At 34.5% G+C, this 103,644-nt stretch overlaps 3 protein-coding genes across 10 annotated transcripts; all 3 read left to right on the forward strand.

The window, feature by feature from the left end:
• The first annotated feature begins 11,654 nt into the window (after nt 1-11,654).
• LOC148275044 (phospholipase A2-like) lies at nt 11,655-29,435 on the forward strand. 2 transcript variants are annotated; one of them, XM_088236234.1, is made up of 7 exons: nt 11,655-11,844; nt 14,237-15,139; nt 22,844-23,027; nt 24,322-24,498; nt 26,524-26,686; nt 28,015-28,167; nt 29,286-29,435. In XM_088236234.1, the coding sequence occupies exons 2-7, from the start codon at nt 14,243-14,245 to the stop codon at nt 29,368-29,370; spliced, it is 1,659 nt and encodes a 552-aa protein (XP_088092360.1). In that variant the 5' UTR covers nt 11,655-11,844; nt 14,237-14,242; the 3' UTR covers nt 29,371-29,435. The 2 variants fall into 2 exon arrangements, with proteins under 2 accessions (XP_088092360.1, XP_088092361.1); XM_088236235.1 differs by lacking the exons at nt 11,655-11,844; nt 14,237-15,139 and adding an exon at nt 21,938-22,032.
• Nucleotides 29,436-33,928: 4,493 nt separating this feature from the next.
• On the forward strand, nt 33,929-57,041 carry LOC148275045 (protein EFR3 homolog B-like). 5 transcript variants are annotated; one of them, XM_088236240.1, is made up of 4 exons: nt 33,929-34,078; nt 52,524-52,750; nt 55,351-55,495; nt 56,804-57,041. In XM_088236240.1, the coding sequence occupies exons 2-4, from the start codon at nt 52,527-52,529 to the stop codon at nt 56,933-56,935; spliced, it is 501 nt and encodes a 166-aa protein (XP_088092366.1). In that variant the 5' UTR covers nt 33,929-34,078; nt 52,524-52,526; the 3' UTR covers nt 56,936-57,041. The 5 variants fall into 5 exon arrangements, with proteins under 5 accessions (XP_088092366.1, XP_088092370.1, XP_088092367.1 ...); XM_088236244.1 differs by lacking the exon at nt 33,929-34,078 and adding an exon at nt 36,477-36,614; XM_088236241.1 differs by lacking the exon at nt 33,929-34,078 and adding an exon at nt 47,676-47,871.
• Nucleotides 57,042-60,149: 3,108 nt separating this feature from the next.
• DNAlig1 (DNA ligase 1) lies at nt 60,150-80,702 on the forward strand. Of its 3 annotated transcripts, none has more exons than XR_015824127.1 (14): nt 60,150-60,372; nt 60,525-60,725; nt 62,243-63,020; nt 64,522-64,725; nt 65,921-66,005; nt 67,754-67,913; nt 69,219-69,409; nt 72,170-72,437; nt 73,937-74,099; nt 74,821-74,984; nt 76,940-77,181; nt 77,918-78,064; nt 79,570-79,862; nt 80,376-80,702. XR_015824127.1 is itself a non-coding variant. In XM_088236247.1 (14 exons), the coding sequence occupies exons 1-13, from the start codon at nt 60,322-60,324 to the stop codon at nt 79,706-79,708; spliced, it is 2,793 nt and encodes a 930-aa protein (XP_088092373.1). In that variant the 5' UTR covers nt 60,150-60,321; the 3' UTR covers nt 79,709-79,746; nt 80,476-80,702. The 3 variants fall into 3 exon arrangements, 2 of the variants coding, with proteins under 2 accessions (XP_088092373.1, XP_088092372.1); XM_088236247.1 differs by having other exon boundaries at nt 79,570-79,746; nt 80,476-80,702; XM_088236246.1 differs by having other exon boundaries at nt 79,570-80,702.
• The last annotated feature ends 22,942 nt before the right edge of the window (nt 80,703-103,644 follow it).

The following is a 103,644-nucleotide window of genomic DNA, read 5'->3' on the forward strand; positions in this document are numbered from 1 at the left end:
CATATATATGGAGTCAATATTAGTTCTTCGTTTTTGTAGACTAGAAATACCGTATTATGAGATTGCGAAAACGGTGCTTCAAGGTGTAACTAAAGACTCTCTCACTAATATTGGCTATACCTTCAATCGTGACGTCCACCAGTATAATACGCGACAGAGTCGAAATATTCACGTATCCGGATCACGCACGAGAAGATCTCTGCTGTACCTTGCTTGTAGTGAGTACAACAGGCTACCGGAGTCCATAGAACGCCAAAAAATGACTAAATTCATTTAAGAAAATACTATTTGAGGAGGTATGTGGAAGGTCAAATTAAGTTTTAAGTTTTTTTTCCTCGGATATTTTTTTCTTACTTTATGTAAATGTTTAATATTAATTTTTATTATGAATTGTTTTAATTTCATTGTATTATATACTTGTTTGCTATCTTATTTCAGTTTTATGTACATAATATTACTTGTTAGTATATTATTATTATTACCATACCTTTATGTAAATATTATTCTATCCCAAAATGAGTTTGTTGTAACTCTTGGGAGTACAAAAAAATGCATGATGTAATAAAATATTTAAAAAATATGTTTGTTTTTTGGGTGAAACCTTTGGGTATTGGATTTGTTCCGACTACAATGGCGGGAGCCATCTTCAGAGTAAACTATGTGTTTTGTGGAAAATAGTATGCCAGGTTCCAGCTCATCATCAGCAGGTTAGTGGATTTGCTTAAACTTCCTTCCCCTACAATACAGTCTACTCTAAATCCTCCTCCCAGGACGAGGTATTATTTACACCTCGTCCACTCCTCAACACAACCTGTTTAGGAAAATTTGGACATACTAAAAGCTTTGTTGATTAAACTAACTCGTATCAGAAGAAAAATAAACATTAATAAAGTGTTTTTAAGCTTTGCCTAGTACGTGAATCAATTCGCCTAGATGAATCTCATCCACATCAATAAAGGTTTCGATTATTTTATACAGCATATCGTCAACAATATTGAACCGTTTGTTCTTTTAGGAGTCCATGGGATCCTTAGCATTCAACTCTAACACCGCATTTAAAGGGGTTAAATGCAAATTGAAACGACTAAAACCATCAACAATGACGTGCAAAAACTATTAGAATGGACAAACAAAAACTTCTTAACACTAAATGCCAAGAAATGCAATATAATACATTTCCAAACACAAAAGAAGAACCATAACATGAACATAAAAATAAACAACGAAACTCTTAAAGAACTAGAACATGTGACTTACCTAGGACTCACAATGGACAGACAATTAAAATGGACAAAACACATAGACGGACTCACTAAAGTAATGGCATCACTACATAGCCTCTTCTACAAAATTAAAGATTTTATATCAAGAAAGGAAAAAATTATGATGTACGAAGCCTATGTCAAAAGTAAATTGAGTTACATGATCGCCTTCTGGGGAACTGGTAACAAGACAGACATAACAAGAATACAAAGACAACAAAATAAAATTCTTAAACTAACATACAACCTACCCTACCTGACCTCTACGACTGAACTGTACAAAAAAACACACCAGTTTGACATAAACTACTTGACTAAAATTGAGACCTTAAAAATTGTCCACAAAATAACACTGGGAAACATACAAGACGACGACATAATATTAGTCAAAAATGCTGACATACACAAATATAACACCAGACAACAACAACACTATCATATTGAAAAAGCAAAGACAAACACAGGACAGTCAAAAATACTACATAATGGACTTAAACACTACAACGACCTACCTTACTACTTGAAAACTTTTACTGGAGACAAATTTAAAATCAATCTGAAAAAGCACATGATGACTGAACTAACTAGACTAGACGAGAAATAAATTGACTAGACAATATTAAATTTCTAATGTAACCCTAACGGGTTTTTAAAAATTGTAAATAAATAAAAATAAAAAAAAGCCGCCGCCGTCCATGATTACTGTTTTTGGGAAGACTAAAAATACCAGCAGCAAAAATAATATTTCTCGATCAATGTAGATCTTGTGCGTGGTATAACAGGCAGCGAAAAGGCTATTCATTTTAAGATTAATGTGCGCATTTGACTACTGTTTTTGTTGATCTTCTCACAAATAGTGATCATGCGTAGTGGCGGTTTTGCATTTAACATTCAATAACTCTCGCACGGTCAATCTTACTCACTAGTCAATCTTCGTTTGTTCCAAAAACATCGTGCTATCGACCCGACAGTTCGCTGGTTGTTGCATAATATTTTATCCAATATCTAGCTATACAGACACTGGCAAAAAATGATTATTCTAGGTACGATACAATAATATCTCTATTATACTCGACATGTATAATAAACGGTCTGTAGCTCAATCACAAATAACCATTGACGTGCTTAAAAACATAGCCTTTCTCTGTCTTCACCAGTTTTCAAATTCACTCTAAAATATTCTTCGTGTAATCTTTGTATTTTCGTGTGTAATAAACCAAAAATTGTAAGTAACATAAATTATTTTATTTATTTATTCCTTGAGGTTAAATCCATTCAATTATAATATGTTTTACATGAACTAACAAATAACTACTATCAAGTAGAGTATAATACAAATAGATCTACAACAGGATTGGTACGCAAGTTACGGTGAGGTACATTGAGGTTAATCTGAGCAAGAATACCATGGGCATCTATGCAGTTAGATATTAATTTGTGCAAGAATAACAAACCAGCCAAAATCCTTCAGAACTCTGAACTGAAGATATTGAAGTACTCTAGACGATCATAATAGTTATTTTTTTATTTCAGAGAGGGGGGCAGTAAGTTACAACTTGCAAAACATCGATCAGATTGTCCTAAATACTTTGACCGATGGATTAAACCATTTTTTCTTGAATAATTCAGCTATAAAATTGCAGATAAAAATTAATGTGTATGCAAATATAATCGCGATGAATAAATCTCAATTAATAAACACTAAAACCTGTCAATAACTATTTGGTTGCTGGTGCAATTTTCATTTTTTAAACCCCAGGGCTGGTATTCCAAACGCTTTCGTGGCCGTAATATCTCGCGGATTTACGTACAAAATACACCAGAAAAACTTACTGTTTTCTCGTGCCGCGAGAGTGGTCAGCAGCTCAATCACAAATAACTATCAACGTGCTTAAAATCATGCTAGGCATTTGAGCGATCACAATAAACAATAATGAACATACTTACGTTATCGCAGTCATAAGTCAACGCGTGTGTAATCTCTAAGTCAACGCTCGTGTCGGTTCGTTTTTTGTTTGTCTCGTAAATAAATACAATTCATTGGCGAAAAGTCGGCGTTTACCACAAAAAATAACACAATATATCATGGGTATATTTTTAAAAATCATTCTTATGTTGTTGAAATTCCATTTGTCGATGCGTTTTGAAGCTGCAAGACTTTTTGTGATGTTAGCTATCATATTATTTTTATCATATTATGTAAATGTTATCAAATATCTAAATTTAGTAAATGGGGTCTAGAATTTCAACCATCCATGCGCTCAGTAGCTGCAAGACTTGTTGCTATCTAAATTCTAATTTTATAAATTTGCTTTTTATTTCGTTTTTAAAATATCACTTAAACTCTAAACTTCATTGTCAAATAAAAAAATTGAAAATAAAAATGTAAATAGGGGCTAGATTTCTTATTGTCCGTGCGCTCTGTAGCTGCAGGACGTTCTGTTATCTAGCTCATATACATCATAATTGTAATATATCATAATTGGATTGGATTCTCCGGTTCGGCCAACACCAGACGACAGTAGGCTCCGAAATTCTAATAGCAGACACACTTTTACACGTTGTTTTATTTTACTACCGTGGACGCGAGCAGCCTGTTGTGTGTGTGAAATTGTTTCTGACTTAGTTTTCGTTTTGTTTTGTTTTTAAGAAAAATAAAAGGTATGATTAAATTTTTTATTTTATTATTATTCAAATTAAAAGAATATCAAAATATTTCTAGTTTATGCTCCAACAACAATGCAACATTCCTTCCTTTGATTCCAGTGGTCCTTGTTTTGAATCCTCATGTACCTACTCTTCCCTGACGGCGAGTCAAGAAAGCAACGCGTGACAACACAACAATAAAGAACAAGAACGAGAACCGTACCGCGAGCGTGACAGTGATTACGAATCACCAACATACAAGGAAACGTTCAAAAAGACCAGTGCAAACGATAACGGTGCTTTTCTGGACCAGTGCCAAAGGGAGGAAATCGTAAGTCCTCACTCCTTTCATTAATTCCAGGATTGACACTCAAAACCATAACGTCAATTAGTTTACCAAAAATCAAACGTTCCCTGTTTTCTTCGATCACGCGTATCGCGAGAGGGTCCCGAGGTCGAAGGTATCGAGCATCCAACAATACATCTCCCTTCCCCTCCTTATCCTCTCTTCAAGCATCCTTGTTCTAATCCCGCCCAATTTACAATGACTTAATGTTCTCAAAAAAATATATATATATATGATTATTGGAAAATATTTACGAGTACATCAATAGAGACATTTACCCGAGCGTCAATCACAACCATAATACAAGATACTCTAATAGGGATCTGATACTAGGTGAAGGGGTCAACACTGTTCTGGCATCGAGACAACACTATTACGTAGGCAAAACGGTCCATAACTTACAGTAACTTAATGTTCTTAAAATAAATATAAAAAAATCTTTGATTATTGAGTACATGAAAATAACATTTTTATATGTATAAACCTAATAATTTAATATGTTATATATTTTCTTTACTAACTTTGTATACTTTGTGGAAATCTGTTATTGGTTCTGAGTTTATACACTATATCTGTTTGTTTACTATAAATATGTATGTTATATATATAAATATATATAACATACATGTATTATATATATAAATAAGCTGTTAGAGACGCCCCTTCTTTATTTACATTTAATTCAAGATTGAAATGTCACTATCTAAATATTTAAATCGTTCCTTTATCCTTCTTCTTTCCTTCCCATCCCCTCTCCTCTCTTCATAGTATGGTGTTAATTTTTTCATATATTTTTATTTTGTTAATCTTTTTAAAATTTTTTTGTGTAAAATTGTAACATTCAATATGTCCATGTATTTGTAATTTTCTCAAACTGAGCGGTTTGGGTAGGTAGGAAGAAATGGCCTTAAGGCAATATGCCCGCCCTTATATGTATATGCATATAAAGTGTTTAATAATAATATGTAGAATTGTTGGCTTCCCAAATAAAATATAATAAAATAAAAATATTTGTGTACGCCGGTGTCTCTCAGAACGGAACCCCGACATAAAACAACGTTTACCTGTACTTGTAAATGATTTAAGGGTTATGCGTACACAATACAGAAATTCCTCTATAATGTTATGGATTTTTTTTCTGTCTTTTAAAAAAAATATAGGTGTGGATTTGTTTTCCCGGGTATCTGAAACTCATGGCCGGTTCCACTGGCTTGTTGTCAACAGTCCAGGATTCTGGTTCTAGAAATTCTTAAAAACGTAAAAATAAATGTAAATTTGATAATATACGTCATTGAAATTGACCGAGAGTTCTGAGCAAAAGAGTTGTGGGAAGGCTCCTTACGCAACGATTTAACATTTGACGTTCAAGTTAACATCCGTAGTAAGAAAACCGTTTGGTGGCCACGGGCCGGTTACTGGCGACTATAGGATGTTTTATTTGTCGTGATATAACTTTCGAAAGGTTACCGTCTCTGTAACTCAATCACAAATAACTATCGACGTGCTTAAAAACAAGCTAAGCATTTGAGCACCACAATGAACAATAATGAGCGTGCTTAAGTTATCGCAGTCATAAGTCAACGCGTGTGTAATCTCTCAGTCAACGCTCGTGTCGGTTTGTTTTTTGTTTTCCTCGTAAATAAATACAGTCAAATACAAAAAAGTTAAAATTAAATTACAATTACTAAGGCGACTGCTTTTCTTAACATTTGGCTCGCCCGGCTAAAGGAATCATCTCCCATCCACCATCAAAGATGTTTATTTTATTTTATTATTTTTTTTATCAATATCCCTACAGAGATGAGGTAGAATTTTTTCAAATTCAGGATTATGGATATTCGAGCGTTTACAGGGCTTATGACCTGTCATTGGCTGGGTTTAGTGGCCACTTTACGTATTTACAACATTCCCCATTCCGCTTATTAGCGAATATCGACACAGGTAACATTTTTTTGATTTTTGTATATATGTTATTAAATGAGAAACCATTCACAAGCGTGTTGGAGCGTCATCTATGTATTGATATTGAAGTTAAGTATTTTTAATTAGCATATTACTTTATTTTTATGGGAGAAATCCAGATTTATGTATGTAAAATACACGTACCAAATAATGTTATCAAAGATGTTACTTCATTATCTCTGTTTAAATCACGTCTGAAGAAACTTCTCCTTTCTCTTCCTTAATCTCTCCTTCTTTCCTTTTTCTTCTTTCCTCTTTTTTCCCTTTTCCCATTGAGTAATAGTTTTGATTTAAGTTATTTATAAACAAATACGTTTATTTCTATTTTTATATATATTTAGCTTTTTAATCTTTTTTATATATTGAATATATTCTGTAACTTGAATTATAAAAATAAAACTTTTATTTTATTGGTTGGTTGGAAGAAATTGCCATTTGGCAATAAGCCCGCCAATGTACAAATGACATTATATACAAAAAGTTAAATAAAAAAAAATATTTTAAAAATGCAATAAATAGCGTAATAAATGAAAATAGCAGTTTTAGAATATTTTCCATATTTAAACCGGTGAAATTCAAATATGTGATTGCGCAGCAGGATTATACGTCACGAAACGTAAATATTTTCACATTTCGGTAGTCAGATGGCAGAAAGAGCCATCTGTATGTTTTTCTGTTTTAGTTTTTAAAAGTTTAAATTAATATTTCAGTAAAAACACGTGGAAAATTTAAAAAAAAAAGCATTAGTTAGAATGGTATTTTATTATTGAAAAAGTAACTCGAAAATATTTAAGTTTGTGGATTAAAGTCATGAAATTATGTCTTATTTCAGCTCTCCTGAATATTTTTGAAAATTACAGATGGTTTGAAGGTGCCATGTGACTACCGATTAAATATAAGTGTTCGCGGATGTTCTTTTGTGATCGCGAATACGAAAAACTACCGTGGTGAGAAATTGTTATCTCGTCGCTTATTAGCACGTCGATAGTTATTTGTGATTGAGCTACTTGTCAAACTAATGATGCCAGTTTTTTTTTTACATTTATGCCCTGAAACAATACTCAAATTAATATTGGAAAGCCTTACACTCGAACAACGCTTGCGAATGAGAGGAATTGGATATAAAAGTGTTTTCTTAAAACACACAGCGAAGTTTCTCGAAAACGTATAAAAAAATATTAACTATGATTTAACTCCAATGTGCAGCGATGGATGTTGCTCTGTCATTTGCCACAATTTCTCTAAGGGTGATATGATATTCTGGATCTTATCAACCCCCTAGAGAGTGATTAATTTAAGAATTTTATTTTTTAAGTGACGAAACTTTGATTCACATAATGGCCACACTGATGATAAAACGTCAAAAAATATGAACACGTAAAATCAAACATGATGATTTTTATTAAGAACATTATTGCGACATTAAGCATTATTCAAAACACTTAATTAGGTTGAATTGACCAAACCGTATTAGTTTTATTTCCGTTTTTGCAGTAGTTTTATACACCATTTGACGTTTGATCATCAGTGTGGCCATTATGTGAAGCAAAGTCTCGTCACTTTAAAAACACTCTTTTAATACTTCAGGGGTGCTATCCTGAACCACTCTCGAAAACAGTTTTTCTCGTGTATTTTGTATGTAAATACACGAGATAATTCGGCTGCGAGAGCGTTTGGAATACCAGCACAGGAGTGAGGCGTTCTTCCATGATCGGGCATGTCAGAATAGGTGGTTATCATCACGGACGAGGTCATTTCAAAATTTTAAAAGTTTAAAACACCATACCGCTGATATAACAATACGTACAAATATATATATATTTTAATAACTTAGTTTGATAACATATTGACAATAAAAATAAATCTAACAGCAGCTAACCAAAGACTTCTAGTTGCAAACCAACTTTTCCCATCACTCATACTATAAACTGTGATTATTGAAGAATTTTACTTCATCAAGCGAAAGCAATAAAGGAGACGTATATTTCGTGAGAAGTCCTCAGCAAAAGATGTCCACTGACCTGGGCACCCGCAATCAAAAACCTCAAGATCAACAAATGGAAGAATTAAAGGAATACAGACGTTCAAACAAAGGCAGAATGATGAATGTTAAAGTATAGTGGTCGTTTAAACCAGCCAATGACTAAGCCGAAGAATGGAATACTTCTGTATTACCTTTTATAAATTGTTCTTCATCTCTGTTGCAAAACATCCATATTTTATACATACAGGAGGCGTAATAGGAAAATATCACAATATGCTATAGAGTCAATGTTAAATATTTCTAGTCTACAAAAACGTAGAACTAATATTGACTCCATATATATGTTCGGCATACTAAATGGTATAATCGATGTTCCATCATTACTGGGACAAGTAAAATTCAATATTCCGACTCGTAGATTGAGAAACAATGAAGTACTGTTCATCGATCAGCATAGAACAAACTATGGCCTAAATTCTCCAATGACCCGCCTTTGTCGTATTGTGAACTCAAGACAGGATCTGGACTTTTTTGGTTTAAGTTTACAACGATTTAAACGAGCACTAAATAAATAGTCCAGATCTTGTCTTGATGTCCCTTATGTTTGTCAATGCTTCTTTCTTTTTTTTTAAAATGTTTTAAACTATTCTTTTATTGTAATATTTAAACCTTATAAATTGTATACATGGACAATGTCCGTTAATAAATAAATAAATAAATGTCTTCTTGCCCATACTGATCATCGTGGTTTCGGATGTGATAGGATTTAAAGAACACCCTATATATTAGATGAAATTATTTTTGTTTATAATAAAAATTATAACTAGTTGTTTTATTTATTTTTTCTCAGAATTATCGATCATACCGCGCAACAATCGATAAAAATGTGTAGTCAAATACACATTCTTTCTAGTCTCCAAACTGTTGTGGCCGAGCATACCCTGGAGAGCCGAGGATAATACCCGCACTCTCTCATGTAGAGATATCTCAGAAACTTCTTTTGGATTTTCTCCATCATAAGAGAGTACTTCAGTTCATGTGGCTCCCAAATCATCGAGCCACTCTCGAGTCTACTTCGCACCAAGGCGTTGTAAAGAGTGCTCAAGTACACGGGTATTTTCGAAAACCCTGGCAGTACGCAGAACAAATCCTAACATTTTCAATGCATTGGCACTATGTGTTCATGAAATTAAAAATGTTGTCTCTATGTGTTCATGAAATGTCAGGGTGCTCACAAATCTAACTCCCAAACCCTTAACATTTGATGTTCGTTTCAGATTCTGGGCATTCATTTGGTAGCGAAAAGATAGAGTTTTTAGGCCCTAGTGAAGGACGTGACCGAACACTTGGAGACATCAAACCTAAAATTTGTTTCACCTCCCCCATTCAGATATATTAGATATATCCGCTTGGAGAAGACAAAAATTGTCAGAAGTTGTCACCTTTAAAAATGGTTTTAAGTCATCCACAAACAACAGAAAACGCGAGTTCAAAATTACATTTTTAATTAATGAAAATTTAAATAAGAACAATGGACCCAGGTTAGAGCGTTGCGGGACACCCGAGAAAGCACGGAAATACTCTGACGTGAATAGACTGTAGGAGACATTTTAGTTTCTATTTTGGAGGTAGCTCGCCATTAAATTTTACATCTTGTTGGGTTGTGGTCCAGTGGCTAGTGTCGCGGACTTGCGAATCAGAGGTTCGAGGTTCGAACCCCCCCTTATCGCAACTAGTTTTCTATTTTCTTATAGTGGAAAAACGTTATGAAAATTACGCAGTACGCAGAACAAATCCTAACATCTTCAATGCATTACCACTGATTATTTCGATCAAAAATTGTATTACGCTTAAAAAAACACCCGATAGTTAACATTTAAAACTGATCACTGGATTCTACTGACCTTGTTCAAGAACCGAGTTTTGTGAATTGGTCGATTGGTATAGTAACTCGTAAGAGTATGTTAAAATAATGCACACCAAACTCTAAAATACTTTCAATCCAGAGTTGAACTTTGAGAACGTGACATATTATTACAACAGGGACGGAGAACGTGTTTAAGAAGGACACAGTAATAATATAAGCGTTTATTTACAGCGCTTGTGACCTGATTAGTGTGAGGTTTTCACCGTCAACCTTTAACAATATATTTTTTGGGCGATCCCATGTTAGTAAGATTCGTTCCGACGTTTCGGCTACCATTGCATAACTCATCCTCGGGGTAAACGGTGTGTTTTTGTTTATGTACTAGTAATTTGTACCGTATATAATAATTTGGACATACCCAAAACCATAGAATTAAGAATAGTCCAGAAGGAGCGTAGAATCATATTTGAATACATCGGACTGTGTCCAAAAATCCCCCCACTATGCCCCACTTTCGCAGCGCGCATTCGCGATGTCGCCGCGTAATGTTGCACGATGGGAAAAAATATAATCATAACACAAATGTAAGGTAAAAAAAAAAACCAATCACTTAATTTCTCTAAAATTTTATTGTGCACACGCGGAAATATTGATTTAAACAAAAAATAGTAAAGGGTCATTTGATAAGAGTAATTGAATTAATGTACTTTGAACTTAAAATATAAAACAAATTTTATTTTACATAAAACGGATATTTTTATATCATGTGAAATAATATTTAATGTTTTAAAAATAATGTCGGTTAAATGTTCACCACGGAGCTGTTTAATCCGAGGTCCAATTTTCATTAGTTCTCTCACTAGATGAGCAAAGTAGGGTAAAAAAATACTATCTTGGCAACACTAACGAAATGCCCATTTTGATTTTTTCGACAATCTGATAGATGGAAAAATAATTCAATTTTTAAGTAATGTATTTGCTACTTACACATTTATTTGCTAATTATACATGAAATGTGATCCCACCCTGTTTCTTAAAGATCCTAGCAGTATTTCTACACTTTAAAAGGACACAACACGGCATAGTTAAATTCAAATCAGGAGTTGCGTCTTGAGCGATGTCTACAAAGAAACTAATGGGTCAAAACGTAAAACTACTCATTTATGAGTAGTTTAGTCACCTGTTTGATGCTCGTATGCGGATTCTGGACTATTCTTATTCTATGCCCAAAACATTGTTTAAAGTTTTACTTTTGATGCTCATTTTAACATTTGGAAGACAATAGACACAACTTATGTCAACACCTAATATACATCTTTTTCACATCAATATTTGTAGGTGTATTTTAATTTGCTATGCCTTTTTTTTGTTGTTGAGGGCAATGCCATATTTTGTACAGATACTATTCATTCCGCTTGAACACGGGAAAATATAAATAATTACTGCAATTAATCGGTAGCCGGGTACATTTTTTATCAATAATTAAGTTCGACCCTGTACAAGCGCCACAAGGCGACCGTCAAATCAGGTTATGGCGGTAAAATGTATATTTTGTTTTTATAAAGCGAAGATCGTCCGAACTCGCGTTCAGTTGTCTATGCTGCGCGCCAAAAGCGCTTATTTCCCGCGTAAACGTTTTCTTTCTCTAACACATTTCGGGGCTGTTGAGTAATAGTTCCGTGGGTACTTGCGCAGTGTGGGTACCCCCCATTTTAGACTTTTGGCTCGAAACAAAAATATTGCAAATCGCGTGTGTTCTTTGTGATTAATTTACTGAGTAAGTTAATTTATTTTACATAATAGGCTTAAAAAATAATAATTAATATGTACATGCTGTTTTTTTATTATTTAACATTAGGAATATGAGTAAATTAAGAGTAATGTACTTATGAAGTAAATCAAAAGTGATGGTTTTCGAAAGGGAAAGTGAGGTTACTGACTGCATAATAAATGTAAACAACGAATGTCTTAAACAAGTAGAATAATTTGTGTATCTGGGAAGCATGTTTTCAACAAATGGAAAAGTAGAAAAATATGTTAAAAGGACATCAAAATAAACGGCGTACTAAGCACAATGATTGTTAATAAAAATATATCAATCGAAGCTAAACTAGCAGTGTACAACGGAGTTTTAGTCCCAACACTTATGTATGAAAGTAAAACATGGAACAGGTAGAGGAAGGATGAAAGCCGAAGGAACGCGGTTGAAATGCGATCTCTTGATAAATGTGTGGAAAAATCAATGTTTGACAGGGTTACGAATAATGAAATCAGGCGAGTGTAAATCTGAGTCAAGTATATTTGATAAGATTAAGAAAGGGTCTCTGAGATGGTTTGGTCATGTAGAACGAATGGACGACGAAAGAATAGTAAAACAAGTATAAATGGCGAAAATGAACGGCAACGTGAGACGAAGACGACTAAGAAAGACGTGGCATGATCAGATATACCAAAATCTTAAGTTTGGTCATGTCAAAAGCAAGCAGAATCGAAGGGAACTATGACAAGATGTATGAATGTAGAAGAAGCTAGGAATGTGCTAGGATAAACGTGTGTGGCTGTCCATTCTCTCTGTCTACCCCTACGAGGAAATGGCGTGATGGTAGTAGTAGTAGTAGTAGCAGTAGTAGAAATATAAAAGAAAGACCGCTAGATTGAGTAATTTTGCTATTTGTACCTTTAGTTTTGATGTCCATTTTTCATTATTAAAAAATAAATACTTGTTTTTAAAAATGAATTTTCATCATCATCGTCGTCATTCTCTGTCGGCTGCCAACTCCTGTGCATCCTGCCAAGTCAGGTTCGTGTTCCGTGGTTCTGACATGAACTGCCGACGAAAAGTCAGCAATGGACGTCCAGGACGTCGAGTACCTGCTGCCCTGTAAAGTAGGCAAGCGTGGTTAAGACTCTCAGGAGGCAACCGCAGTACATGACCAAGTCAACCATCAATAAATTAAATACATTTAGGTAATAAAATAAGTAATTAAAAAAATTAGACATGTTAGGAATTTAAAAATTGCAAATAAAAAAAATACATAAAAAAACATAATTCCCTTTTCGCACTTAATGGTGCATAGGGCGCTGCATTAGTACACCAATCGCAGCGTAACTTGATCATTTTTGTTATACAAAGGAAATATGATCAGTCTTACGCTTTGGGTCCAGGAACTATGTAAATCAATATTTCATGTCAACCATGTCGGAAATCGAACCCGAGACTTTTTGCATGATAGGCAAACGCGCTGACCGCTATACTACGAAGCCGACTTATACTCGAAGCATTGTTCTATAATACTCGTAGTAATTGAATTAAAATTGAGCTAAGATGGTTTTTAAAAATAGCATGAAAATTATATAAATCCAGTATAAAAAGTGCTGTAATATGTTAATATTAACAGCTCCCTGGGAGTTGAATCCAGTCCTTATCTACAAAAATTTGGACTAACTCAAAGTATTGTTGATTAATCCACCTGGTCCATAAAGAAGTAAAGAATTTTTTTTTTAATTCAGGCTTTGCTTCGTATGTAGGTGAAATAATTATATTAAATGAATCTCCCCCGCATAAACAAAGGTTTCATCTCTTTACCTTCACAAACATCAACAGATGAAAGAATTGAAGGAAAATAGATGTTCAAATATGGGCAGAATGGTGAATGTTACACAGTGTGTGAAGTGGCCACTTAAACCAGCCAACGACAGGGCATGAGCCCTGTAGATGCCTAGACTTCTGTATTACCTTCTTTAAAATATTCTTCATCTCTGTTGTAATTTGTTAATTAAAAGAAGTTAAAAAGTATAAAAACATGCCAATGCAGCAGAGAAAAAAGAAAATTGTTCTTGTATATTTAGTTATAAAGGTGCTAAACTTGCTTTGTTTCTTTGTTGTTCTCAATTTGTGTTATTTTCTAAATGTTAATATTATTTATGTCCCGAACTGAGTTGTTGTAACTCCTGGGAATGTAATTCAACGTATTATACTTGTAAAATACTTTGTGTTGTATGATTTATAAATAAAAAAATAAAAAGTTTACAGGAGATATCGTATAGTGTAATAAAACCCTTTGCATTTCAATGGGAGTCAACAGAGTGTGGATGCTATTATAGTAACTGGACATACTCAAGTATGTTGATAAAAAGTGTATTTGATATTTTCCTTTGTTTTCTTTCAGAAAAAAATGAATATGACTCGAAAAAGATCTCCCAGAAAGAAATGGTTCGAGTTTTGTCACCATTTGACGTTTGAAAGGTGGTCTTTATCAACGGCCATCGGATTGTCTATTATATTTTCTTCAATCTGCGCCATCTCTTCAAGCGCCCTTCAAAAACCGGCGAATTTAAGTGAAAGTACACCGCAGGATGTCATTAAACTCAGTCCACCACGCGCTAATGACAATATAAAGGAAAATGTAGAAACAAACCATTTTCATAACACAACCATTGATTATAAAGCGCGCGGCTACATCGCAAATGAGGTAGAAACTGGAAGTGACAGATTAGTCGGTAATAAACCTAACCTAAATCAATTTCCCGCCAAACAAGCTGTCATTGAAAACAAGATGGCGGCAAACGTCACCCGTCCGCGCAAATTCAAGGACAGATACCATTATTACACCGATCAAAACTTGGAAAATAAATTAAAATTTGATTTTAATCCAATTAATTCCACATTTTTGTCAAATAAAAACACATCAGATAATTTTACAGATGTTTTAGATGCATTTCGAAACGATTCTGGTGAAATTCCCTGCCGCTCGGACATTCAAAAATGCGGTTCCGCGAGTGTCAAGGACAGTGTTGCAAAGCTAAAAAATGCGAATAAAATAAACAATAATGGTGGCGAAAAAAGTGACATTGAACTAAATAAAAGTGACAGTGTGCGAAATGCAAGTTTAATTAATGGAGATTATGAGAATTATACTTTTAGTAAAAACGGCAGTGCGTATAATAGTGTAGTTAAAAATATTAGTGGAATTATCAGTCTCACGTTGTCTGAAGATGAAAATGAAAAGTATGGTACGAGCGTCTCACGGGACAGAGACGAATATGACCGCACAACTAAAAGAAATAAGTTGGTTTGTAAGCTATACAAATATTTTAAGTTTGCTTATTTATATGCTTCCCTGGGTACTTAATTAATTAATTTATTATTTAACAGCCATTGTAACAAATAGAATACAATATTTACAAATTAACTAAAATTATAGGCCAATGAGGAACTTCAGCCCTACGGGAAATTGGATACAAAAAATGTTTTCTTACGCGGGGTAAAAATTAGAGCATTAAATTGTAGTCCAAGTTTCTTGAAAATGTCCAGAAAAAATAATAAAAAATATTTTGATAAAACCGCACTACTTCAAATGATGTCACGTCAATGTGAATCAACCTATAATCTAAGAGCTATGGAAGATTTCCGGTCTGCTTGTCGCTTCTGGGCCAATGGGAAGAACTGAATGAGAATAAGCGGAAATGAACCTCTGACGTTACACGCGGAGTTATTTCAGAAATACAAAACTTTGAAAAATCGTAGCGCCGATAATACGATATATAAAAATTTAAAAAAAAAATTGACTTAGTTTAACAGTCTATTAACAAATTATTTATTTTTTTTAAAACCACTGAACTTCCTCATTACAGTTTTCAATATGTAAGTAAATACAATGCAAACAAAGATAAGAAAAAATCGTATCCTTTAAAAGCCACTCAATACAGGGTGTTCTTTGAACCCTGTCACATCTGAAACCACGATTATCAGTATGGGCAAGAAGACATATTAGCATATTTAAAAAAATATTTAGAAAAAAGAAATTTTTTGAAAATAAAATAATCAAAAAATCAAATGGTTGCTTACTTCTGCAGGGGAGAAGTGATGGGAGCGCGGCGCAGTACCAGACTCCCCCGTTTCCCCCTCCTCATTTTCCTCCTACAGAAGTAAGCAACCATTTGCTTTTTTGAATTTTTTTTTTAAATTTTATTCGTTCTAAAAAAATATTTTTATTTACTTATTTATATTTGGATAATTTATATAGCGCCGTTTTTGTGAAAATCACCTCAAGGGCGCTGTACAATAAATAAATATCCCACCACGTCTTGCAGCTACAGAGCGCATAGACAGTAAGAAATCTAGCCCCTATTTACATTTTTTATTTGACAATAAAGTTTAGAGATTTAGTGATATTAAAAAAAAAAAAAAAATAGAAGTTAGATTACAACAAGTCTTGCAGCTACTGAGCGCATGGACGGTTGGAATTCTAAACTTTATTATTATTAATGTGCCAATATGTCTTCTTGCTCATACTGATCATTGTGGTTTTGGATGTTACAGGGTTTAAAGAACACCTGTATAATTCCGCTTAAAAAAGAAAAAATAATAATGAAAAAGAACAAAAACAAAGAAATATGTTTTGAGTGTAAGGAATAGAAGAGCATGTTTAAGGAACAACATGAATGTGAGGGAAGACAGGCCCAGGGAAGGGATGTATATCAGGATAGAAGTGAACCCATATTTGTTTCCAGAGCTTCTCTGTTGAGATATCAATAATGTTGTTATTAGACCAGCATGGGTATAATCCAGTTGTCTTCCAATTGTAATTCCATTTGTCTCCAAGTATTAATTTGTACACTTTCAAATAATAAGAGATCATCTCCCATTGTAAAAATAGGTACGAAAGTTTTCACGATCACTGTGATACCGTGTGTGTTAGATTTGTTCCGACGTTTCGGCTACCATTGCAGGAGCCATCTTCAGGTTAAACGGAGTGTTTTGTAGAAAAAAATATGTGTTTAAGTACTAGTAATTTGTACCGTGTCGCAGTCGGCAGTAGGCACATTTCTATTCATTTTTGTAGTATGTAGTGCTGGGAACCATGTTGAGTTTAATTTCAGCCCGTCGTCTTTATTTGTGTTATTTGGGTGGCTGTGTGTTTTAATTGCCTGTTTTATTATTCGTGCACTGTAATTACTGGGTTTATGCAAAATTTTCGGTTCAAAGGCGAAAAAATGACCGGTGTCTATAAAGTGTTCCGCTATTGCAGATTTGTCAGGGTGCCCAAGTTTACACGCTCTTTTGTGTTCGTCAATCCTTTTTTTTGATGTGCGCCCTGTTTGTCATATGTACACTTTATCACATCCTTGGCAATTTAGTTTATAAACAGTAATGAGTAATTGAATCGCCCTCCAGTCGTCAATAAAAGGCAGCTTCGAAGATGGTATTGTTTTATTTGGTTCACTTTTGAAGATAACAATATGTCTCCAACTATATTCGTCGGGTTTACTGTACTTATAATTTAATAATATTCAAGTTTACATTTAATAATAAATTGTCGTAATCACGACGTACTAAGGGCCGGTTGCATCAAAGTTGGTATAAATTTAGTTTAAAGTTAAATATTTAAACTTAGATAATGCTCAAAATCTGGTAACTGAAAAATTCCGTTGCATCAACATTATTTTAGTTAAGTTAAAGTTAAGAATGTTGCCACTGTAAAGGTTCAAGTTTCACCCTAAAAATTGTTGGGATTTTTGCGCAAGCACGTACTTGTTTATTTACATGTAGCAATACACATGCCCCGCGACGCGTCTTTGGGCACAAACGTTTAAATTTCGTTCCAATTTTCAGTGTGTGCGAAAGGGCGAAGCAACACTGCGCATACGGAGAAGAAAAGAACAAAAGGGACATCGTCCTTTTTGAACTAGATACAAAATTAAAAGAGCAAATGCTAAAACAAAATGAAGAACTTTTTACTCTAGAGATAGAGAAAAAAATGACATTTTTCGGGCAACTATGGCAGCCTTAAATGCCCCGAAAGAATTAGCTGAACTCAATCTAGCTCTATTTAAAAATAAATAAACAGCATTTCAATACAGTCATGATTTAGATTTATTTTACACCACGCCGCTGATGATCAAGTCCTGTGTTTTGAAAAATAATTAACAATTAAAAATTTAATTAATTATTAGTTCTTTACTTTTTTAACATTCGAATCTTGCGATAAAGTCGGACTCTTCCCACAAAAAATGGTCCGTTCGTGGTTTGAACAGTTTTTTTTTCGGTTTAGAATATACTCGATGATAAATTCGTCATCGGAAGACGAAAAATCAGATAAAATTGACATTTTGTGCAACTTTTCACAGATCGATCAATAGATTTCAACACTTACGACGCTTTTTTGACAGATGGCAGATCGCATTTAACTTTAAACGGTCCTCTGGCGGCCGGTCAAATAAAAGTAACTTTTTTGTTAGTATTTAGTTTATTTTTTGATGCAACGCATTTTGACATAAAAGTTACTTTTATTTGACTTTAGCCCTGACTTTAACTTAACTTTTCTCGATGCAACCGGCCCTTAGTTAGGAATCTAATTTCAATGTGTCCTCCTGGAACCAATATATTGGGTTATAAAGTGTATCTTTACATTAAATGGAGGGGATAATAATAGCTTGAGTTAAGAAAGGTGCAACTTGGAGAAATCGCAAGATAACCAATATCTCACAATCGGAATTTAAGTATTGTACTAAATAAATGCAAACTTCTTAGAGCTTAAAGATATGATCCTTTAGCCAAGAGACATTTGCTCTTTTAGGCATAAAAGATAAATTTAAACAATATTACGTACACGCATTAAAAGACAATAAGTTATTAGCGTGTACAAGTAAATGACCACCAAAGATGACCACCGGAAAAGATGAATTAAATAACTCTCCTGTGAAAGAAATTGGAATACAATACGCATTGGTAAAAATGTGTTTGGTCAGGATACAAAAGATGGCCCTCATATTGAATATAACCAGGAATTACGATAGTTTTCAATATGACAAAAGGCATGGACGGTTGAAATTCTAGACCCCATTTACTAAATTAAGATATTTGATAGTTGATAACATTAACATAATATGATAAAAATAATATGATAGCTAACATCACAAAAAGTCTCGCAGCTTCAAAACGCATCGACAAATGGAATTTCAACAACATAAGAATGATTTTAAAAAGTTAATAATAAAAAATAATTTCAAGAAACGCAATAATAATACATTGAGCAAAGAACTAGTAAGTATGGCAATTAAGTGAACATGTAACAGCACAACAAGTAAAATATAAAAAACTAAACTAAGATAGCATTCCTTAACTCATTATTAAGGTTAACAAGACAATAGACGATACCCAAACTCAAACTCGTCCCTGTTTTATTTTCGTATGCAGTAAACAGGATCTGTTGTCTTTTTCCTAGCAAATATCTGTAAAAACACTTGGTTCACATTTGGCTGTTCCCAGGGAGATGATAGTAGAAACGCATCTGTGTGCGTAGTGTAGAGTGTAGGTACCAAGGAATATATCCGCTTCTTTTTAATTTTGTTTGTTAATACTAAACGCATGTTTCCCGCCTAAAATTTCTGATTATTATTATTTTACTTTGATTAAGATGTCAGATAAACTTGTGTATTACTGTATGTTGAGTAATTTTACGTGATACAGGAAAAAGGGTATCATTTGTCTTTTTAAATGAACATAGATAGGTAGCACTTTATCATACAGAAATTGTTTTATAATAAATAGTTAAATTTCGGCACTTGATCTTCACAAATAAACACTTTTTTACACAACAGTTTTAACAGAAGCACAGTTATAAAATCACGACACTTTTTTTTTTTTTTAGAAAAAGAAATATTCGCGTTCTTATGATTTACCCAAATATTTAATTTTGAGGGCCATTTTCAACGAGTTGTAAATAACTCACTATTAGAAAATGGAATCAAGTTAGGGAAGAGTGGGATTCGAACCACGGACATTTGGTCCGTGAGTCCGAGACACTAGCCACGGGACCACAACCCGATCAACTTTAACAACTTTACCATGTCTACTGGTATCGTCAGGACACTTATTTCACTATCATGCATGCCGGTCCGGGCGGATTAAGAATTGTATCGGTTAATATAAAAAATGGTTAAATTCTGACTAAACGATTTTTCATAACTGTTTGTGGCATTGAACTTGGATTCCAACTAGATTCCTACCAGTATTCATATTACAATATCTTGCACAATAAATTGCATTTGGATAACATGACACCTTATTGAAAAAATAATCGTCGAATTAAGTAATCCTCTGCCATTGAGAAATCAATATTCTCGAGTTCTTATATTTATTTATGACTATTTTAAAAGTCAAGATTAAAGTAACATTTACATAAAATATTGACTTGCGAGATTTTAGTAACCACATATTTCGACACAACATTTGAGTTCCGAAGGTAAGCGATAGTTTATCAATAAATTGTCATAATAAATTAAATTTCAATTCGTCCCCCTCGTGGTCAACTGATCACCACATTTGAAGTCTCGGGTTTAATTCCCGACATGGCTGACATTAATTATATTTACCGTATTTTGCGGACGGTAAGACGCATTGGACCGTAAGACGCAGTCCAAAATTTATCCATCAATTAAAAAAAAATTTTTGGACGATAAGACGCACCCCAATATTTGTTTGAATTTTCAGCGTAGAAAAATGCGTTTTATGGTCCGAAAAATACGGTATTTATAAAAAAAAATTACACTATATTATTTCATGACTCTGGACAGGCACCTGAAGCGTAGGACTTATTATCTCATATTCATGTAACAAAAATTATCAAGATACGCTGCGGTTGGTGTACCTTTGCAGTGCCCTATGCACCATTCGCTGCGGAAAGTTGATGCATTGATGAGACTTATATACCACATCGCGAATATGGCAGTCTAGGCATTTACGGGGCTTATGAGTTGTTTTTAGTTGGTTAAGTAGCCACTTTACACACTATGTACACATTCACCATTCTCCCAATGCTAAAATTATATGAATAGCATATTTTAAAGCATAACTGGTTAGAAGTAATTTCCACTTGGCAATAAGCCCGCCAATACGCAATGCCGTATATCGGAATATGAAACAATCTATGATGACGCTGTCTTAGGTAATTATCAGGAACATACAAACCAATGCTTATCGTAATCTCAGAATTATCGTCCATACCGCGCAACAATCGATAAAAATGTGTAGTCAAATACACATTCCTTCTAGTCTCTAAACTGTTGTAGCCAAGCATATCCTGGAGAAACTCGGCTGGGTAGAGCCAAGAATAATCTCATGTAGGATCGCTTAGGATTTTTTTTATCATAAGAGAGTACTTCAGTTCATGTGGCTCCCAAATCATCGAGCCACTCTCGAGTCTACTTCGCACCAAGGCGTTGTAAAGAGTGCTCAAGTACACGGGTATTTTCGAAAACCCTGGCAGTACGCAGAACAATTCCTAACTTTTTCAATGCATTGGCACTGATTGTCTCTATGTGTTCATGAAATGTCAGGGTGCTCACAAATCTAACTCCCAAATCCTTAACATTTGATGTTCGTTTCAGATTCTGGGCATTCATTTTGTAGCGAAAAAATAGAGTTTTTAGGCCCTAGTGAAGGACGTGACCGAACACTTGGAGACATCAAACCCCCATTCAGATATATTAGATATATCCGCTTGGAGAAGACGAAAATTGTCAGAAGTTGTCACCTTTAAAAATGGTTTTGAGTCGTCCACAAACAACAGAAAACGCGAGTTCAAAATTACATTTTTAATTAATGAAAGTTTAAATTAGAACAATGGACCCAGGTTAGAGCGTTGCGGGACACCCGAGAAAGTACGGAAATACTCTGACGTGAATAGACTGTAGGAGACATTTCGGAGGTAGCTCGCCATTAATTTTTACATCGTGTTGGGTTGTGGTCCAGTGGCTAGTGTTGCGGACTTGCGAATCAGAGGTCCGAGGTTCGAACCCCCCCTTATCACAACTAGTTTTCTATTTTCTTATAGTGGAAAAACGTTATGAAAATTACCTCAAAAATTCAAATATTTAAGTGAATCGTAAGAAAAAAACAATTTCTTGATGAAAAATATATTCAAACAAATATGGCAAAATGAACAGCGTTGGTCCGTTTACGGTAAGTAAACCGGATATCTTTCACAGCTCTCTTATCATTGGTTGATTAATATGAACTATTGACGTCGTTCAAAGTAGTTCGTTTTTATTATAATATTATTATGTATCTTGTTTTTTTCTATGTATGTGTCCAGTTATCTGTTATCGCTCCCCAATTTAAAAAAAACAGTGGCCATGCAAGAGGTCTCGGGTGCTATTCCCGACAAGGTTGACATGAAATATTTATTAAAAAGAGTGTTTTTACACTAGATTTTGAATCTATCCAAATTTTGCAGACATGAACTGGATTTACTTGAGAGACCCCTTTGAGAGTTGTTAATAATAACATGTTACAAGAGAGATGAAGAACATTTTATAGAAGGGAGCGCGTTTGCCTACCATGCTAGAGGTCTCGGGTTTGATTCCCGACATGGTATTTGAAAATTTATGTATTAACCCTTAAGGATTATTACATTAATTTTGCAAAAATAATACATATTTTTTTATCCATACTCTGATGTTGATAATAATATTGAAATAATGTTAAAATATAGATTTATTAGACTGATCATCTTACCTTCATGTAAAAAAAAGATACACTCCGATTGGTGTAACAATTCAGTGCCCTGTGCACCATTAGGTGCGGAAAGGTAATGATGATTATATATAAAAAAAATCAAGTTATTTCGAAGGCTGTCGGCGTGGAAAAGAACGATATCTCTTGCATTTTATGTTATCATGTTTTAAGAGCGCTGTCGTTTTGTGCGATGTTTAGGAATGGCACAGGGGTATGTCAAGTACGAAGTATAAGTCTTGGGTTTTTTTCGTTATAGCCAGAGGAGGATGGCGACACGGGGGCCTTGGGCGTCCTCCAGAAGCTGGCCGAGGGGGTCCTGGAGTCGCTGGCGGAGAGGGTCATCCCTCAGGGGCTGCGGGACATCTTCAGGCGGGTGCAGGACCAGAACTCAGCGCTGGAGACCCTCCGCTTGAGGGGCAAGGAGGAAAATGGGGGCTTAGGTAGGTAATCAAACATATTTATCAATGCAACAATAAGGAATATCAGTGTTTTTTTATGTTTGTTAATAAACTATTAAACTAAGCAAAAAAAATGTTTGTTTTTGTTATCGCAATGATTTCAAATATTGTAATTGTGTGCAAGCGCGCTGGTCATAGACAGGAACAGGTGGTAGTCACTTGATGCCAAGCCCGGACTATATGGCGGATGCATAAGAACTTCCCATCCGAGCTCTCAGAACTTCTGGCGCGTCATCAAAAATGTATACGGCTTGGCCTTGTCCTAATGAAACACGATTCCTCTCCTATTCACCAATGCTGGCCGCTTATATTCGATTGCCAGCTTCAAACGGTCGAGTTGTTTACAGTCGAGGGCAGAATTAAGCGTTTGGCCACAGGGGAGGAGCTTATAGAAGAGTATTCCCTGCCAATCCCACTAAACACACCAAAACACCTGCCTGGCCGTCAGTCCTGGCTTGGCCACGGTCTGAGCCGCTTCGTTGGCTTTCGACCACGATCTGTGTCACTTGCTTGACATTGTCGTAAGTGACCAAATTTTCATCTCCAGTCACCATCCGCTTCAGAAATGGGTCGGTTTTGTCGCGATTCAGCAGCGATTCGCAGATGGAAATTCAGTCTATGAGGTTTTTTTGCGTGAGCTCGTGTGGCACCCAAACACCGAGGTTTTTTTTAATCCAGCCTTCTGCAAATAGTTCAAAACGGTTTAACGATCGATATTCAGCTCCTGGGCAATGCTACGCTTGCTAACATGACAGTCTATCTTGATATTTTCCATGATTTTATCGACATTTTCGACGACAGGCCTGCCAGAGCGTGGTGCATCATTCCCCTCCACTACACCAGAACGAAATTGCTCGAACCACTGTTGTGCAGCACGAACCGAAAGAGTATCGGCTTCGTATAAAATGCAATTTATTTTGGTCGCTTTCGACGCGTGTTTTCCTTTCAGGTAGTAAAAATATAAAGAATGGCGAATTTCTTCCTTTGAGACCTCCATATTCGACGCAGGATGTTCACGACTGAACCGACCAAGCGCAATACTGTCATAGAGCGTTTGTAGTATACACTTACAACTTTACAACGCCGCATCGTATTATCCAAGATATTTGTAATTGAAAAAAAGGGCCCCAACCTGATATTTAAAAAAAACTGCCGGCTCCGTGGTGTATACCAAAAATATTAAAATTTATTTAATTAACGGGTGGCATTTTTATAGAGTTGATTTTGTCGTAAACCTCGAACGTTTTGATAATAACTGTTTCATTTGACTCCGTAGGAATTTTCGGCCGTAGCCTCCTTAAAGGCATAGCAGACCCCATAACTAGCTGGATGCACGGCACCAGGGACAATGGGTCTCTGGACTCGGACAGGGGGTTCCTGAATGGGATGCTGGCGGGAGTAGCCGGGACTATGGGAGATGCTTTTAAAATCAAGGTCACTGCCATATATCCAGGTTAGTGGAAAGATAAAGATATTAGAGATGAAAAAATCACTGGTTTAAGTAATGAGACTAATGTTATAAATATTTTAAAACTGTTGTTTCTATCACTCATCATAATAAATTAATTATAAAGTGAACAATACAAATATACTAATTAGGTATTTGCTTGTTCAATAAATTATCAGCCCCAGTTCATTTTTTGTCTATGTCTTCTTGCTTTTTGCTTTTACTCTGTTCATATTGAAAAAATTTCTTTGTTACTGTTTAATTTAATTTGGAGATATTTTTTTAAAATTCCTTATGATTTTTTATAACTCGCATGCTGTGGAAAATTACAAAGTAACTGGGCTGGTATTCTGAACGAAATTGCGCGCGAAGAGATCGATTTGTTAGTGTATTATTTTTTTTTTAAATTGAAAACATAAAATACATAATTTTATACAATATTCCCAAGGAGTTTTTGTAAAAAACTCATTTAGGTACATGCAGATAGCAATATTTATTTACAGACGTTTTTTATATTTTAAACTATAACATTATTTACAAAAGCAGAATAAAAAATATGATACACTACAAATTAAATGGATATGAAAAAGTTTTTAAAATTACAAAATAAACAAAATACAAGGTATAAATTCAAAAAATACATTATACAATCTGTAAAAGAAAAATTAAAACATACAAAAAGGTTAAAAATTACATTATGTTTATTTACAAGATAAACGAGTAGGAAGTGCAAATGTTAAAAAATTACAAGAATGAAAAAGTTTTTAAAAACAACAAATTATATGTACCCAATACAGGTTAAAACAATATCAAAAGCGTATTAAAATTACATGTTTATTTATATTTTATATATATATATATATATATATATATATATACGGCCTAAGCCAATTACAACAGTTACATGAAGAAACATAAATGCAAGAAACTGAACAAAAAGAACATGAAACTATTTAGCAAAGACAAACAAGGGCAAAACAATAATAGTATACTATATATTTAAAAAAAACGAAAGATCAAAAACTTTGAGCTAAACCATGCCAATCCAACTTCATCCCACACTGTTAAGTCGCGAAGAGATCTACGAAAAGCCGGAAGATCTATCCCAAAAAATTCCAAGTCGTGTGATGAATTGACTAATCTACACATTCTGGACATTGGGGCATAAAAACCAAAGTTGCTCTTAGAAGATTTAATAAATAGCAGATTTTGAGTTCTGGTGACACGGTTGGGAACATGAAAAGAAATTGATTGCAACAGAGATGGGACATCACTTAAAGCATTAAGTATTTTGAAAATGCATATAAGGTCCATCTCAGTTCTACGTCTCTCCAATGAAGACAGATTAAGAAATTGCTCTATTTCAAAATAAGAATAATTACCCCTTTGTAATCCGAGCAACCATAATTATATACATAATACAAGCTAAAAAATTATGAAAAAGTATAAAAAATATTTCAATAGTATTAAAAATTATATATACAAGCAAAAACGGTTATTAAAAGTTATATGTTCAAGATGCGCATTCTCTGGATAAACTAACATCTTTTATTTAAAGTACTTCTGGAAAAAATATATTAAAAAAGAAAAAAGAATGAAAAAGTACGTAAATACGCGTCAACCCCTCAGTGCCAGAGTAAAAAAAAAATTTTTTGCATTTATAAATTCTATTATTAATTGAAATATTTTCACAAAAAAATGTTTTTAGGCTTGCATAGTTAACAAAAAAACATGTACTTCAGGAATGACATTAGCCCTAATTAGGGGTGTAAAATAAAGGTACATCGTACAAAAGGCATATATGAGGGTGCTACTTGCAAACCCGGCAAAATTCAAAATTAAAAAAAAGTGAGATTTTCATTGAAACTTATTCAGAATACAATTTTTTACAATAATTTTGATATTTTCACTTAAAAATACGGCTTAATTTGTAAGACTTGACTTTTAAATTATCGGCTTTGTTGCAAACATGGCAACCTCTACTTGAGTATCGCAAAGTTGGTAATGATGGTATTTATGTATTTCATCCAGGAACCCTCTGGTGCGGAGACGGGCACTTGGAACACTCTCAGTCAGTTGAAGTCGGGTTGTTCTTCATGACGGACAACTGCTGTAGGAGGCACGACTCCTGTCGGCTTTATATCCTGGCTGGAGAATCCGACTACGGGCTGACCAACACTGGTCTTTTCACCAGGTAAATTATGCAAATGTTTTTGTCCTACGGCAGTTGAAACAACACAGTAATGAATTATGGCAAGCATCTTATCGCCGAAGCCAATAATACGATTCCTCGAGGGTTCTGATCGCATATTTGTAAATACCCAGCGCGGTATCCATTCGAGATGCTTCGGTATTACTCGGAAATAAATCTCCCGTTTGGGGTGTTTCGGAATCACTCGGGATCTCCTTAATTATTTCGCGCCACGATTCGCCCCTGAGTAGCGCCTACTAACGTCACCCATCATAAACATCCTCGTTTTCATCGTAGAACTTCGGCGACGCCGACGCCATAAATGTATATTAAAAGAATTTGGTATGTTTTGGTCATGTTTAGTAAATAGTATAAAAATATTTTTTAATTTTACATTTTAAATTCCCTTGAAAATAGTTTGGCATTGGCCACGCTCTTAATACGTCACGATTCTACCAAATTAAGACTTTTGTTTATGACCGTTTAAATTGAAATAAAACGTTGTCACGAATCTTGAAGTCATAACTGTCAAAGTCAAATAAGTCGCGTTTTTGTTAAGACGTATTTTTCAACAACTTTATTTTAAAAGTTGTTTAGTCGGCCTCGTGGTGTCATGGTCTGCGCGTTAGCCTACCAGGAAAGAGATCTCGGGTTCGATTCTCGACATGGTTGACATGAAATGTTTATTTAAACGGGTGTTTCACACCAGAATATGTCGTAGTCCCTGTAGCTCAATCACAAATAACGATCGACGTGCTTTAAAACATGCTAAGAATTTAAGCGATCACAATGAACAATAATGAACACGTTTAAGTTATTGCAGTCATAAGTCAACGCGTGTGTAATCTCTAAATCAACGCTCGTGTCGGTTTATTTTTTGTTTTCCTAGTAAATAAATACAGTTCACTGGCGAAAAATCATTGTTTACTTTAAAAATTAGTACAAAATATTGCATTAGAAAAATAGTAAGGAGTATCTTATACAAAAAAGTGAAAATTAAATTACAATTACTATGGCGACTGCTTTTCTTGACACTTGGCTTTCCAACCGCTGGCTAAATGCATGCAATAAATAAATAAAAATAGCAGTTTTGGAATTGTTTCCATATTTACACCGGTGAAATTAAAATATATGATTGCGCAGCAGGATTATACGTCGCGAAACGTAAATATTTTGACATTTAATATTAGGTGTTCACGGATGTTGCAGTGTGATCGCGAATACGATAAACAACCATGGTGATAAATTGTTGTCACGTCGCTTATTAGCACGTCGATAGTTATTCGCGATTGAGCTACCGATGCTGATTCTGAGGTTCCATCCATCCCCAGATCGCACTGCTCGTGCGACAGCGCCTTCTACCGCTGCCTGAAGCGGGCCAACACGCTCGTGTCCTCGCAGATCGGCGGCACCTTCTTCTCCATCCTCGGCCCGCAGTGCTTCCGGAGGGAGCACCCCATAATCAAGTGTGCCAGGCGGACTAGGTGAGATTGATTAGCAGAGCGATGATTTTGCGCAATAACATATTAAAAAGTAATTAATATTAAAAATACAGTTTTTTGTAAAAAAAAAATTGTGTTCGCCGGCATGGGATTATAACCAACTATTCTTCTTTTTTTAAAAATATTTATTTATCTTTGAATTAATTAATTTAAATATGATTTTTTTATATTTTTTATTTATTCATTGATTTATTTACTTATTTTTTATTTATTATATATAGCGGGAGAAAATTATACAGAGACTTTACAAAAATTAAACGAGGACTTAAACAGAATATCTGAGTGGCTCAAAATTAATAAACTTCAGCTTAATGTTGGAAAAACAAAATAAATGGAGTAAGGAAGGAAAAAGCCAAACCCAAGGATGAATGTACTTATTGATAATGAAACCATAGAAAAGGTTAATGAAATGAAATATTTGGGGATAATACTTGATTTAAAATTGACATTAAATGCAAATTTTGAACACGTTAATAAAAAAATATCAAAAAAAATATTTTTCCTTAGTAGATTGAGAAATAAATTAAATAAAGATACTGCAGAACTAATTTACAAAACAATCATTCTTCCACATATAGATTACTGCTCAACAATATTATTTTTAGCAAACGAAGGAAATTTAAATAAACTAGAAATTTTACAAAATAAAGCGATGAGAATAGTTATTCATTTATTCATTTATTCATTTATTCATTTATTCATTTATTCATTTATTCATTTATTCATTTATTCATTTATTCATTTATTAATTTATTCATTTATTCATTTATTCATTTATTCATTTATTCATTTATTCATTTATTCATTTATTCATTTATTCATTTATTCATTTATTCATTTATTCATTTATTCATTTATTCATTTATTCATTTATTCATTTATTCATTTATTCATTTATTCATTTATTCATTTATTCATTCATTCGTGTATTTATTTATTTATTCATGTAATTATTTATTTATTTATTCATGTATGTATTTATTTATTTATTAACGGACATTGTCCATTTATACAATTTATAGGGTTTTAATATTACAATAAAAGAATAGTTATGCACATTTATGATTTACTTAACCTATAACATTAATTAATTGTTTCAGAATCACCGGCCAAAAATGCGAGGAATACGTATTGGACAAGACACAGCCTAAAATTTGGCAGTGGTTTGATAATCCAACATTTTGAAGAAAATCAGAAAAACATCACAATCTACCTCGATTTTTTTAATAAATTTTTGACAACCTAATAAACTTGTATTTATTTCATAGATCGATTTTCGTACGCTTGTGTCCAGCACAAATTAAATTACCCTTGATAGTACACACAAAAATATCGTTAAACTGCATTTTGAGCGCCGCGCGCATTTGTAAGGTCGCAGCGTAATGTTGCTTGATGGGGAAAAAAATCATAACACAAATGAAAGGGGAAAAAAAGCAATCTGTTAATTTCTCTAAAATTTTATTGTGCACGCGGAAATATTGACTGACGCAACAGAGGAGATAAGTAAAGGGTCATTTAATAAGAGTAATTGAATTAATGAACTTTGAGCTTAAATAATAAAAAAAGTATTTTACATAAAACGGATATTTTTATGTCATGTTAATAAATATTTTATGTTTTAAATATAATGACGGTCAAATTCCACCACGACGTTGTTTACGCCGAGAGGTCCAGTTTGCGTTAGTTCTCTCATTAGATGAGCAAAGAGCTAGTCCATGATTGGAAAGTTAAACTTAATTCTCATATAGATACCGAGGTGCCGGGTTTCGAAGAATGTTCTATAAAAGAGAAAGAAGTTGAAAGTTCACGCCCTTACCAAAAGAAAGCCACTTTAATTCTTTTCGAGAGAAAGACATAAACGATTTTTTCGAATGAAGATTTCAAAATATTTTTTTATTAATTTCCTCATTCCTATAAATAATACCTTTTAATAAGAACATACCAATACAGTCCAACCGATAGTTTTAATTTCCCCTTTGTTAACCTTTCCTCCTTAATGATGTGTATCTAGGACACATTGCATCTAATAACTATTTTTTTTTTTATTATTATGGATAACTTATATAGCGCCATTTTCGTAATAAAATACCTCAAGGGCGCTTTACATGGTGATTCTATTGTTATGTTAATTTAATTGAAGCTTTTAAATTTGTAATTTAATTAAAATAATTTATTTTGTTGTCACGTGCTACGGATTTATTCAAATGATTTAGAGAACAAGTGGGTTTTAAGTTTTTTCCGAAACATCACTTCACTTTCACAGCCTCGCACCTCTGCTGGGAGAGCATTCCATGCCATAGGGCCTGCGACCGCAAATGCGCGTTCACCAAATTTAGTGCGCTGTTTGCGTAGAGGTATAATAACTTTTCCTCTCGCCGTAGACGTAGCTGATCTAAGCGTGAGACGCCTGTCAGCTAGTTCATCTGGAATGCATAGTTCCCTTAGATATTCCGGAGCAGAGTTGTGCACTGACTTATACATAAGCCAACAGAGTTTATATTCGACCCTCTGTGGAAAACGTAGCCAGTGTAGTTCCCGAAGTAGTGGAGTGATATGACTGAACTTAGAAATTCCGAAAATAAGTCTCGCTGCGGCATTCAATACAGATTGTAGGCGAGTCATTTTGTTCATTGGTAGACCTGCATAGATACCATTACAATAATCGACTCTAGACACTACAAACGCATTTATTAATTGACGGGCGGCATTAACCGGCAAATTTTTGCGTATGCATTTAATTCGTCTCAGCTGGTAGAAGCATGAACTTATCGTTCTACTAATTTGAGCTTCAAGAGATAGGTCAGAATTGAGTAAAACTCCCAGTAGTTTAACGGTGGGTAAAGCGGTACTCCCTACATTAGGTAGAGCCGTATCCTGGATCAAGTTCTGTCGTCTGGCTGAAGCCACCCACAGTTGTTCAGTCCACTATATCTTTAGAAATATAATAAATATTGGATTTAGATATCAGTATTCCTCCATAACACATATACGTAGCGACTGAAATAATTTGTTACTAAATAATAAGTATTTATTAGGCACAAAAAAAGTATTTTATCGGAAATCGGGAATAACTTATACTCACAGTATATCAATGTTTTGCATTGTTGCGTATGAGAGTAAAGAATATACGCCCGTCGCGCGTCGCAGTCAGTCACGATGTCCAGTACTAGCTACGAGTACTTAGTAGATCTCAAGAAGTTGGCGCGGGTGAACGTTTCGCCTGAGTCGTTTGCGATACCCAATGGTTTTTCATGTTTTCAGAAGTTAAATTTGAAATATTATCATCATAAAATTAAATTATGGCTAATTAAAGCCATTCCCTTTAAATATTTCATTTTTTCCCTTTTAAATCTCTTATTTTTAAATGTGTAGTGACTACACAGCACCGTAACTCGAAGGTGTTTTTAAGACAGTAAGGGGGGAAAGGTTAAGTAAGCTTTTTGAAACAGAACTAATCATTAGGGTTTTACATTGAGATAAATGACCTTTTGTGTCGTAAAAACAATTCTCCTCAAAATGCATTGAGCAAATTATGCTTCGCTTTGTTGGTTTCCAAAACTCATCTCGCTGTACTCTTTGTACTATTTTTATCTACTCCGTTTTCCTTCTTTCATCAGCGGGGAAGCTGCGCCGCGTGGTCTACTGTCGACTAAACACGCTCGCGGGCCAGTGTTGCCAACTCGTCATGAGCAAATGTCGCTAAACGGAGGTTCAAAAGTCGCTAGAAGTCGCTAGATCTTAGTAATTTGAGGAGTCCCTCAAGGCTCACTACTGGGTCCGATATTATATAACATATATTCAAGTGATATACCCGTCGTGCTAAACCACAATCTAAAAATAGCCCAGTTTGCAGACGATACAGCTCAAATGTCTACCTCTCATAACGCCAATATGGACGCTAAGAGAGTACAAGACCAGTGCCTTGCCCTGGAAAAATGGTGCAAGGACTGGCGAATCACTATCAACCTTAGCAAGAGTGCTACCACACGTTTTACTCGCAGAAGAGTAGCAACTCTCCCGCCAAACACTGTTATGTTTGGCGAGAACATCCCATGGACAGATTCGATAAAATATCTAGGTGTCACCCTAGACTCTAAACTCAAGTGGAACAAGCATATCGATACTTCAATAAATTCAGCCTCCGGGGTACTATCAGCTCTCTAACCGATGATGAGTAGGAACAGTTAAATGTCAATAGATAACAAACTACTCCTATATAAAGCAGTAATTAGAGCAGGGGGTCTTACTAGACCCGGTACTCCACAAGCCATTAGATATTAGATTAGATTAATCGTTCAGTTCGCTCCAGACACTCGAGTTGCGTGTTTCATTACAATGCCCTTCGCCAGCTCCACTCCTGCTCCGGACTTTGCTCTTCGCTGCGATCGTCTTTGCACCAACACGGCCCATTGGAAAACCCTATTCAGGGCTATTGAGGTTGATCAGCGGTCAGTTCTCGGTTCGCTAGGCTCTCAGGCCTCCCGTTTACGCCAGGGAGGCCGATAGCGAGGAACCAGTGAGACGAAGACGCCACTACCTCCCTCCTGTAACGGTCGATCACAGTATTACTGATAAAAAAATATGCCTTAACATTTTATATAAACATAATTTAATTTTTAAAAGTTTTATAGGTACCGTTTTATTAATAATATTTACTATGTTATATACCATGCCTTGGATGTAAAAGTAAACGACGATCTAAAGACGGAGAAAATCAAGATCAAAAAGAGTGTAAGCCAGGGTGACACGCTATCTCCAAAACTTTTTACATTAGCCTTAGAAGACGTTTTCAAGATACTTAATTGGAATAACAAAGGCATACAAATAGATGGCAAGTATCTAAATCATCTCCGTTTTGCAGACGATATAGTAATAATTAGTGAAGAGGTAAATGAACTGCAATCTATGGTAAAAGAATCATACGAAGCCTCTAGAAAGATCGGTCTGGAAATGAATATAGACAAAACCAAGATTTTGAGTCCAATACCTAGCAACACATGTACTGAAAGAAAAACTATCGGTGCTGTTGACGAGTACATTGACCTTGGACACAAAATCAAATTGGGGAAATTTAATCAAACTGTGGAATTACCTAGACGAATCGGGTTAAGTTGGGCTGCGTTTGGAAAGCTGAAACACGTTTTCAGAAATAAGGAAATCCCAAATAATCTGAAGGCCAAAGTCAACAATTCTCGTGTTCTGCCGGTAGCAACATACGGTCTTGAAACCATGTCACTCACTGCTAGAAGTGTTCACAAAATCAAGTGCACTCAGCGGTCTATGGAAAGACAAATGTTGGGCGTCTCCTTAAGAGACCGAATAAGGAATGAGGAGATGAGACGCCGTACAAAGGTGACCGATATGTGGGAAGTGGGAAGACAAAAATGGCAGTAGGCGGGTCATGTAACGAGACAAGAAGTCGATAGGTGGACCCCCAGAATACTAAACTGGAGATCCTACGGAAGTAAAAGGAAAGTAGGGAGACCACAGAGGAGATGGACTGACGACGTCGTCGAACTCGCGGGCCATGGATGGAATCAGAGGAACGGGAAAAATTTGGAAGAGGCCTATATCCAGCAGTGAAGAGAAACGGGCTGATAAGAAGAAGACTATGTAATATAACATTCTTTATGAAGTTTTATCATTAAAAAAAATAATTTTAGTAAGGTAGGTACTTACTTTATTGTGTATTTAAATTCAGATCCCAAAAAATAAACTTAATTTCAATTTGACAGATGCCTTTATGTCAAATAAATCAGAGTAAGTAAATTACAGTCTTTCAAAATTTCAAGTTTTGTAAAACCTCATAATATGGACGATATAGACAAAGTTATCGTTATATTAATGTGCGTCTTGATTGCTATTCGGTTGACACAGTCGATATAAGAACAATGTAAGTGTTATTTGCTATTTTAAGGTAAATATGCCCATCTTGATCCCCCGATTAATTACCATCAAAAGGTACCTAGATTTATCGATATTAATATAATGCATAAACTGAATGCTATTTTATAACTTTTAGTCATAGAATTAAGAATAGTCTAGAAACCGCATACGCGCATCAAACAGAAGGCGACTAAACTACTCTTAAACGAGTAGTTTTACGTTTTGACCCATGAGCTTTTTTGTAGGCGTCGCTCAGTACGCAACTCCCGATTTGAATTCAACTGTACCGTGTTGTGTCGTTTTAAACTATAGAAATGCTGCTGAGATCAAAAAGAAACAGGATGGGATCACATTTTATGTGTAAGTATCAAATGCATCTGTAAGTAACCTATGCAGAAAACGATGACAATCTGACAGGTGGAAAAATATATAAAAATAATAAGAACATTGGTTTTAATTGATTTAGTGGAATTTTAGCTTATTTTTTGCCCATCTAATGAAAGAACTAACGAAAATTGGATTTAATTACGCCGTGGTGGACATTTGACCGGCATTATTTTCAAAAGATCAATTATTATTTAGCATTACATAAAAATATCCGTTTTACGTAAAATAACATTTGTTTCATTTTTTAAGTTTAAAGTTTATTAATTGAAATACTCTTAATTTGAGAGAAATTAACAAATCGCTTTTATTTACAACCATAATTTGTGATATGGTTCTATTTTTCGCGATCTGGCAACATTACGCGGCAACTTCACGCATGCGCGCGGCGAAAGTGGGGCAAAGTTGGGGGATTTTTGGACACAGTCCGATGTATTCAAATATGAGTCTACGCTCTGGATTATTCTTAATTCTAATACATTAAAAAAAAGAATCAACAATATATATATTATCAATATTTAAAGCATTAACTTTGTGGTCAAACGTTTTACTTAATATTATTGAATATTTGTATATGACCACTTACCGATTTTTCTATGTCTACCGGTTTCGAGACGTGCCCGTTTCTTCGTCAGGACACTAATTTAACCAACAGGTCACTGTCAGGCAGATGAAGAATACAATTCTGTTAGTGAAACAGAACTAGAACCCTGGACAAGTGTTTTTGACTCGATGACTGCTCTTAAGTTAAAGTTCAGAATTAGGTAATCGAGTGTAGATATCATCAGATCAGCCTCGATGTGTAGTGGTTGACGCATAAGCCTACGATTTTTGGTATTCTGGGTTCGATTCCTGGCAGGGGGGACGTGAAATATTGATTTAAAAGGTTTTTTGACGTACAATTATTTTTTCCTGGACTGGCGTTCTGTTAGCAAGCAGCAAGGATGATTTGTAGCAAATAGTCTCTAGAATGTATGATGTATGCCTGGAGAGCGAATTGGCGATGAACGAAAGTAAGTCCAAAGTGATAGAATTTGAAAGGGATAGTGAGGTTACTGACTGCATAATAAATGTAAACAACGAATGTCTCGAGCAAGTAGAAGAATTTGTGTATCTGGGAAGCATGTTTTCAAGAGATGGAAGAGTAGAAAAAGATGTTGTAAGAAGAGTGAATGCGGGCAACAAAATGAACGGAACACTAAGCACAGTAATTTCTAATAAAATAATGTCAATCGAAGCTAAACTGGCAGTGCACAACGGAGTTTTAGTCCCAACACTTATGTATGGAAGTGAAACATGGAACTGGCAGAGGAAGGATGAAAACCGAGTAAACGCGGTTGAAATGCGATCTCTTAGACGAATGTGTGGGAAATCAATGTATGACGGGGTTACGAATGATGAAATCAGGCGAGGGTGTAAATCTGAGTCAAGTTTAATTGATAAGATTAAGAAAGGGTCTCTGAGATGGTTTGGTCACTTAGAACGAATGGACGACGAAAGAATGGTAAAACAAGTATATATGGCAAAAATGAACGTCAACGTGAGACGAGGACGACCAAGGAAGACGTGGCATGATCAGATAAACCAAAATCTTAAGTCTGGTCATATCAAAAGCAGACAGAACCGAAGGGCATGTATGACAAGATGTATGAATGTGGAAGAAGCTAGGAATGTATTCCCTACGGGGAAATGGCGTGATGGTAGTAGTAGTTGTAGTAGTGGCACATGAAGCGTAGCACTGATCACTTTACCTTCACGTAACAAATGATCGAACTATGCTGTATTTAGTTTACTTGATGTGCCCTATGCACCACTGGGTGTGGAAAAGGGAACGATGATTATAATTAAAGTCAGTTCCACCAACAAATGTCATTCGAGAAACCTACTTTTGAATTATTTATTTTACTGGAGAAGGAACCTACTCTGCGTGTTAATTCAAAAAAGAAGTCAAAAATACTTATTTTTGATGTGACAGTATTATGTCAAACACTTAAAACATGAGAAATATATACAAACGTCAAAAATTTAGTGTTTTTAAAAATTTTAGTCAAACGTACCATGGAAGATCTAGATAAAGCTATTATAATTTTTATTTTGATTTATTTGGCTCTCAAAGTGACGCATTAGAAGAGATATTTTTCTATTTTGTTGTTTTTTTGGTAAGTTTACCAAAATATTACTGTTTTTTGCACATTTCTATTGCTGTTTTAATTGTTTTATTTTATTTTATTTTATTTAGAAAACATACAGTCATACAAAATAAGTACTAAGAACAACAATTTTTTAACATAAAAAGACCAATTAAGTTTTCATAAATTAAAAAGATATAAACATTAAATGTGACAAAAAAATAAAAAAATAAATAAGAATTTAAGTGAGAAAAGGATAATTGTTGACATTTGCGTTTTCCATGGAGGTAATAAATTAAAATAAATAAAAATACCGAATGTACACTCCGAGCCATCCACGCACACACATGAACGCACATATAAAACATACACAAACATATACATTACATGCGGCACATATATATAGCATAAACCACTCAAGATGCACATTCAGCAACTATCCCAAATAATCGACCCCATGAAGAAATTTTCTGTACAAATGCAACGTGCAGTTAAAAATGTCTACATCAATACTGAGTCCGTTATAATTTCTACAGGTACGTCTAATGAATGAATTCGAGGTATAATTGTTTTTACAAGTTGGTACATAAAAAAGGGAATTTAATCTAGTATAGCGAAGAGGACAACGGAAACCAATATTTGTATACTCTCTTGAATCCACGCCTCATGTCTGAGGATGGAGATCACGTCCGACTCCGGGCATGGCTTGTCTGTGGTCAGTCTCCCTCCACCTGGATTCCGATTACGATGAAAAGTATTTTCTTGATTTTGTCTACAAAGTGAAATTAAGTTTCCTGTATGAAAAGCAGAATATGCATACAATTTTTTCTTCTAAACATGTTCAATTATAGGTTACCGACGAAGATACTTAAAATGTTCACACAAATATACTCATTTTCGTACACAAATATTTGTTTTTATTTAGAGACAGTCGGAGATAAGTCTGTTAGCTTCCCATTGTAATCGGGGCCCAGGTAAGTTGTATAATTTCTGTCCCAGGGGTGGTATTCTGAATCTTCTCTACCCCATAAGGAGTAATTAATTTTGATTTTTTTTATTTTTTTAATGCGACGACGGTTATACATCAAATTTTGTTAAAAAAACTGTTAAAAAAACGGAAAAAAACGAGTACTGTTTGGTCATTCCAACCTATTTAAGAGTTTTGGGTAATGCTTAAGGTCGCAATAATGTTCTAAATGAAAATTATCATATTTAAATTTGTTTCAACAGAGAGGGAAAACATTTTTGAGAAGAGAATATGGACTCCTAGGCATTTATTTTATTTTATTTTATTTTATTTATTTACTAACGGACATTGTCCATGTATACAATTTATAAGGTTTAAATATTACAATATAAGAATAGTTTAAAACATTTAAAAAAAAAAAAAAAGAAGCATTGACAAACATAAGGGACATCGAGACAAGATCTGGACTATTTATTTAGTGCTCGTTTAAATCCTTGTAAACTTAAACCAAAAAAGTCCAGATCTTGTCTTGAGTTAACAATACGACAAAGGCGGGTCATTGGAGAATTTAGGCCATAGTTTGTTCTATGCTGATCGATGAACAGTACTTCATTGTTTCTCAATCTACGAGTCGGAATATTGAATTTTACTTGTCCCAGTAATGATGGAACATCGATTATACCATTTAGTATGCCGAACATATATATGGAGTCAATATTAGTTCTACGTTTTTGTAGACTAGAAATATTTAACATTGACTCTATTTCAGCATAAGAATAATTATCTCTCTCTAGTCCAAGCATCCACGCTATTTTTCGAAGCAAGCGATGTTGGACTGATTCAATGTGATTTATGCGATTGACATAGAATGGAGACCAGATTTTCAGGGCTTATGACCTGTCATTGTCTGATCTAAGTGGCCACTTTACACACTGTGTAGCATTTACCATTCTGCCCATGTTTAAACATCCTCATTTCCTCAACTCTTCCATCTGTTGACTTTTGTGAAGTAAAACACCTTTAAGTTAAAAAAACACCCTGTATGAAAAAATCATCGAGGAAATTCCCACTCAAATCCCTCCCACTAAGGAAAATCCAGTCCTTAATTCCTCTCTTGAAAATAGACGCTCTTCCAAAATATTGAACACTCTTTGTGCGAGATTTCTCTGAGCAAAAGTCGTACGGGTTTTGGGTATGACATAATTTGTGCCCTGGGAAAACCTCGTACGCTCTTTTTGCTGAGATCTCTCCTTATTATTCGACCAGAAATGTGTAGGTGCTTCTTTTAGGTACAGTTGTCTCATATTTATTGATAAATACATAATATTTCAAATACCTGCCAGAAGGCAAATAGAAAATAACATACAAAATGATAAATCAAACCGCTTATACACGCGTTTGTGTAATATTCATGTAAAAAAGTGAATTGAACAGGAATGTTGCATCTCATAAAATAAAATAATACGGACCAAAATGGACACCAAGTCGTTGGAACAATAGGCATAATCCCCCAGTCTACACACGTGCGTTTCCAGAAATTACCAAGCAGCCAGTGGGCCACATGGTGACGATATCTACCTACTGTCTATAAAAGATTCTCTTCGGACATCTATCTCCCTTTGTTAACCATGGAGTTGATACAGTGCTTTATTTATTTAGTTTTTTATTGCTTACTTCTTGGCATGAACACTTGACAAACTTACTACTATGCTCTATTTTTTGTAAATTTTTTGATATCATTTTAACTTTGCTAGAATTCCACTCGTCCGTGCGCTTTGTAGCTGCACGATGATTGGTTATCTAGTTTTCATATACCAACTTTAAAATATCTAAACTTTGTAAATGGGGTCTAGAATTCCAATCGTCTATACACTAAATTTATTTGTCAATTTTTTAAATGTGTAAATTGGGGGCTAAATTTTTAACTGTCTATGCGCTCTGTAGCTGCAAAACGTCCTGTAATCTAGCTCTTATCTGTTATAATTTTTGATTGATCTTAATTAAAAACGAGGAACTAGAATCCCAACCGTCCATGCGCTCTGTAGCTACAAGACGTACTGGGATATTTATTAATTGTACAGCGCCCTTGAGGTGATTTTCACAAAAATGGCGCTATATAAATTATCCAACTATATATACAAGTATATATCCAGCACCTTCATGTATTGGAACAACTGTTCGGTATGTTGTCTGACGGGTATGTTGGAGGGCGCCGGAATATTATTATCAATAATAATAAACTTTGATTAGAACAACAAAATAAATGTCTGGGGTTTTGAAACCTTTTCAGCCATCGAATAATGTAACAAAAATATGGTTTTCTGGCGCGATAAGGGTTAAATTAATTTTTAAAACATAGACAATAATATTAAAAAATAAAAGCAAACTTTTTTAATAAAAAAGTACCCACCTATCTGTGAATTCAAATTCAAATTTCAAAACAACGTCTTTCTTAACTGACAGATAAAGTTACGTCAAGAATTTCGTGTTAAATTATCGAGTTTTTATTTTGATTAAAAAATTTTACGTGTCGAAATTACACCTATTACCCAATATGGACGATCTTCAGACGACTATTGTGCTCGTCATTTGTGTTTTGGTTATAATCAAAGTAATGCACGCGGTTTAAAACAAAAAAATACAACCAGTAATTAATAAAACGTAATTAATTAAAAAATGTTTTTTGCCATCGGTGTGATAATAGATCATGCAATATTAGACACGTTACAATAGCAATAAAAATGGCATTTAAATTCGTGCCTTCATTTTTTGATGGACCATAGTATTTGAATTTAGATCCCGGAAATAATTTCTTTTGTTTCAAATGACAGCTACGCAATATGTCAAAAATTTAATTAAGTGATAGTTTTTTTTTCAATTTTAAATTATATTTGGTAAATTCCTGTAATATGGACGAGCTTGAGTCCACCATTTTACTTATAATTGTTTTTTTAATTGCTGTCAAAGTGAAACAGTCCATTTGAGAAATATACGGCGTTGTAAATTTGAAATACGTATGATAAGGTAATCATTGACATATTTATTAATACATAGACATGCTCTGAGCCATATAATTATAATAGACAAGAAACTGCGTACGTGCATCAAACAGAAGGCGACTAAACAACTCTTAAAGGAGTAGTTTCACGTTTTGACCCATTAGTTTCTTTGTAGACGTCGCGATATTTTTATATTTTGTTGTTTTTTTGGTAAGTTTACCAAAATGTAACTGTTTTTTTAACACATTTTTATTGCTGTTTTAATTGTTGTATACTCTCTTGAATCCACGCCTCGTGTCTGAGGATGGAGATCACGCCCGACTCCGGGCAAGGCTTGTCTGTGGTCAGATTCCATCTACCTGGGCCCCGATTACAATAAAAGGTAAACATTTATCTTCAATTTTTCGAAGAAATTAAGTTTTCTGCATAGAATTAAGAATAGTCCAGAAACCGCATACGCACATCAAACAGAAGGCGACTAAACTACCCATAAATGAGTAGGTTCACGTTTTGACCCATTAGTTTCTTTGTAGACGTCGCTCAGTACGCAACTCCCGATATGAATTCAACTATGCTGTGTTGATTCGTTTTAAAGTGTAGGAATACGGCTGGGATCAAATAGAAACTGGATGGGATCACATTTCATGTGGAAGTGTCAAATGCATGTGTAACTAGCAGATGTATTACATAAAAATTTAATTCTTTTTTCCATCTGTCAGATTGTCAAAGAAAACAAAATGGACATTTTGTCAGTGTTGCCAGGGTAGTTAAATTTTTTACGCTACTTTGCTCATCAAATATTATTTAACATGACAAAAAATATCAGTTTTAGGTAAAATATTTTTTTTACAGTTTTTAAGTTCAAAGTTCATAGTTCATTAATCAAATTACTCTTATTAATTGACCTTTTACCTTATCTTCTATGAGTTGTCAATCAATGTTTCCGCGTGTACAATACAATTTTGGAGAACTTTAAAAAAAACCTTAGTTTTTTTGTGTTATGATTATATTTTTCGCGATCTGGCAACATTACGCGTTGACTTCACGCATGCGCGCGGTGAAAGTGGGGCAAAGTGGAGGGTTGTTTCCACACAGTCCGATGTATTCAAATATGATTCTACGCTTCTTCTGGACTATTCTTAATTCTATGCCTGAGACATAGAATTATAATAGACGAGAAACTGCAAAACGCGCATCAAACTGAAGCCGGCTAAAGTATTCATAAATTAATAGTTTTCCGTTTTGGCCATTAGTTACTGTGTAGACGTCGCTTAGTACGCAACTGCCGATTTAAATTCAACTATGCCGAGTTGTGTTGTTTGTAAGTGTCAAAATACTGCTGGGATTAAAAGGGAATAGTGCGGGATCATATTTTATGTGTAAGTAGCGAATTCACAAATAATTTTATTTAAGAATTCAATTATTTTGCTGTCTGTCAGATTGTGAAATAAAACAAGGTAGCTATTTTGTTTGTGTTGCCAGGGTAGTCGATTTTTTACCCGGCTTTCTATTAATAAACCTTAGTATTAATTTACTCAATTTATTTTATTTATTATTTTACGGCACAAGTGCCTTTTACAATATGAAATATAACAAATTTTTTTTTCTATAGATATAAATAGAAATTTTCCATTTGTAAACATATTTATTTTTTCTCATGTTTAATCTTTATTCAAGTAAATGGCTATTCTTTAATTTTAATTATATTATTTTTCTCTATTTTCATACTTTAAAAAAAACATTTTATCTAGTTTTGTTGAGCTTTTCATTCCTTTTTCTTCTTCTTCTTCTTAATGAGGAACTTCAGCCCCACGGGAAATTGGATACAAAAATGTTTTCTTGAGCGCGGTAAAATTAAAAATATTAAATAGTATGGCAAAGTTTCTTGAAAATGTACGAAAAAATAAATAAAAAAAGATTTTAATAAAATTACACTACTTTAATTGACGTCACTGGCTCATATGAACCAACCAATGATTTGAAAGCTGTGAAGGATATTAAATAAATAAAACGTAAATGAACCAGTCGGAAGAACTACTAGAGAACAACCTCTGACATCACACGCGGAGTTATTTCAGAATTAAAAAACTTTAAAAAATCCTAACGCTGATAATACGATATATGTAAATAAAATATAAAAATATTTGGCATAGCTTAGTTTTTTAGTCCATTAACAAATAAAAATAAATAAAAAGGGCACTTCCTCACTGTATGTTTTATTTTTCAAAGCATCAAAAACAAAATAATTTATGTTAATTATTTTTAATGTGTACAATATTATGTCTGTACTCTTTCATTTGATTCTTAATTACAACTTATGTCTGAGCACTCGATGACAAACTATTATTTAATAGTTTATCGCATGGGTCGGCAACCTTTTGTTGTAAAAGGGCCAAATATTTTTCATGGGGATCAGTGCGGGCCGCACTTGCAGTAGGTATACATACAATATTTATGTACAAATATTTTAGTTTTAAAAATAAAACGCTAAGTGTATATTTTAACGACATTAATTGTATTTAATAAAATCAATGAGATTTTTGTGATTGCATTTGACTTGCAAGTTTTTTTAATATCAGCTTGCATTTTTGAAGTAGAGACGCGTAGTATTGCGTCTAAATGTGAATTCGATAACCGAGAACAGTGTTTGTTTTTTCGATAATTCAGAATTGAAAAAGTTTGTTCACAAATATATGTACTACCAAACATAGTAATTATTTGCTGAGCAAACCTTTTTAAATCCTTGTAGTTTTCAGAAGGCAAACTCCCATAGAAATCCACCAAATTAGTTTTTTCCTTAAAAGCCATTTTAAGTGTGTTATCACTTTGCAAATCTATCACGTTGATTTGCAAATCGCTTGGTACATTACCGATATCTACTGCAAAGGGGTTTTCGAAAATCTCCATCTTACGTGAGATCTTTTTGAAATCAGCAAACCGGTTTTCAAACTCAATTTGTAGTTGCATTAATGCACTTTTCATTTTAGTATTTTGCCAAACAAAATTTATTCCAGCTTCTTCTACTGCTTTCTTGCAATTTGGAAAATGATCGAGTTTCCTTTCATCGATATGCTTGATAAATAATGTTAGTTTCATTTCAAATGATTTAACATCTGAATACATATTGCATATCAATTTATTTTTCCCCTGTAAACGTGTATTGAGTATATTCAGTTCGGCAGTCAAATCAGTTAAAAACCCATGATCTACAACCCACTGGTGGTTGGAAAGTTCGTGTATTGCCTTTCCTTTCATCTCCATAAAGTTACAAATTTCTTTCCTCAAATAAAAAAATCGTTGAAGTACTGCTCCTCGGCTTAGCCATCTTACTTCACAGTAATACATCACGTCACCATATTCAGCTTCCACATCTTCCAAAAACTTTTGGAACTGGCGGTGAGTAAGCCCATTTTTTCTTATAAAATTAATAGCAGATACAACGGTATCCATTATTTCTTTCCACGATAAAACTTTGCAACACAATGCTTCTTGATGGACAATACAGTGAAATGTAAATGGAACTTCCGATCCAAACTCTTGCAGTTTGCTGTTGACTCTTCCGACAACACTTTTATTATGACCGCTCATATTTTTTCCGCCGTCCGTGGTGATGCTAGTTAATTTATCCCAGTTCAAGCCACACGAAATCAGAGCTTGGTCCAAGTGGTGAAATAAATCCTCTCCCTTTGTAGTTCCTTCGAGACTGCACATTTTTAATAACTCCTCATAAACAGAAAAGTTTTCGTCAATTCCTCGTACAAATATAAGGAATTGTGCCGTATCCGACACGTCTGTACTTTCGTCCGTCGCAAGAGAGAAGTAAGTAAAATACTGCGCTTTATCCTTAAGTTGTTCACGCAAGTTAGCACCCAAGTCTTCAGTGCGTCTGGTGCAAGTTCTAGAAGAGAGACTAACGTTTTCAAACATTTTTTTCTGTTCCAGGCATACTTCCTCCGCGATAGCTAAGACACAATCTTTTACAAGTTCACTGTCAGTAAATGGGCGACAATGCTTTGCAATTATCTCTGCTACTTTGTAGCTGGCACGAACAGCTGATTCGCTTTTGTCTGTTACAACTTTAAAGGTATTCTGCTGATTTTTGAGTGATGATTTCAAGTTAATGATTTTGTTTTTTCGAGATTCCCCTTCAAGACACTAAAATTTAGTTTTGTGCTCAATATCATAATGTCGCTTCAGGTTATATTCCTTTACTACGGAAATACTCTTTTGACAGATTAAACATAGTGGTTTTTCTTTAAACTCGATAAAAAAATATAAATGTGTCCATGCTTCATTAAAAATCCGTCTTTCATCAACGATCTTCCTTTTTTAGAAGCCATCTTGGGTGTACAAATCTGTAACAATACAGAAACATAAAAATATGTATTTATTTTTACGGAAAGAGTCATAGTTTTGTCCTGTATAAAATCCTTAATTAAATACTCCCCCAGTGAGCAATATTTTTATTCAAAAAACAAAATCGTAAAATTTATGTCAAGTATACCTAAAGTACACCTTTATTGACGAGTAAACAAATACTATCGTTGTGAAAATTTTAAAAGCAATAATTATTGGCCTGAAAAACTCCATACGCATTGAAAATATCTGTCGAGAAAGAATAAATAACGCCGACGGGACTCGAACCCGCAGCCTTCTGATTGCCGGTCAGATGCTCTCGCCATTGAGCAACGTCGGCTTATTCCCATTCCGCCAAATAACTAAATATGTACAAGTATTTATTCATTCAACAGTCATTGCTTTTTTTTTCAACAATTATTTCTTATTAATTTTTTCACCTGAACCTACCAACTTTATTTTTTTTGTAGAAAAGGCAATTGTAACTTCGAGTCCCGTTGGCGGTATTTATTTTTTCTCGGAAGCTATTTTTAATGTGTATGGAGTTTTTCAGGCTTATAAAAATATTACATTCATAGTGCACCTCGTCTTAAAAAGTTTATCATTGAAATTTTTTTTTGAAACTGTCGTAAACTCATGGATACTTTAATATTGCATTGTTATATTCATTACTTGTAATGTTAGGAATAATATTATTATCATGCAGTAGGTAGGTACTTACCAAAAACACTAAGAGAATTCACAAAACAGATTTTATAAAAAAATAAAACTTGCAGCGAATGTAAACGCCGCGTGGGTGGGTAGTTAGCGCAGCGCGAGCGAACAAGTAGCGTTACTGGCGGTCGACAACGGAATGATGCGAGGTGCGTGTGGCGTTCTTGCTTTCCTTCTCTTTCCCCCCGCTCCCCCTTCGCTCCAACTTCACTATCCCTTCGCTCACTTTCTCGCTTCCTTTCACTCGATTGTGTATAATATCGTCCGTCATGTGCGTTGCGGCGAGAATCTCGCGGGCCGCACCAAGATGTCTCGCGGGCCGCATGCGGCCCGCGGGCCGCAGGTTGCCGACCCATGGTTTATCGGGACAAAATGTGATTGATACTTTGTTTTCTTGTTATAAGTATTGATATTGTAATAATGTGTATTTTATTGAATAAAGACTCTATACCAATATCATATGCTATAGTCCGTAAAATATAGCGTGATTAGTATGACAGCTATCAAACTAATTTCATTAGTGATGGAAAATTACTGACCACTGATCAAATCGATTTGATCAGTTATTTCATGCAATCGTGAAACTCTGTTTCCGAACATTGATATAAAAAACGAAAAAACAAGCCTGTTATAGTGTGTTTAACATAATTGTTCGCCAAAAAATGAGACATTTATACTTTTTTCATGAACAACATCAAACGAAAAAAAAATTTTATTCGATAAATTTACATTGATCTCAATTCGTCCCATCTCTAACGTTTTTGCTAAATGATGTAACCTTGTAAGAACGTCGTTAATAGTTATGTTATTTTAGTTTTTTTTTTAGTTTTAAAGCTGATTTTATATATTAATGTTGATTTATGTTTTAAGCATATCTTAGGTTGGATGACATCCAACCTAAGATATCCTGATGACACCACACTTATTGCATCTTCAGAGATTGAAATGAAAGAACTAATTGACCGAATAGATGCTGCTAGTTTAGATCTGGGACTCTCAATGAATATGAGCAAAACTAAGCTTATGATCATTGATCGAGCTAATAAAGTAGCGCCATTATCCTTACTGCGCAACTTAGAAAAAGTCAACAATTTCATTTATCTAGGTTCTCTCATTAGCGATGGCGGTGGGTGTGAAGGTGAAATACGGCGACGTGTTGGTATTGCCAAAAGTGCTATGAGTCGGCTGGTGAAGATCTGGAAGAATCGCAGTATAACAAAAAAGAGACTGGTGAAGGCCTTGGTTTTCTCAGTGTTCATGTATGGTGTGGAGTGTTGGACACTGAGGGAATCTGAAAAAAAAAATCGAAGCTTTCGAGATGTGGTGTTGGCGGCGAGTGCTGCGGATTCCGTGGACGCCCAGACGTGCGAATGCATCTATTCTCCAGGAACTGGACATAGGAGAAAGACTGATATCCATGTGCGAGAAAAGAATCCTGCAGTTCTTTGGGCATATTTCCAGGGGAGATTCTGATAGTTTGGGGAAAACTATTCTCCTGGGAAGTGTCGAAGGGACAAGGTCGCGTGGACGTCAACCGACAAGATGGAGCGGTACAGTCACTGAGTTATCAGAATCATCACTGACGAATGCCTATAGAAGAGCACAAGACCGTTCCAGATGGAGGTATACTGTCCACCGACGAGCCATGCCTGGAGTCAGGCGTAATCACCATCCTCAGACATGAGGCACGGATTGAAGAGAGATGTTTTAAGCATTGTAATAAAAAAAATAATTAACACGCCGGATACAAATGATTTTTCGTGTGTCAATATAAATAACTCCTTTTGCGTTACTACAAAGTTATGTCTTCACTTTTTCTGACAACTGTCATTCTAATTATGTTACATTTTAAGGACTATAGTAGTTACGCTCACAGCGTACCTTGTTTGCTTATTTGGCGCCCTTGAATTGATCGAATTTGTAACCCTCCTACATTTTTTTACATTTTTAAAAATTGTCTGACGTACCTACCTATCCTTTTTTAGCGACGAATTTTTTTCCTGCTTACGTAGGCACGTGCCTCCTTTTTTATTCAAATTTAGATTCTGAAAAAATAACTGCTCGTATAAAAATGTGACAGATTCTGACATGTCAAAACGTATGTAATCTAAATTATCAAGTGTTAATGAACTAAATCATTTCAGTTTTCATTTAATTAAAACTAATATGGGAGAAGTCGAAGCGGCTGTTGTTTTTATGATTTGCCTTTTAATTATGATCAAGGTGACACAATGTTCATAGGCATGAAGAGGTAATAAAAAAAATATTCTTTTTCTCTATTTTAAGAGGAAACTCGGTCCGGTTTTTCTTCATACAAAGGCATACAATTAAGAATAGTCCAGAAACCGCATACGCACATCAAACAGAAGACGACTCAACTATTCAAAAACGAGTAGGTTTACGTTTTGACGCATTAGTTTCTTTGTAGACGTCGCTTAGTACGCAACTCCTGATTTGAATTCAACTATGCCGTGTTGTGTCATTTTAAAGTGAAGAAATACTGCTAGGATCTTAAAAAAACAGGATTCAATCACATTTCATGTGTAATTAGCTAATGAATGTGTTTGTCCCAAATGCATTACTTAAAAATTAAATTATTTTTCCATCTGTCAGATTGTCGAAAAAACAAAATGGAAATTTCGTTAGTGTTGCCAGGGTAGTAAATTTTTTACCCTACTTTGCTCATCTAATTAGTGAATGAATGAAAATTGAACCTCAGATTAAACAACGCCGTGGTGGACGTTTGGCCGACATCATCTTTAAAACATAAAATATTATGTTTTATGTCAAATAAAATTTGTTTTATATTTTAAGTTCAAAGTTTATTAATTCAATTACTCTTATTAAATGAACCTTTACTTATCTATTCTGTTGTGTCAATCAATGTTTCCGAGTGCACAATAAAATTTTAGAAAATTAACAAATTGTTTTTTTTTTTCTTACATTTGTGTTATGGCTATATTCTTCGCGATCTGGCAATATTACTCGGTGACTTCAAGTATGCGCGCGGCGAACGTGTGTCTAAGTGGGGAAATTATTGGACACAGTCCGATGTATTCAAATATGATTCTACGCTCCTTTTGGACTATTCTTAATTCTATGTTATTTAGATATTTTCGTAGATATTTACAATAAGCGTATGTCTATCGATTTGATTTTTTGATAAATAGTTTCTTATGGGAGCTTTATGCCTTCGGGTGTACGTTATACAAATATGATAAATAATTTTTAAAAAACGGAAAAGGTGCTGCTAACACAGAAAACTTCATTCTGATGCTCTCTCTCTTCACGGACTGTGTATACTTGTAATGCCGTATTAAACAGACTTCATGAACTCGCCAATTGTTATTTCCACGTATCTGACATATTTAGTGTAGGGTATTGTTCCTATAGAACAAACCTTTTGAACTTTTTCAAAGATGGTGAATGGTAATTATATTTATTTATTCATGCATTTCATAATATGCCTACATATACAGTTTTTTGTTCTCTTTGCCCAGCTGTATGAAACAGTACTTATGATTTTATTGTGGCATTACTGTAGAATGTTTTATTATTTAAACTTTCTACTCAATATGCTGTATAATTTTTAGGTTAACTTTTTGAAAATAAATCTTGGGTATAAAAGGAAATTTATGTATTTACATTTAAAAAAATGCTAAATATGTGAGTATTATAATTTTTTTAAAATGCAGATTTGCCGTTTATGTTAATAAAATAAAATAAATAAAATAAAAAGGTAGGTACCTGTCAGGTTGCAAAAAAATTTGGTAATTCTGATTTCAAATTCAGATAACAAAACAAAATATTATATTATAAGTGACAGGTAGGTAAAATGTCATTAAAAAATAAAATCATGAAGTAGTGTTTAAATTTTTCGTTTTTAAGTTTTTTTTTTTTTTTTTAATAATAAAATGTGTGACATAGGCAAGACGATGATTGTTTTTATTAGTGTTTTTATTGTTGTCAAACTGGTGAAGATGTGTTGAACGAAAAGGTACACAATATAACTTTTCGAGATATACCTATGAAGATTCGATTTTTCTATATCTTACGCATATAATTCAGAATAGTCCAGAAACCGCATACGCACATCAAACAGAAGACGACTCAACTATTCATAAACGAGTAGGTTTACGTTTTGACGCATTAGTTTCTTTGTAGACGTTGCTCAGTACGCAACTCCTGATTTGAATTCAACTATGCCGTGTTGTGTCATTTTAAAGTGAAGAAATACTGCTAGGATCTTAAAAAAACAGGATTCAATCACATTTCATGTGTAATTAGCTAATGAATGTGTTTGTCCCAAATGCATTACTTAAAAATTAAATCATTTTTCCATCTGCCAGATTGTCGGAAAAACAAAATGGAAATTTCGTTAGTGTTGCCAGGGTAGTATTTTTTTTTACCCTACTTTGCTCATCTAATGAGAGAATCGATGAAAATTGAATCTCGAATTAAAAAACTCTGTGGTGGACGTTTGACCGACACTTTCTTCAAAACATTAAATATTATTTGACATGATATAAAAATATCCGTTTCATGTCAAATAAAATTTGTTTTATATTTTAAGTTCAAAGTTTATTAATTCAATTACTCTTATTAAATGACCCTTTACTGATCTACTCTGTTGTGTCAATCAATGTTTCTGCGTGCACAATACAATTTTAGAGAAATTAACATATTGCTTTTTTTTATCTTACATTTGTTTAATGGTCATATACTTCACGATCTGGCAATATTACTCGGTGACTTCCACTGTGCGCGCGGCGAAAGTGTGTCTAAGTGGGGGAATTATTGGACACAGTCCGATGTATTCAAATATGATTCTACGCTCCTTCTGGACTATTCTTAATTCTATTATCTTACGAATATGTATGAGGGTATAAGAAGCAAGCTTAATAAGCAAGCAAGCAATCTCCATAGAAGGAGTTACCGAGATATTTGCGAAAACCTTTAAAAAAAGAATTATGAGATTTCTAATTATGCTTCACTAACTAAATGCAAAATACTGAGCCTGCAGTGTAAAGTAGTATAAATTAAATCTGCTTTTGCCGGATTTAGAGACAGTTTTGAATTACGCTATTATTTAGGTAGGTGGGTTTATATTATGTATAGTTTATTTTGGCATTAACGACTAATTTTCCGTTTTTGGTTTTTGAATCAAGAAAGGAGCCCTGCGCTGGTTTGGACATGTAGAGCGAATGGACAACGAAAGAACGGCTAAGAATATTTACAACGCGAATGTTTATGGATGCAGAAATAGAGGACGACCGAGAAAGACATGGCATGACAAAAGCCAACAAATACTTGAAGATTGACATGTCGAATTCGGAATAGTCGGCGTGCGTGCATGAGAAGATGTATGAATGTAGAAGAAGCGAGATAGGTATGCAAATATAGAGTGATGTGGCGTTCTATCCTCCCTGCCTACCCTTACGGAGAAACGGCGTGATGGTTTGCTGTTGTTGTTGTTGTGGAGATTCCTATGTTTGCTTCTAGTATCCTCCTTGCAAACGAATGGAGGCAAATTATAATAATTAAAAAATACCCTCATATGTCAAGACATACGGTTTTAAAATAGATAAATATGAATCTGTTTTACCCTGTGGTACCTTTGAACATTTTTTTTCGTGTTTGATTTTTTTCTCGTATGTTAACAGAGAGATATATTTTTTTGTTTCTGTTTTAGATTTATAATTGTATTGTCTATAGCTCGCTAATTTTTTAAATGCTTGAAAAGACATTCATTTTATTTTATAGCGATTTTCACAAAAGGTACATTTTTGTCCACAGATAGACACATATGTGTATACTTGTGGATTCCATCTCTTCCTGAAATATTTTAGCCAGTCTTTTTCAGCTTTCTCATCACGAATCCAGGATGGAGGAATATATTCTTCTTTTTTGCAATAATTGCCAATTGAAATGCAAATTTTCTCACTTTACAGTGTCCAATTGAAAATGAAAATAGGCTGCTTTAGCCAGGTATTTGCGACGCTGTTTTTTTATCTTCCTGGCTAAAATTGCACAATTAGGAGCCTTGATATGTTCTGGACGTATGTCCCGGGCTTTTTTAACATAATTAAAAAGAGTTGATTTGGAAACCTTCCATTTGGCTGCCGTTACTTTGATGTTTCCATCCATAAATCTGTTCATAGATATACTAAAAATCTAAAACTTAAATTTTAACAGTCTTTTGAATTGGGGTTAGAAGCGTAACTAACACATGCGTAAACGAATAAAGAACACTTTTAACTCTACATATGTAATATACAAATAGTAAGAACCAGACATTATCATGTGGCAAAAATGAAGCTAATTTAGAAAATTTACTTTCTGTTGCAAATAACTTCAATTCACAATAACAAACACGTTTAGGAAGTAATCACAAGTTTGACAGAAACAGATAAAAATATAGTCCCAATATAGTTTTGGGGAATTTTCATCTACTTTGTTGCTAGTGATACAATGACTGTCCAAAGGTGCACACGTCCAAAGGTACACACGTTCAAAGGTACACACGTCCAAAGGTACACACGTCCAATGGTTCACACGTCCAAATGTACACACGTCCAAAGGTACACAACTTACTCCTACTGTAAAATCCTAGACATTTTGGCCCTTTTGACCATTTATTATTTACATCGTTTTTTGTTTTAATATTTAAAAAAAAAACAACCATTCCAAAATTCAAAAACAAATACAGGAAAATGCTTCTTTCGATTAATTTCACGATTACAAATAATATACAGCAAATAGATTTTGAGTTATCGAATTAAAATCGGTCTATGGGGGATTCGATTCCCCCCCTTCGGTCCGGCTAGGTTAACGCGTCTTCGTATTTTGACGATCCTATGAAATGGGCCATAAACTTAAAAGTTAAATCTTCTTTTCCACTAGAAAATGGATCCTCGCTGCTCGATGGACTACCGCCCGCGCTACAAGCGGCTCGTGGACGCCGTGTTCCCCGCCGCCGCCGACGGCGACTGCGAAGGGCAGCACGCGCGCCGCCGCGACCTGTCGGCGCTGATGCTCCACGCCATGGGGGCGCGCTGGGGGGACGCGGAGCTCGTGGGGAACTATCTGCTGCGGCTGGCGAAGAAGGATTTTGCGAGAGGATCATACATGTAAGTATAGTAAGCGCAACAATGTTTCCATGACTGATTTCAGCTGTGAGCAACTTGATAAACTTGAATGACTTCAAAATATGGTATTTTTTGGTCTTAGGAAGATGACCATGCACATTTCTTATTATCATTGGCAACTGAAATGGCTCAAAATTAGACAGCGGAGAGACTATCAATCCCTCTCACTTCTGTTCAATGTACTTCATAGTCCTAACGCTCCTATATACCTCCGTGAAAATTTTCAACACTTGTCAGTTCATAGAAAATACCCGCGTACTGAGAACTCTTTACAACTCCTTGGTGCGAAGTAGACTCGACATTTGGGGGCCACATGAACTGAAGTACTCTCTTATCATTCTTCCACATATAGATTACTGCTCAACAATATTATTTTTAGCAAACGAAGGAAATTTAAATAAACTAGAAATTTTACAAAATAAAGCGATGAGAATAGTTCTTGAGAAAAATAAATATAGCAATGTAAAAAAAATGTGAGATGAACTAAAATGGTTATCTGTAAGAAGGAGACTTAAATTTAATATGTTGATATTTATACATAAATTTTTTCACAATAAATTACCAAAATATTTTAAGGATAAAGTTGTCTTAAACAAAAATTGTCATGAATATGCTACTAGACAAAAGGATAAAATAAGACTACCATTATTGAAAAGATCTGAGTCGCAAAATTGTTTGATGTATAAGGGTTTAAAAATGTATGATGAGATGCCTGAATGTATGAAGAATGAAAAGTGTCTGAAAGAATTTAAAAATAAATGTAAAAGTTACTGTAAGGAAATGTAAATATATATAGATGATGTAAATGTACATAATAGTTTATATTAGTTTTAATATAAGCCAACTTAAGAAATAAATAAATAATTATGATGGAGAAAATCCAAAAGAAGTCTCTGAGATATCTCTACATGAGAGAGTGCGGGGCATTATCCTCGGCTCTACCCGACCGAGTTTCTCCAGGGTATGCTCGGCTACAGCAGTTTAGAGACTAGAAGGAATGTGTATTTGACTACACATTTTAATCGATTGTTGCGCGGTATGATCGATAATCCTGAGATTATGATTAGCATTGGTTTGTATGTTCCTGATAATTACCTAAGACAGTGTCAGCATAGGTTGTTTCAAATTCCGATATACAGGACCAATCTGCCTGTAGTTATTTATTTTAAAGAAACAAATAGTCGACAAAGATGTAATAACATTTTTTTTTAAATACGGTTTAAAGACAGACCAGCGAAGTTTCTAAATAAAAATCATGCATATTATTAAATTGTGTTTTAACAAAAGGATGTGTTTATGTGTATTTGTATGAGAGTAAGTGTAGATGTGTGTTTATGTGTATTAGTGTGGGAGTAAGTGTTCAGGTGTGTGTAAGTGTGAGCATCATTAAATAGTAAGTGGGATCGTATCGCGGCCAGAAATAATAAGTCTTAATTTATTTTTAAATAAATTAAGGGTCATGTAAAATATATCAATTGATGAAATAAAAACATTATAGTTAGAGCAAGAACGATAGAGGAAAGAGTGTTGTGCATAGTTAGTGCTACAGACTGGCAGATGGAATAAATACTTATTTCTTGTCGCGCGAAAGGGGACATTAAGATTAATTTTGGAAAGTAGGTTAAAAGAGTCTAACAATGTTTGATTATGTCCAAATGCTTGCAGACTGGCTGGACTTCCTCCCTAGGGAGTTGTTCGCATTTAAATCCACTTCAACAGAGAGGGAAAAAGCTTTTGAGATGGGAAGAGTTGAGGAAATGTGGATGTTCAAACATGGGCAGAATGGTGAATGTTACACAGTGTGTAAAGTGGCCACTTAAACCAGCCGATGACAGGTCATAAGCCCTGTAAATGCCTAGACTTCCATATTCCCATCTCAAAAACTTTTTCCCTCTCTGTTGAAGTGGATTTAAAAGAGTCTACTTTATTATTTAATAATTTATTTAAATAGCGTAATTCGGATACAGCACGTCTATTTTCAAGGGTAAAAAATCCATTTTGTTTGGCAGATTGACTGTAAGTGCAAAGCGTTTTATTGTTTTTATATTCCAGGTAATTTAAAAACTTTCGTTGAACATTTTTAATCCTTTCTATGTTTGTTATGTATTGTGGGCTCCACACAACGGATGCAAACTCCAAATTATTGCGTACAAAAAGGTTGTATAAAGTTTTTACCGTATTTGGTTTTTTAAAAGGTTTGGAAATTCTCAAAATGAAGCGCAGCATTTGGTAAGCTTTTTCAACAATAGAATTTATATGAGACCCGAACAGCAATGTATGCCTGTTGGAAGGGCTACCGCTACGCTGAACAACATCGCTCTGGATATTGATCTGTTCCATGTATCCGAAGGGGTTTTCCGGAGCAGGATTCTCCTACTACTTTGACATGAGCCTCTTTTCTGTATTTTTTCTTTTTTATAATATGTACGTATTGAATATATGTTTGTAATGTATATGTTATATTAAAAATAACTGAATAGTTTACCTCTTCGTTCTAATTATCAAATCCCATCCGCTGCAGCTGCTGGTCGCCGACCGCTGGTTTATACGAACAACACTCTTATTTCTGTTTTGTTTTACAGACACGTGTTGATAAGTTTGGAAGTTCTACACCATTTGGTGAATTGCGCGCCGAAGCATTGCTCGTTCTACGCCCCTTACTTCAGATTTCTGCGGGAAAATCTCTGTTGCGATAATGAGCTCCTGAGAAAATTTGCAGCATCGAAGGTAGGTTACACCCATTTTAAAAATGTAACCTACTTATAAGAAGATTTATCGATAAGGCGGATGAGTGGTGGATTTGCAGTCTCGGCCGCCCCAGGCCCTGTAGTACCAGCCTCCCCTTTCTCTGCTCTCATCATTTAGATAAGTCCTTAAAATATAGCTTGATTAGAATGACATTTGTCAGAAAAAGTGACGACATAACTTTGTAGTAACGTCAAAGGAGTGATTTATATTGACTCACGAAAAATCAATTGTATGTGGCGTGTTAATTATTTTTTTAAATACAATCTTTGACACATAAATCAACATTAATGTATAAAATCATCTTTAAAATTAAAAAAAAACTAAAATAAACCTAATTATTAACGACGTTATTACAAGGTTACATCATTTTGCAAAAACGTTAGAGATGGGACAAATTGATCAATGTAAATTGATCGAATAAAAAAATAATTCATTTCTTGTTGTTCTCGAAAAAAGTATAAATGTCTTATTTTTTTGTGAATAATGAGGAAGTTCAGTGGTTTTTTTAAAATTTTTTATTTGTTAAAAGACTGTTAAACTAAATCTAAAAAATTTTTTTTTTATTTTTATATATCGTATTATCGGCGCTACGATTTTTCAAAGTTTTGTATTTCTGAAATAACTCCGCGTGTGACGTCAGAGGTTCATTTCCGCTTATTCTCATTCAGTTCTTCCTATTGGTCCAGAAGCGACAAGCAGACCGGAAATCTTCCATAGCTCTCAGATCATAGGTTGATTCACATGAACCAGTGACGTCATTTAAAGTAGTGCGTATTTATCAAAATATTTATTATTATTTTTTCTGTACATTTTCAAGAAACTTTGCTGTACAATTTAATGCTCTAATTTTTAGCCCGCGTAAGAAAACATTTTTCGTATCCAATTTCCCGTAGGGCTGAAGTTCCTCATTGTATTAAACACTATAATAGGCTTGTTTTTGCGTTTTTTATGTCAATTTTCGGAAACAGAGTTTCATCATTGCATGAAATAACTGATAAAATCGATTTGATCAGTGATCAGTAATTTTCCATCACTAATGAAATTAGTTTGACAGCTGTAATCAAGTCATATTTTCAGGACTATAACAACTCTTATTCTTTATAACGAATCTATTTCAGGAAAGCATTTTTGTAAAAAAAAAAAAACAGGAAACACTATGTTGCAGTATTGCCAGCAATATTATGTTATTGTAGGCATATTACTATAGAGTTCAATGCATTTTTTTAAAACAAGTTTCTCACAGCTAAAGAAAAAAACTATATGTACCAATACATGTTGTTTTTTCAGACCATTGCCCGGAAAAATAAGAGCTTAGTGAAAACTGATATAAAATGCCGAAAAAAAATTATAAAATATCCCAAATTGAAACCCATTATCGAGGAAGTAGAAGTTTGGAAATACCCCTTCCTCGTTCACTAACTTATATACCGACTATTTAATGTAAATATTTTAAATAAATACCCAACCGTGTTTAATGATTCATACATACATAAGAAACTTAATCAAATAAAAGTTATGCGATAAATTACAATATTTATTATTTAGTCTAAAAATAGTAAGTACATGGATGTCCTAATATTAACTTATGTCTAATTATCATTAAAATATATATAATAATTACATTCGTAAACCACGTATATATGTAGAATTGAAAGCTATCACAAAAAATATTGCAGAGATTTAAATATTTTAAACAAATTCACCATATTACAAAAAAAAGCTCCAAGAAAAATCCCGAGAAAAGAAAAACAGATACACAAGGATAAAGTCGATGGTAAATTACTTAATTAAAGTACTTACTTGTTCAAGAACTAACGCCCAAAAATGGGTATTTTTCATGAAATCACTAAATTCCAAATATCTACCTCGTCCTGTCGGGAATACGCCGAGTTACCAATAGCCCTGTATATACCTAGGTTCAAATGAAGGAATTATGACTCTTGTCCATGCGATGATATTTCTTCAAAGAGTATCGAACATCTATTATTTCAGAGCCTATTTTTCAGTTTACAACGCCATAATCTTGAAGCAGAATGCAGGAAAGGTGGAATATCTTTAACAGATACCCACACTGTCGTCAAAAGTAGTTATCACGCGCCATTGTTCTTGGATTTTGCAACAATGGTGATTGGACTCATAAAGGTAATAAACCAAAATCAGTGAACCCATTTCCAAGACAAAAAAAAACTTTTTTTTTCTGAGTACCTTAGCCTTGTACATGACACGTAAGGCTGCTTAATACAGGGGTCCAAATATATTTAAAAAATAAAAAACTATCACTAGAGGCAGATTAAATGTTGTATTATAATTAAACATTGCCAGAATAAAAAAAATGGGAAATTTTAGTAGGTTTTTTTTTTCATATGCGAGTTGTAGTATTATTGACCTTGCTTATAATGTACAAGGTTTCCAAGTGGATTTTGTTTTCTGGCTATCTGTGCATCCTGAGTAGTGTCGGGAAAGGGAAGGAATTTCGGCTGTGGAGGCCCACAAAGATTTATAGAAACTTCGAGGCATTTGCTTAATGAAGAAGAAAGCATAGAAAACTCATTCAAGAGAAACCGGACTATTTATAAACATCGGTAGGCCGTAGGCCTTCCGTTTGTCTTGAAGTGATCACAGCATTTTGTATCCAGCTATCGTTTATTGTCTTAATTACCTGTACTATTTTATTTAGATGTTAGTTCTGCAGTGCAGACGTTGAAACGCCTACACGCGTGAAACTACGCACATATGACTACATGAATGTGATGCTTAAAATCACAGAAGAGGCCACATCCTCGGTGGACCATAGAGCGGTACCCCCTACCGAATAATAACCCAATAGTTTTAATGATCTGGGCTTCGAGAGGGAGATTCGACAATATGAAAACACTTTTGCCTTACGCTCAATATTAAGGGCTTTCAAACACCTAGGTGAGAACCAATTTACAGGGAACCGTCACAATAGATCTACACAGGTCGCAGTAACGCCAGGAGCTTATTTAGCACTGACTCCCCTACAAGAATAATAATAATGTCTCATGTCCAGGTGAAACGAAGAATACATTTTTCTGTGAAATAGAATCAGAATCCTAGACTTGTTAGCTACTCGGGTAAAAATCCTGAAAAATAGTATTTAGGGAAGATTAGTCAGAGTTGTAATATACTGGTTAGTGTATATGCCTGCCTGAAGTCCCGGGTTCAATCTCCGTTAGAAACAGCGTGAAATATTTGCTTGATAAGTGGCTTAACACTGCAATCTTGCGTGATTTTTGTTCTGGTATCTGAAGTTTGATTATCTCGCCTTCATGTGTATTAGATTAAAATCGCTAAAGCGCTACGATTGTAGTATAAATTTAGTGCCCTAAGCACCACTGGATGCGGTTATAGAATAGAAGATAATTATCAATATATATTACAAATAAAATGAAGATTTTTTCAAAACGGAATATGGAAATCAATGCATTTACATGGCGTTAGTTGACTAAGGGCTGGTATACTATAATATGACTTTCACATGTAAAATTGATCATTTTGTTTTGTTTTCAACACTATTATAAACTTAAATAAAATAATATCATCACTTATGAGAAATGCACAATGTCGTTATTTAATTTATTTTTTCATGTATCTACAATAAAACATGCAAAAATTATTATTATATTGTTTTGTATAATCGGGACGAGTACCCCTTTGTGTCCCGGGTTCATATCCTATTGTGCCCCGGGGGGTGGGGCAGAATAGGAAATTTCCCTTTTTTTTGTTTGATTTTTTTACAGAAATGACGTATTTAGGTAAGTTAAACACTGGTTTGGTTTTTTGTAAATAAATAAGTCAATTACCATACAAATTGACAAAAAAAATAAGTTATTCATTTCAAACTCTCACAAATTGCAATCAAAGTTTAGCTGTCCCGTTTATTTATTTATTTATTGTGGATAACTTATATAGCGCCATTTTCGTAATAAAATACCTCAAGGGCGCTTTACATGGTGATTCTATTGTTAAGTTAATTTAATTGAAGCTTTAAATTTGTAATTTAATTAAAATAATTTATTTTGTTGTCACGTGCTACGGATTTATTCAAATGATTTAGAGAACAAGTGGGTTTTAAGTTTTTTCCGAAACATCACTTCACTTTCACAGTCTCGCACCTCTGCTGGGAGAGCATTCCATGCCATAGGGCCTGCGACCGCAAATGCGCGCTCACCAAATTTAGTGCGCTGTTTGCGTAGAGGTATAATAACTTTTCCTCTCGCCGTAGACGTAGCTGATCTAAGCGTGAGACGCCTGTCAGCTAGTTCATCTGGAATGCATAGTTCCCTTAGATATTCCGGAGCCGAGTTGTGCAGTGACTTATACATAAGCCAACAGAGTTTGTATTCGACCCTCTGTGGAAAACGTAGCCAGTGTAGTTCCCGAAGTAGTGGAGTGATATGACTGAACTTAGAGATTCCGAAAATAAGTCTCGCTGCGGCATTCAATACCGGCATTCAGTTCCGCCACAGGTTCCCCTACTAAAGCATGTGTAAATATTTAAATAAGTAAAATCTCAAACTCGACACTGGCTAGAACACCCCAGTAAGGAGTGAAAAAGCCAAAAAAAACTAAGACGAAGAAGAAGAAGGTGTATTGTTTTGGCGGGATTTTTGGCGGCGTTTCGGCGTTTGTCCCGGTGACAGATGATTGCGGATGAATGTCAGTGAAATGAGTACTTACTAGTTTCTTTGATTATTGCGTTCTAACTTATTATATACTTAAAGTTACGTTGTTTATTGTGCGAGTCGTTAAAAATTATATAAAATAATGAATTTGTGTCATTAATGTATAAATTCACAACATATTGTGCATTAATCGCCGTAAGAAATAACCCAGTAAGTAAAAATAAAGTAAACATAACCACAAAATTTTGACTTGCAAAATACTTCTTTGTAAACTTACAAGCTTATATTATATCCTTTTTTTAAGTAATTTCTTATCATGTGTCCTAAAATTCCATTTGATAAAAAAATCTGCATGGTTTTAGGTCTGTTCGTCTTCAGGCGTGTTTGGTAGGAATATTTTGTTATTAAAACCCAATATGGCGCAAAAGAGCATAACCTCGTTCTTTTCCAAAGGGCCGGCAAAGGCAATCACTCCTAAAATTGTAAATGAAGATAAAATTACGCCAAAGAAAGAAATTAAACATGAAGACGAAGATAGCTGTTCTCCTGTCAAAATAAATGCCGTAAGAACGAATATTATCGTATCAAAATATTATTATTTTTGCATATATTTATTTACTTTTACTTTTTGTACATTGGTGTTTGGTTCCACATGGGAATTTCTTCCAACGAACCAATAAAATAAAAGGTGTTATCATAGAATTAAGAATAGTCCAGAAACCGCATACGCACATCAAACAGAAGGCGACTCAACTACTCATAAATGAGTAGGTTTACGTTTTGACCCATTAGTTTCTTTGTAGACGTCGCTCAGTACGCAACTCCTGATTTGAATTCAACTATGTCGTATTGTGTCTTTTTAAAGTGTAAAAATACTGCTAGGATCTTAAAGAAACAGGATGCAATCACATTTCATGTATAATTAGAAAATGAATGTGTATATAATAAAAAAAAATCAAAAACAAGCAACATTCCGCTGCGACCTCACGAATGCGCGCGGCGAAAGTAGGGCATAGTGGGGGAATTATCGGACACATTCTGATGTATTCAAATATAATTCTACGCTCCTTCTGGACTATTCTTAATTCTATGCTGTTCATTTTTGTTCGAGAATATTTTTTAACTTACTGTGATGCTACTTGTGAAAACCTGTAATTAGCATAAAAGTAAAAAATCTAAAAAACCCCGTAAAAACCCCCAAAACAAGCATGTCATTCATACATGGTCAATATAGTGCAGGCAATTGGTAAAATTAACCAAAGTAGGGAAGAAAATGCCGAACACTCCTCAAGTGGAACGGAAGGCCTGTTGACTACTGCCAACAGGCCGGCTTCTCCTGAAGAGTTTTGAGTGGTTTCCTCTCCACATAAGCAAATGCTGAGAAGTTCCTGATTGGCCCACATTAGTATATCCCTCCTGATCCCAACAGTTAAGATAAATTTAAAGAAATTTAATTGCAGAAAAATCCACTTTTGAAATATAAACCTTGTATATTATAAGCAAGGTAAATAATAAAGCAACTCTCATATAAGTTTTTTTTTTTTAAAAAAGCATGTCATTCATAAACTACAAAAGCAGCTGTAAATTGTAGCAATGTGCCGAACCGTCACTTACTAAGTTCACAAAGCTTGGATTTTTTAAAAACCATGTGTGTTCACTTTTAAATATTTTCGACGAAAAATCCAATTAGGTACTTGGACACTTACATAGCTATCTTAAACATAATCCGATCCCAACGCCCGGCGGTATTTACCATTTACGTTAGTCGACCATTTGGATTTTATCACTTAGGTTTTTATTTCGAGAATGATGTTTTTAACAATTGAAGATTTTTTGTGTAATTTTTCACAATATTTTTGTTCGGTATGTCCGAAAAGTAGCTCGTTATAACATTGAATAATTGTATGGAGAAAACCATGAACCAAAATGTCAACTAACGTTTCCTCGTTACATCCGAGATCTCGCTATTTCCATGATCGTTATAATCGAGTTCGACTGTACACATATCAATATGTATTGTTTTTTTATTTTATTGTATCTTTTCCCCCTAGTTTATGTGATTTATTTTATTTTATTTCAGAGAGGTTCAAAGAGGTTAAGAATCGACAGTGATAGCGATTCAAATTCTCCTCCAGAAAAAAGGAATTCACACGTTTCTGCAACAAAGGTGATCCAGGAAGATGTCAAAAACAACACAAATGGATCGCAAAATTCAAAATCTGATAGTGACGCCGAGAATATGGAGGAAGATACAGAAAAAACACCCGTTTCAAAAATATCCAAAGGAAAAGAGAAAAAAGGAGAGAAGAAAAGAAAATCTACCGAAAAAAAGACCGCCAAAAGTGTAAAAAAAGAATCTAAGGAGAAAAAATCCACAGAAAAAAATGCTAAAAAATTATCATTTGATAAAAAAGAAGGCAGCAATTCACAAGATGATGATAAAGATACGAAAAATGCAGTTTCTGGCAGTGAGGAAACAAAAACTGAAAATAATGACGGGGACGTCGTCGTTAAAAGCGAAAAAGAATCGCCCGTCAAGGTGAAAAAATCACCGTTCACCGGATTTGTGACTAAGACTGAGTCGAAATCGAATGCGAAATCCGGAGTCGAATATAACCCCGCAAAGTCTAATTACCATCCTATCGACGACGCGAACTGGTCCCGCGATGAGAGGGTCCCGTACTTGGCGTTGGCGAGGACCTTGGAAGAGATCGAGAAGATATCGGCGCGTTTGAAGATCGTGGAGTTGCTAAGTAACTTCTTCAGATCAGTCTCGGTGCTGACTCCTTGTGACCTGCTGCCGAGCGTTTATCTCTGTCTCAATAGGCTGGCGCCCACTTATGAGAGTGTAGAGTTAGGTAAGTCAGGACACATATAATTCAAATTAAAACGATTTGTTTCTAACCATTTAATATTTGTTCGATTGCCGTCCGTTCCTTATTTAAAAAAAGCGATAAACAATAGCCAAATAATTTTATGATACGGGAAAAAACCACAGAGTAATAATTCTCTAGAGAAGCCCTTAAGCTCTATTGCATAGAACAAAGTTTTTGGTTCGGTTTTTAGTTCAACAAACGTGTAACAGATGGTTTCAGTTTGCGCTTGCAATTCTCAACCCATGTACCTATGGCCCGTTGTGTTGCTGTAATCTGTAGCTAACTTCGCAATGCCATGTTTTTAAATACAGTATACAGCCACTAATCGGATTACTTCTAACAAGGACTGGATTCGACTCCCTGGGGAGCTGTTTACATTAACATATTACAACAGAGATGTTGATAAATCCACCTGGTCCATGAAGAAGTATAGAAATTGAAAAAATTACATTTTCAGGCGTTGCCTAGTATGTAGGTGAAATAACTCAATTAGATGAATCTCATCTGCAAAAATAAAGGTTTCAGCTCTTTAACTTGTTGAAAAATCCACCTTGTTCGTGAAAAAGTATAAAAATTGAAAAATAAAAATCTCAGGCGTTGCCTAATAAGTAGGTGATATAATTCAATCAGATGAATTTCACCCGTATAAATAAAGGTTTCAGCTCTTTAACTTCAAAAACATCAACAGATGAAAGAATTGAAGGAATATAGATGTTTAAATATAGGCAGAATGGTGAATGTTACACAGTGTGTAAAGTGGCCACTTAAACCCGCCATTGACAGGTCATAAGCCCTGTAGATGCCTAGACTTCTATATTACCTTCTCTTAAATGTTCTTCATCTCTGTTGTAATATGTTAAGGATTATCTCTACTTCTCAGATATTTTATTTAATATTTATAATAACTTTTCTGTCATCACAGGCAGGCATAGATCATTATTATTTTGTACAGCTCTTAAATCATTGAAGTATTTTTGTAGTCCTGTTCAAATCTTTATAATATAATATATAAATTATTTATTTATGACAAAATACATCGTTTTTTAACTTTACATATTACTTAACATTACATATTTTATTTGTACGAAATATTCCCAATCAGCAAAAGTGCTGATACATGGGGATATTGATATTATGACACAATAGTTTTAATAAAAAATCACTCGTCATAAGGACTGTTTTATTTAGGTGTTTTTTAAGTTTGTAAATGTTTTGTAGAATTTAATTGTAGAACTTTATTGCCGTATACACAACTGTTTCTTTTTCTGTTAGTCCTAGGTTGTTCGTAAGTTAAATTATTTGACATTCTTGTATTTATTTTATGTATCATGTAGTTAAAATTAAATTTAATATTTGTCTTTATTTTATTATTTTTCATCTTAAATATCATCTTTACCTTTTCTGTGTAAGTTAATTCATCTAAATTGAGCATCGTCCACTTTCAAACCAAGATCGAGAACCCAATTGAATGAATCAATTTTAGGTATTGCGGAGACGACTCTGATGAAGGCGATAGCCCAGTCGACGGGGCGCACGGTGGCTCAGATCAAGAACGACTGCAACACTATGGGAGACTTCGGGCTGGTTGCGGAGCAATCCAAGTCCAACCAGAGGATGATGTTCCAACCGGCTCCGCTCACAGTCAGAAGTGTGTTCGAGAAACTCAAAGACATTGCGCAGATGACTGGTAAATTTGTTTTTTTTAAAATATATTTGAATGCCCTCAGTGGGGTTTTACATCATTGTGTCCATTTAGAGAAAGATATTGAAAGGAGGGTGAGTGCCGGGAACAGGGTGAACGGTGCCCTGAAATCTACTTTGGCAAACAAATTTTTATCGCAGGAGGCAAAACTAGCAGTTCACAAAGAAGTTCTAATGCCAATTCTAATGTATGGGAGTGAAGTATGGAATTGCACAATTCATAAAAATCACAGAATTAATGATAACCGTACCCCAAAAAGGATTTTTTATACCACTCTGGAAGGCAGACGAAGCAGAGGCAGGCCAAAATTAAGATGGCTGGATAATGTGGAAAGTGACATTAGAGCAATTGGCCTGACGAACTGGAGAAGAGCCGCAGGGTGCAGGGAGGAATGGAGACAGATTCTGGAGGAGGCCAGGGCCCACAACGGGCTGTAGCGCCACTGATGATGATGAAGTGTGGAATTGGAAAAATAATTATGAAAGTAGGTTAAATGCTGTCGAAATGTGATCCCTCGGGCGAATGTGTGGTGAAACGATGTACGATAGGTGCACAAATGTCGAGAACCGTGAACTATATAAGGCTGAGACTTGCATTACCGACAGAATCAAGCATGGGCGCTGCGTTGGTTTGGACACATAGAGCGAATGGACAGCGAAAGAACGGCTAAAAGGATCTACGATGCGAATGTTGATGGATGCAGAAAACGAGGAAGACCGAGAAAGGCATGGCACGATCGAGTCCATCAAATACTTAAAGATGAACATGTCAAGAGTAGGAATAATCGGCGTGCGTGCATGAGAAGACGTATGAATGTAGAGGAAGCGAGGTCTGTATGCTGTCTGTATTATAACTCTCCATTGATTATTATAGTAGCAAAAATTCATGAACATTTTCTGGGATGCCTTTGTGGGATTTTTTTGTTTACTATTTTTCTATTAATATGTATTTCGTTGGTATGTAATTATGCTTTATTTTTTTAATACTCTGTTTTATTTTTATGTTTATGGCGTTCTATTCTCTCTGCCTACCCCTATGGCAAAACGGCGGGATGGTTTGTTGTTGTGTCCATTTTTTTCAAATTTAAAATTGTGCGCCAGAAGGGAAACAAAATGGTCCCCCGTGTAGAGGAGGTTCCAACAAAAATGCTGTGTATAATTAAATCTGTTTTCTTTTGCAGGTCACGCATCTATGTCCAAAAAAGTTGACAAGATTCAGGCCATCTTTGTTGCTTGTCGGCAGTCGGAAACCAGATACCTCATCAGGCAAGTCGGCTCGAAACAAACAAATGAAAAAGAAATGACAGAAAATAATTTCATTTCGTTTTTTGCACCACAACAGGCCAGGAGGCCTAATTACAGTGGTGAATTATATTACAGAACAACCAGGCTTGAGAAAAATCACATTTTAATTTTTTGTGTTCTCACCGGGAATCGAACCCGGAACCTTCCGTGCGTGAGTCAAGCGTCTTGACCACTACACCACGGAGGCCGCCATAATAATTATGAGAGGAAAAAATTAGTTCATTCGAATTGAAATAATGATTCGAAAATGTTTTGAGTATGTCCAAATGTTGCAGACAGGCTGGATTTCCTCCCTGGAGAGTTGTTCAGATCTAAATTTGTTGCAATAGAGGGAAAACATTTTGAGAAAGAATCTGCTGAAACTAGAATTAGGCTTGTAAACTAAAATTCCGATTTTTCAGAGCTCATCAAACTTCAAAATGGCTCGCCTTCAAAATGTATAAAAATTGATATATCAGGTTGAGGAAAAGGTCATTTTCTGTATTTTGCTTTATTTCAATGCTTTATAAACAGTGTTACAATCATCCGATTTAAGTTAAATATGCGCCGTTCTGTTCGACAACTTGTTTTTAACGAGAATCCAACTTCATAATGCCCCTCTCGTAGAAGCCCTTGTCCCTATTGGCAAGAAACTCGGACAACCAATTTTCACAGGCTTCTATTGAGCCCAAATTTGTAACCCCAAGCGCATTGGCCATAGACAGGAACGGGTGACAAGTCACTCGGTGCCAGGTGCCAAAGATGTGTGCGGCCTGGCGTTGCCCCGGTGAAACACGATTCCTCTCCTATTCACCAACGCTGGCCGCTTCTGTTCGATCGCCAGCTTCAAACGGTCGAGTTGTTCACAGTAGAGGGCAGAATTGAGCGTTTGGCCATAGGGGAGCAGCTCATAGTAGAGTATTCCCTGCCAATCCCACCAAATACACAACAACACCTTCCCGGCCGTCAGTCCTGGCTTGGTCACGGTCCGGACCGCTTCGTTGGCTTTCGACCACGATCTCTGTCGCCCACTTTTCATCACCAGTCACCACCCGCTTCAGAAATGGGTCGATTTTGTTGTGATTCAGTAGAGATTCGCAGATGGAAATTCGGTCCATGAGGTTTTATTGCATCAGCTCGTGTGGCACCCAAACATTGAGCTTTTTTTTAAATCCAGCCTTCTGAAAATGGTTCAAAACGGTTTTATGATCAATATTCAGCTCCTGGGTGATGCTACGACCGCTAATATGACGGTCTATCTCGATATTTTTAATGATTTTATTGACATTTTTGACAACAGGCCTGTCAGAGCGTGGAGCATCATTCACCTCCACTACACCAGAATAAAATCGCTCGAACCACTGTTGTGCAGCACAAACTGAAAGAGTATTGGCTTCGTGTACATTGCAAATTTTTTGGTCGCTTTTGACGCGTTTTTCCCTTTTAGGTATTAAAAATGTAAAATATGGCAAATTTCTTCCTTTGAGACCTCCATACTCGATGCACGATAGTTCACGACTGAACCGACCGAGCGCAATACTGTCAAAGAAGTGTTTGTAGTATACACTCACACCTTTACAACGCTGTATCGTATGATCCAATCTGACCAATAATGAACGAGATATACTTAGTTGAAAAAAAAGGGCGCTAAAAACGAAATTACTTTTTCCCTAACCTGATATTACACTTAGCGATCTTTCCAGGAAGCTAACGTGCGCTTTCTCTTGTAGGTCTCTCGCTGGTAAGTTACGTGTGGGGCTCGCGGAGCAGTCTGTACTGCAGGCTCTGGCACAGGCGTGTACCACCACCCCTCCACTGGCCACGCAGGGAGGAGAATGGCCGCCCAAAGTCCTCAACGCTTCCAAAGGACAAACACCCGAACAATTCAAGGTAAGGACGCAAAGACTGAAATCGTCTCACAGGCGGCTCCTGACTAAAAACACTGACAGTGCATTTCCTTACATTTTGTTAACTTACTCGTACAATACTGCTCGCAGAAATTACATCATGTTGAGGTTTTTCAGAAATTGCATCGAGAAGTGTAAATTTTGCTCGAGTGCTTTAATCTTTGTAAAGGAAATGTATTTCCTTTCATTTTGAATTTTACAGCGTTCCGCGTTGTTGATAAAGCAGTGCTTCACAGTTAGACGGTAAAACAGAAAAACCAAGATGGAGACATTACGTCAGATTTTTACATGGCCAAAGTAAATAAAGAACATAGATTGTTGGAATAAATCATTAAAGCAAATTGGAAAGAGATCGACTTCATAAACATAAATGTCATTTCTTTGATTTATTTACATATATGCCCAATGAGCATTTTTAAGGACATATGTATGCATAGAAAATTATTATAAAAGAAAGTAGAAAGACACAATGGTATATAGTAGACTTGGTGGGAGTGGAAGCGGGAGAGAGGTTTTTATTATTTAATTTGATTCAGTGATCGTTTGAAAGAAGACAACTTGTTATCAAAGAAATCAAGACTGGTATGTTTGTTGGCAGACCTAAGAATTCTGGACATAGGGGAAGGAAAACCATAGTTAGTTCTATGGTTATCGGTATGAAAGAGTACGTTTTGTCTGAAGTTTCTAGTTGGGATATTTCATTTTATTGAGCTCAGTAGTTTAGGCGCATCAAAGAGTAAGTTGAGAATTTTAAATAGGACTAGAAGATCAGATTTATTTCGACAGTCTTGAAGAGAGGATATATTTAAGCTAGTCTCTAACTCGTTATTCGTATATTGGTCTCTGGATCAGCCCAACTTCCAGCCAATCTTTCTTCAAAATCGATGTTGAACTGATTCAATATTTTTGATGCGAACATCATAATATGGAGACCAGATAACAGAGGAATACTCTAGGTGCGGGCGAACTAGGGAACAGAAGAGAGCTTTAAGGGTATTGATATTTTTGAAGTCTATTGTGCTTCTGTTAATAAATCCAAGGAGTTTTAAGGATTTATTGATAACATGTTCAATGTGAATTGTAAAAGAATGTTTAGTGTCAAGTATAATACCTAAATCTCGTATACTAGACACAGATGATAAAATTTCATCATTAAGTGAGTACCTATGTAAAACTGTTAAAATAAAACTTTGTTTTTACAGAGCAACACAAGAATTTTATTAGGCAATCAATTGAAAGGAATTAATATTAGATCTTTTTACATGTTTGTTTTAAAACGTATTCCCAGGCCCTGGTGGATAAGCAGGCACTGATCCTTAAGAGCGCGTACTGCTCCTGCCCCAACTACGAGCTCGTGATCCCCGTGATCCTCCAGCACGGGGTGGGGGCCCTCCCGGATCACTGCCGCCTCACCCCCGGCGTCCCCCTCAAGCCCATGCTGGCTCACCCCACCAAGGGCGTACGAGAGGTCCTGCAGAGGTGAGTATTAGTGATAGCCATTTGGCGTACAATACGGCGCGTTATGTGCTGTATATTGTAGATGCTGTAGAATGGAAGAAAAGTGTTTATTTTGTTGTTAGCCCTCCCTCCCCGGTGCGCGGTGATGTGTAGCCAGTACACATTGCGTCTAATAACTATAATATCTTTATAAATATAATCGATATTGGGTTTAGATTTTCAGTATTCCTCCATTACGCATTTACGTATCGACTGAAATAACTCGTTATTAAATAATAAGTACTTATTAGGCACAAAAAAAGTATTTTATCGGAAATCAGGGATAAATTATACTTACTTATTTATTTTATTTTATTTGGAATTTTTACAGCTATTACATAAACAAAATAAGTAGAAAAATATTAACAATGCTAAAGCCAATTAAAAAAATCCACTGTAAATATAATGACATAATATATAAGAAAAGAAGTTTCGTAATTGTATTTGTGTGACGTTTGTATTCATGTGTATGTGAATGTGTGTATGCGTGAATGAATGAGGGAGAGGATACATGTGCGTGTGGGAATGAATGAGTGAGAGGGTGCGTGTGTGTGGGTGCGTAAGTATAAAAATATAATTGTTTAAAACTTGTAATTGTATTAAAAATGGTACAATAAAAAGCTTAGTAACCTTTTTGTTGAAATTCAAATCAAGAAATGTTATAATTTTTTTTTATTTTTAAAAAGTATGTTAATTTCAAAACCGTATTCTGAAAAAAAAAGCATTTTATTTTAAAATTTAACTGATACACATCGAATACAGTATACCAATGTTTCGCATTGTTGCGTGTGAAGAAAAGAGTAAAGAATTTACACCCGTCGCAATCAGTAACATAGTCCAGTCCGGGAAGTTGGTGCGGGTGCACGTTTCCCTCGAGTCGTTGGCGATGATACCCAATGGTTTTTTCATGTTTTCAGCAGTTAGATTTGAAATATTATCATCTTTGAATTAAATTATGGCTAATTAAAGCCATTCCCTATTAATATTCCATTTTTCCCTTTTTAAATCTCTTATTTTTTTAATGTGTAGTGCTACACAGCACCGAGGGTGTTTTTAGGACAGTAAGGGAACGGTCAAAACAGCAAATATGAAAAAAGTCTACAAATTTTTTTATTTTTTTTAGTTACATAATTGATACATGTTTTTTTTCTATACACTTTACTTTTATAAGTTTTTAATGTTATAGCTGTTACTTTCCAAAAACAGACTAGCTTTTGTGCTTAGAGAGTGACTTACAGTTCCCGGCATTATATATCGTACATCGGCACTTAGAAAGAGTCTGTCGCCCATTTCATCAAACTTGACATTGTAGAGCGTCGTCTCTGTTGCACAATTTAAATTCCAATCAAGCAGGGCTGTTCAAATTTTCATACTTATAATGAGGAATTCCACTGTTTTCTATTATTTTTTTTTCTATTATCGTACTATTTAACTAAGCAAAAATATAAATATATATTTTTTTTGTAATTATTTACAAAGATATGATTTTTTAAAGTGACATTTATCAAATACCGCGCCAGATGACTGTAATCAGTGTGTCACTTTTCAGCAGTGACGTCATGAAACGGTTGGCGTTCTTACTTTCACTGACCTGGCAAGAATCTATGGAATATTGCTTTGATTACTTCATTTAGTTGATCGTAATTTGCTCATTTCTATGTTATGGTTGTTTTTACGAACGTTTCGATTTAGAAAAACCTAGAAAGTTGACATAATCTCTGGTTGAAATTTCAAATTATACTCTTTTTTTTCTATGGTCAAAACATTGCGGGGGCTTAAAGGGGAAACCGGAAATACTACACGTGAATATAAGGAGTGACGTCATTATTTACGATTTTAAAATGAATAATATTTTTAACATTTTTTATTTATTTTTGCGTGCGTTTTTGAGATATTTCATCCTACTCCAACATTTCAAAAATTTAATTCCGGATTGGGCTGGAATTCCTCATTGTAAGCATTATTAATAATAAATAACTGTTAGCATTTTATTAACTGATGACTTATGAGAAGTCAAACGTTAGAGAAGAAGTGATTGTTCTTTTTGTTTTTAAACTTATTAAGGAATGTAAAAATAAGGTTTTACTGTATTTATAACTCGTTGAAATAGGCCACCAAAATTGAAATATTTGAGTAAATTGTAAGGACGCTAATATTTATTTTTACTAAAAAAAAAGGTGGGTGGAATGTAACCATAGTTAGTTCCATGGTTATCGGTATGAAAAAGTAAGTTTTGTCTGAGGTTTCTCGTTGGGATATTTAATTTTATCGAGCTCAGTAGTTCAGGCGCATCAAAGAGTGAGTTGGGAATTTAAAACAGGACTAGAAGGTCGGATTTATTTTGACAGTCTTGAAGAAAAGATATATTTAAGCTAGTTTCTAACTCATTATACGTATATCGGTCTCTGGATAAGCCCAACCTCCAGCCTATCTTTCTTCAAAATCGATGTTGAACTGATTCAATATTTTTGATGTGATCATAATATGGAGACCAGATAACAGATTAATACTCAAGCTGCGGGCAAAATAGGGAACAGAAGAGAGCTTTAAGGGTATTGATATTTTTGAAGTCAGTAAAGATGGAAAAATATGAAAATCTAGGCTTATAAAGGACTCATAAATTGTTATTGGCGCCTTTAAAATAACCATACTTTTAAATTTATTTACCGAATTTTGTTATCAATCTTATCAACAAATTATTTTTCAAATGGTGAATTTTTTCCAATGCCGATGAATCTCCAGGTTCGAAAACGTGGAGTTCACGTGCGAGTGGAAGTACGACGGCGAGCGCGCCCAGATCCACGTGCCATCGCGCGACTGCGACGGCGTGGCGGTAGCCGACATCGCCGGGGCGTCCGTCTACAGCCGCAACCAGGAGAACAACACCTCCAAGTACCCGGACGTCCTGGCGAGGCTGGCCAAGACGATGAAGGACACGGTGCAGAGCTGCGTGTTGGACTGTGAGGCCGTCGCCTGGGACAAGGAGAAGAAACAGATTTTACCTTTCCAGGTTAGGATTGATACGCATCTATTAATTGTTAATTGTTACAATCGAATCTGCTCAAAAATCAATAGTTAAAATAGTTTTAAAAAAGCCCTTCAGGCAGTGGCGAATGGTGATATTATTTACAGGTAAGCTCTAAAAAAATATCACATATTTGTACCTACATAGATGGTACATAATATAATATAAGTAATATATTATACTATAAACTGATATTTTTCTGTAGTTCTGTGTGATACAACAACTCTTATCCATGAAATCAACTCAAAGGACGTAACTTTGTGATATATTATATTATATAAATTTTAAAATTTCTAAATGTAAAACTAAATCTTTTCAAAATTCATTTGTAAATAGAACCTGCCATATGTGTAATCAGAAATTAAATTGTATTGATATTAATAACATATCTTTAACTTCCTTTAAAAGTGAAATTTCCAAAAATAATTCAAGTTATGATGTTGCTCCTTGAATCCGCAGCCTATATTATGCAGGTGATGTGCAGTTCTGTATGCAGGCACATAATAAATGTACTCGTACACTGTATGGTCAACTATAGTTGTATTATTTATTGTAATGTGCAACTGTGTGACCAATATTCATTTACATTTCTAGTAATATTATAAGTTTTGTATGATTAGTTATTTTATGTTATGTATAATTTTTATGTGACAACATTTACAATAACAATATTATGTGGAAGCCTTCAATACATAACTCATTAAAAAATTAATAAAAAAATAGCACTATGAATTTAGTCGATATTACATATTCAATTGAAATGTCAACTGGCCGAATTGTTCTAGAAATTATTAGTGCTAAAAACGGCCTCGTCGAGCGCCATATGTCCTGCAATACGAGTATGACGCATGAAAGTAATTATGGTCTTATGTCAAAAGTACCATCTCAAAGAAAAATAGCCCTTTAAGAAAAAATGTTTGAAATACTGTTTTCCAAATTGAGAATCTTGAAATAATTTGTGTAATCTGCAAGTTTAATTAAGTTGAAAAATAAAACCACTCTCTAGCCACCTCTACGACGGCTGTCCACCGCATCACCGTTCACTACGGCCGTTAAGATACGGGCACCGCTGTCCTAGGAAACCCTAGCTTTACCGTAACACTTTATTTATACGTATTGAATATATTTTTGTAATGTATATGTTATATTTAAAATAAATAAATTGAATTGAATTGAAATTGAAAAATTTATTGTTTGCTTTACAGAATTTATTTCATAAGCTTATATCTTTGCATTTTTTGTTTATATGCTTACTGTTTTTTCTTGCATACCTTTGTTATTATTGTTTTATTTTTTTACTTTGTAAAACTTTTTATTATATTATTTTTAACTAATTTCACATATTTTTTCTGTATATTCTGTGTTTATTATTTAGTATGTTAGCATGTATTTAATTTTTATTTTTTGTAAATGCCTTTTGGGCGTTAATGAACAAAATAAATATCATTGACTATGTGGCACTGTACTGAATAAATATGTTTTAGGTACTATCAACCCGTAAGAAAAAAGACGCCAGTGAGGCAGATATAAAGGTACAAGTTTGCCTGTTCATGTTCGACCTCCTATACTTCAATGGGGAATCCCTGGTCAAGAGGCCTTTCGAAGACAGGCGGAAACTGCTGAGAGACAACTTCACGCAAATTGAAGGTTATAAATTGTAGTCCTTAAAATATAGCTCGATTAGAATGACAGTCGTCAGCAAAAGTGACGACATAACTTTGTAGTATTATCTAATAAGTGATTTATATTGACACACAAAAAATCAATTGTATCTGGTATGTTAATTTTTTTTTTTTAATACAATGCTTGACATACAAATCAACATAAATATATAAAATCAGCTTTAAAACTAAATAAAAACTCAAATAAACCTATTTATTAACGACGTTCTTACAAGGTAACATCATTTTGCAAAAACGTTGACAAAAAATGGGACAAATATCAATGTAAATTATTGATCGAATAAAAAAATAATTCATTTGATGTTGTTCATGAAAAAAGTATAAATGTCTTATTTTTTATGAATAATTGTCTTAAACACAGTATGATAGGCTTGTTTTTGCTTTTTTATATCAATTTTCGGAAACAGAGTTTCATGTTTGCATGAAAAAACTGATAAAATTGATTTGATCGGTACATGGTCAGTGATTAGTAATTTCTCATCACTATTGACATTAGTTTGGCAGCTGTCATTCTCATAAAGTTATATTTTAAGGACTAAAATTCTTATTTCTAACCTTTGAGAAATTTGGCCGTACAAGCAAACGCTCTAATTTTTCAATGATCTAATTGCTCAATTGCCATAGCACAGAACTTCTTCATTAGAATTAAGGCTTTTCTGTTGTGTCTTACCGAGTGCTGCTTGCAGGGGAGTGGCAAATGGCCACCAGCCTGGACTGCAGCAGCATGGAGAGCATCCAGGAGTTCCTGGAGGAGAGCGTGCGCGGGAACTGCGAGGGTCTGATGGTGAAGACACTCAACGGCAAGGATGCTGACTACGAGATCGCCAAGCGCTCTCGCAACTGGCTCAAGGTAAGCCACTATTACGTATTACGTAAAAAAAAAAAACAAATTGCGATAGAGACGTCACAAGAGCAAAATCTTTAGGTACTGTTTTTTTCAAATCGTTTTTCTTATTAGATTTCATTATATTGTTATTGAATATATATATGTATGTGCATTAGTGTATGAGTATATGTTCATGTGTGTATGTATGTGTATATATCTACTTCCATTATCCATAAGGACAATCAGTAAGTACTCACAATATAAAATTGCTGTTAAGAAATGGATAGTGGAGGTGGGTTGCGCACGGATCGATGAGTGGATCAAGCCAAATAGGTAAAATGTGTGTACTGTTTATGAAATTTGGTCTATTGATCTGTATAAATTAGTTATGTTTTTTATGATTATTTTAGTTTATATTGCTTATTATGTTAATGATAATTAAGTTAATTAGATTAATTACCAACAATATTTTGTGTTTGTCGAAATTTTTGTAGACAAGGACTGGATTAAACTCCCTGGGGAGCTGTTTATATTAACATATTACAACAGAGGAATATAGATGTTCAAATATGGGCAGAATGGTGAATGTTACACGGTGTGTGAAACGGCCACTTAAACCAGCCATTGACAGGTCATAAGCCCTGTAGATGCCTAGACTTCTATATTACCTTCTCTTAAATGTTCATCATCTCTGTTGTAATATGTTAATAGATTAATTACGTTTTTTTTTTATTATTATCATGTTAACTTTGTTAAAGAAGTAATTTAAGGCATGTTTCACATTTTGTAAAATGTTTCCCTCGGCACGGGACACCCCAGTGAGGGAACATTATTCTGTATAAAAAAGAATACAAACAATGTGAAAGTATAAATAAATAAATTTTTTATATGCATGTCATGTGTGTATATGTATGTATATGGATGTGTGTGTGTATGTATGTGTGTTGTATGTATACATTTAAATACGTTTTTATTTATTTTTTCATCGTTTTATATTTACTTACTATTTCTTCTTCTCTTCCTTCCCTATTGTCCCATCCCACTTCCTTTCACCCCTAGCGAACTGTACGTTTTGTTTTTTTATATTTTTGTTCATTTTGTTTTGAGCATGTTTGCCATACAATCCCACGAGCAAATAATGACTTTTGGCTGCAGTTTTCTTTGCAAAAAAGTGACTGAAATGTGTAAAAAGTTTCCATGATCGTAAAAAAATTATGCGCACAAGCACATAAAACACTGTTGGCTGATTTTGACAGCTTATGAATAGAGCTTCAAAATGACCACAGAGAGGGAAAACATTTTTGAGAAGGGGATATGGAAGTCTAGGCATTTACAGGGCTTGTGACCTGTCGTTGGCTGGTTTAAGTGGCCACTTTACACACTGTGTAACATTCACCATTCTGCCCATCTTTGAACATCTACTTTTCCTCAACTCTTCCATCTGTTGACTTTTGTGAAGTAAAATAGCTGAAACCTTGATCATGCGGGTGAGATTCATCCCCCCCCTGTGACGGGTAGGTTACATTTCTTTTTAACTTTTTTGTTTTTTTATTTTTATTATATGTTCACTAAATTGTTTAGTTTTAATTATTCTATTATTTCATATTATGTACTACATGATTATTGTGCACTGCTGTGATTATTTCTGTAAAACATTTTTTGTAAAAGTTCTTTGAACCGTTGATGTACAAATAAATAAATAATTTTATCTAAATCAACATACGATAGAGGCTTAGCGGGTTATACCTTTAAAAAAAGCCTAAAACTCCTCAGCCTATGATCATTCTTACCAAAAACAGTAATCGTGGACAGTGGCATTTTTTCTTTTAACCACCTTTGGCCAATCTTTTCTGCACGGCGCTCTGATATGGTGTTTTAACAGGTTCGATCCTGCTGGGAACCTCGTCACTGTATGGTCTCTCCAGGAAATCTTAGGATATTCCTCATAGCAACTAAAATTTAGTCAATTTTCATTCCAGCTGAAGAAGGACTATTTGGAGGGAGTGGGTGACACGATAGACGCCGTGGTACTCGGCGGGTATTTGGGGAGGGGAAAGCGGGCCGGGGGCTACGGGGGCTACCTGCTGGGCTGCTACGACCCCGGCTCCGAGCACTTCCAGAGCCTGTGCAAGGTGGGCACGGGCTTCAGCGATCAGGACCTGGCAAAGCACTCGGAGAGCCTCGCCCACCACAAGATACCTGCGCCCAAGGGATACTATAGGTGAGGTGCGGCTGCATGCTTGCCGAGGCGCGAGACGCTTTCAGAGCCATTCTGTCGCTGTCCATCTGCTCTAAATGACAAATTAGGGATGTTGCAAACGTCTGCATCCAAATATGGAACATAATACGCATCTCAGATATGGAATCCCCAGTATGCCATATATATAACAAGAATAGAAAATATTCAAAATAAATTTATAAAGTACCTAAAATACAAAACCGGTATTTCTTATGTATCAACTCTCACTGCCTCCACCTACCATGGTATCACTTCTCTACAATACCGCGCGAGTGTGTGCGGACTAACGAATGCTTCACAAAATTATGACAGGAATAGTTGACTGTACAGGACTACTTAGTTTAATAACAATACATGTGCCAGCCAGGATTTGTAGACGGTACCACCTGTTTCATGTACCAATAAGTAAAACATCGTAATATTTTGAGTTTGTCTAAATTTTTGTAGACAAGGACTGGATTCAACTCCCTGGGGGGCTGTTTATATTAACATATTACAACAGAGATGAAGAACATTTAAGATAAGGTAATATAGAAGTCCAGGCATCTACAGGGCTTATGACCTGTCAATGGCTGGTTTAAGTGGCCACTTTACACACTGTGTAACATTCACCATTCTGCCTATATTCGAACATCTATATTCCTTCAATTCTTTCATCTGTTGATGTTTGTGAAGTTAAAGAGCTGAAACCTTTATTTGAAAAAAATTGTTTTGCCAGGTACGATCCATCGCTGGAGCCCGACCACTGGTTCGACGCTGTCCAGGTCTGGGAGGTGAAATGTGCCGACATGTCTCTGTCTCCCATACATCACGCCGCTATCGGCCTCGTGGACCCGGAGAAGGGCATCTCACTCCGCTTCCCCAGGTACGACAACACCACACGTGAATCTTTCAAATTGAAATACAGTCGAACTTGATTACATTTAATTATTTAAGTAATTTACCATCACTATTTTTTTAAAGTTTTATTCATTTTATTTTATTTTATTTATTTATTTATTTTATTTTATTTTATTTATTGATTTACACGCCCAATGGGCTTTTACATATTTTAGAAATTACATTTAAGTGCAGCAGTGAAACATGAGTATGTAAATTTAGTTAAAATTAAAGATAACATAAGAAAAGCTAAAAGATACAATAATAAGTAAAAATCAGGAAATGTACCAACATAGGTATATGGTACATAGAAAAATATTTAAAAAATTTACATATGAAAACATACACGCATACATATACATACATACATATAAGTTTGTACATTATTATAGAGATACATGAGAAAAAAAAACAGTAAATAAAGAAAAATATAAAGAAATTTTAACAAATAAGTAACATACATAATTGTATTTTTGTTCCCGCAAAGACGAAGCTTGTCTGCGGGTTACATTACATTTTTTTTTAAATTTATAAGTAAGTACATAGTTTAATAATAATTGAAGAATAAAATATATTTATACACTTAAGTTTCACTTGCTGTTTAATAATTTTTTGACTATTTTTTTAAAATGAAATTAGGTTTTTTTCTTCACGATTTTCAGCTGGTATTAAATTGTACAGTTTTGGTACTACACTACCCATTGTTCTGTCACCATAGTAGTTTTTCTGTCGTGGTACCATCAGCTGCTGTGCCGATACTTGTCGGGTCATGATCTGGTGGTTTATTTTGGATTTAAAATTGCAATCGAGGAAATGATCTGTCATTATCTTATACTGACACTGTTTGTTAATTGGCAAAACGTTAACAAAATCAAATAATATTTTATTGTTGTCTTTTGCCTCATTATTTATTTTTACAGGTATGATATTTTTTTAAATTTGTACCTGTAAGTTCAAGACTCTATCCGTATAAGATTTAAAACTTAGTCCCCATATTCTTAATCCATATTGAATAATTGGGTCAACTAGCCCCAAGTAAACTAGTCTCAGCACTGGGTATGGTATGTATGGTTTTAAATGGCACACGTTAAGTAGGCAAACTCTTAGCTTATTACAAACTGTTTTTATCTGTTCTTCCCAATTAAAAGTGGAATCTATAATAATACCTAAATACTTATTTATTGATACGTGATCTATTTTTGTGCATTTGCAGTCTTGTAGATTGATATGCAAGCATTCGTGAGTGTGTGATATATTAATAAATCTTATTTTGGTCTATTATATGGGGACGTAATGTGTAACGCTTTCGTTTTTTTAATATTTATTGTTAGGCTACAATCATGTGACCATCTTAAAACTTGATTAAAATCCGATTGCAGATTTTGCTGCGACATTGACTTTAGTTTGGCAGCTGGCATTTTAATCAATCTATATTTTAAGGACTATAGTTGACGAACCGTATGTATTTTTTAAAATTGTTATTCTTTTCAGATTCATCAGAGTGCGTGAGGATAAAACAGCGGAAGAAGCAACTTCGGCTCAGCAAATAGCCGAACTGTATTGCAACCAGGATCAAGTCAAGAATCAGGCGCAGAATGTCGACAAAAACTTTGAAGACGACTTCTACTGATCTCATTAATTTTACACTGTTTGACGTCGTTCGAAATAGTGCGTTTTTATTAAAATATTGTTTTTTGTACATTTTCAAGAAACTTTGCCTTACACTTTAATGGTCTAATTTTTACGGCGCGCAAGAAAACAATTTTTGTATCCAATTGTCCATAGCACTTCGGGAACTACACTGGCTACGTTTTCCACAGAGGGTCGAATACAAACTCTGTTGGCTTATGTATAAGTCACTGCACAACTCGGCTCCGGAATATCTAAGGGAACTATGCATTCCAGATGAACTAGCTGACAGGCGTCTCACGCTTAGATCAGCTACGTCTACGGCGAGAGGAAAAGTTATTATACCTCTACGCAAACAGCGCACTAAATTTGGTGAACGCGCATTTGCGGTCGCAGGCCCTATGGCATGGAATGCTCTCCCAGCAGAGGTGCGAGGCTGTGAAAGTGAAGTGATGTTTGGGAAAAAACTTAAAACCCACTTGTTCTCTAAATCATTTGAATAAATCTGTAGCACGTGACAACAAAATAAATTATTTTAATTAAATTACAAATTTAACAGCTTCAATTAAATTAACTTAACAATAGAATCACCATGTAAAGCGCCCTTGAGGTATTTTATTACGAAAATGGCGCTATATAAGTTATCCATAATAAATAAATAAATAAAGCACTGAACTCCCCATTCCAATACAATTTGGTATAAAAGAAATAATGCTTTTTTGCAAACTCGCTTATTTTACCCACGTTTTTGTGTATTCGTTTTTGCAGTGTTCCATGTGTGAACTACGGCCAAATTGTTGTATCGTCCCATTGTTCTGTCTTGCGCCATCAAGACCGAATCATAGGAGGGTTGACCAAATACCAGGAGCCCGAAGAGCATATAAACAAATATTATCTGTAATTTATTGTTTCCTATTTTAATTAAATGTGTATATATATATTTCAATGAATTTATCTGTAATTTTGAATGAAAATGCTGAACCAATATTCTTAAAGTGTGTTTTATTAACCCTCCCTCCCCGGTTCGCGGTGATGTGTAGCTAGTACACATTGCGTCTAATAACTATAATATCTTAATAAATATAATAAATATTGGGTTTAGATTTTCAGTATTCCTCCATTACACATTTACGTATCCACTGAAATAATTTGTTATTTAATAATAAGTACTTATTAGGCACAAAAAAGCATTTTATCGGAAATCGGGGGTAAATTATACTCACAGTATACCAATGTTTCGCATTGTCGCGTATGAAGAAAAGAGTAAAGAATTTACGCCCGTCGCAGTCAGTCACGTAGTCCAGTACTAGCTACGAGTACTTAGTAGCTCTCGGGAAGTTGGCGCGGGTGCACGTTTCGCCCGAGTTGTTAGCGATACCCATTGGTTTTTTCATGTTTTCAGCAGTTAGATTTGAAATATTATCATCTTTGAATTAAATTATGGTTAATTAAAGGCATTCCCTAAAAATATTCCATTTTTCCCTTTTTAAATCTCTTATTTTTTTAATGTGTAGTGACTACACATCACCGTAACTTGCGGGTGTTTTTAGGACAGTAAGGGAAAGGTTAAATACTTGTCTGTAAATAAAGGACGCACCGACCTCTGATATTAACTGTCAAGTGGAAGAGATTTGTTTAAAAAAGAGTATAAAGTTGTGCCCATTTTTTTCCAAATCTAAAAATTAGCACCAAAAGAAAAAAAATGGTAAAGGTTATATAATCCTGTCCTGACCCTGATCAGCCTCTATAATTATGGGTAGAGAATTGAGAAAGCTGACAGCTTTAAATACTTGGGAGTTCACATAACTGAGGATGAAAGCATTCACAAAGAGCTTACAATCCGCCCAGGAATTGCTGGAGCAACTTTTAACATGATGCGTTTTGTCAGGAACTCTAGTCTATACTCAGTCAAAACGAAATGCCAATTATTCAACTCTTGTATAATGCCAATATGGGTGCGAATCTTGGCACCGTACCATAGCTCAAAACACCAAACTTCTGAGTTTCGAGAGTAAGTGCTTGAGGAGAATATTAGGCATTAGGTGGTTCGATTTTATAAGTAACATTGAAGTATGAGAATGGACGCAGCAGCCTCCTATAACGAGCGTCTTGCGGATGTGGCGGTGGACCTGACTTAACCCAAGTTGCCTCTTCTTTGACCGTGCGGGCTCACGCCGTCCTGGAAGGCCGTCGATGATGATCTTTCGACTTTTTTGGTGGAATTGAGGGACGCTGGATCGACGTGAGAGGTGAAAATGCTGGCAGGCGATGGGTCTCCTAGAGGCAACTGGTGATGTCCATATGCTCCGCTTAGGAGCAGATGGACAAAAAACGGAAAATAAAGAAGAAGAAGGTTGTATTATCAATCACCAAATACTGTTTACCAAACTGTCAATTCACCAGTGTAATAATTGGGCTTCCTGGCCTCTTGTGGTGCAAAAATAATTAAATAAAATCAACAAATTAGTCAATAATTCATAGCATCTTCGCTGTGCGTTGCGCAAATATCGCGGGCAGATTTGGCAGCTTTATTCCCTCGATTGTAAGCGAATAGGAGGGGTGTCAAAAATGCTCACTTTCGTCTATTTGACATTCCATTGAAGGCTTGTAATTACATAAAATAAAATACAATGTAACTTAAGAGCAAACACATTATCTTCTAGAGCAGATTTTTTTTTTCAACAGCGTATAGCTTGATATATTTGCTATTCTTTCTTTTTTCTCAGCTACACTTGACATGTTGTTATACTTTTAAAATACTTTTAATTACTTTTAGAATTGCTTCTAAAATTATATTTAGCTTTTCTTACTATAATGTGTCATTATTTTTGAAGATGTTTTTTAAATCATAAAATAAAATACAATGTAACTTAAGAACAAACACATTATCTTCTAGAGCAGATTTTTTTTTCCAACAGCGTATAGCTTGATATATTTGTTATTCTTTCTTTTTTCTCAGCTACGCTTGACATGTTATTATACTTTTAAACTACTTTTAATTACTTTTAGAATTGCTTCTAAAATTATATTTAGCTTTTCTTACTATAATGTGTCATTATTTTTGAAGATGTTTTTTAAATCATAAGATAAAATACAATGTAACTTAAGAACAAACACATTATCTTCTAGAGCAGATTTTTTTTTCCAACAGCGTATAGCTTGACATATTTGTTATTCTTTCTTTTTTCTCAGCTACGCTTGACATGTTATTATACTTTTAAACTACTTTTAATTACTTTTAGAATTGCTTCTAAAATTATATTTAGCTTTTCTTACTATAATGTGTCATTATTTTTGAAGATGTTTTTTAAATCAACTTAAATTTATTGTCGTTTAAAGTTTCTCATTGTTTCTTTTTTTTATCCCTTAAAATATGTGTGTACATATAAGTTTCTTCTTTATGAAAATGTTTTTTTTGAGCATGTTTTTTTTTTTTATCCTTATTTATTTTAATTCTTACCTTTCAATTACTTTTATATTATTTCCATTTATGTAAATATGTTAGTAGTAGATTTACAAACTTTTAAAAATAGCTTTTTCACTATCCTAATTATAATTTTTAAACTACTTTCATTTAATAAAATAAATAAAACAACTTTGTTTTTAACCACAAATTTTTTATTATTATTATTTTATTTTTTTCCACCGACCGGTTTCAAAGCAAACGAGCTTCTTCGTCAAGGTTTACGTAACTAATACATTGATTCCTATTTTATTTTTATCGTGTTTACTAAATACTACACGTGGACCCAATAAGTACATCATGTTGAAAATAAAATATTAAAATTAGACAACTTAGAAATTGAAAAAGTGATTCATAGTAAGAAAATAATAATTAATAACCAAATAAACAATATTTCTTTTTGTCCTTTCCTGTCTAGCTTCAAAAATATTGATATCAAATTACCACCCGTGTAAGGAAAAAAACGACTTGATTTATTGGGTCCACGTGTAGTATTTAGTAAACACAATAAAAATAAAATAGGAATCAATTTATTAGTTACGTAAACCTTGACGAAGAAGCTTGTTTGCTTTGAAACCGGTCGATGGAAAAAAAAAAAAAAAAAAATTGTGGTTAAAAACAAAGTTGTTTTATTTATTTTATTGTAATGAATAACCACAAAGTTTGCGCTTCAAATATAACCTTTATACTTTCATTTAATTTTTTTTCCCTTCTTTTTTGCACTAAAAATAGTTAATTGATAACCTTAGATTTAGATCATAGACAATATTTTGAGTTTGTCCAAATTTTTGTAGACAAGGACTGGATTCAACTCCCTGGGGAGCTGTTTATATTAATATAATATATATTAATATAAACAGCTCCCCAGGGAGTTGAATCCAGTCCTTGTCTACAAAAATTTGGACAAACTCAAAATATTGTTGATAAATTACCTGGTCCATGAAGAAGTATAAAAATTTAAAAAATAATATTTTCAGGCGTTGCCTAGTATGTAGGTGAAATAATTCAATTAGATGAATCTCACCCGCATAAATAAAGTTTTCAGCTCTTTAACTTCACAAACATCAACAGATGAAAGAATTGAAGGAATATGGATGCTCAAATATAGGCAGAATGGTTAATGTTACACAGTGTGTAAAGTGGCCACTTAAACCAGCCATTGACAGGTCATAAGCACTGTAGATGCCTAGACTTCCATATTACCTTCTCTTAAATGTTCTTCATCTCTGTTGTAATATATTAATTAGATCGTAGAATTAAGATTAGATATAATGATAATATGCCTAATATGGAAACTTAACTGGTCCATTAGAATTAAGTCTAACTGTATATACTATAAAAATACGTAATTGTACTGTCTGTTTCCTCAATAAAAGAAAAAAAAATAACCTTTACCATTTTTTTAAACACCTTTTATATGGGAGAAGCTATATTATTGACCTCACTTAAAATGTACAAGGTTTATATTTCACCCGTGGATTTAGTTTCCTGGCTGTCTTTATCTGAGCAGTGCCGGAAACGGGAGGCAATTTCAGCTGTGGACCTTTATTGGAACTTCTCTGTGTTTACTTAATGAAGAGGAAACCACAGAAAACGCATTCAAGAGAAGCCGAACTACGCAAGCCCATCGCTTACCATACGTCCCGGTATGATTGGGATTGTACCGGTTTCAGGAATTGGTCCCGGCATCCGGGCCGGTTTGGTATATTGTCCCGATTAATGGTCAGCGACTACCCAAGTTGAGTATGTTAAAAAATGGGTCCAACATTCAAACATTTTCATGAGCATCACGTCGATGTACCAAATCTCCCATTTTTTAAAGACGAGTTATTTACAACTCCTTCAAAATGGGCACCTATAATTGAAATATTTAGATAAAACATTAGAAAGGAAAACTCTTTAATCCATAAAAAAACATGTAAATGTTACAGTTTAATAATGAACTTTAAAACATTTTTGTTGTGCTGCTTTCTACATAAAATCTAATGAAAAATAATGTAAATAAGAATGCCAAAAATATTAAGTTCAAATACCAAAAAAAAAAACTCGTTTTAAATCAATTATTCTCAAAAATTGGGAATCCCCTGAGACCCAATTATGTGAGTACATGATAAGTCAGTTAAGTATTTTTTTATAAATTGGTAAAAAGTACACAGTACACTCCAATTATGTATTTTTTAAATAAAAAAAAATGTGATAGTGAAAATTTTTGAAAAAAAGCGTTTTGATACCTACCTACTGATCTTCAGTTATCAAAGTGTTAGTTTTATATGAATTTGCGTCATTCATTATTCAAACTATATGTGTATATAAATACGTATCTATGCGGGAGTGTACCCCACGCTCACTATCTGCAGTTCTCATTGATATCGCAAACGAAAATATTATAATCAACATTTATTCGGGTCGTACGCACAAACATAGCAATTGATAAAACTATTGCGACTACGGTGTTATTAGACGGATATTAAAATGTAACTACATATTATAAATTATTGAAAACACAGAAAAGGGAAGTTTCTATACCAAATAACTAAATTGGTTCGTTTTTCTACTGTATTACAGATTTGATGATATTGTTATCTCAATTTTTGATCCGTTATCAATGTGACGCGATTTGAATCTCCCGGACCGCAATGAAGATGAGAATAATCAAGTTGCGTCAGTCACTTGACTCCGGTGGTGCGATTGCACTGCCATCTGTGTTCAGTCAGTTATTTAACCTCCATGCATGTTGCCCGTGGTGTATGCAAGGTGTGACTTATTTTGGATTATTTTATATTTATTTGTGTTAATCGTATCTAAATCAATGTGAAAACGTGAGGTGGGTGTGTTTTTGAACAATCTGTGCCTCCTCTCGGCTGAATGGATCCCGCCGTGGCGTGGTATCAGCCCGAACAAGAAGGACCCGCGAAGCAGGTCTGGCTTCGGATCTGGGAACCGCAGAGCGATCTTTTGAAAAAGAATCACTCTGAGAACTTTTACTTAAACAATATAAATATGATTAAGACCCCGGACTATATACCCATTAATGACATTAACGCCAGTGACAATAGGAATACCAATTATTACAACCCCGCCAGGAGGAAAATGGTCGACAACCGAGCGTCGACATTCAACATGAATAAAAACCACGCTGCTCTCATTGGCGAGTTCGGTGGTTGTCCGTGGAGGATGCCGAACTTCCACTACTCCCCGGGGATCTTCGGGTAACTATGCCACTTCTCTCATCTCCGGTGTCGGGCGACGGGAACCTAGAGACATCTGTCACACCGTTTCTGGGCTCTGGTCTTCCGATCTCAAATCTCCCACACGCTCGCAGCCTTGACCGCGCTCTTATTTATATCAGACTCGCGCCGCTGTCAGATCTAGTGCAGCCTCATTGTGGAAATGGAAAAAAATAAATCACGTTCACTCTCATTTGTCACATTTCCCATGCGATTTCCGCAGAACTGCGCCATCGCGCGGCACGGCCGAGATCTCGCGAAAATGGCGCGTGTAGGCCGATATGTCAGATTGGAATATAATCGTGACGAATTTTATGTATTACAAAGTGTAATGTGCGCCCTCTCAGAGTGAAATAATTCATCGGACATTATTAATTAGAATCTCGAGTCTCGGCCTGTCGCGCCCCGCGTGACGGCCTCATGGTAGGGCAGATTTTTCGCTGTTCTAAAATAAGATTAAAACCGCGCGTTTTTATCTGCATTTTCTCTGGTCCGTGCGCCAGATTAACACATTTCCAGATGCATTTTATATCCTACGATTATTTTTACCAAATCAGCAGAATTTCTATCAACCCGAGTAGTATTGTCCGACGTTTTTGCCCAATTGAGCGCGGTTGAAAAGTTTATTCGTTTTGCTAACAAATCCATTAAGTTTTTATCCCACAATTTCTCCAAGTTTGACTGATTTACAATTTATCGGTTGATTGCACCAATCGTGTTTGTAAACAATTAAGAAGGTTCTAAGTATTTATGGCCTAATCTTGCAATGAAAAGGTACCAAAACATGATAAAGTAAAGTAGCTGAGAATTGAACTGTTAGAATATCTAAGGTATGAGCCGTTTCCACACCACAGCGAAAATCCACCCGGCTCGATAAAATAACATTTATCGTATAATAATTATTTTATTTGTTAATTGGCAGGCAGGTAAACGCACGATTTTATTTTTACCAATGGTAAGAGAGCTTTGAAAGACATCCGGTTTGCTTACCGTAAACGGACCAATCGACTGAACAGAGAGAGAATAAGCGGAAGAGAACCTCTGTAGCTCAATCACAAATAACTATCGACGTGATAACAATTTCTCACCACGGTTGTTTATCGTATTCGCGATCACAATAAAACATCCGTGAACACCTACATTAAATGTCTAAATATTTACGTTTTGCGACCTATAATCCTGCTGCGCAATCACACATTGGAATGTCACCGGTGTAAATATGGAAAATATTCCTAAACTGCTATTTTTCTTTATTTATTTATGATTTATCATGCTATTTACTGCATTTAGCCGGCGGTTGGCAACCCAAGTCAAGAAAAGCAGTTGCCATAGTAATTGTAATTTAATTTGCACTTTTTTGTATTAGATACTCCTTACTATTTTGCAAATGCAATATATTGTATAATTTTTTTATAGTAAACGCTGATTTTTCGCCAGTGAACTGTACTTATTTACGAGGAAAACAAAAAACAAACTGACAAGAGCGTTGACTTAGAGATTACACACACGTTGACTTATGAGTGTGATAACTTAAGCATGGTCACTATTGTTCATTGTGATCGCTCAAATGCTTAGCATGTTTTTAAGCACGTCGATAGTTATTTGTGATTGAGCTACCGATATAATCTCTTCCGCTTATTCTCGATCAGTTCTGCTCATTGGTTCGTTGACGGCAAAAAAACCAAAAATCTTCCACTACTCTCTTATCATTGGTTGATTCATATTAACTAGTGACGTCGTTCAAAGTAGCTCGTTTTGGTTAAAATATGAAACTTTGCGGTACCGTACAATTGAATGCTCCAATTTTTACCACGCGCAAAAAAACAACAAACAAACAAACGACGAGAAAAGAATCCTGCAGTTCTTTGGGCATATTTCCAGGGGAGATTCTGATAGTTTGGAGAAAACTATTCTCCTGAGAAGTGTCGAAGGGACAAGGTCGCGTGGACGTCAACCGACAAGATGGAGCGGTACAGTCACTGAGTTATCAGAATCATCACTGACGAATGCCTATAGAAGAGCACAAGACCGTTCCAGATGGAGGGAGACTGTCTACAGACGAGCCATGCCTGGAGTCAGGCGTAATCACCATCCTCAGACATGAGGCACGGATTGAAGAGAGATATGTATATTTATTGTATATGTATATAAAGTGTCAAATAAATAAATAAATGCCTAGACTTCCGTATTCCCTTCTCAAAAATGTTTTTCCTCTGTCGCAACAAATTTAGATAATATTACACTTTCATTTTTATTTTCCACGACACTTACGGAATAAAAAATTGGGTTAACTTCGTTAAGTTAAGACCTCAAATTGACCCAAAGAGATGCAGGTCAACTGCACGTATTACGTATACGCAAGTTTGCTAACAATTGTTGGCCGTAAAAGGAAAAAATATGATAAAAAGTACATTTATTAATGAGGAACTTCAGCCCTACGGGAAATTGGTTACAAAAATCATTTTCTTGCGCGCGGTAAAAATTAAAGCATTAAATTATACAGTAAAATTTCTTAAAAATGTCAGAAGAAAATAATAATAAATATTTTCATAAAAACGCACTACTTTGAATGACGTCACTGGTTCATATAAACCATCCAATGATATAAGAGCATTGAAGGATATCCGGTTTGGTCACCGTAAACGAACCAATCGGAAGAACTGTCATAGAACAACCTCTGACGTCACACGCGGAGTTATTTCAGAAATACAAAACTTTAAAAAATCATAGCGCTGATAATACGATAGTAAAAATAAAAATTTTGGCTTAGTTTAATATTCTATTAACAAATAAAACAATTAAAAAAAGAAACTGAACTTCCTCATTGAGGATTCGGACTCGTGAACTTGGCATACAGTTATGCCTAGGTTTAGTGGTATAATAATATTGTTATTTGTTAATAGACTATTAAACTAACTTGGACAGACTCGATGCTTTTATCCGCGCTAAAGGCGTCTGCCCACATCGAACAATATTTTTATTTTTTTAAATGTTTTTACGATATTCTAATTTTTTTTCATTTAAAAATCAAAATTGGCAAAATTACAGATTTTTTAACTTCGATTCGATTTACGCTTCGAGTGCCGGCCTCTGTGAAAAAAAGACTTTTGAAATCTGTAGATTTCAAAACAGAAAAAAAAAGGTCTCTTCTGCATTTTGACCACCGAACTATGGTACAACTGGCTCTAAATCTATCCCACACCAATAATATGATTTATTTATGACAAAATACAAGGTTTATAAACTTGACGTATTACATATTTTATTTGTACGAAATATTCCCAATCAGCAAAAGTGCTGGTATGAGAAGATATTATATACAGGGTGTTCTGTAAACCCTGTCACATCCGAAACCACGATGATCAGTATGAGCAAGAAGACATATTGGCACATTAAAATATTTTTAAAAAAAAAATAAAATTTAAAAAAATAAAATATCTAAAAAAGCCAATGGTTGCTTATTTCTGCAGGGGTGAAACGAGGGGGGGGGGGGTCTCCCTTGCAGAAGTAAGCAACTATTTGTTTTTTTTAAATATTTTATTTTCAAAAAATTTATTACACAACATTATTTTTGGTATGTGTACTTGTACACACAAATCTGGATTTTCTCCCAAGGGGGAGTAGGTATATATTTTTATTTATATCCCTACAGAGATGAGGTAGAATTTTTTCAAATTCAGGATTATGGATATTCCAGCGTTTACAGGGCTTATGACCTGTCATTGGCTGGGTTAAGTGGCCACTTTAAGTAGGTACTACAACATTCCCCATTCCGCTTATTAGGGAATATCCACACCAGGTAACATTTTTGATTTTTGTATTTATGTTACGAATCGAGAAACCATCCACAAGCGAGTTGGAGCGCCATCTATGTATTGATATTGAAGTTAAGTATTCGCGCTCCAACTCGCTTGTGGATGGTTTCTCGATTCGTAACATAAATACAAAAATCAAAAATGTTACCTGGTGTGGATATTCCCTAATAAGCGGAATGGGGAATGTTGTAGTACCTACTTAAAGTGGCCACTTAACCCAGCCAATGACAGGTCATAAGCCCTGTAAACGCTGGAATATCCATAATCCTGAATTTGAAAAAATTCTACCTCATCTCTGTAGGGATATAAATAAAAAATAAAAATAAAATATTTGTGCCAATTTTTTTTTTTAATATGCTAATATGTCTTCTTGCCCATACTGATCATCGTGGTTTCGGATGTGACAGGTTTTAAAGAACACCCTGTATAATAACACAATAGTTTAAATAAAATGTCGATGAAATAACATCACATATCACTCGTCACACGGGCTGTAAGAACTGATTTATTTAGGTGTTTTTTAAGTACGTATATGTTTTGTATATTTTTTAGGTCATCAGAAAGTGAATTGTAAAAATTTATTGCCGTATACAAAAAACTGTTTCTTTTTCTTTAGTTATTTATGTAAAAAACTAAAATGATAATATCGGAATATTAGCTTACCTTTGTAAAGGCCAGATTGTTTACTAAAGTTGTAATTTTTGTTATCTCTCGAGTTTTATCGTAATATCGTCCGCGTCCTTGTAAACTCTACCTGACACATTGTATAATATATGTACACACTCACACAAATTCTGCTGCTGAACGCACGCTACTTGTATTCTTGTATATTGACTTTGAAAATATACGTTCGTATGTAAGTAGTTTTTAAAGTTATATATGAAAACGTGTCTCCACAATAACCGTAATTATTTTGATAATACAATTTGTCAATCTCAATCTATTTCATATATTTTTATCGGTTTTTGTAGTACATGATATTTTCCCATACGGCCTAAAGTGCGGTGTTTCATAAAGTTTGTTGAGTTTTAGTAGATTTTGGAGAAAACTGATTGCATATTTGCAAAATAATGTCATTTCATTGAACAAAATAACCGATTTTTTTCGAGTATTTAATAGAAAACTCCAAAATTGATGTAGTCAAGTCCATCAGAGATTTAGGAGTTGTTCTGGACTAAACTGACATACAACGAGCACATAGATAATACAGTAAATAAATCATTGAAATTACTTGGCTAAATAAATAGTCCAGATCTTGTCTCGATGTCCTCCTTATGTTTGTCAATGCTTCTTTTCTTTTTTTTTTAATGTGTTTTACTATTCTTTTATTGTAATATTAGAACCCCACAAATTGTATTAATGGACAATGTCCGTTAATAGTACTTGTTTTAGTAATTATATAAATATAAAAAATGGTTAACAAAATAAGTACAAAATTATAAATGTTTTGCAGATACATAATTAATTATAAGGTTTCTACCTCTAATAGAGTAAAAATTCGTGTTCAGAGAGAGCGTTCGTTTTAAATTATTCAAACAACAAACAAACCATCACGCCGTTTCCCCGTAGGGGTAGGCAGAGAGGATAGAACGCCATAACACTCTATCTTGGCATACAGACCTCGCTTCCTCTACATTCATACATCTTCTCATGCACGCACGCCGATTATTCCTACTTTTGACATGTCCATCTTCAAGTATTTGATGGACTTGATCGTGCCATGTCTTTCTCGGTCTTCCTCGTTTTCCGCATCCATTAACATTTGCATCGTAGATCCTTTCAGCTGTTCTTTCGCCGTCCATTCGCTCTACATGTCCAAACCAACGCAGCGCCCCTTTCTTGATTCTGTCAATAATGCACGTCTCAGCCTTACACACTTCGCGGATCTCGACATTTGTGCACCTATCATACATCGTTTTACCGCACATTCGCCTGAGATATCGCATTTCGACAGCATTCAACCTACTTTCATCGTCGTTTTTCATACATTAGAGTTGAACTGCGTTGTGAACTGCTAGTTTAGCCTCCTGCGATAAACATTTGTTTGCCAAAGTAGATTTCAGTGCACCGTTCACCCTGTTCCCGGCACTCACCCTCCTTTCAATATCTTTATCGGCCTTTCCGTCCCTAGTAAACATACTTCCCGGGTACACAAATTCTTCTACCTGATTCAGAATATCTCCGTTCACGCTGATCTCACATTTAGTTATATTTTCACCCCTTTCAAAAACCATCACTTTCGATTTATCAACATTCATAAGCAAATGGCTTTTCTTGCATACATCGTAGACTTTTGTTACCAAGAATTGAAGGTCTTCTTTGCTGCTATCAAGAAGCACTTTAAATTATTTATTTTTTTAAATATAGAGTAACCACTCTTATTTTTCTTTTGTCACATAGTGAGTTAAATTTAGTTCTTTCGGTAATAAATTATAAATGCCGGGTACTAAATTATAAATGCCGGGTACTAAATAATTAAGAGTTATATTACCGTACTTGGTACATATCCATAATAATATAATATAATCTAACTTTAAACAAACAAACCATCACGCCGTTTCCCCGTAAGGGTAGGCAGAGAGGATAGAACGCCACAACACTCTATCTTTGCATACAGATCTCGCTTCCTCTACATTCATACATATTCTCATGCATGCGCGCCGATTATTCCGACTTTAGAAAAGTCCATCTTTAAGTATTTGTTGGATTCGGTCATGCCATGTCTTTCTCGGTCTTCCTCTATTTCTGCATCCATCCACATTCGCATTGTAAATATTCTCAGCCGTTCTCTCGCTGTCCATTCGTTCTACATGTCCGAACCAGCGCAGAGCTCCTTTCTTGATTTTGTCGATAATGCTTGTCTCAGCCTTACATAATGTACGGATCTCAACATTTGTGCATCTATCGTGCATAGTTTTACCACACATTCGCCTGAGAGATCGCATTTCGACAGCACTCGGCCTACTTTCATCCCTGTTTTTCCATACTTCGCTCCCATACATCGGGGACGGGACCAGGACTCCGTTGTGAACTGCCAATTTTGCCTCTTGTGACAAGCATTTATTTGCCAAGGTCGATTTAAGTGCGCCGTTCACTCTGTTCCCGGCACCCACCCTCCTTTCAATATCTTTCTCAGTCATTCCATCCCTAGTGAACATACTTCCCAGATACACAAATTCCTCTACTTGTTTTAGTATAACTCCATTCACAGCGATTTCACATTTTGTCAAACTTTCATTTCTTTCAAAAGCCATCACATTCGATTTATCGACATTCATCAGCAAATCGCTTCTCTTGCATACATCGTAGACCTTTGTTACCAAGAATTGCAGTTCCTCTCTGTTGTTAGCAAGGAGTACAGCATCGTCAGCATACAAAAGACAATTGACTTTTAAATCACCCATTTTTGCTCCCATTCTTAAGCCTTTCAGTTCTTTCATGCAGTTATCGATATACACGTTGAACAGCCATGGTGTCATAACACATCCCCGCTTCACTCCTTTATGAATGTCAAACCACGATGTGTATGATCCATTTACCCTAACACATGCTCTGCTGTCCTTATACAGAGAAGCAATAGCACGTGTTAGATTTCCGCTTACTCCGTACTCCGATAACACCTTCCATAATTTTTCTCCGTCAACTCTGTGCTTTACTAACTTTACTTATTTAAAAAGGTTTTACATGCTTTATTTTTTTGTATACTTTCATATTATATTTATTTATTTACTCTTGTTTGAAAGAAGAAAGGAAGGACGGCCGGTCTGGGGTTACTTCGTTTGTATCCGCTGACAAAAGAATTCTTTTAACATAGTTTTTAAAAAAAACAATGTTATTTTTCATTATTATAGTTATGTTTTATTTTTTACAAGTGCAATTATACGGAGTGGCTTTTCAGGGGTACGCTTTTTTTCTTATTTTTTTTTTGCCTTGTATTTACTTTTATTTATGTATTTATTTTATTTTTTATAAATTTATTACATCAAATCAGTATACATATTTAATCTATATAAAACTAATGAATAGAAAATGAAAACGAAATGTTCTCTGTTTATGATAGTCTCCATAGAACATGGCTACAAAACTGTAATTGGCCATTAATTTTGGTTTATTTATTTATTTATTTTCAAGAATTAACGGTACAAGTACCTTTTACATTACATACATACATAAGTATTTACAGTGGAGTATATACAGTGACAACTTTTTCAATGCTTACTTAGAAAGAACATAATTAAAATATTGATTCCACACTAAAATGTTTTACAAGTAATGAGGAACTTCAGCCCTACGGGAAATTGGATACAAAAAGTGTTTTCTTACGCGGGGTAAAAATTAGAGCATTAAATTGTACGGCAAAGTTTCTTGAAAATGTACAGAAAATATAATAAAAAATGATTTGATAAAAACGCACTACTTTAAATGACGTCACTGGTTCATGTGAATCAACCTATGATCTGAGAGCTATGGAAGATTTCCGGTCTGCTTGTCGCTTCTGGACCAATGGGAAGAACTGAATGAGAATAAGCGGAAATGAACCTCTGACGTTACACGCGGAGTTATTTCAGAAATGCAAAACTTTGAAAAATCGTAGCGCCGATAATACGATATATAATTTTTTTTTTTTTTTAATTGACTTAGTTTAACAGTCTATTAACAAACAATTTTTTTTTAAAAACCACTGAACTTCCTCATTGTTCATAAGCTGGAAATTTCAATAAAAATGTGTCACCTAAATCCGAATGTTTATTACCCAGCGCATGTAGACGATTCAGTACTGAATTGCTAGAATATATTGAGATATGATTTTTGCAGTGATAAAGTTGAACTGGCCTAGTCACTCTAACTGGTACTTTAAAACCAATGAGGGCCAAAATTTCAGGGCTGTCCAATACTGAATTAACGATTTTAAATAGAACTAATAAATCATTAATAGTTCTCCTGTCCATTAATTTAATCAAATTAAATATATTTAATAAATAATCATAGTTACGAAATTCATTACGTATTCCTAATTTAATATTAACATATCTCAAAAACTTATTCCAAACTCTTTCTATGGTAATATGGTAATTAGTAATTATTTTTCTATTTTCTAATTTTTTTATTTTATTTATTTATTGATTTTTTTCTTATTTATTTTTCTATTATTTTTTTTTTCTAATTAAAAAAAAAAAAAAAAAATATTTATAAATATTGTTTTTTTTTCACAGTGTCTGTTGTTTTCTTTCGTAATAAAAAAAAATATTTTTGGTACTATTGTAGCTCAATAACGAATAACTATCGACGTATCGACGTGTTTCAATCATGCTAACTATTTGAACGATCACAATGAACAATAATGAACATGTTTAAGTTATCGCAGTCATAAGTCAAGGCTCGTATCGGTTTGTTTTTTGTTTTCCTCGTAAATAAATACAGTTCATTGACGAAAAATCAGCGTTTACTATAAAAAATAATACAATTTATTGCATTTGCAAAATAGTGAGGAGTATCTAATACAAAAAAGTGAAAATTAAATTACAATTATTATGGCGACTGCTTTTTTTTACATTTGGCTTGCCAACCGCCGCCGCCGGCTAAATGCAATAAAAAATGTGATAAATAATAAATAAATAAATAAAAACAGCATTTTGGGAATATTTTCCATATTTACAGAGACGGAATTCGAATATGTGATTGCGCAGCAGGATTAAACGTCGCGAAACGTAAATATCAGGTGTTCGTGGATGTTGCATTGTGATCGCGAATACGATAAACAACCATGGTGAGAAATTGTTATCACTTCGCTTATTAGCACGTCAATAGTTGTTTGTGATTGAGCTACTGGACCATCATTATACATGAAGCGTGTAATATCGTTATGTTTGAGAGGAATTTAATTATTACTAAACCGATACTATTTTGAAAATCGTAAACTTTTCTACTCACACAAATTTAAAATACACATTTGGTCATGATATTCACAATTAGAATACGCGTTACTCCGGGAATCTCCGTGTGTCTAAGTTTCGCTCAACAAAGTTCGGCAGTAGGTCTTTGGAAAATATTGGATATTCCGGATATTAACTGCCCAATGAGCTAAAACACAAAAGATCGAATGAAAAATCCAGAGTGTCGCAATTAAAAAATATTACTTAAATCTTTTTGATAGTGATAGTTATTAATGTAATTTATATAGATGGTGTAAAGTACCGTGTTTTATGTTTCTTATACAATAATGTTATCTTTCTATTTTGGATGTATTAACTACGTATTTCTTTTATTTATAAATCATAAAACACAAAGTATTTTACAAGTTTCATTTAAATTATTTATTGACAATTCTTGATGGAATTCCATTGTAATGATGTAATAACTTATATGGAAATATAAGTTATTACATCATTATTTTACAAGTATAATACGTTGAATTACATTCCCAGGAGTTACAACAACTCAATTCGGGACATTAATAATATTAACATTTAGAAAATAACACATATTGAGAACAACAAAGAAACAAAGCAAGTTGAGCACCTTTATAACTAAATATAGCACAACAATATATATATTATTGTTATCAAAAACATTTTTCACTTTGTGGTATGAGATTTTACACTTATTTGTTTATAAAGTTAAATTCCTGACGATGAGGTAGTAACCTCGAAACCGGTCGAAGTGTAATTAAAAAAAAAAATAAGTGGTTTATACAAATTTATAAGCAACAAATATACACCAAAAACCTTTTCTTACACAAACAGAATAAATATATTAAAAAAACGATTTTACGAATGAAAAATGGAGTGAATCTACTAAGGGAGATAAGGTCATTAACATCACATGCCACGCAGATGATGCAGCCTTACTGATGATGAGAACATATCCATTTCAGTTAGTAAACATCTGAATGCCTAAGAAATGTCGTATAGTACAATGAACACATGATTATTGGAAACATAATTCGGATATACAAAACGTGTGTCAAACCGATCATGGTGTATACAATAGAGGCGAGGATAGATGGAGAGAAAATAAAAAATACGAAAATATAATATTATGTATTGTCACAAAATATGTTTTTTTTTATGTACGGCCCCAAATGAGTTTCTTTAATAACTCCTGCAGCTCAATCACAAATGACTATCGACGTGCTAATTAGCGGCGTGACAACAATTTTTCACCGTGGTTGTTTATCGTACGCGCGGTCACAATGAAACATCCGTGAAAGTTACCGATCGGGATTATTATATTTTTTAATATTGTCATGCTTTAACCTGATGCTTGGCAACACCTAATATTAAGTGTCAAAATTCAAAATATTTACGCTTCGCAACGCATAACCCGTCACATATTTTAATTTTACCGGTGTAAATATGGAAAATATTCCTAAACTGTAAGTAAAATTATTTTATTTTATTTTTTGTTCACAATTTATCATCCTATTTATTTGTTTTGAATCAAACTGAGAAAGCAATTAAACGAAAAAATTGTTGAAGGTATGAACATGATAAACGGCAAACACAACGTTTTATTTTCTTTGATTTTACTGGGTAGTTTATTATATTATATTACATTCATATATCTTAAGGCATTTGGTGGAAGAGCCATTTTTGTGAAAATCACCTTAAGGGCTTTTATATGTTAAATTTAAACAAACCGACTCGAGATTACACGCGCGTTGACTTTTTTTATTTGACAACAGATCAATAGATTTGACGTTTGACTACGAAACTTATCTATGGCGTTTTGCAACGCGACCGCGATAACTTCAGCGTGTTCACAATTGTTCGTTGTGATCGCTCAAATACTTGGCACGTTTTTTAGCACGTCGATAGTCATTTGTGATTGAATCCCTGGGAGTATAATATGTACTTTTGTATTATATTTATTATTAATATTAAAAAATTAAAATTGTTCTAAAATGATGCAAAGCCACAATAATCCTCGAGCTGGCAGTGAACTCAAAAACAAAAAAATGTGAGTCGCGACGGTTTAGGCTCTGCACGGCAGTATGGGCGTATGGGCGGTCTGACCACGATGCGGGAACTAATCTCACGATTTCGTTACTACAATTTATTTATATGTAATTTACAACGTAAAACAAACCGTATGTGTTATATTATCGTATCGTGGGCTAATTATCACTTCTTCAATGCCACGTCAGCCCATTTAGAGCCTTGGCTCCATTAACTTTTGTCTCCAACTCCTGTCATCTGCTGCAACCCTCCAGTCAGAGACCGCCCGTAGTCGGGATGCATTATTTTTTTTTATTATTTCAATGGGTAAACAAACAGTATGTATTTTAAATATTGCCAGTCAGCGAGGACGACAAAAATTTTGTATATGAAACGCCTAACGATCGTATCCTCATACGTGTATTTTTTTTAATGTTTTAAATGGCAGATAAAATATTTATATAAATTCTGGTAATTTTCAATTTATAAATAAAATAAAATAATAATAACAAAAAATCTTTTCTTAAATATTACAGCGTTTACACATCGGCCGCTAGATGGCATAAGTAAAAGCAGTTATTTTAATGTTTTTATTTTGCTGATAAAATAATATCTAAATAAGACATTTGGTTAACAAAATAATTACAGACAGGCAGAAAAAGTGGCTTTAATCACATTTAATTTTTGTGTTCTCACCTAGAATCGAACCCGGAACCTCCCATGCGTGAGTCAAGCGAATAACCACTTCCCACGGGACCATACCCCCGGTTCATTATTATATTTAGATTGCTCCTAACAGCAAAAAATAAATTGTGAAGCTCAAAAGGGTGAAATTTCACAGTGCTCGATATTCGAATAATTCAAATGAGGCCCGCAGGCCCGAAGGGCCGAATTTCCTAGCATGTAACCTAGTTGTCTGCTAGTTAAGTTAAATATCACAAATGAAAATATGTATATCGTGGTTATACAAGTAAAGGTGACCATTTGTAAAAATGACGAAATTGAGATTGTTGACTTTTTTACATTAGCATAATGCTTGACTGGTAAAAATGCCAAGTCGATCCGACACTCTAAAAAAAATTCATTTGTAAAATATATGACTATTTAATAGAAGCTCACAGATTTTTGACAAGTAAAACTGACCAACACACTTTATTAGTAAATTTAAGATCCAAAGAATTGAGCAAGTAACAGTTAGTCAATTTTACTTGTAGGTGATGTCACCAGTGAAGAGTTAGTAGTTAGTAAGTTGGTATACGTTTTGTATTTGACAGATACGTACTTTTTAAAATAAAAAAGTTCATTAATCAAATTTATTATTTGAATTATTACGTAACACTTCTTAATTATTTGTTATTTTTCATTTATTTTGTATTTCTGTGTTTATTTAACTTTCATATATATAAAAAAATGGGTTATTGAAATAAATAAATAAATCCCAAAAACGTAATTTATATTTAAAAAAATAATATTACCTCACTCAATGAACGAAACAAAAATGATTATCTGTCAAATTTCATGATAAATTTTACATGTAAAATTGACTTAAGTTTTTCAATCGTTTTTTTTTTATATAAAAGTGATATCGCTTTTAAATATGTTTATACTTTACTAAACTATCGTACCCTCAATTTTAAATCTGGAAATATAATGTATCACTTAAGTTTAGTTAGAATGTAAGTTTAGATATACAATTGTAAAGCGCCCTCGAGGTGATTTGTTACAAAAATGGCGCTATATAAATCAGCCAAATATTATTATTACTAAAGAGAGACACATAAATTATTTTCATAATGCGTATGCCGTGCGATGTCATACCATACGCTTGTTCACATATACTGCACAATGCGTTTCTGTAAGTTTTGCGAACGCGCCAGCTTTAAATAATCGTCCGGTACGCGATACTGCGTGGTTATTATGGGTACTTCCGGCCGGATATAGGCGTGGGAATAGTTTTCAAAAATGAAACAATATGCATGCATTGATGTTATTATTTTTTTCAATACCATACAATGGATATAGAGTTTCGTAACTGAATTTGATATAAGTAAACAGTTTTTGCCACTATTTTTTTATATTTTTTTTTATTTATTTTTCCTTTTTAAATTCTAAACAATTTTTTTTTTAATTCCCGTCAAACTGCAAAAGCAGTTTTTTTGCAGGGATTTCTCTCTTTTAACATTTTTGTAACACAATATAATAAATGTTTACATAAAATATTTTTTAAAAAATCTTAAAAATATCAATAAAATAAAAGTTTAAAAAAAATTAAATACAAGTAAATCAAGTCTTTTTTGAAAACGAAATATATAAAAAATAATAAACAAACACTTTTTTTGACACTGTTTTAAATTGTTTGGTTTCCCCATTTTTTTATATTTTTTTTTTTTTTTACAGACTAAACTTAGAATTTAAGAAAAAGATTTTTAAAACCAATTTTACTTTGTTTTTATTCATATCACTATTTTTTATTTCGTCCGGGAGTCTCTTTACTATGCGAGGGAGTATATACGCCCTGGTCCTCTCTCCATACGCATTTATGGCTCTTCTTTCTATGAGGTTTCCTCTCGCTTTTTGGCGCGTTTCATGCTTGTGTGATATTGGCGTTTTATAGAAATCCATGAAGTCCTCTGTTACCAGGCGATAGTATATCATATTCTGTACCGTCAAAACTTTACACATCGGGAAAAGATTTTCGTAGTCATTTTGACAAGTTATTAAGTTGGTTTTACTTGCTAACATTTTAAGGAATCTAATTTGTATTTTTTTTATCCTATTTGTATACGTTGTAAATGTTAGCCCGTAACAACTCACTCCATACGATATAATTGACTCAACCAGCGCATGGTATTTTTGTGTTTGCAATATGGACGTGAGGAATAATGACAATATCCGACATGAGCCTTCCAATTCTTGCTAATGAGGAACTTCAGCCCTACGGGAAATTGGATACAATAAATGTTTTCTTGCGCGCGGTAAAAATTGGAGCATTCAATTGTACGGCAAAGTTTCTTGAAAATGTACGAAACCAATAACAAAAACGAACTACTTTGAACGACGTCACTGGTTCATATGAATCAACCAATAATAAAATACCGGACCAATCGGCAGAATTTACAGAATAAGCGGAAGAGAATTTAACAATGTTTGAGTATGTCCAAATGCTTGCAGACTGGCTGGATTTTCTCCCTAGGGAGTCGTTCATATTGTTTCAGCTCTTTTACTTCACAAAAGCCAACAGATGGAAGAGTTGAGGAAATGTGGATGTTCAAACATGGGCAGAATGGTGAATGTTACACAGTGTGTAAAGTGGCCACTTAAACCAGCCAATATATATATATAGTTGGATAATTTATATAGCGCCATTTTTGTGAAAATCACCTCAAGGGCGCTGTACAATTAATAAATATCCCAGTACGTCTTGCAGCTACAGAGCGCATGGACGGTTGGGATTCTAGTTCCTCGTTTTCAATTAAGATCAATAAAAAATTATAACAGATAGGAGCTAGATTACAGGACGTCTTGCAGCTACAGAGCGCATAGACAGTTAGAAATTTAGCTCCCATTTACACATTTTAAAAATTGACAAATAAATTTAGTCTATTAATGATACTAAAAAAAAATAAAAATAATATGAATAATAAAAAGGAGTGAGATTACAACACGCCTTGCAGCTACTAAGCGCATAGACGATTGGAATTCAAGACCCCATTTATAAAATTTAGGTATTTTTAAGTTGGTATATGAAAGCTAGATAACCAATCATCGTGCAGCTACAAAGCGCATGGACGAGTGGAATTCCAGCAAAGTTAGAATGATATCAATAAATTTATAAAAAATAGAGCATAGTAGTAAGTTTGTCAAGTGTTCATGCCAAGAACTAAGCAATAAAAAACTAAATAAATAAAGCACTGTATCAACTCCATGGTTAACAAAGGGAGATAGATGTCCGAAGAGAATCTTTTGAAGACAGTAGGTAGATATCGTCACCATGTGGTCCACTAGGCTGCTGGAGAATTTCTGGAAACGCACGTTTGTAGACTGGGGGATTATGTCTATTGTTCCAACGATGACAGGTCATAAGCCCTGTAAATGCCTAGACTTCCATATTCCCTTCTCAAAAACGTTTTCTCTCTCTTTTGAAATAAATTTAAAGAAAGAGAATTTATTTAAAAATTAAAAAGAGAGTTATTTCAGAAATACAAAAACATAGCGCTGGCGTACTCCGCGGTGTAGTGGTCACGACGCTTGACTCGCACATGGAAGGTTCCGGGTGCGCTACGCGGTTATTTCTCAGCGACTGCGTTTTCTCTCAAATGGTGGCATATTATGGGCAATGATTGTCAAAATAAACATACGAGAGTGGTTTTCGTTTTGTGGACCCGCCTGTTCTATGCCATGCATGCGCTCGTGACGTCGGCGTCCCAACATTACGTTACATGTGTTCGATAGTTAAATTAGCGAACTTGACTTCCTAATTCTGTGTGCCAGAGGTAAACTATGGCAACTCAAAATATGATCATATTGAGCTATTACTATGTCGAAACCAAATTTGTCGTCCTCTATGACGAGGTACATAGAATGAACTCCTAATTTCTTCAACTCTTGTGTGGCTGTGATGTCACACTATAGCAGTGGCGAATGTCGATTTTATTTACAGGTAAGCTGTAAAAAAAATATATTTGTACCTACATAGGAGGTACATAATATAATGTAAGTAATATACACGATAAATTGATATTTTTCTGTGATTCTGTGTGATACAACAACTCTCATCCGTGAAATCAACTCAAACTATCTAACTTCGTGATATATTATATTATATAGATGTATTATCCTTTACTTTAATATATAATATCTTAAAAAATAAATAAAAAATACCACTATGAATTCAGTCGATATTAGGTATTCAATTGAAATGTCAACTGGCCGCATTGTTTTAGTAATTACTAGTGCTAAAAACGGCCGCGTGGAGCGCTTTATGTCCCGCAATATGACGCATGACAGTAATTATGGTCTTATGTCAAAAGTATCATCTGAAAGAAAAATAGTCCTTAAGAAACAATGTTCGAAATACTGTTTTCCAAATCAAGAATCTTCAAATAATTTGTGTAATCTGCAAGTTAAATCTAGGAGAAAAAACCCGCACTGGGGTTAATACATTCAAAATATAGTATACTTATTTGTATGAAAAAATAAGCTGGAATAATCAGCCAGTTTCTTGGCTCACCGCAGGCGCTGTGCGCGCTTTATTAAAATTTATATTTATACTAGGATAAAAATACAAACGGTGGAAATTATTTAAAATAAATGGTAATTATTTATTTGTTTTTCTGTAAATAAAGTTACAATAAAATATTATTATGGTTAGTAAAATATAATGGTAGGTAAGCTGTGCATATTCGCTTCTATACACGGTTCGCCCCTGCACTATAGTCCTTAAAATGTAACATGATTAGAATGACAGTTGTTAGAAAAAGTGACGACATGACTTA

Source organism: Micrasema longulum, unplaced genomic scaffold (assembly GCF_059751315.1).
Source record: "Micrasema longulum isolate JH-2025_06_02 unplaced genomic scaffold, ASM5975131v1 h1tg001527l, whole genome shotgun sequence".
NCBI classification, from domain to species: Eukaryota; Metazoa; Arthropoda; class Insecta; order Trichoptera; family Brachycentridae; genus Micrasema; species Micrasema longulum.

Coding starts and splice junctions, on each gene's coding strand:
- LOC148275044 (XM_088236234.1), top strand. CDS start 14,243: ATGAATATGACTCGAAAAAGATCTCCCAGAAAGAAATGGTTCGAGTTT. Junction 24,499..26,523: donor GGTCACTGCCATATATCCAG/GTTAGTGGAAAG, acceptor TATTTCATCCAG/GAACCCTCTGGTGCGGAGAC. Junction 28,168..29,285: donor AAGTGTGCCAGGCGGACTAG/GTGAGATTGATT, acceptor TAATTGTTTCAG/AATCACCGGCCAAAAATGCG.
- LOC148275045 (XM_088236240.1), top strand. CDS start 52,527: ATGGATCCTCGCTGCTCGATGGACTACCGCCCGCGCTACAAGCGGCTC. Junction 52,751..55,350: donor TTTGCGAGAGGATCATACAT/GTAAGTATAGTA, acceptor TTTGTTTTACAG/ACACGTGTTGATAAGTTTGG. Junction 55,496..56,803: donor GAAAATTTGCAGCATCGAAG/GTAGGTTACACC, acceptor TTGTTTTTTCAG/ACCATTGCCCGGAAAAATAA.
- DNAlig1 (XM_088236246.1), top strand. CDS start 60,322: ATGTATAAATTCACAACATATTGTGCATTAATCGCCGTAAGAAATAAC. Junction 63,021..64,521: donor TTATGAGAGTGTAGAGTTAG/GTAAGTCAGGAC, acceptor AATCAATTTTAG/GTATTGCGGAGACGACTCTG. Junction 72,438..73,936: donor AACAGATTTTACCTTTCCAG/GTTAGGATTGAT, acceptor AATATGTTTTAG/GTACTATCAACCCGTAAGAA.